The 144,179-nt window shown below is 40.2% G+C and overlaps 3 protein-coding genes across 3 annotated transcripts; 1 reads left to right on the forward strand and 2 right to left on the reverse strand.

Annotated features, from left to right (window-relative positions):
- Positions 1-1,693: 1,693 nt before the first annotated feature.
- Positions 1,694-6,839, reverse strand: pigm (phosphatidylinositol glycan anchor biosynthesis, class M). The gene is made up of 8 exons (XM_030078870.1): positions 6,425-6,839; positions 5,678-5,851; positions 5,450-5,570; positions 4,384-4,633; positions 3,834-3,937; positions 3,071-3,225; positions 2,398-2,499; positions 1,694-2,005 (listed from the first exon to the last, which is right to left on the reverse strand). Exons 1-8 carry the CDS (start codon positions 6,593-6,595, stop codon positions 1,838-1,840), a joined length of 1,245 nt encoding a protein of 414 aa, XP_029934730.1. The 5' UTR covers positions 6,596-6,839; the 3' UTR covers positions 1,694-1,837.
- Positions 6,840-15,297: 8,458 nt separating this feature from the next.
- Positions 15,298-30,710, reverse strand: LOC115378583 (flocculation protein FLO11-like). Its single transcript, XM_030078865.1, has 5 exons — positions 30,455-30,710; positions 27,390-27,502; positions 26,285-26,471; positions 19,172-19,199; positions 15,298-18,022 (listed from the first exon to the last, which is right to left on the reverse strand). Exons 1-5 carry the CDS (start codon positions 30,550-30,552, stop codon positions 15,497-15,499), a joined length of 2,952 nt encoding a protein of 983 aa, XP_029934725.1. The 5' UTR covers positions 30,553-30,710; the 3' UTR covers positions 15,298-15,496.
- Positions 30,711-32,879: 2,169 nt separating this feature from the next.
- Positions 32,880-67,405, forward strand: LOC115378590 (receptor activity-modifying protein 3). The gene is made up of 4 exons (XM_030078872.1): positions 32,880-33,160; positions 57,315-57,344; positions 58,069-58,231; positions 64,156-67,405. The coding sequence occupies exons 1-4, from the start codon at positions 33,109-33,111 to the stop codon at positions 64,409-64,411; spliced, it is 501 nt and encodes a 166-aa protein (XP_029934732.1). The 5' UTR covers positions 32,880-33,108; the 3' UTR covers positions 64,412-67,405.
- Positions 67,406-144,179: the final 76,774 nt, after the last annotated feature.

The raw sequence follows: 144,179 nt of genomic DNA on the forward strand, positions 1-144,179 counted from the left end.
TGACAACCACTGGGTTGTAATGAAATGGTTTATGAATGTGCCTGAGGGGAAACTAGCCAGTTGAAAGGTTACTGGGTGCACCCTGGTGATTCATAAACTGGATTTTCAGGCCACAGCTGACCGTGAGTCATGTGCACGTGCACATCACACACAGGCGCCGCGAGCACATAATATCACATAGACAACCAAAATGTCCCATGAGAGCCGCTGCATCTGCCTCCTATCTCAAAACACACACACATGTACACAGCATATAGGCTACACATCACACCCGCACCATCCGTCCTGTGGGGCAACGCCAGCAAACGCTCAGAAGCTGCAGGACTACAGTGAATGCTCTAATAATTTCCATGAGAGATTAGGGGCCGAGGACAGTGAGATTATGAAGCGACTGCCAGCACTGTGTGTTTTGGGCTGTGTTCATGCTCCAGCTGACTGATTTATCTGAGAGGGTTACATGAGGATAGATAAGGCAGCTGAGTCTTCACCTGGCCAATGCTTCCCCCTGCTGGCCACCACTGCACACTGCAGCGGCAGAACACATACCATTTTTTCGGGTGACAAGTTACACATGTAGAGTTGAAAAATCAAACAAACATTGTTTTCAAAACTACACTGAAAAATGAAGCTGCTGCTCCATAAGAGCAATAAAAATCTGAATTAATAAGATGCCTCTGCCACAATTCTGAGGACAAAATTGCTCAGTCAGGCAGATTTGTTAAGTGAATCCATTATGCCTCTGTAGCCTATTATTCATTTAAACAGGTATATAATTAATTTGAAAGACCCACAAAACTGAGTCCAACTGAGAAAGTGAAGACCAACAAAATGAGCCAGCATCACTCAAGCGGCCTCAGTTGGTGAGCTTCATATCTTAACAGCGAAAAGAAAGTTCTAAATATTGAACAGATGGCCATGCAAAACTTTATGCCCAGTTACAAATGTTTGGATTTCAGCTTGAAAAACCTGATTTGATGGTTTGTGTTTCATGCAAGAGACAACATGAGCTTCTGGATTAATGTAAAAACATGGTGGCATTTTGTTCATCTGCTGAATTAGACATGACTTAGGCGCTCAACAACCCTATTTCCCACTGCAACAGACCAAACATCTTCTGTAACACCGCAACCTGTGTCATTTCACTGCCTTGTGCTATTGGACTGAGGCTGTTTGTATTCATCAGTGTGGCATATATAACATACAGTGACAGAATAAAAGTTTTGTGTATAATACATATTTAGTATACCATGGAATGTTTCAGACAGAGACAACTGGAGAACTGTAATGGGATACAATCAGACACTTGGGACACGTGGAAACTGCCTCTGTGAAACCATGTAAATAATCCTGTCAACAAGTGACTTGCCTGATGTCAGCACCACTTACACATTAACCTCAGGACTCCAAAACATTAGGACAGGCACACTTCTATTTGTGGGAATTCACACATTTTAAAGTGAGGAAATGGCATCGCTGTGAGATCAGCACTTTACACCCACATATCTTCATATCTGCTCAGGAATTTCAAAAAGCAGGAAAATACAGTATAACACTGACTGATAATACTGCCATATAGATCTCCAAAAGATCTCCAAGATCTCCAAAATTTGCAAATTTTTTCATGATCCAGGCAGAACCATCACTTGATCCACACCACTCCTCAAAAAGTCAAGAAATGAGGAGATGTGTCAAGTGAATTTTAACAATACACAAATTTTATTTTTGCTACACCACTCCTGTATCTGTCCTTTGCGATTACAGTTTCCACCTGTAAAACGTCCTCTGAATCTCCCATTGAGGCTTTAATCAGAGGGACAAGCTCATCCACATGGGAGTGTCAGTCACTCTTCAGTCTCTGTGCAGTCTGCTCTGGTTTGTAATGGGCTATGATCTGGATCAAGATGAAGCAGTTGATGACCAGGAAGAGTAATCCAGCCAGCCAGATCAACAGGAAGGTGTTGTAGCCTTCAAACTCCAGGAAGTAGGCTGGACCCAACCAAACACCCTGACAGTCGAGAGAAAAGGTCAGTTTCAATTAGAATGCGTTTAAAACTGGAGACAAATTCTGCAAAACAACTTCATTCTAATTATACAATGACCTTTTTCACTTCTAATATATTAAGCCCAACCTGTCTTTGTTGCTTCAAAGGCAAATGCTATGATAAGGAGAATCAAAGTCACCATGAAATGACCTCACATGACCTCTACTTCCTGTAAAACAGAGTCTCTTAAATGGTGACATCATCCTGCACTAGTAGGTGTACATTAAAATTTCCCACCCAAACATCCTGTTTCAACAGGAAACATATCAAATCAAGAAACTAAGAATCCATTGGGTCTTAATTGGGTCTTAAACTAACAAGGTAAAAAGTCATTTTTGCATTTACAATGAATTACCTGTCCAGCAAACCAGAGGGCCAGCAGCCCCATTCCCTGTTTAGGTGACAGGCTCAGACGAGGGATGACCAGAGGGAGCAAGCACAGGTACCACAGGAAGTACTAGAGGAGGACGCAAAGAAACATCCAAAATGACAGGAGAACATATTTTGAGTCTTTCACAGTGGGTGTGGTTGGAAGGTTTCCTAGAGAGGACAAGTGTATTTGTCACAAACTGTCAGTTCAAATCCACAGACTACATGGACAAGGTGCAGGAAAAGTGAATGAATAACCAGGCTTCTCCACCTGTAACACTGAGGTGTCTTTAAGGGGGGAAGTTAACACCCAGGGAGCCATGCAACCCAACACTCTACCAAAGCTCAATCTTGCTTTTAGCAGAGTGGTTAAATAAATGACTGAAGCAGGTCAGAACAAGTATACTGTGCTTGTTCTTTGATATGCAAATAAAAACCAAATGGGAGAATTTTCTACCTCTGTCATATCTACCAACATTAGCAGGACTCTGAGCTCTTATTAACTTTTCACAAGTGCTCCTTTCACCCCTGTCTCTCTAACTCTTGTCCTGAATCAGGAAGTAATTTGAGGAGGTGGAAGAGGAAATGAGGGTGAAATTTTGGGCTTGAGCAAATGGCTGTGCGTGTGTGTGTGTGTGTGTGTGTGTGTGTGTTTGTACCTGTGAGGTGCAGACTTTGTTGAAGGAGACAAAGATGGCGGTGTGCAGGAAGCAGCAGAGGGCCAGGTCCAGATGAAAGGCCCATGACACCAGCAGCAGCAGGATGAGCTGTGGCAGAAAGGCGGCCAGGCCGAGCCCCAGGCTCCAGCTGCTGTCTGTACACACACAAGACGGACAATCACTATATGACACCGGCGCTGTCAGTCACAAGTTTCAAAAGTGATTGTTTTTGTCCTCAATTCTGATTAGCCGAGTCATATTTAAAGCTGCTGCATTGCACACACACTTGTTATTTTCATTAATATCAATGAACCATTTTGTTTAGCCACTGTGCAAAAACAACACTGCATGATGGAAGAGTACCATTTACACATTACTTAACTGCGGATTAAGCATTTGTTCTCTTTTTATTGCAGATATATACAGTATACTGCTTAAACATGCAGTGCACATCCTTAAAAGCCTGTTGTTGTTGTTGCTGTTGTTACTATTTTGTAATGTAATATTATGTTGGCCATTCTGAGCCATACTCTTATCCAGAAGGTGGCAGTAATACCATTGCATTATAACTGTGGATGCCACTAAACTGTCACTCCAATCCAGACTGGCCAATAGAGACTGACCATACTGAAGAGGCCAAGTGCTCACCAGGGTCAAATATGATAGCCTCCAGGTTAGACCAAATCTGTGTTGAGGGTATCTGAGCACCTTCTGTCACTGAAACAATGCATTGTTGCTTGAGAGTTACATGATGGATGGATACCTGCAGTCAGGTAGAGCATGTAGAAGTAGGGAGAAAAGTTGTGTCTGATATCCCTTCTGGTCAGATGGTACAAGTAAGTCTCATGGAGGAACTCCCAGCCATACCTGAGAACAAGACAGGAGCGACTTGAACATTTCCACTGAAACGCTGGACTTCTTGCCTGTCATGGACTTCTTCTGTCCATGGCAGGCAGTAAAAATGAAGGCTGTGACGGACAGCTATCTGACTTTAGTCTCCCAAGTCAGTTCTTCAGATATAGCTATTCATATTACAACTTGAGCAAACTCACATACTTTCCTGGATGCAGTTTTTGTTAATTGAAAGTTTTAAAGGAATTGGGTGGTCAATTCATTTCAAACATCCCCTTTAAAAAAGCCCTTGCTTTGAACACTATGTCTATGGCCTTGACTGTAGCCTTCAAATAAAAGCACCTGACATAGCTCCCCAGGAGGCACTTCATTGAAAGCACCATATATAATCTGTGCTACTCAGAATCAACACTAAATCTCTGCCAACAAAAAAACATGTGTGATGACTTTGTTAAGCTCACATGTGATAGAAGAATGAGGTCAGGCCACAGAAAACTCCTGCGGCCACACCTGCAAAGAGGAGCAGCTCTTGGTTGAGGAAGCTTCTGATGAATCCCAACAATCTCCTCCACGTCTGTCTCTCCTTCTCTTCTCCTGCTCCAGTGTCTGGTGTGCGCAGGGTCAGACAGATGGGCAGGGCGTATGTGATGGGGTAGATCTTCATGTGGACTGACAGGCCATACAGCATAGCTGCCCATACCAGACGCCGGCCTAGAATAAAAAACTGCATGCAATAAGTCACTTTGTTTGCCAAAGACTGATAGTGAGGAGGGTTTTGTTCAGATTTTCCGGCATCCATCAGTCGAATCCACTGACCACAGAAAATAATCATTCCCCAGAACATATTCAGTCCATTGCCAGGTGCAGAGTGTCATCATCATGTAATGGATAGGAAAAACAACTCTGTCATAAAGAGCAATTATATTAATAAGGTTATTATTGTGCAAGATCATTGCCCATTTAAGTGTATTCACTCAGAAAGGAGCTTCACACAGGCTTTGATGAATTCTTAATTCTGGTTGGTCAGTGAATGCATTCTGGGGGCTGCTATTTGTGAATAACAGACCACAGTTTCAAGTTTGATTTTTGTTGATTTCTAATCAGATTAACTAGTGACTCTGAGCTGAAAACATGTTTTTGGTTACTGTAAACAGTCCTGCTGAACAATTTTTGGATGTAAACTTGTAAGTTATTTTACATCAACATTTTATGTCAAATCATTAATATCTTTGGAGAGCAGCTGTGCAAGAAGCAGGAAAATGTATTGAATACAAGTTGTTCCATTTTTGCAAAATAAATCAGGACTTCTCCACAGTGTTCTTCAATCACCTTGACTGGGCTTATTTCACAGTAATGACCAGCTTGCTTTAATTGACTTTACGAACACTTAAGCCCACTCTCCCACATCATGGTATAATGAATAAAGGAAAAAAAAAAAACTGAAAAGTGTCCCTTTTTTCCAGTGTTCAGCTCACAGTGACACCCTGATCAAAAACGCTGTACATGTATGTACATGGGGACACACACCTTCCATACAGAGTAATGTTCCCAGCACCAGTGCTGCAAGGATTGACTCAGCATTCCCTCGGCTGGACACTCCGATGGGCAGGGGGTTGAGGAGCCACAGAGAACACATACGGCATGCCGCCTGTCCATAAATCCCAAAGAAAACACAACTTTACCTCAAGTGTATTTCCACATACCCCTCAATTTTCTCTTTTATATTTAGGTATGATGCAGTGCTCACACACAGACCTGGGAACCTAGACCTCGTAGACACAGGATCCGGTACATGAGCAGTCCTGAGAGCACATCACAGATGATGAAGAGGAGCTTGCCAAACATCGGGTTGAGATAAATGTTGGGGGTGAGCAGCCAGGCTATTAGAGGAGTGTAGCGGTACGTTGATCTGTTGTACGGTGACTCCCCCTATACGGAAGAGAAAAGCACTGTCTTGATGAATACATGATGCCTCATACACTGTGGTTCATTTATGTTACAATTTATGATATAAAAACCCCAAAACCTGGAATCTTAATAAAACTCTGCTCATCTGGAAATGTGTTAACTGCATGCAATATGACTAAAGATGCTCATATAATGTACCAACTGAGGAGTTTATCAGGTCAATAAACTCACAGTTTAGTTTGAATTGCGGTTTTTGGGTCACAATTTTGGTTTGGTTTGGACATTAGGGAGAAAAAAACCCACTCCCATTATATTGTACATTGTGTATGAATGATTCACTTTTACGGTTCGGTTTTAAACCCCTACAAACTTTTACATTTGTTTGTGCAGGGCAGTAGTTAACAAATATTAAGTAAGCGCTATTTGGTGACATATTCGATGCCGACCTGAAATATAGCTCCCAAACTAACCAGTGCGTGAGTATTTGCGTCGTAAAAAATGCATGTACATTAAATTATAAGCAAGAACAGAGCAAATTGTAAGATTCTTCTATGAACTTTAGCAGGAGGGCGTAGTGTGGCGTAGCTGAATTACCTTAGTGATGAACCTCGCAGCATCCGTGAACACATGATAGTCAATGTCAGTGTATTTCACCGCCATAGTCCTGTCCTGGTAGTCGCCATAAGCGACCAAAGCAAGCCGGATGGCGACAGAAGCCGTGAAAAGCACGCGCTTCTCCGTAAGACTGGATATCAGCTTCTCCATCACTGACCGGGCAAGGTGAGCCACACACCTGTCAGACTGGCACCGTGTTGGCGAGGGGCTAACTCATTCCTCTAGGCAGGACAGGCCAAAGTGTCCGTTTTGTCGCTGCTATGTGGACTTCTCATCTGGCTGAAACCCCTTTCCAGTTATGCGTATTACTTTTCAGACATATTTAGCCTGTGGTCTTTCAGTTTTTTTCTCGACAACCCCTCCCTCCAGCTGTAAACATTACAATCAGGAAGTGAACCCCGCGCCAGTCGACCTTCTTCATTTGTTTACTGGCGGCTTGCAACCACCGAAGAAGACGCATTACTGCCACCTACAGTACTGGAGTGGTAACACTTCCTGATGGACACTAAAACCCATCCCTATGAGTTTATAAGTTATATGTTTATAACATTCCATTTATCCAATTTTAAATCACCTGACTGCTTGCACTCCAATAATTTTCAAACATTTGATTTTTTTTTTTTTTTTTTTTTAGCAAGGAGTTGAAAATGAACACCACTGACTGGCACTCACAGGTGACAGCACATTGTGTGTAGACTGCTGCACATTGACAATGCACTGCAGCCACAGTCACCCACTTGTACATGCTCAATGAGCAGGACAGCTTCTGCAGAATCCCCCTGTTTAAAGGTGCTGGGCTTCATGATGGGATGATAATGATCAGGTGTAATGAGGACTGATTTCCCCTTCACACTGCTCTTAATAACTGGATGAAATGTTGAAGCACTTCTACTCATCATGCACCACCTTTGTGCAACAAAAAGATTTTTAATCAAAATTACTATAAAATAGGCACATTTTCTAGTAATATTGTATATCACAGGTAAATTGTGGTAGGCCAGGCTCTCTCTTAAGTCTAGTGCTCATTGTATTTCTTTTACAGCCTTAATCACTCATAAAATATTACATCCCACATTGGGAGCTGACTGAATACATATGGAAAAGGAAACAAAAAGAATGAGGCCTTCAAAACAAAAACCTCCTTCCCTGTTAACTGAACCTCTCCAAGTTTAACTGACAACAATAAACTGTCATCTGTCATTTTCACATTCAGCCCAAAAGCATTTAAGTATGCATGTGAGATGTTTACTGAGATCCTTCTATTATCTATTGAAACCCAGCATGACATTTGACATAGCAGTAAGCTTAACATATATAAAACCATCATTTATAGGCTACTTTCAATTGGGAGGGGACTGCCTTGATCCCTATACTCCAAATTTGAACTTGAGAGAATGATACTGAAATGATTTTTGCATATTTTTTCCACTGTTGTTGTTAAATAGATTCTTTGTAAATCATGAAGATTTATGTACATTTCTTGTCCTGCATTTTCATATCACTACTGAAACAGTGTGCCATGGCTGCATGATGAGTCGATGAGTCCCATCCTTTTGAGGTAAAACTCTGAAAATCAGCCTGCAACTTTAAGGAATGTCACTACCAAACAGCTGTTTTCTGCAAAGCAAAGATGCTGACTCATCGCCCACGGCTGGTGGAGCTGTTTCCACACCACCAGTAGTAAAAGCAAACAAATTACAACATATTTTTAATCAGTGGTGGGCGGTGGCATCGGGTTTACCTTTCAAGGTTGCAAGTTAATTCGCAAATGAGCCACTTTCTGTTTTTTGGCCCCGCTGTTGACTGTAAAGGCTCATTTATGCTCTTTTACACTCAGTGTCCACTTCATCAGCTCCATCTGTACAATCTAATCCAATTCAATCCAACTGTTGTGCCATAAAGTTTCCTCTCCTGCTGTCTGTAATGCTCAGCTTTTCTTGTTGTCACAGTAATAGAGGTGTTCATTCATTTCTGTGTTTGGCATTGAGCTCATAGTTAGTGCTGCTGTTGGACTGGACTGTATTTTACTGACAGCTGTTTCCACTATTCTGTCCTCCCTCATGTTATATAAATAAGGAGGACAAAAAATTAGAAACACCTCTCAATATAATGTACTTGGTTGTAGACGGCGACAGTCTGTGAGGTCATTAAACGCACCACCACAGGAGGACGGAGGATTCTTTTCTCTAATGTTTCCTGAAAACCTGCACAAATACAGATGAAATTAACTGAACGCAGCGTACAGACAGAGGGCTCTGTCTGCATCCAGATTTAACACTGAGCATAAACGAGCCTTTAGGTGGTGCTGCCTCTCTTGTGGGACAGCACAGATTTATTTTTGGTTGCTGTGGCTGCTACCCAAAACTGTGGCTGCGTTCCAAATTGCATACTCCTACTTTTCACTTTTAGTATGTACTGCAGCTGCCCTTACAAAGTATGTAGTGTACTATGCAGTATGCATGCGTATGCATACTATTGGGACACACTACATACGTCATCCCTGACCTCTGACCCTCTTGCTCACTTCTGCCGCTGTCAGTAGCACCACATTTGAATGTTGTTGTCAAAATGCTGGTGCTGTTTCATACTGCGCTTGTCTTCCTGTCGCTTCTGCCGTCACTGAGTGAGGTGAGTGAGCTGTGTGTCCTGTTGTGTTCCGTATGTGGGCGTGGCTTGTATACGCAGCTCAGTCAGTGTGACATAACTTCTGCTGTGCAAAGGATTGTGGGTCAGAATGGCCAGAGAAGCATGCTGACATGCATACTGCGAAATCTGACCAGATGTAGTAGAACATCTTGGTACTCTTAGCATACTGCATCTGATATACTATGTATTGGAACACACTAATTCTTTTTTTTTTTTTTTGCCTACTAAGTAGTATGATAGTATGGGTATTGGAACGCAGGGTGCGGCTGCCTAAAGGCCGTATTGGTCGCTGTCCCTTACAATCACAAAAAATAAAAACATCAAGCACCTTGAGGAGAAGAAAATGGAGCAAAGTGGAAAATGTTCTAGGGATGTTCAAGGGAAGAAAAAGGCTGATTCATTTTGTCTAAGAGAGGTCATCTCTGCCTTTAAACATTTGCAGCAGGTTATGGAAACATGGAGGTTGATAAAAGAAATAATAATAAAAAAAAAAGCGCAGATCAATCACGGTATTAAAAATGACAAAGATTGTGTCCTTTTAAGATGATCGTGAGTTTTTGAGTTCATGCTGAAAAAATCTTTTACATGACTACATGAATGATACATAAAATATAGATTTATTGCTGTCAGTATAAAATCATGAAAAAGTTCACTATTTTTTAAATGCAAATGTATATGCTCTATCATTGGTTCAGGGGAATTTAAATTAATGTCAGAAACAGGAATCCAGGCTAAAATAGCATCCAGCAGTCCAGTGACATGGGACAACTTTATTGGTCACATGAATGAATATTACATTCATCTTTCTATGACAAAGTGTTAAAGAGATATTAAAAAGTACATGAGTACATAAAACCTTGTTTTTGTTGTTTTCCCCAACTTTAAATCTGTTTATGAGTCTGTATTTCCAACACACATCATGCTATTCACATCTGCTTTATTTGGAGTGATGATACATCATGACTACTAGTTGAGAGCTCTCTAACCTTCTGCTAGCAATCTACACGAGTCTGTGTTTATGCAGTCCCATACAGATTGACTTTGATTTTGACCTGTTTTTGTCAAGGGGGTGTATGGAAATACAGACTAATTTATCTAGTTTTGCAGTAGAAGTTTCATACAAGGACCCATCTCATTTATGGGAGACCTTAGGGATGCTAACAAAAAAAAAAAAAAAAAAATCTTGGTATCTCCAAAGCCAAAGCACTTTTTGAGGCTTATCCAGTAGCCTTTTTGACATGTTTCATTCTTTCACATTACTTTTGAGGTGTGAATTTGTATACTTTAAATAATAAAAAAAAAAATGCTTACATAAAGTGGCTTACTCATTTTACAAGTCACACACACTCCATTGTACTGTATATGCTTTCAACCTGCAAGCAAATGCAATGTGCAACACATCAAAAAAAACAAAACAAAAAAAACCAAAACAAAAACAAAAACAAAAAAACAGTGCAAATTGGCATATTAGCATGTCAGGTGTGTGTGTCTTTGTGGAACGTAAGAGCTACAAATCCACATAAGCTTGTTCAATCTGTGTCACTCCCATGTATTTCTCATTCCTCTCCCCATAGACTGGGCTTTGAGCCAGCAGGACAGTGTCACGTCACTACAGTAAGGCATCGCTTGGAGAACTGAGAACTCTGGGAGGACTGGAGCTACAAGTTGTGTCACTGAAATGCGATGAATGCTGCAGTTTTCCCATGATGACGAAGGGGATGGAGAAACTGATTCCGAACCAGTAAAGTATTTGAGGCAGCTATGCCTTTCCCAGGTGATGTCACGGCTAACATTACAAAGCAGATTCTTATTTTATCAGTGCCAATTTCCTGTCACTTTTCAACACATCTCTTGTAAATTCTTTGCATCATCTTGTTTTCACAGATACGCGAAGCAGCAAAGGATGTTGTGAGGACATATACACTGAAAGCTTAAGAGACTTGATTGTTTCATGTGGCACACGTTCAGTAAAGTCTTAAGAATATAGTTTAACATTAAGTAAACATGTTTTACAATTCTTTGCAGCCAGTGTAATGAATGTATTATATCTAATAACCATAATAGTTCATTCATGGTCACAGTTGAGCTTACAAGGGAAACGCCCACCTGAACAATGTGAAACAGTTGAACAGCCCCACCTATAATAAAACTCTATTTAAAGTAGATAGCACACAAGGCTTTGTGATTAATATTGTCTATGAAAAGCTCATTGCACACACTGGAATGTGGGTTTAGGTACCTGTGTCTGCTGTTTAGCAGTGTTAACAGCATTGGTCTGGCATGCAAATCCTGTGCTGGGAATCACTGAAACAAAATGGCACACTGTAAAATGATATTGATTAAGGCTGAGCGGGCCTGTGGTTTAAAGGAGATTAATTTGAGGCTCTACTACTGAAACCAATAGAAATGTTGACCACTAATCTATAACATTTGAAGGTTAGTGGGTTGATTCTACAGGCTGGCACCATGAGTCTTTCTACACAAAGAAAAACTCTACATGGCACAGCATTGTTCTAAAACACACAGGTTCTCTGAAGGAATTATTTAGTGAAAAATAGATATTTTATTAGGCATTTTTGTTGTCACTGTGCAAATATTTAGGCTAGCGAGTACAGTAAGATCAGGCACTGCATAAAGTATGGCACTTTTAAAGTTATGATGACAAAAGTAAATGCCAAAATACAGAACAGTTTCCACCATGTCATCTGTCTATGAAACTTGTTAAACAATCTGCCTATTAAAGGCATCAGAGAAAAACTATCTGCATGTTTATTAATGTTGACAACACTAACACAAGGCATTTAAATCTTCATACATGCAAAAACAAAGATTGATGAAATACCATCATGATGACAATATATCCATAATATTCCTCCATTGTTCCTCTAAGCATCACACAAGTTATTGATAAGCAGCAGGTAAAACACAACCTTCCTCCAAAGATGAAGCCTTATGACATAACCTAATCGTAATTTGTCACTAAAGCGTAGACTACTTTGATCATTAAATACCGTAATATAAATTCCTCACTAATGCCATGCATTTCTTACAGCCTTGAGTACTGAAAATATTCATTGCATTTATCCAGCTTGCAGAACTGCAGTGAGATATATTGCCTTGCTCATTTCCTGAAGCACAATCAGTTGACAGAGACAGATGTCAATCTATTAAACAGTGATGTACCTACTGGTGTTGAGCTGCTAATTCAGTATCTAGCAGTGATCCTTTTCAACTGCTCTGTCCTTTTCAGTAGTGCAATTGAAGGCACTGACAATAGGAAAAAGCAGAGATTTTTTTCATCTGTTGTCAAGTACATCACGATCTTTAGTGCTTTTAAAAAGAAAAGATGAATATGAGGAGCAAGGATGAAGATGGGAATATCAGTGTATTAATTAATGTTTAATATCTCCTTCAGAAAAGGAGACAAGCAGAGGTCACTTTAAAAAGTAAAACAAAGCCCATTTTTCCTCACAAAGTTGGATTTCCTTCTCAAGTTGCCTTCTGGATCTTTTGGGATGATAAGAAAGTTCAAGATCAAAAGATACTTGAGAAGTGTTGACAAATTCCTCTCCCACTTTCACAATTCAGTCTCTTTATCGTCACCTTCATCTGTTTCCAGGTAATATTCATCATCTGTGGTTGTATCTGAGCTGCTGTCTGAGGACTCCTCAAAGGCACTCAGACTTGAGACATAACCCCTTGAGGGCAAATGCCCTCTAGAGGATTGGCAGCCTTGTGGTGATCCTGGTGAGCTGGGGGAAGATGGGGAGGCAAGATTTGGGGCTTTGGAGATGCGCCTGGTGGCTGGTGACCAGGGAGGGGATGGAGGAGGAGTTGGAGGACCTTCTGTATCCCACGCAATGTGACAGGTGTCCAAGTTAGGGCTCCAGTGGTGACCCGGCTTCAAGGTTGCAGGTGTTACAGACGAAGGAGTAGTGACCTCTGAACTCCAATTGGACAAGCATCCGGTCAATGATCGAGGAAGAGATCTGGATCTCATTTTACCTGGATCACTTGGAAAAGAAGACAACTGATAGTTACCAGTTGTTCGGTAATCATATTTTAATGTTTGATCACTTATGAATGGCCACTGATCCAGGCCCCTGCCATTACTGCTAGATAAATGTCCTCCATGCATGATTGCAGGGTCAGAGAGGTCACTTGCACTCATGAACCGGGATCCAGTTGAGATGCGTCCGGGTCCTGAGGGTCGGCTGGAGAGCACTGAACTCACAGAAAAAGACCTCCCAGCTTCAATGCCATACTTTATGTCTGCACAGGAAGAGTAGGATGCGAGCCGTTCTTTGTCTTGACACTGATCTCCACATGAAGGACCTGTGGATGCCCGGCTCCTTCTTGAACTTACTAGGCTGATCCCCTCTCCCGGCTCATAGGAACAGGTGGACTCTCCTCGACGCTGTAGCTTTGGGCTGTAGAAGACGTCATCTGTAACATCAGCTGAGAGGAGCGGGGAGACAGGGGAAAGAGAAGAAAAGGGGGAAAAAGGGCTCCTGGGGCTAGATGTGGACTTGCTGCACTGTGTAGGATCATTATGAGAGGGGGACTGGTTGGTTGGTTTATAATTTCCCCTGTCGCCTTTGTAAAATTCAAACTGGTGTGTTGCTGGGCTGCAGATTTTACTTTCAGATGCCTGCTCTTTTGAAAAAGCATTTTTTGCCTGTTGAACGACTTCCAAAACAGAGTGCTTGCTTTGATTATTATCTATGGTTGTTTTGTCTGACAAAGTGGATAACTGATCACTTGCCACCCAGCTGCCTGTAGATACAGGTGGTCTAAGAGTGTACCTGTTTTCTGTCCATCTATCCCTCTCATCTAATCTTGTGTTTCTGCCCCTCTCCACCTCCTCTCTCTCCCTTTCTCTATCCTCCTCTAGGGTTTTATTGCTGTCAACAGTAACATCACTGATGTCACTGATGTCACTTGATCCACTAACAGAGGGGGTCTGGGAGGGTCGCTTCCATTTCCATGGAAGTGGCAAGAGATCATCATCAGAACGTCTACTGCTAAACGTCTGTCTCAGTCTGGTTAGGACCTGGTCCATTTTGTTAAAGCTCTTGTTGGGCTTCTCAGTCTCTGGCCTTGCTCTCTCTGGTGACAATGTTATCTCTTTGTTAGCAGATAAACTGGAATTTGATGTGCTGGCACTTTTCTTCAGTGCAAAAAAACCTTTCCTTGGGCTTTGTAAAGTAGGGCTTTCATGTTTACTCTCCAATGAGACAAATGTGCTTTTCCCCTCAACACTCTCCTTCATTCCTCTGTTACTGCATCCTTCATCTACCCCTCCCATCAAAGGACAGTGACTCTCCTGTGAACTGCTTTCATTGGGGCTCTGATTTAACTGACTACTTTGAGCTGTTAGTGGCTGTCTGCTGAACTTGGTCTCCACAGAAGCATGTGTGTTTGCAGATCGTTGCATCAAAGGTTTGACATTGTGTGTAGAAGTTGTTGTTTCTGTTTTAGAAATGTTGTAAACCAGAGTTTCAATCACACTAATGCGTGTTGAGGAAGAGCCCAGCGCTTTATCAGTCAGTAGTGGTGCTGACAATGAACTGAAACCAACTCTCCTGTCAACAAGTGTCATCTTCCCATTATGGCCATCTTGGCGTCTGTGTGCACAGTGATTATTGTTGGTTTTATCTGTCTCTGAAATAACCAACTTTGAACTCTTATGCAAGTCAGCCCTGTTTTGGAAAGGAGGGGACAGGGTCTGTGTTAAGTTAATGGGAGACAGGGGGAGTTTGGAGTTGGGTGAAGTAATGTTTGCAACTTGGTCAAGGTGTGAGGAAAGGGGTATAGTACAAATTGACTTGGGTTGTGAGGAAGTTTGTTTTGTGATAGGTAATATGGGTGCCAAATTCTCAGCCTCTCCTCGAGCTGACCGCGTAGACCTGAGGGTGGAGTAAGGTGTGGAGCTATAAGCAAGTTTATAGCTGCTTGAACTCTCAGCAGGGAGGGAGAGAGGAGCAGTAGAGCGAAAATGGGCTGGGCTTGCCTCCTCTGATAGTGTCCTCTCTTGTTTAGGAGTGGCTGTGTTCCCTCTGCCATGGTCAAAGGTGAACTGCGAGGGACTGTCTATGGCTATGGAATGAGCTCTTTTTCCTTCTCTGGATGTCTTATTAGCAGCGTCAGATGGCAAAGATTGCTGATGCTTCCCTTCTCTCCACACCTGTATGCTGGAGGTCTTGGGGGTGGGTAGGCAGAGAGGAGTTGTAGTTCTGGTGGAACTACCTGGTCTTAGGAAAGAGAAAATGGAAGGAGCCCCTACATTCTGCAAAGGCCTTGAGGGGGATACAGGGCTTGTGGGGGTCTGAGATGGCTCTGACCTCTGTTCAGTGGTGGCCTCAGAGTGTTGCAGATCTAATGAATCCTGCCACTTCACCCGTCTCATCCTTGCCCCCTCCACATGGGAGTGTTGTTTCTTTGGAGAGAGGTCCAGGCTGCCTGAAAATGTATTCTCTGCTTGGGGAAGGGAGGTCTCTGGGGAGGTGGCTCGGGTGAGGGTGGGGGTGGAAGGCGGAGTAAGGAGAGATGAGGAGGTGACAGCAGCAGTAGAGGATGAAAGGGCAGTAGTGATGGGAAGAGTAAGGAGGGATGGGCTGGTGGGTGTTGAGGGGGCAGGATGGCTGGACGGAGTAGTAGAAGAGATGGTAGGGCTGTTGGATACAGGGCTATAGTTTGTTGATGAAAAACTAACGTGGGATGTGGGAATAAGGGTAGGTATAATTTTAGGGTAGGAAGACTTAGGGATGGAGGTGTAGGTTCTTTCAAATCCAAGTGGCGTGGTTGTGCTTGTCCTGGTAAATTCAGTGGACCGTGGGTGGGGAACAGATCTGGTAGGCGATAAAGAGGGAATACCAGTCTGAGAGGAAGCAGGTTGGGTGCTGAAGATCGAACTAGTTTTAGAGCATGTGCTGGAAAGGGGACTAGAGACAATTTGAAGGGAGGGAGTTCACTGTTGACAGAGGATTTATTTTCAGCTTGATCTGTGAAGGAGGTAGTTTTAGATAATGTTACATTAGAAGTGGTTGGGCTACTTGTGGATGGAGGAATGAATAAAGCTGTGTAGGGCTGGGTATTAGCTGTGAGATCATTTTTCTCAGTGGGTGTATTCAGGCTCTTAGGATTTAGCAAAGTGTTTTGTAATTCAGTCACAGCTACATTTTTAGCGTGACTCAGAGTTGTTTGCCCTGCAGCACCACTGAATTTAGACATAGACGGAACACTCACCAAACTATGGGGCTTTGCTGTTTCTCTATTATTCAAATTGAAGCCATTCTGGTGTTTAAGACACCTATCCAACTCTTGGTCAGGCGTATCCTCAGCATTGCTTCGTCTGAGGGTGTGAGGACCACCCTGTGCCTTCATAACAATGTTCAAGTTGGCCTTGTAAACTGACTCAACTGTGCTATTGTTTTGTCTGCTGTTGGGGATTTGGCTGCTCAGTCTTTTGTTGTCAACAGGATTTTGGGTTGGCAAGTCAATATTAGTGTTAGAGGGTGTAATTAAGGGCGTGCTTGTCTTATTTTTGTTTTTGTCATAGATATTGGTGGTATTGTTGGGGCCAAGAGGGGAACTGCTTTCCTGTGTAACTTGTTTCCACCAGGAAGTGGATGTCAGGGTGGTCCTTCTACCAAGGGACCGACTTTTAAGGAAGGCATAGCCATCATATGGAGAAAGTCTAGAGCTTTCTGACATATGATCTGTTCTTGTGTTTGAATGTCTGTAGTTCTGTTGCTTCTCGAGTTCTTTTGTTAGAGAGGTCTGTTGGGGACATGAAAAAGTGCTTGTTTTCTGTGATGGCTGGGAAATGGGTACATCCTCTGAATCGCTGTAGTCTTTAGATACATTTCTTTCTCTGTGTTTGGAGAGGGATGGGGAAACAGTGGGGTCAGTTTCTGCTGTCTTATAAGAGATGGCTGATGAATAGGGGGTGCACTTCAACCTGTCTTGCTCGTTGTTATTTAGAAAGGTTGGGGAGAGCTGTGGCACAGGGTTTTTCTCAGAGGGGGAGCTCCTCCAATTGGAGTTGAGTCTTCTTAAAGAGAGAAGGCGACTGCTTGTTGTTGGTGTGGAGCTTGAAGGTGACAGTTCTCCTTGGCTTGCCAGTGGCGCTCTCCCTTGTTCATTTAGGTCAAGAGAAAGGGAAGACATGGCTGATGAAGTTGTAGCTACAGGACTGAAAACACCCCCACCTATTTTTCTGTTGTCTAGCCTACCTGGGCCATCCACAGAAACAGACTGAACAACTTTCCTCTTGCATTCATAGTCCAGATTTACACTTGCGGGCCCGCTCTTAGTTGACCAGTCTACTGTTTTTCTCCTGGTACCCAGAAATGATGCTCTCAATGGCTCTTGGAATCCATCTCTCAAGCCCCTCTCCCCAGCATGTTGGCTCTGTGTTTCCCGAAAATGTTCACGGGCAGAATTTGCCTCAGTGCTTGAGCCATATGTCACACCTGGTACATTCACTTCGTCATCCAAATTGCCAGTTGCCATACCCCGCTTGCCTCGGCGCAGTCGACTATTCCAGTGTGGGGCGAGTACCGATACCATGGTGGAAGACAACATGGTTACAGTCGGGTCAGACAGTTCAAAAAGATGATTTTGGTTCTCAAGTCTTGTAAAGTCCTCTGTAGCTTCCTCTGTCTCCAATGATTCTAAACCAGTCCTTCTTAGTTGTGACCCATGTTGTGACACAGTGTGTAAGCAATTATAGTCATATGGTCCAAGCTTACCATCTGAGAAACGGTGAGCTACTCCTGAGGAATATGTGGTCTCAAGAACATTGGAAATAAGAGTGATAACATCCTCTTTCCTCTTGACAGGAAATGAAATCCTCTCTGATGATGATGATGACAAGTCATTGGCTGCCTCTACAGATGTCTCTGCTGGTGATTCTCTTTCATTCACCTGTTAAAGACATGAAGCATATTTACAGGTAGCCTAAAGTTGGACAGTGTTTTGGCTGTAATGTTATGTGTCCAAAGGTATTTGAAACCAAAATAGAAAACTTTTAACTTTGTCATGATAAATTAATTAGACTTGCTAATCATTTGCATGTCCACACAGAATGCCAGAGTGGTTAATTGTACTGTAATCACAAGCTGTGCCTATATGCACTTATTTTTAATCCTCATAGCCTATATGTCATATGGCAGCTGCAACTTATTACATAAAACAAATGCAAATGCCATGCACAGTTAGTAAAACTCTATACATTTTTTTTTTTAAATGTGGCATAACAGTGGCATTCTATTTGGAATGCAAATGATGTGCTGGCACTGTAGCCAAAGCTTTGCTAGAGCTAATTTTCCCATGGTTTTGTTATTTAAGAGATACAGGTCTTGACAAACAGGTTATTTTGAGAGACCAGAGAAAGCTTGACAAGGAGACACAAAACATACATGAGCACACCCTGTCCCTTCAAACTCCTAAAGTAGCAACTGTTCCCAGATGTTTTCAAGATTACTCAATTGTCTCAGTGGTATCAACTGTTTTGCAATTTAATATTTTGGGTTAGCTGAGGATGGAGTATTTCCATGTAAACAACATGGATTTGTTTACAATCATAATTTGACATACCATCTCTTTTAAACCATGACATTTCTGGTGTTCCTTTCCCTTTAGCCCATTTCTTCTGCTCTCCTGCTCTCATTTCTGTACTCTTTTCTCTTGTCTTTTTTTCTGCCAACATGATTAAGTGAGCAGAGAAGAAAAACATCCTGAAACAGTGTGTGAACCAAACCCCTCCTCTTCACATATTATAGTGTACTCTGTCACCTCTGTGGTTGTGGCATGCAGGCATGTCCTCATGCATGTGCTCAAAAACCTCACAATAAGTGTTTTTTTGTTGTATGGAGACCTGCTTTGGTCACAAGCACTATTATTGGCCTAAGCCTTAATCTTAGTAAACCTTAACCGTAATCTGTAGCTTGGTTTGTAAAGTGTTGCTAAGATTTTATCTTTCAGACACTAAACTGGAATTATTACAGCACCAGTCCTTAAACATTATTTGGAGAAATGTCACCTTCCTGGTGATGAAGATTTCGTGATGCTTACCTGTGAGTGCCTTTCCCCAAACTCACACCTTAATGGTCCAATCACATTAGCAGAACAGGAGAGAGAGAAAGAGAGGAGAGAGAAATAAAAAAGCATTAGCCATTATAGTTTCACATCAATCACTTTAAGAACTTACAGATGTAAATTTTTTGTTACAGTATGTAATAAATTAATGCTAATGATTTGTGACAGCAAATAGTTTCTAGAGTTAAAGTATACTTAAACTCAGTTTATACTCAGTTATACTTAAAGTCAGTTTGTTACTACAATTACTACAATTACCTAACACTCATTTAAGTAAAGACTGGAGACTGACCAGTCATTTATCCACCTCTGCTGTGATTAATATGATACAGTATGTTTGAATAAATATTTATTACATAATTGAGTATACTTTTAAGAAAATGACCAGGTTTGACTACGATGCCAATAACTTTGAATATTCAAAGTCTTTTGGAATGGTCTTGAATATTGGAACCAAGGATCTGTGAAAAAACATTGTCAGAATCAGTCAAACAACACTGCAATGCAATTGGCTCTGAAAACCAACCCTAATATCAATACTCCCATTTGGCTTCAGTGTGAACTTGAAAAGGAATCCAGTGAAACAAGTTTTCATGGTTATATAGTTGAGAAAGTACACCAGATGGTATTACTCTAATTTCTACTCCCAGAAAAATCATGTCCACTTTCTCTTTCATCTGTGCTGTAATGTTTTTACACAAACATTAGACGCATTAATGTCTAACAACTTCCACAGCAATGCTGATCAACAGGTAGGCCAGCATTCCTTTCTCTCTCCTTTCTGTTCCTCTCTTTCCCCCTGTACTCACGACTTGGTTTTCACATTTCCTCTCTGCAGCACTTCACTAAATGGAATTTCCTTTAGACATGCTTTTTTTTTTTTTTTAAAAGAAGCTTACACCACATTTCTACACACACACACACACACACACACACACAGACATACTGACAGGTGTAAGATGTCTATATATGGTCATGTTGGATGGTGTGAAGTGGCTGACAGACTGTGTGAAGGGCGTGTGCTCTCTGACACCAATACAGACAGCTTGATCAATGACCTCTGTTGATAATCTCTGACGCACATTACATCATCAGCAAGCATGCAGATGAGGACACGCTCATAGAAAAGTTATGTTGACTTCCATGCTTAGAACTAGGGCTAGGAAAATATAGACAAAATCAAATATCAGGATATTTTTTTGACCAAATTCCTTTATATTTCTATTGTGACAATATTGTAGTGACGACTGTTGGTGCTTTCACAAAATATTTACACACAAGAGATGTTTGATAAAGCAATCATTAGCAGTGTGTTTGTGATGACCAAGCAGGTATAGACAAATAATAAAACAGAACAGTCTAATAAGTTTGGGAAATTGTATTTCACAATTGTACAATATCTGAGATTCCAGGTGATATCTAGTTTCATATCACAAAATCAATAAGATATTGATATATTACCCAGCCCTATTTAGGTCAGCACATGCTGACATACATACTCTAATCACTATACACAATCTCAGAAGCAATTCACCTATGATAGCAAATTTTATCTAAAACAAAAAGAAAAGTTAAATACTCTCCACAGATTATCACAGCAGCACTTCACCTAAAATAGTGTCACTTAGGGTGACACCACACTATAGCATTACTAGCACCAAATTCCAGGTTTAAGGCTGAGGCAAGCAGAGAATCTGCCCCAAAAATAGTTTAATGTGAAGAGGTTACGCTGATCTGCTTCATTACAAACATCACAAAAATCATGGGTCAAGGCAACATTGACTAACTTTCCATGTTCACTGGCCAAAATGGGTATGTCTTATGATCAATGCATCCCATGTAACACCATGAAACCCAGTCGGGAGAGTGGTTATAGATGAAAGCAGCACTCACCACCTTTCTCTGCTGACTGGCCCAAAGGGGCTTGCCTCTGACATAAGCACTGCCAGGAGGGTAAGTGGCATAGCACAGTCAGAGCTCTAACTACCAGCTGTGAGGTCTGCACTCTACTGAGTTCTATCTGTAAATGTGATGTGCTGAGCACGTGAACTCATCTAGCATGAGTGCTTCACTGAACAGTGTGAATATCACTGAGGATCATCTACTGTACATGTGTGGGATCTTCATGTGTGGGCTGAATTCAAAACTCTTAAAGTGTGTGCCACCAGGCATTACTTGAGGCTGTACCAATACTAACATAAAACAATGAGCAGCTTAATAATTTGCAAAAGCTTGTGACATGACACATTACCGGGAAGCTCTTGAAAAGCATTTACTGAACACTGAAAACGAAATCTAGGGTCATTATAATATCATCTGTTGTCACCAAATAAAAATAGATTTCAAAAGGACATGTCAAAAGGACATGGCAGCTGATTTTTGGCATCACACTCATTCCCCACGACCCTGTGGCATAATGGGTCAGACAGGAGAGAGAGCTGACATCTGTAGATATACCTGGTGACAATAGCTGAAGAAAATCTGAGCAACAGCAGCTGTTCTCACGTAAACTTCCAGCTCTCCGCTTTTGCAAGTGTTCTATTCAGTCCACACTTGGTACGATGTGATGCGCAAACTGCCACCAATGCTGAACTACTGTCCAACTTCACAGCCTACACAACAGTTTTATCATTTGTGTCCCAGGTTTGGTAAGACTTTCATATCAGTACACGAAAGAAGCAGTTTTCACTAAAAATAAATTTCAGAAATAAATAAACAACTAAAAATAAAGTTCAAATCCTTGATTCAAATAACTATCAAATTCTAATTGATTCCAGCAAATTTCATCCAAATCTAGTTGTAGCTTTTTGACATATCTAACAAACATACAAGTGAAAATATTTGAAAATGTAACTCCCCCCTCCCCAAGTTCACTGGAACCTAACCCTAATGATGTGAAAACATGTAGCAAACTCATAAAGCAACAAAAAGCCTGCTTCTCTGACTTGTCTCACAGACATGTTTCCTAAAGTCAGATGCATTCTTTGTATCACCATACTTTGCAGCTACTGCCAACAGGTTCTCACTGTAGACAGAATTAACACCAACGGATTCAAGTATCCAATTCACACCCACTGCTAACTCCCATGCTGAATTATAGAACAAGAATAGCAGGTTTTTAATCTTTTGGTTATTGTGTTTTTACTAATGAACATTACACATTAAATATTATTGTGTTTTCTTTTTTCCCCTCCTGTGGCATTCATTATGTTTAATTTATAATTTGCATGCACAGGTTATAAAGCGAGTGCTGTAATGCATTGTAACCACTGTGTTGTTATTTTGAGTCTGACTGCATAGTAATTATCTCTTTGTGAGATAGTGAGGATTATCTTGACTGTGGGAACAAGTGAGAGTGATATACATTTTCAAAGGATTTTCAGGAACCTGAGTATGACTGACTATTTCAGTTTATCCACACATTACCATTAAATTATCCATGCGTTGAATCAAATTTAATTCATATTTTGACTCTTTCTTATCTGTATCTTCGTCCGTCTATTCATACAAAGCTGAAGGCATTCTGGGTTGTACAAGCTTTTCCTTAATCTCTACTGGGCTCCAAGGCACACGGTAAATTTAAGATACACCCACACATACAAGCACACGTGCGCACATACTGTCAACACACACAAACAGGATGATAGTGAAATGTTAAGTGTCTTGTTGGCTCACATTAGGCCTCTCAGTGCCAGTGGAGCATGATTTGAATGCCACAGTAAAGCTAAACATCATTCTCAATCAGAAAATCCCTTTATGGCAACAGACTAGCTTTGTCAAATGGAAACTTCCAGCAGGATAATCCGTTTGAAAATATTTCCAGGATCATGACAGTCAGTTATAGGCCAGGTTGCAGCCCTGTAGAGAACCTTTGGTTGAGGTAGAACAAGAGTCTCAGCATGAATGAATTTGTTGCTCAAAATTGCAATGACAATGATTTATGCACTAGACCCAAAATGCAATTATTTGGCTACAAAACAACTTTTGAGACTGTGGGCTCTAGTTTCGCAGACCTGGCGAGGCGCGGGCGCAGCACAGCTGCGCTTCGCCAACTGGGTGTGGCCAAGTGGATTTCGCAAGTTTGGCACACCGTGCGCCTTGGCGCAACTACTGCGCCGTTCCTCCTACCGGCGCAAGCGAAGAGAGAAGGCGTGGTGTGGGTTTGACACAGCCGATTCACTTTAAACCAATCAAATGAGCCCCTGTCCTCGCCTTTAAAATGCGCTGCGCAAAGGCGTATTGGAAGTCTACACATTTGACATGGACGAAGAGAGCAGCCCATCACACACTCAGGACAAAGAGGCCAGTCTTGGCTGCTGCAATGTTGCTGGAGCTACCTGCCATCCATCTGTCCATTTATCCATCCATCCATCTATGCATCTATCCTTAAATTCATCTTCCTGAGTCCCCTGTCTTTCCATTACCTACCTGCCTCGCATCTCTCTTTTTCCAGCTCTGTCACCATCTGTTAAAGTTATTGATTTTTACAATCAAATATAAATTTTACTGTGAAGCCTCCATTTTTAATGAATGTTTTTACCTCAAAGGATAATCCTCGCCATATTCATATAAATAGCCTGCATGTTTGTTTTGCAACTTTCGACTCCATCACTTGATGCAACAACACACTAGAGATTAAAACAAAATCCGGTTCATGAAAGCTTTTACATTTGCTGTTCTAAACGCCCAGTGTCTGGCAAAGAACCGATACATTTTACATTTTCGATGTGTGGAATCAGGGTTTCCCCTAGACAAAAAATTGGCACCGGACAACGTGACCGGAAGGTTTTCAATTTACCGGACAAATGTTTGAAATTCCGGTCAAATATTATCTGAATTTACTGAGCTTAAAATTATATGCAGGCTATATAAGAATGATATGTCAATTTATAGCGTAATCTTTTTATTGAAAAGCAGGTTATATCAAATAAAATTAGTGCCGTCAATTGACTCACGTGCGTAACTTCTAAAATAAATAAATAAATATTGCACAGGCCTGTGCTCTTTTAACATGAACATTGCATACAATTGCAAACAATTGCAACTACAATTTGCAAACAAAAAAACGGGCTCATATGATTTTAATAACGCGCCGTGCTGCCAACTTGAAATCAAATAGATGCAATAAAAACTTAATTCAGCAGCTGAATTAAAATCGAAAGTCTCAAGTGTCTCTCCGCAACTTGCAATGCGCATCAGTCTTGTGACCTTGTTCTCCCCCAGGCGACTTCGCTGTGCTGTTTTGATCCGGTTCTGCAGAAAAAAAAAAAAAAAAAAACCCTCTCTCTCTCCCTCTGGTACACCGGAGACAGAGATCACACAGTCTATTTTTTTTTTTTTTAAATTATAAATAAAATTACGTGGAAATTGACTGTTTTAATAAAATTCAAATTGTGAATATTTTCACCGGACATTTAAAAATTACCGGACTTTGGCAGATTTTACCAGTCATAGTCCGGTGATTACCGGACAACGAAAACCCAGAGTGGAATATTTATATATATGGAAGAAGAACTGTGTAGTTAACACGAGCAGCGCCAGACACCATGACTGGAAAAAAGACATCACCATACTGGACACATTGTTTGACTGACAGGTGATCAGGTTGGGTTTCCATTACGCTGCCAAACGGTGCCAATCTCCTTTGATCTGACATCAGTTGTGACGGGACAGTCGATATGGAGATACATTTATGTGCTGATTGAGATAGTAGCATTGAATAGTGGTTTTTGTGGTTATTTATTGCATTGTTAATGTGTCTGACAATCTGTGAGGTTGTGGTGACGTGTGCGCACTGCCCGCCTGTCAGCCAAACTTCCGCTGCGCCGGCTCCGCTGCGCCTTGCGCCGAAAGTAAACGTGGTTTCAGGAGGCAAGCTTTTGGCGCACCTCGGCGAAGCCTTTTGGCACGAAACTGTCACTGCGCCAAGCTGAATCTGTCAACACCTCCCCTGCTGCGCCATTACTCCCATCTCGGCGCACATCGGTCTGCGAAACTTGGAAACAGTTCGCCTCTCGCGTTGCGCTGGTCGAAACTAGCTCTGCGCGGGGTGCGCCTCACTGCGCCACCCTGCACTGCGCCAGAGCCCGTCTACGACGAGCCTTGCCACTCTCCATTAACCCCCGTTGTATCGAACTTGGTTGCAGTTCCACCGTAATTCCACTGGGGGTGATCGCGGGGCGAGTGCAGAATGAATGGGGCTCTATGGAGCTAAACGGCTAATTTGTCTCTTACTCCTGTTTATGGTTGAAAAATCGCAAATACTGTTGTAGTTTCTGAAAGTCCAGTATGGATTATAGGTTAAAAGTGAAATTAGCGAGAACTTATATCCTTTCAGTTTCCTACAGTTTGGGCTGTTGTTGGCCATAACACGCTAGCATTTGCTAATGATTGCTGATTGGTCAGTGACGGACTTGCGGCTGTTTACGACGAGGGATCCCACTTGATGGCACCTGAAGACCAAGAGAAACGGGAAACACCACTCTTAAGGAGGACTTTTCCATCAAAGTTGATATTTGTGTGTACAGAGAATGTCTAATATAGCACAGGCGGGCTCTCTGAGTGTCTCCGTCTGCTCTCCGGAGACGGGCTCTGGAAAGCGCCGTAAAGCAGCACCTCTCAATGTGTGACGTCATCACACTTTTTGAACGGCTTTTTAGAACAGATAGGTGAACTTAAAAAATCCAATATTCAGCTGAGTGTATTTTTTTAGCCCCAACTTTTGAAAACAGTATTCAAATTACTTGACAAAAAATTATTTCCAGAGAAAAGTGGATTTTTAGGGGTGTATCCCCATAGACTCCCATTCATTCTGCACTCGCCCGCGAGCGCCCTCACATGGACAGAGACGTGTTTCCGAGACCCGGAAGTTAGACGAGAGTGCCACTTCTCCCCATATTAGAGATTCTCTGACTGCGCCGGGAAACTAGAGCCCTGTATCTCAAAAGTTATAAGCAGTGCTGTGTATGGTGCACAAGCATTGTGCAGTAATTTTCATTTCTTGCCCTTTTGGAACTAGAAAGAACATGTTCCAGGCAACGTCTACAGGAATGAAAAACTGAACTTGCACCCAAATGTGAAAAAACTCACCTGTGTAGACAGTGGTCTGGTTTGTTCTTAGGTTTTAGTTCTTGCTGTGCAGAGCTGAGCTCCCTGGAAAGTTGGAAACTGAGGGAGGAGGTGAATCTGGTTCCAACAGGCCTGCAGGTCTGCAACTTCGGCTCACCACACCCAGGAAGCTTGCCCTCTTCTCTCTGTCTGTCTCCAAATATTAGCTCTAGAACAGATTTAGTATGAAGAATAAATATACTTTAGTAACTCCTGAACTTTAATATCAAGGTCAAGCTCAGATAATCATGAACTGATGATTTTTTTTTTATGTCTTAAGAGGTATTTTTTGTAATAATAAATGCAATGCAATAATAAACTGATTGGTATTTCTGTTGTCCAGTTTCCTTCAGAAATGCTAAAGCCTAGGTTCTCTGACACTTTTTGTGTTTAGAAAATGGTAGACTCATACAGCAGTTGCGAGGGTGAGTCGCAAGTGAGCATTCCGAAAATAATAAAACAACAAAGCAGGGCAAAGTGTGAGAACAATTTATGATAACGTAAGTTGCACACTGTGCGAGGTGGAGTCACTTCCCTCTCTGCGGTACAATTACTTGCATGCTTGAGCACTTGAAAAGAAAACATCCTTGTACAAAGTACTGAAGAAGGGCGGCATTACCATTCTTGATGACAGTGTGAAATGCAGATACAATATTTTTAATATGACATGTCAAAACATGTACCTCATGTTGTACCAACGCTAAACAGTAATTTCAGCAATGAGAACAAAGCATTGGCACTGTTTACATTTTGTGTGGAACTGCAATTAAACAGTGCCTTAGTGTTTTGTTTTTTTTAGGTAAAAATCTTATCCACAATCCTATGAAGTCTTTAGCCACTTCACAAGTAAATTTCTTTCAGTCCCCTTTCTAATCACACACTCTTCAGGCTTAGTATGCTAGACTGGCCGGATAATAATTACTAATAAACATGAAAGGAAATGTTTTTAATGTTTTTTTTTTTTTTTATTAAATTAATCATTGGGCTGTGACTGTATCTCCAAAGTTATAAGCAGTGCTGTGTATCTTCTATGAGTGTGTGTATGTGCGTGTTTGTGAGTGTGCATGGATGTGTGTGGGTGTTTCACCTGCTTGTGTTTTCTGTCGCCCAGTGGGTGCGTGCTGAAAGTGCTGCCCAGTCTGGGTTCCATGATGATTCTGTTTTTGGAAACCACCATCAAAGGTCTCATTCTGCTGCTGTCTACAAAACACAAAAATCCAAAATATCAACAGTTGACGAGGAAAAGAGTATTCTCTCATGTGGATGTGTCATGAAAAGTCACTGTTCTTGTCACTGCCTCATATGGCTCACCTGAGTAATTTACTCCAATGCATATCTGATGTTCCCCATTTGGTAACCTCTCTTAACTCTCTCTGCTCCAGTTTCGAAAGTGTTTAACATGGCAGAAAGCCAAGATCAATGCAGAAGATTCGCCAAAGGAAAACAAAGCCTCCCTCGTCTCATTAGTTCAACAGAGCTAGTGAGATAAGAAACATTTGACTGCATAACAGTTCAGCTCTGCCCGCTCCACACTTTCTTTCAGAACCAGAGTATACACACCCACACACACTCAGAAAAGCACATACACAGCACACTGTGAGGTAACCCAATGCTGAACCCCCACTAGTGTGCCAGCTGCCAAGCAACACAATGACATCTGAATGAAGGCTTGTCAACCTCATGGGGATGTACACACCATCACAGCCTGTGTTGGTTAAACCACATAAGTGCAATTATCATTTGGAGATCTGTCCAAGGGACTCTCACCCACTTTCCATTCAATTCAGCCACGGTTTGCTGAGATGACCAACGCTTGTGCTGGATACAAGATCCAGAGGCTTGAGTTTCTTTGTAGGGAAGCTTCTTGCAAGGGTGCATGTGACCACACAGTGACCAAACTTGATTTATCATTTTACTTTTCCACATTAAAAAAGGACCAAAAAACAGAGTTCTAACCCTTGCGATCTGCCTTGTCTTGCAGAGCAACACTCTAGCCTCATTTACAGCATAAACAGCATTATTAAGAAATTCTTACATGACATGACATGAAAGAAACTTAGAGAGGACAGTGTGTGTGTGTGTGTGTGTGTGTGTGTGTGTGTGTTTGAGAGAGACAGAAAGATTCATCTTCTTCAGCTACTTCAGTGCCAAATCTAACACACCTTCCATGTGGAAGGTGTGTTCGCTGTTTTTAGCGTCCTGCCTCTGCCACAGGCAAGAAAAGAAAGCATAACAAATCACATCTACACATCAACATGCTTCTGGGAAAAAACTAAGGCAGCCACATTAAGATGGTTTAACCAACATGAGGGCTCTGTGGCAGTGATCTTGACCTTGTGCACATACTGTGACCACAACATATACTGTACAGCAACTGGTGTGTATGACATGCGTTTTGATTTTTTTTCCAAACACTGTGCATGATCATGTGGTTCACCAAATCATTTAAAATCACAATGTGAGAATAAAGCCTTGAGCACTTAAAGCAGTGAAATATAATACTCTCAACTGTAACAAAGTAGTCTAATTGCATTTTTAATTCACTACCAGCACTAGAGTGTTTCTCCTTTAAGTAGCAGTGGTTAATGAAAAAATTAAGCTAGTATGAATTAAACAAACAACTCCTCCTCAGTGTACTGTAAACCAGTGCTGAGGACATGAAGGGCTGAGCCATTAGGTCTATCAACCGGCACTCTAACACGCAATTAGGGTCACATGTTGTGTCACAGTTTGCTTTAATGGCTTGCAATCTGATTACTGCCTACAAAGGCTCTTGCATATGTGTGCTGCACTGTGTCTCACCCTGAATATAACTGTGTACATGGTTTCATATGAAGTTTGCTTTGCTGTGGGTGTGTGTGTTCATCTCTGCCAGCTAATGGTTACATAACAAGAGCAGTCCAGCCTGAACTAAGTGTGGGTGTGTATTTAACACGCACAAAACGCATGTAATGTTCCAACTACTGCAAATGATTTACACCCCATATTTCAGCCCTCCAGACTCCGCCATACAGGCTCTAATGACTTTCCAGTTAACTGCATACTTGATGAGGGTGGCCGGACAAAATGAGACTTGTTTCACCCCCCCGCCACACCTTCAGTGTCTGTCAGACTTCCAGGGAGGCGTGTTTATTATTTAGCCTATGGATATGTATTTGCAGGTGAATACACAGGTAGATCAAATTCAACACAAGAAGAGCTCTGGACATGCATAGACAGCAGCATATTATCTCCTTGGTGGTGCTGTAGTTCTAATGTGCATGTATGAGCTTGTCTGCTAAACCGCTGCGGCTCAAGTGTCCAACGTAAAATATAACCTATCATAATGAAGGTTTGCACAAGGTCATAATATTGTTGTGGTAATAAACTGTATGAGAAATGCACCTACACCCATGTAGACTAGGGCTAGCTTCGCAGCAATTACCAATACGTGAAATACCGCAAACTGTCGACTTTAAACTGTTTCCTTTCATTTTGTTGTTTCCCACATGCGTGCCGTTCTCTCCCTTGTGAAAATAACGTTGTTTCGTTCCACCGATCGCCTTTAACAATTTGTGAGTTTTATGGTCTCTAGCTTATCAGCATGTTCAACACGACTTAAGAACTTTCTTCCGAATCGTTTCGAAATACTTTACGATTCGGCATAAATGTAAAATACCCAGTCCAACTTATTTCAGTGATATTTCCACTTTTGGGCATGGTTGACCTGCAAATTCCCACGTTCTTCTGCTACCAAAATACTCCGCCGTGGGCGGCGACGCGCAGTTTTAGCAACTGTAAAAAAAGAAATTTTGGGGAAATAAAACTCTTAATTGTGGATTCTGTGTATGCCGAAATTCTAAAACGCTTGATACAATTCGATTAATTCAAAAAGTCCTGTGGCTAGGAGGTATGTTGGATGTATACATGCTGACAACCAAAGCAGCATTAAATTTACACATTTTTAAGCGGAGACTGGCATACCATTCCCCCGGAGCGACTCGTGGCGGGACTGGGAAGTCTCAAGGAGAGTAATACCGCAAACTTAAACACAGCACAAACTAACAGGTCGATAACAGGTAAAACTAATTCAGGTCAAGTTTTCAAGTTTTAGCTGTAGCAGATAATATGGCCTGTTCAATACGTAGCTTAATTACCCCAGAAATAACAAACCTTGTGGTACGTGTTGCTCCTGCTGTCCTGTACAGTTGGGTTCTCGTTTCTCCTCCTACAACTCTGAGCTCCGACACTGCCGCGTCATTTGTTGACATCCTATTTTAACCGGTTCGGTAACAGCCCGTTAATTATGAGAGCAGCCCACATCTTGAAAAAATGTTTGAAAGAATTAGCAGCATGCAGTCAAGCCAAGTTCGCATCGCTGTCATTGTCGCTGTGGGAGCCCGAGGCAGGTGACAGCCCAACACGCCCCCCAGGTGAGTGAGCGAGCGTCTGGACTCCAGCACCGGACAGGTGCGACCATGCCGTCCCCGGCTGCGTCCCATTCCAATGAGTTCCTCCCTAAGCCTTGATCCCTACTCAGGACCCTGTGAGGTCTTCAACTTCTGGACAATCTCTGGCACAATAAAACCTGCCCTGGGGATTAATTTCCTCTGTGGCCAGTCCCAGATATTAATCTTGGGGCCATAATTTACTTGCTGTTATGTGTTCACCTAAGTCGTTTTTATATGTCTCATCTCAGCTGTACACCTTGAAGATCATCACAAAAGGAACTCTGCCATTGACACTGACCTCTGACAAAATTTAATAAAAGACCTCTGTGGGCCAAGCACGTAAACCTATTAAAACACCGAGCAGCCACATTCAAATCCTGTGGTCGTCGCAAGTCTTCTGCCAGAAAATGTGGTTTAGCCTACCTCGCTTTTCAGATTGTACAAACTACTTGGGAAGCAGGGTTTTGGCAGTGAACCAGTTTCTCTCATTTCCTGAATTCTTACATCATCAACAAGGAAATGCAGGTTGTCAAGTGTGAAGAATAATGACTCACGTCAAATAAAAGAACAAAAACGAACAGTCTCAATCACATAATTCAAATATAGGCAATCATATAACAGGTTCAGAGTATGTATAGCTTTCCAATCAAAGGCCATGCCAGATGATTTCACTGATTGGTTTTGTCTCTAATGTGGCTCATGTCACCTGATCAGTGACATGAGCCACCTTAGACATGAATGCAGCATATGCAGTGCTGACCAGTTACATAATACACAGTGTTACATTTCTGTATGTCTGGCCATTTATCATGTGTTTTAATAAACTCGGGATCATGTAATAATGAAAATTCAGTTGTTACTCATGTAGGGTGGAGCCAGTAAGTGAACAGTCTGGATCAGGGAGAATGGCTAAGTGACAAACTCTTTGGAATAGAATGCAGCCTTAGTCCAAAATCCCCAAGCAACACACACCTGCTGACATATTTAAATGCTGACCATAAATCCCAAGTTATGTTTGCCCATACTGTGCTTATCTGTTGCTTAGCAACCTGAACTGTTTAGCCACTGTTTGGTGACTAAAGTGTATATGCAATACAATTACTTATGAATGAATAAATAAATAAATAAATAAATAAAAGGAATATGGAAAGGCATGACACATTTGCCTAGGTTAATCCAAATTTGTCCTGATATTTGCCATTAAATGGAAATATATTTAGAAGCTATATGAAACAAAATGACATCCGAGGAGCACTGAGGATCAATGATTCCTTCTCAGCAATTTCGTTGCCTAATAGTAGATCAAATAATAACATTTTGTCAGTCATTAATCATGCTTCCACTTTGTACCCCCCAGAATTATAGATTTTAACAAAATGACATAGTATTTCATTATTATAACAACCTAAACCCTGTCCATACTTGTTAATATCCAGTGCTAATTAGGCTACCAGCTTGTTAATATAATCAAACCCTTTTATGTTAATAATTGCTTAAAATAAACTGACAGACCATCCTAATCATTCCAGATGGATGAAATCACAGAAATCTGCAAATTCGGTGATCACAATCGGCCTGTAATAGTAGCTGTCAAGTCAACCTGAAAGGTAACCACACGAGGTCGCTATTGCTTTATTGTATGAATTTATTGACAGCGCTGGTTCTTTGCTGCAGATGTATGATGAAATGAAATAATCAGTTTCACTCTCATTAGTTGATTTCATACTATAAATATATTGTTGCATACATATGCTATGACATAAGATGTAAACTCGATCAAAGCAGTGTATTGTTTTTTAGGTTGCGTGTGCATGTGCAAATAGGCTACATGGTTTTATTAATCAAAATTAAAACTGAAATTGAAATTAAAATGAAGAGACCACAAAAGTGATCAGCACTTCTGCTGGACACTCTTACTATGTCTTTATCCACTATATTACCCTCTTATACACTGATACAGCTTTATTTTTAACTAAAGTCTGAGTTACAAGATTTTGGCCTGCAGTGGTTATTTATTTGGATAGTATTCAAGTTGATTGTCACCGCTGTTGTGGTGAAACCCTATCAGAGTTCTCGTCTCCTCAGACCCCTCCCTCCCTCCTATAGAGGATGCAGGACGCTGTGAGTAGTATGAGCGGAGCTGTGGATCAAGAAGGCAGGAATCAAACGTGGGAATCCCATTTATTTATATGTTTTAAATTTTTGGCCGATTTCCCTTCAAAACTCCTTTCAGAAATCCTTGTGACACATGAAAGCATGACGGCACTCGGACTTGCATGTTTGGGATACTAATAATTATGGTTCGACACAAATCCACCTTTCCACGGAGCTGCAGCTGAGCTTTCAGTCAACGTCCGGTTGGATTGTCCCAACGTGATGGATACAAATGCGTTCGCAGTATTCAAACTTTTTGTGGTTGGAATTTTGGGTGAGTGTGACGCTTTTTTTTCTATCTTTCTGAAAAATACACCAAATCAGTACTGAAAAAAAAAAAAAAAAAAAAAAAAAAATCATACAAATACAAAACTCCATACACATGCATCTCCGTGTTTAATAAGGGATTTTCAGATATAAACCCCACGCCACTATAAAACAGTCTTTATTTATTACTAGGCAATAAATTACTAACCCAGCGCAACTATACAGCCGCAGGACTTGTTTTTCTTTTACAGTGCAGTGTTTCATTCTATTCAGTTAGGCTATAACTGATCCGTTACATTGAATTACACCGCACAGCTGCAAATACAGTGTGCTACTGTACGCCATGCTGCTACAATTTAAAAAAATAAAAAATATAGAGTTGTGTGCACGCCACATGCATAGCCCATCCATCTGTCCCCTTGCCCTGCATCAGGTCCCAGGTTCAGGTTGTCTGTGTACCATGTGTTCCCATACACAAATGCTATATTATGAGTTGTGGAAGGGCAAGCTTATAGTTATGAGACAAGAAACTCTTTTCACGTGCTGAATGGGAGTTATTGCATCATGACCCAGTGGACAGAGCTGACCTAGATGCTGGCCATGGGGTATTTGTGGACCTGGCTCATCATTACCTGGCTGTACAAGAATGAAATCAGGCATGACATTATGTGTCATCTGGCGACATGCTGTGATTGATGAATTCATCTGCCGCAAATTACAGTATAGTTTCACTTTATTATGACTTTACAAGGCTGTATGATCTAAAAATGTCCTGTTCTCTACTGATACCAGAGTGAGGCTGGGGATTAAGCTGGACCAAAGCTTGAATCCACAGAAGACCCACTGTTATTATTATTATTAGTAGTATTAGTATTAGTAGAAGTAGTAGTAGTAGTAGTAGCCTACATGCTCTGTATGTTACCATGCTGTATGATTTCCCTATGTTGTGAATGTTGGATTGCTGGGTGCCAGCTTTACTGTTCTTTGCTGTGCTTATGGCTGCTTGTTGCCTATTAATTCTTGACTACTTTTATTCATCTGTCTGTTCTTATACGTTTTTTAATTTGTTATTATTATTATTATTATTATTATTATTATTATTGTTATTATTACCATCATTACTTTTAGTCACCTGCCCAGGGACTGTAGATGAGAATTTATCCTGTATGGGTAAATCATGATGGACACAATGGACTCAAGTGCTTATGTTCATTAATGTGCATTGTCCCTATAAACATAAACATAACTTACTTTAGAAATTGCAATAGTTGAATATTGAAAAGACTAGCATGGATTAAATCTATAGATCTATGCTTTGTTTACACTAGAGTGAGGCTGGGGATTAAGATGGATCAAACCTTGAATCCAAATAAAACCTATTATTATAATTGGAAGTAGTAGTAGTAGTAGTTGCAGTAGTGAGGGTTATAGTAATCCTCCAGAAATGGCAGTAATATCAGTATTAGTATTAATGACTGGCATGGATTACGTTTTAATGGAATGATTTGCCGTTGCACAGTCGTCTTCCAGCTGTGTCCAGAGAGGTGCAGGTGGAGGTTTGCAGGGTGGTGAGTTGTGTGGGGGCTGGTTAAGTAAGCTGATGGCTCTTTGTCCGAAGCTGTTGAGCCGACATTTGGTCTTGGTACTGTCTGCTTTTGACACTGATTGAATGTGCCTGGGCTCCTCCTGTGTGGGCAGCTTGGACCAGAGCCCAGAGGGCACCGAATCTCAATTTCAAGGTCTACAGTGCGGAAAGAATTCAAATTCGGGCCCTTATCTATAAGCAGGGTTTTGCTGTTTCTCTACAGCTTTCGGAGGGATTACACACCTAGCTTCATAAAGGTGAGGTGGGATAAATGGGGAATACAGCTAAGGAATTCCCTCCACTGAACGAAACAGCCCAGCTTGTGGACAGAAGATCTATTTCTGGCCAGGACCTACAGCCTAGACTCCCTTGGATCTTTGCCATGCAACAGCTGTAGCCCATACAGCACAGTAGATCCAAGAAGAAAAGTACCTTTGATTGTTTTTTCTGACCTAGAGGGTATTGCAGAGACAACTTCTTTAAGTGCTGATTCTAGCATAATGGAAAACGGGAGGGGAGTGATTTCATGTGATAAAACATAATCTATGTTTTGTATGTCAAAAGAAGATGGATTGTTTAATCTCACCGCAGAAAGTGGTTGGAGGTTATATTCCCATGGTGGGGTGTCTTTTGAAGACATGAAGCAACGGTTTCCTGCGCTAGCCCTCGTCTAGACTAAGTGATTTTCCCATAGAGACTCCTACTGGGACAAAAAAACAGGCAGAGAAAAAGCGTAATGCGTGCATGGAAAGCTGAACCCCAACGTCTTAAATCACGCTGATCATCTGCAGTTTGTGTTCATTCTTATTTGTGTGTCCAGTGTGGTCGATGCACCGGAAACAAGTGAGATCCCCATCTGTGACACAGAAAAAGAACGATTCCCACTGACTGCGATGCATCTGCTTACTCCAATAAACAAGTAATAATGGCACTTCATACACACTCACAGCAAGGGAAAGTGCCTTGGGGTTCTTCTGTTCCACTGCCAGTCTGAAAAAAGAACATTGTTGTCAAAAGAGTTTTTTTCACCAGAGTCTTTTAATAAACTGCTATTCATAGACTTGGGATGAGATTTCATTTTGTTGGGCTCTTTTGCATGTCCGTGGCAGCTTTCAATACATTGTGCTAATTTTTTTCTTGCCTTTTTTTTTTAAACATAAAATAGATTGTGATAAACTGGGCAATTATTATGTTTGAAGTTAGATAAGTGTTTGAGTAAGTAGAAAACATCTGTACAGTGCTCAAAGCTGTATAAGAAAAGAAAAAATTAGAAAGAGGGATTATTGACTTTTTGTGCAAAATCTGAAGCTGAGATTAAATGTACGATCAAAACTAGTGATTGCTTTTTTTGTTGGAACCATACTGGAGACAGTTTACTTACTACTGTTGTGTTTTTGTATTTCGGTTTGTAGAGGCTCGCTGCCAAATTACAAATGAACCAGAGTTTGCAAGCTGAAGTCACAGTTGTATTAAAGAAAATAAAAAGTTTTGGCTTGGGTTTTGTCTATTAGTAAGGAGCTTATCAAGAAATAGGTGAATATGAACATCAGTCCACTCTTAATTTTGATATGGCAGGTTTTCCAGATGTCAACACATGTATCGTTGTACCCATAACTCTACACAGGTAAACGTTTGCAAGTCTGAATAAATTGCTGCAGACACACTTGATGTGAACACATCCTTTATCTAATCAAATATCATTATTCCCACTGAAAATCTGTAGTCTTGGCCCTGATCCACACACAGTTTACTTATATAAGCTTCTTCCATAGCCCAGAGTGTATGAAGAACATTTATGAATCTTTCAGCGGCCTCACTAAAGATTCATGCACTCATTACAGGATGGTATCTCCTGTAATTCCTGACTCATACTGAAGTAACAGTGAGGGCTCGCTCACTATAAACCACTCGTTTCTAAGCCCCTTCACTATATGGTGAACAGATTTAGAGTGGCTTGATACTTTGAAGATACTCGTATTAACTCATTTTCTCTCCCTCACTGCTAATCTAGGATACCATTACATGTTAATGAAACAGTGTGCCAGTTGATGGCACGCTGGAGATTGGACCTTGCTGAAAGAGAAGGCCATGTCATTTCCCACTTCCACCGGTGACACCCACGACAAGCAGATATTTAATGATGCTCTTCCACTGGCTTCCTTCCCTCTTTTCACCCTTTCAACCCAAGGTACATTAAGATACAGTAGAGCGTGTATTCTCTTAATCAACAATTGACCTTCCACATACACATACACATACTACACACATCAGTAGTTTTCCAGCACGCAAGCAGCATGTTCTGCTGTTGACCAGTGAGAAGTGGAAGGTCACATCAGGGGTAGTGGGTAGGGGAGGTCAGAGAACACTCAATTACTACCTACCACACTTATTAGATTTTGCCTCCGGTCATAAGCTCGCCTCAGTGGTCCTCAGGGCTACCAATGGGAGCACACAACAGATCCTAAATACACTTTGTATTAGAGGTGCAGGGTAAGAAATAAAGCAACCTGCACACAGAGTTGCTCCAAATAAAAGCTTTACTAACAATCCGTGTGAGGAGGAAACTCGAGAAGAACAAGAGCAAAGGCTGTTCAGTCAGTGCTGTTCATCTGTAGAGCAGCTGGCTCCAGACACATATGATCAGTGACAATAATGCAACCGCGTGTCATTCATGTCACAACAACAGTTCTAAATAAAGTCAGACCTATTAATGTTGCCTGGCAACTCCCATAATCCCATGAAGCAGCAAGCGGACAAAGCACATTCTAAATACCTGATGCCGTTTGCAGAAGCTGTCATACAAGTGCACCGGCTTCTCTGAGAAGCAGCAGGAGGGCAGAGTTGATGCAGGATGGTAGTTTGTTGCCTCTTTGTATCAGAATAGAGATCTGTTAAAAAGAGACAACTGGTTGCCTGCCAACGACCTGCTCTGGGAAACCCCTTTGTGGGACTTTGAGGTAAGATGAACAAAATTAAAATGGATTGAATGAACTGAATTGAATTGAACGGAGCTGAATTGAATCGTCAGTTCAGTTCAATTTTCGGTTGTCAGAACAGAACTGATTATTCATGAAGCTCACCAATAAATGAAGGTGCCATGATTTGCTATTCATAAATATTTATTACCTGGTCACTTTTATTGATTGCAAGATGTTCCATAGGCAATTTGTGTTTGTATAAGCACACGGCAGAAGAAAGATCAGGATCCATTAGACTCATCCAGTGTTATGTGTGTAGACGTCAGCTACAGTATGTATGGTAATGTGTGGCATTTGGTCAAAATTTGATGTAATAGAGATAAAATACAAAGCAAAATGTATAGTGTAGAAGCAGACTATGCTGATCAGCGTTGTTGCAGTTCCCAAAGGTCACTTATAAAGGTTTGTAAAGGTCATGGATTACTTTACGTCCCTTAAAACTCCCATCACAGCCTGACCGTGGTTCTGTCTGACATGGTGTTGCCATTTGATTTAGTGCCTCTGTCAGCTCTGTCTCTCCTGACTGCGTTTCACTCAGCCTCCCCATGCCATCTTCCCTCCCTTCTCCTGCTGCTGTCTCTTCTCGTAACCCCCGTTGTCTCAGACAGCAGATTAACAGCTTGTTGGCAGTGCATGCTGACCGACTCTGAGGAAAAGGTCCTTGGCAGTGGGACAGGTTAGCCAAACAAGGACAACTGACAGAAATAGAGCCTTTCCTTTGCTGAGTTCCTTTGCTGCACCCCCTTTTTTTTCTCATTCTGTCCAACACGAAGAAAATGGGGAAAGGACTACAGATTACTTTTGCTGGTCTTCATTGGATTGGAAACTGCATAGACGTCACTGAATGTGTTTTAACAGAAACTGAAAATAGTACATATCTCTGGCTTTTTCAGGTCGATCTTTTGTTTGTTCATTTGTTCTTCTGTTGATTTGTCCATCCATCACAGCGCTGATTAGGGTTTAATGATGCTTTCGGGGGATGATGCATCTCACCACTTTGTTCCGGCTTTGGCTCAGTTGGCGCACAATAATTACAGGTCGAAACAAGGTGACATCTTTGTACCGACTTCCTGGGAATCAATCCTTCATAAGATGGCGACATGTTTACCATTGCCTTGATTTGACATTTTAAAGAGGCAGCACAATTATGTGTGATTTTGACCAAAGGAGGGAGACAATCATGATGAAAAATAATCAAGCAGGAGTTTCAACAAACTATATTGCATCACCATTGTTTAGAAACCTTACATTATGGCGCCAACTATCCAGTATATTTGCCAGTGACCCAAGTCTGATTCAAACTGCTTGTTTATCTGGAAGGACAAGGTGACTAAACCCTATTAAAACTCTAGATTTATAGCTTCATCATTGTACTGTGTAGCCATGCAACTGTTACTTGTGTCAGTGGCATCTGGCATTTTTCTCAACTTGAAAAAGCCTGGGTAAAGCTGATGGCAAATATATGCCATGATGCTAACAAGAAATGCTGTGTTTTTGTTGGATGTGGCTGTTCCAGTGCAGTTCAGTTTTTTTTTTTTTTTTTTTTGGTCTGTTTGAGATGGGTATAAACAGAAAGGCTTTAGGGCATTTTAGGCAGTTCATTTTATAAATCCAACAGTTGGCAGAGAAATGCTTCAATTATATTTCCTCTGATGTGATTTTTTTTTTTTCAGTTGATTATGTTCACTAATGGAGAAGAGCTGGGAATTTCAAAAGGCTGCCGATTCTGCCAATTCACTGTGTTGTAATCTCACCTATGGTCCTTATCTTATAAGAACAGCCTGCATTGGTGATGCAAGGCCAGACATGTTTATGCTCATACACACATTTACATGCAAATCCTAAAAAGGTGTTTTTAATGCACCATTTAATTGACCATTTGGCCACAGACAAAATACTCATGAGACGCTCAGTGCTCATGCTTCACTAAGCTGGCATGGAAGCTCATAGACTGATAGGTTTCCTCCACAGGGGCCTATCCAGTTAAAGCCTGACTGTCATTTTCCTTTTAAAAGATGGAATAGGTTAAAAAAAAAAAAAAAAAGTGGAAAGTCCCTCATTGTAGATTCTCGCTCTCTCTCGTTTTCTCTTCTCAGGCCATGGCTTTTTATTTCTGTCTGTCTCCGTCATGGTCATCCAGTTCCACCCCTGTCCCCCGCCCCCCGCCCCCCAACCCTCCACCCCACTCCCCTTCCTGCTTTTGTTTGCCAAGTACCCAGAGCCCCACTCTGTTTCATACATCTGTGTCATTCTCCAGTCACCTCTTCCTCTCCCTTCTCCTTGACCCCCAACTCCCCCCCTCCCCTTTCCACTCTGACAGAAACAGCATGGCCACTTCCACTCAGCTCTGCAAATTATAATCAGAGGTGTCACTTCATCAAACTCCGAGGCGCAGCAATGTCCCTGCACCGAATATCATATGCCCCCAAAACTTCTATATCCAATTATATCCACTGGGCTTCTGGGAACACAAGTACAACAATAACTGATGACTGATTTTATTTGCTCATTTGATACATTATTAAACGATGATTACCAAACCGGAGGGTGTTATTCCCGAGTGTGTGATGTGATATTTATTTAGATAAACACTACAAGATCAAAAACAGGAGCTCAACAGCTGGCTAATTGAAAACCACAAATTAGAAGTTTAGTCTTTAATAATTAATATTTACACCACAGATGTACCTCTTTTGCCCCTTTTTAGAATCTCTCCTTTGTTCAATCTCCTGAATAGACTCTCTGATTTTCATTGTTTTTTCTGTCTGTCTCAACAGCTGGTAAGTGATTAATAGTCACTTAAATCACTGTGGCCATTCCACACTATGATTATTAGAGGCTTGTTTTTATTAGGTCTGTGGGACAATAGAAGCTGATCACATTAAATAAATTGCCACTTTCATTTTCTGTGTTGGGAAATTACCGCTTTTGTCTCCGTAGAGGGTAACTTCAAAAGTGAAGATTAAGGCATTTTATCTCAACTTTTTTTTAACTCCTCATGATCATTCTTCTTGTCTGTTTCTGTGCCTTTCTGTCTGAGCTGTGGACCATTTTGATGTGCGAGGCCTTTTTGAGCAGCACCTATGGCTGACTAAAGAGATTTTAGTTTTTAAAGTTCAATAGCAGTGCTCTCACTAAAGAAGATACATTCCACATGATATTCTTTGTATCCAGAAAGTATTTAATTGGTGGTTATGTGAAGGATTTGGGCAGAGTCAACTTACAAAATTGCATGGCACCCTAGACATTAGTTGTGTAAGGGCACCTCCATCCATTATTAAAACCCCTAAAAATATCATCTCTGTTCATCAGTATCACATATTTAGAGGGCTTTTTCAATAATAATAATAATAATAAAAACATCCCTTCATGCCTTAAAATGGCTTAAATGTAACTCTACACCTTGTGCTCATTAAGCATGCACAGATCTGTGAATATGTAAATAGTCCCTGCCAACCATCTTGTAACTTGTATTGTATATGATAATCTATCCATGTAAAAAAAATATTTTTTTCAGTGAATCTCTCAGTTACACTAATATTTTTCATGTGAGGAAACTGTTTTGAATTGGTCTTGTTGTTTTTTGACAGTAAAACACTCAAGTGACTGGTGTTGCTCATGGAAATAATATGCAGAGCAGCACCCTGTCAATTCACAGGATTGGCTGTTGGATTTATGACGTAACAAATCTAGCTGGCCCAGGGTCCGTCTGAGGATTGTGAAAACACATCTCTAGTGACAAACTTTGCACAGATACATTCAGTATAGTCAATGTCAAACATTTTAGGGGACATGAACATGGGAAAAACACAATTTTGAGTGGAAGAAAATCTATCATTCTGAATACGAACTGTGAATACATGGAACTATTTACTGTTTTGATTAACTTGTCAGCTGTTTACTAGTTATAAACATTTAATAAAGTTAATATTCCTCTAACCTTGATTAATAATCAAAATCAGATCAGAGAAATATCGACTATAATGAATAATATATTGTGGTAGTATTTTAGGAATTGCAGCTTTTCAAAAACTGAAAAAATATATATAGATCATGTGTGTTGATCCTGAGTAAAAGTGAGAAGAATTAGGTGTCTTTATTGTAATACTTCTTTTTTTTTTTCATGCAACAATATATTAGAATGTATATAGTGTAATGTGATGCAAAATATAAGCAGCGGCTCTGTATATGTGGAACTGTAGTAATTAATATATTGAGTTATTTTCCAATATATTGCCATATATTTTGTTGCATAAGGGTGTAAGGGTTTTGAAGTGATATCAGCAATATTTGTAGATGTTTGAGTTTTCATTTTGTTTTCAACACTGGTGCTGGTCGTTGTATAAGTTTAGTGTCAAAATGTTTGCTGGGTATGAGCTGACTAACCTGAGTTTAGGCATTTGTCTTTAAGGGTACTATAGGCATTGTAACTGACAGGACAGATGGCTTCAGAGTATGGACACCTGGTGAATAAACTCTACAGGTAAATACATCATCTGTCATTCACTGGAAAGGCACAAGCATTTAATTGGTGTATCAGAGTCTCAGTCCTGATTCAGACAGACAATCTGGCACATGCTCAACTACTCCAGGACTAGTCAGAGGGACAGGAGGGTTATAGACCATCAGGTACAGGCTCCTCATGCTACTGAGCAGATGAGAGGACATACAGTCTGATGCTGCCTCACTGAATTATGACCAATTATTGACCAGGAGTTTGTCCACCATCTGTCCTGCACTGGCATCGTCCTGCAGCTTCTTTGCCCTTGAAAACGAAAAGTGGTGCTGACTTTTGATTGTTCCTTGTGCCCACTGACTGCTGGAAAAAACTGACTGAGAAAAAAAAAAGGTTTCCAAATCATTCTTCATGTGAGTGGAGCTGCTATATAGCAACACATTACAGGTATTCAACAATCTGCATTTTAAACTCAGCAGCCCTCATGTAACTGAACACACTGACTGTAAAAGAAATGCACAGGCTGACTCTGTGTAGACACTGGCTACTTATTGTAGTCAAATATTTATCTTTGTTACAAGTGTTACAAGTGAACTGGAGGGGATGGCCGTTCTGTACAAAGTCTTAATCTGGCAGCCAGCCTTCACAGATGCAACATCAAGATATATCATCATGACAAAGTGACATGAACAAGAGATGCTAACAAGTGAGCCGGGTCTCTCCCCCACAGTGAAGCACAAATGACTGAATTAACAAATGAATGCACTGGACAGCTGCAATAATTGGACCCCAAATGAGGAATACAGTACTTTATATAACACAACTACATGTGCATTTTGATAAAATTGGGCCTTAGATGAAATTTACTCAATTTGATATCCAATCCAATCCAATCCAAATTTATTTATAAAGCACACTTAAAACAACCAGGTTGACCAAAGTGCTGTACATAGGGATAAAAGACATCAGAACATAGAAGAAACATAAAATCATAAAAAGAAAACGTAGATACATAAAAATGTAAAAAACATAAAACATACAAAGTGTAAAAACATAAAACATAAAAGTATAAAAACATAAAACCTAAAAACATAAAACAAAACATAAAAATATAACGACCATAAAATACAAGATTCTACAGCTCTCAGGCTGGGTTAAAAGCCAAGGAGTAAAAGTAAGTTTTGAGCAGTGATTTAAAAACCGGCAGGCTGGGGGCCTGCCTTACATAGAGAGGCAACTCGTTCCACAACCTAGGGGCAGCAACGGAGAAGGCTCGATCCCCCCTGTTCTTGAGCCTTGTTTTAGGGACCTCAAGTCGCATCAAATTGGCTGACCTTAATGACCTAGAGGGAGCATGTGGCTTTAAAAGATCAACAATGTAAAGTGGAGCTAATCCGTGGAGGGCTTTAAAAACAAACAGTAAAATTTTAAATTCAATCCTAAAACGAACAGGGAGCCAGTGAAGGGCTGCAAGCACAGGGGATATATGGTCTCGCTTACGAGTGCCGGTAAGGAGATGTGCGGCAGCGTTTTGGACAAGCTGGAGGCGGGAGAGGGAGGCCTGGCAAATTCCAATATACAGGGCATTACAATAATCAATGTGAGTAGTAATGAATGCGTGGGTAACCCTTTCAAAATCCTTACGGGATAAAAATGACTTAATCTTAGAGAGAAGCCTCAATTGGAAGAAACCAGATTTGACAACCGAATTTATCTGTTTATCCAGTTTAAAATTACAGTCCATTTTAACACCAAGGTTATTTACCACAGGCTTGACAAAAGGTTCTAAAGGGCCTAGATCTAGCTGAGAGTCAATAAGGGTGTCACTTGGTCTGAATATCATGACTTCAGTTTTGCTCTCGTTAATATTTAAAAAGTTTAAGGCCAGCCAGGCTTTGATGTCACTAAAATACTCCATCAAACTCTTTAGCGAGCTACCACCATTTCTTGTAATAGGCAGGTAGATCTGTGAATCATCTGCATAAAAATGAAAACCAGTCTCATGACTTTTTAAAATGGCTCCAAGGGGCAGCAAATAGAGAGAGAATAGAATTGGCCCAAGAATCGAGCCTTGGGGAACCCCACACGTTAGAGAAGCTGAGGAGGAGGTAAAACCACCAAAGCTGACTCTGAAACACCTCTCTGACTTATAAGATCTGAACCACTCTAGGGCAGTGCTTTTTGATCCCCACACTGTGTTCAAGAGGAGAAATAAGAACGTTATGATCAATGGTATCAAACGCAGCTGTAAGGTCTAAAAGAACAAGAATAGCAGCATCTCCTGAGTCAGTTGCTATTAAAAGATCATTAAAAACTCTTAAAAGTGCAGATTCTGTGCTATGGAATGCCTTAAAACCAGATTGAAACACCTCAAGAATCCCATTCACATCTAAAAAGGACTGCAACTGTAAAAGAACTGCTTTTTCTAAAATTTTTGACATGAAAGGGAGTTTAGAAATAGGCCAAAAGTTTGAAAGTACAGAGGTATCAAGATTTGTTTTTTTTTAATATGTATAACTCGCTGATGTATTTTAGTCTTCAACTGATACATCATCCTCCTTTGACACTTGTTAGAGCAGGGGTTTCCAAGCTTTTTCATGTTCTGGAGTTTGCTTTCATTAAGTCTTGGAACCCCATTTGAAGTGACTTTGCTTTTGTTGACCTGGATATGAAAAGATATTTTGTTTTATATGTAGTATATATATATATATATATATATATAGTATTAAATTGATCCAATGTTGTACGTGAACACTGACAAATAGATTCAAAGTGGTGAAATGAAACCATAATGTTAAAATAACCACTCATACATTTTCTTGTATTGTAACAATTTATGGTGAATTAAATTAAACTGAAATGAATGCTTTGAAATTCTGAAATTTTTTCAAAAACTTGGGAAAAAATGATTAACAAAAGAACAAAAATCACCCGAATATTAGTTTAAAAAACTTGCAAACAAAAAAAAAGCTACCCAGGCCAATTATCTATTTAAAGATCAGCGACACTGGCTTGACGTCAGATTTGTTGTCCAGGCTGCTTTCAGATGCCTTTCACAGCCATTTAAACTATTCCTCATTTTGCTGATGACCCCATGGTAGCCCTGATAGGACATTTGGGGGTCCACAAACCCCACTTTGAAAACCACTGGGTTTGAGGAATCTGATACTAAAACACTGGTTTTGCTATCAGATGTCAGAAGTCATACTGGCAGAGCTGTACCCAGTATAAATGGCTGGATGAGTGCAGGACAGGGACCCCAAGTCCCCTCAGTCCACTCTGATGGCTCAGCATCCTTTCATGTTCTGTCCATTACCATGTTGCTGGCTTTAGAAGAGGGAGGGACACTCCAGTCGGTACAAGCATAACTTTAATTCATTTTGTTGTGCGCAGAATAAATCACTTTTCTCTCAACATGCTCATTTCTGTCAGTTTTGTAAAGCTCTCGTCCATATTCATCCAGGACCTTGTTTCACCTGTGCATGGGGCCAAACCTGGTTTACAGAGATGTGTTTATAAACTGACAGACATTACGAATGTGCTACAGCAGCCTGACATGACCAGGCCAGGTCACAGTTACTATCACAACTACATCCTTTCCTTGTTGTTGTGTCACATGAGGCCAGGGGTGGCCATTTACTGTTGCCCTCCGCTGCCAGATCATTCTTTCTGTTATACGGATACAGGGAGGCTCACATTGATAACAAGGGGGAGCCTTTTTCTGGCTGCCTCTCTCTGCCTGGCAGAGAAACTGGAGGTCAGACTGAGATGACGGTGAAATCACCGAGTGCAGCTCATTTTCAAGGCGCTGTGGGTGGAGGGGAGATTTGGTCTTTTCTCGTCTTTTTTTTTTTTTTTTTTGGTAAATTTGTTTTCACATAGTCGTTCAGGAATTTTATGGTCATTTGGTTGTTTCATAAATATGTAAAAAATACTAATACTACTACTAATAATAACAATAAAAATAATAACATTATTATTATTATTATTATTAGTAGTAGTAGTAGTAGTAGTAGTAGTATTACTAGTTTTATTGGGGGGTGGTAATTTTCTTGTTTTTTTTTTTTAAACATTTTTTGGTTAATTTATGATCTTTTTCTTAAAATTTTGTGGTAATTTAATGGTCTTTTTGTTGTCATTTAAGTATACAATGTTTTTGAATTTGATCAAGCTACACCACTTTTAAGACATTATTATAATTGCTGTAAATATATAAGGCCGTTATTGTGACGATTTGTCACTGCTGGGTCAGACTTGGTAAGAAATCTGAGAGACTGCTTTATGGCACAAAACAGGACGAGGGAAACAGAGCTCTCAGTTTCTGGTAATAGATGGTGGAAGGAATAATGGAAAACCCACCTGCAACGTATTTATCCTCCAAAGAGCAACTTCTGCCACAGCTACAGCTTTGAACTTGTCACATTCACTTTGGTCCGCCTGCCTGACCTGAAGGCCTTTCTGTGTAATGAAGGGGAGAGAAAAGGTCTGCTTGGAAGAAGCCTCTCTTCGGCCATCTGGCTCAGTGGCCTCACTCTGATTGCCTCCCTCGTTGTTTGAGGAGTTATGAGCTCCCCCAGATCTCAGATATGTGACTCCATTTTGAAAGAGCAACACAAGGAGACTGGAGAAAGTTTCTCTTCAGAAGGGCCATCTTTGGTGGTCTTATTCAAGGAAACAGATTTAGTTGACATCCCATCTTGTGTGTGTAACACATAGAGTCAAGTATTAGTTCAAGTCCTTGCGGTTACCTCAAGCATGCAGCTTTAGCCTCCTTACAGTGAGTTGTCTTCATTTAATTAGGCTCATACTAACTTTTCTCTAATTCTGTTTTTTAATGCACTGATTGTACCCCTTTTAAAATGGAAAAACATCCTTAGAAGGCTGAAACACTGGATGACATTTGATATCTATGGATCAAGAGCCCATCATAATGAGGTCATTTTATGATATTTATGATTTGTACCCTCATCTTGTCTTTCTCAGAGTAGCTTTATTTTAGAGCTAAACTTTACAGTGAAACCAACTTGGGATTGATGAACAGTTTCAGGATATTTTTGCTTTTGTAAAAACTAAAAAAGTAAAACTAAAAAACAAGTGTTACATTACTTATGCACAAATTTGCTCAGATCTCACATTTCTATGGTGTCCTACATTTATGTCTTAAGTGCGTTATTTTTAAATCATGGTGGTGACAATTCTGGTTGAAGGGCCTTTTAGAGACACTGCTGTGGATCATACGTGCTGCTAATTTAGGAAACACTTCTGTTGGACATATTATTATTGTTATTGGTATTATAATCATTATTATTTTATTATGGAAAATATACCAGGCACCGACGAGGTGTCCATTATAATCAACTGGAGCTGCAATGTGGAACCTGTATAGGGTCACATGGGTTTGAGGACTTGTTGTGATTGTGTCTGTAATTACTGAAAATTAGGAATCAAAGGGCTGATGGAGGCCTGCTTCCATTGTGCCAATTAGTCAGTTCCACACATACACAGGACCCAGAGCTGGGCTGAGGTGCCAGTCAGCAGGCAGGTTGTAGCAGCCAGCGGGACTTCAGTCACAGAGTTCATGGCCCAACAAATGTCTTACTTGACCTCAATTCTAAAACGGGGGTACACATCCCTGGTCTCGTTTCCTCCTGGCCTGCCTAAATGTGGCCTGCATTGCCTCGTGCAGCACAAACAAAACATTCCTGAGAAAGCTGTGTTTTCATTGATCTGTCCCGCTTCAATTGTTTTTCTGCGGGCGCTCAACACAGGGGGTGGCATGGTGAGAAAAACCAACTTCAAAGTGTCAGAGCAGAGAGGGGGGCCAAGGTTTTATTCATGAACGCTTGGGCAGGTTGTGTTTACAGATGAAAATAAGCCGTGCTTTTATTCAGACATGCGGAGTTTCGTTTGATTCACCTTGTTCTGTATACTGGCTTTGTTAAACGCTGCATGCTCACCGTGAGATTCGATTTAGCCTGAGTAACAATCCGTCCGTAAGTAATGCCAGGCGAGCAGAACCCCGAGCCAAGTACTAGTGTTACCAAATAAAATCAAATCAAATTCACTGTCAGTCATAGCTTATGAGCTGACATGACCTTTGACTTGAACACACAGCTCAGTCTGTAGGTGGCATATCTTTATCTTAAACGCCAGTTGAAAATGTCGTGCAAGCTCCAAGAGTCTCGACTTCAGTTATTTTTAACTCCCGAGCCTTACAGCATCTCTAGATCTACATGTCTTTCCTTCAGTGGTCAGCAAATAGGTTAAAAATGTGACGTGCAACTGTTTCAGTATTCCTACGTTTGGCTTGGTCTGGCTTGGTTTCCATCCAGCTCGTGATGTATATCCTAATAAAAAGGCCGTTTTGAATAAAATTTCCTTTTGCATGCTCACTTCAAGTGAAAATTCTTTGATTTGTAAAGGTTAGGTTTTATGAATTCTCCTTAAAAAAATGCATTTTTAGAAGAGGCCTTGGACTTTTGTAAAACATTGTTAAGTGATTTTTTTTTTGTTTGTTTTTGTTCCAAGAGGATGACCACGATTAGCTGATGTCAAAGACTTGCTCAGTATTAAACAATTGATGAAACACTTCATACTCTGTTGAAAGTGCTTGGTGGCATTCAGGGAGCCGATGCATTCACGTCAGCCCAGGTGAGGCAAACATCTATTGCTGCAATTAATTCTTGGTGACATTTCAAAAGTTTAGAAAGAAAATATGACCTCGCTGCATCTCTCTCCCTCTTCTCTCTTTGCCGCTCTTTCCTGCCCTATCAATTTTCCACCCTGTCTCTCCCCTTTTTTTCCTCTTGCCCTCCTACAGTCACTCTGCATCTCCATCTGTCTAGAGTCCTCAGCTGACTTCACTCCAGGGGATTGGCCTGTGTAGAAATCTGTGTGGAAACACAGAGAGAGAGAAAGAGAGAGAGAGGCAGAGGAAGACAGATGGTGAGAGAGAGAAGAAGGGAAAGAGAAAGAGAGAGAGAAAAATAGACCCGATTTCCTTGCCTCCTCCAAGCTCTTAGATTAGATTTAAACACACAGGATGCTTTATTGCTGTAAGCATAGATACAGACTAAGACAAGGCTTCCCTTCATATCCTGTTTAATGTTTATGTATGTGTTTGTGAGTGTTATGTGTGTGTGTGTGTGTGTGTGTGTGTGTGTGTGTGTGTGCGTGCATTAATGGGAGGAGGGATGGTGGCACACTTTTCATCTTTGCATAAAAGATGCTGAAGTGTAACAAAGTAACTACGCATGCTGTTTTATGACTCCCCGATACCCAATTTACAGCCAAAAAATGCCGTTTTTTGGCACATGTAAAAAATGTTTCCCTCACAGTGTTGTAAGTAGGTTGAGAAGTGAGAAGTGAGGCTGGAAGGACTTTCACTATCAGCTATAACAAGGGAGCATCAGATGCATGGGTTTAGATAAGGTAAAATGGACTCAGTTCTCCTGCAGACCAGATAACTTATTTATTCAGGAGGTAATCCATCACCTGTATAGGACCAGGAGAAACCGCAGCAACATCAATGCAACTAATCCTGTGTTACACAAGGAGCCCCTCACCCCACACTCTGCTCCTCCATCCCCTCATTGTCAGTGTAGCCAGCTAAACATAGAGATCCTGTCTTGTCCAGTGAAGAGGTAAAGCATCTGCATACAAAATGCTGGAATAATAATGATGTCGCTTTGCCTTTCTAGTTGAGAAGGAGGCTTTTTTTCTAGCTTGCTTTTGGAGTAGAAATGTGTTGAAAGTGAGTTCTGAAGTTTCTTGAGAACTAATTTTTGAGTTTTGGGCACTGATAAAGGTATTTTGTGTCATGGTACACTAAAAACCTTAACTTGTTCCTCCATTAAAGGGATAGGTCACTCATTAAAAAAAATAATATTATATGACCTATTCTGTAGGACAGTAGTGGTGCTATCTGCCTCTCATTGTTACTGAGTGCTGGATACTGGCTGGATGCTCCAAATGCTAACTGTTAGCCCCCTGCCACAGACATGCACTTCCCCCGGCTAATGTTTTTAAAAATAACCTCTGATAGCACTCTGCACCAGAGGAGAAGTAGCTGCCGCAGAGACACAGTCCACCTTAATCAGCAGGACGCTAACAGGTCAAATGAACAGTCAAAATTTTCAAATTGGGTGAACCATCCTTTTAATACTCTCATCCACTGCTGCACACACCTTGTCTAGTACACAGTATGGTACTGCAAACCGAGCTTACTGCCTGCCTCCGCTGAGAGAGAACGAGCAGACATGAAATAAGTCAGAGATTGTTTAAAACGTGTCTTCTGTCTGTGCTTTGTGTCGGTGAGCAGAGACCTGGGAGTTCAGCTCCTTTCTTTCATCGTCTATTTTAGAGGGGCTGGATGACAGTCTGACAACAACAGCGCCACAGTGTCACCTTGTTCCTTGCATATATAAACAGCTTTCATTCACTTGTAGTTTAAAATAGCTCTGGCTGTCCTGCATAATTTAAAGCGTTAATGCTGGTCTAATGGGGGGGGCGGTGTCGATGTTTTATCTGAGCTGAAAGTTGTGTTTGAGTCCAGAAGGCTGTTGGTTGAAAGCTCACCCGTAAGTCTCCCCGTGGACCAAGAGACACCTGATTCACAAAACTGACAAGCACAAACACGGGACACCTAATTTAAGGGCTTTTAGTTGAAGCATTCTACTCTGATGGATGTTTTTTTTTTCTTTGTAGATTTCTCATATGGTAGCTTCAAGGAAACTAATAATTTTAGCCTGCACATGTCTAGCTAATTAAAAAAAACTCCCACACACTGTCAATCTAATGAACATCCTGCCATCTGAGTAATTTACTTCTATTATATATTGATGAAAATGAAGAATTAATTGTGTGACTATTATCAAATCAGTTTTTTCCCGCTGTGAATATCCTTAAGAGTCTGTTCCTCTGCAAATATCACTCTTAACATATTTACACTAAAAAAAAAAGTCATTTATTGCTTATAGCAATAAGAAAGAAGAAAGATGGCACTTGTCTCTCTCCACGTTTCTTATCATACTGTAAATTTTAGGTTTGAAAGCCAGGGAAGGAAATGTTTTATTAAATCACCCTATGGACATCTCATTTTGAATAACTTATTTATATGTAAATTTCCCTGTATGATACAAGGCTTTATGGTGTTATGGTGGTCTGGCTGGCTTGTTTTTCCTGGTAAGAGCTCCGTGAATCTTAGTAAGGAGGAAGTCGAAAGCCCACAAAATGGCTCAAAGTAGCTCTGCAGCTCGCTGTAAAAACCTCCATGGTGCAAAAGGTTTAACAATCCTGTATGGTGTGATTGGATTCCTTATCAGAACAGCAGCCTCCTTGACCCTGCTGGTTCCACTGGTGTGTTCGTCATTACAAATGCTTGCTGTGTGTGTGACCAAGCTACCCACAGAACCTTATTTTACAATGTAGTCGAGATCCCAAAGTTTCCAAAGATACCAAATATGTCCCGCTGAATTACAGCAAGAGGGAGTTAAGGGGTTAAAATGTTTGATTTACATTGCACAAGATATAAAAAACATTGCATAGGTGGAATGGTGAGGCATTTCATTGCTTTAAAGATCCTGACATCTTATACCCCTCTCTGAAACAAGCACACACACACACACACAGACACACACACACACAAGATTTCTAAGGTGCGATGGAGTTTCAGATAAATGCATGTCCTTAATTCATCTGTTCTGATGTGAAGGAAGCATGCCCCTGTCAGTCCGTCTGGGTTCATTCTCACTGTGACTTCCAAGAGCAATGAGCTCTGCACTTCTCTGGGATTGACATTTAAACCTCTCAGCTTGGTAGAGAGTCTATCTTTCCTCTCATCTCCATCTGTAGTGTTGCTGTCAGTCAAGCTGTCAAAGACTCGCCTCGAGACGAAGCTGTCGTCCCGTCTGCTATGAATTATAACTGAAGTGCGTCGCTCACTCTCGCTCGCTCACCGCTGATGCCAGCTCTGTCGGCTTTATCTGTTCCCACAGTTCATAAAGCAGATTGAGTGGATTTAGTTTCATGCCCTGTGCTCAGTGCAAACTGCCTTGTCAGCCCGGCTGTTCTGCACAGCTAAAGAATAGTGCTAAATTGCTGATGTTATTTTCATCAGTTCCTCAATCCTGATTGGGTTTATAAATAAGTGGGGGGACAAACAATCTGTGCCAAGCCTCTGTGGCAGGTCTATTTTTCTGCAGCATATGAGATTCATACTCTGAAATGATAAATGTGTTATTTGTTGCAAGTGTTAGAGTCACTATTTGTGGAAGTAGTCTCAAACAAAGCAGAATGTGCAGTGGCCTGAAGCAAAGTCAGCTGATTTGGAGTAAGTCTGTTTAAATCAAAGAACCACACTGCCTATTAAAAACCCCAATTTCCTTTTTCTATTTTTTTGTTCTGTTATGCTCATGAATACCCTTTTGTTTGAGTACAAAACACTGCAAAACACATCCTGAAAAAAAAAACCTGTATCCTGAGTTTTTTTTTTAATACATTCCTCATTTCACAATTGAACCCGTTAATGTCACAAATTGAAGACAAATGACTTCACCAAATTATCGTAAATCAATGGTTTCCACATGTACCGTCGGCTGAATTGCACACCACAGATAAAACAAAGGAAAGCCAACAAGCATGTGAAACCACATGCAGAGCAGACAAACCAGAAATCCACGAAGCAAACACCGGCACCAAAAAGGAGACTATGAATTAAACGTTGTTTAGTGGCACTATGGTAGTAAGTGATGGGTTTGGTACTCTGCGCATGTACCTTATTGTGCACAGTAGTGTTCAGTATAGTTTGACCAATACATCAGCAAGAAATACTGGCCTTTTATATATTTATTTATTTTCCTTTTTTTTTTTTTTTTTTTTTTTGCCTAGGATAGGTGAGGAATCCTCAGGAGTGCCCTGCCTCACACACACAGACACACACACACACACATACACACACAGACACACACACACACACACACACACACACACACACACACACACACACACACACACACACACACACACACATTGACATGTTCACACTTGGAATGCACTGCAATCAGCCACTCACTCAATGATGCAGTTTGAGTGATGACTTTTTTATTTTAGTAACCCTCTGAACCCACTGAATTTCTTTCTTTTTTTAATGACGACAAAATTATCCCAAGATTTTTTTATGAAAAGAGAGGAGAAAAGAAAGAAAAAGAAAGAATATTGCCATACAAATGCTACAAAATTTCTGAAATAACAGTAAAAACAAAAAGTATGTATAGAATAAATACATAGAATACATTTTTTTTAAAAAAATCCAGAAAGTTATCAAAATCTACAAGAAAATGACCAGAAAAAAATGCCATAAGTTTCCTAAATAAATAAATAAATAAAAGCAAGTGTCTAACCTGTATTTTATTCTAATAGGATGTTTTAATCAGACATGTTCACAATTTCCATCTAAATGCTGTTTTTGGCCTAAAATACTTACTAGCAGCAGCTACAGTTCAAAATGAATGGCAGTGGCTTTCAAACCCCATTTTGGTCAGACCCTTAGTTCTCAGATGAACTGTCATCACATTAGAAGTTGTTATACCAAGATGTAATGATCCTTTAATAAACATGTGGATATGATCAGAAGCTCCCACAGAGATCGGCTCTGGCCTGTTGTCCTTCCAGCGTGAGAATGGACTGAAGGATATTTTGCTTTTCTGATGCCCACAACACAGGAGCTTATGTATTTATGATGTCTATTGATGTTGGATGTAAAACACTAGATGGTTTTTTTGGGCTTTCCTGCCTGTTATCTCTTGCGGGAGGCCTGAAATGGAAGAGGATACCTGTGGGAGAGCGAGGTCCCACAGCCAAGTCTTGATGTCAGAGATATAGAACTTTCCACAGAGCACAGTTTCTAGGAGGCCCTGTAATTTTCCATGATATTTGATTTGAAGAAACAGAGGGGGGTATTTTCTGACTACAGTGCTCTGACCATTTATGAATCTGTCGCTCCATTTTGGAGAGAGAGAGAGCTAGAATTGGACATTATATCTTAAAAGGAACACTACATATATTAAAAAAAAAAAGATATTTTCTTTAAAGTTTTCCTGAGGAAACTATGTCTATCTGTCCTCGATGAGTCCAAATTAGAGGCAGATACATACGGTTGGTTCCTTGGCTGAAAATAGTTCCCAACAAAATTCATCACGCCTGAGGTGTGTCTATAATGTTAGATTCTTGTGGGACTGTTTTTGGAAAGTGCTGACCCAGTTGAGTTCTTCACATTTAAATATTTGACAGTTTGAGCACCAAAAAAGAATATCCATCCAGCCTCCATTGTATCGGTGTGAGGGGAAGCAGATTGGAAACCAAATCACACAGAAACCCTCTGGAGGGATAGATTTCACTGTTGTAAATGGTAAAAATCTTGTGAACTGTCCCTTTAATATAAACAGCTATAGAGAAACAAAGATTTCACATTGTGCAGATGTTTCACTTGTTATTTGGCTCAGTGTTCTTTTAATCTTGCTTTAATGCTTTTACACTTTTTTCCCACACTGTGCATTCACATTTAAACAGCACTAGTGTAGATGCTATGTTTTGTTTAATGTTTAATGTTTTTGATTTACTATATCATTTTGCTTTTGCATTCACATTTTGCTTGTAATTGATAGTGATTTTTCACTTGGGTTGAAATATTTTCAATTTGGCTACAATAGAATAGAAAAATTCTCAACATTATAAAACACATAAAATGTTTTCGTGTTACTCCCTTGGTGTCAAAGAGCTTGTTTTTACATTCAGAAATCACTTTGTCATATGCACACCTTCTTAGGTGAAAAATGAAGTGCAGAACCAACACATTATGCTTCAAAATCCCTTTACTCTATCTCAAGGCAAACTTGTACAGGAAATGTCCTCCCCTGATCTCTTTTATCCCCATCTCGAGCTTGTCTGTCTTGCCCAATAAAATAAATTATAGTGTAGTAACAATTTGGATTGGCTCGGTTTGTCAGTCGAACCCAGATAAGGCCACATTCCTCACGCGCACATGTTGACTCAGGCCGCACATGCAAGATTGGAAGGAATCTAGCTGTGCTTTCAGATGTTTTTCCTCCCGTGGTGACACCGTGCCCACTGCACTACGTACACGCTGACGTTACTACATCTGGACTGACCTCGACTCCACTTTTAACATCCTTATGTCCTCAAATAAGAAAGTCGCCAGCTGACTTGATAACATCTTTCCTCTGCAGGGCATGTTCCAAATAAACTCTCCGGTTTGAAAGCACTGGACTTCAAAGGGAGATATGACTTCCTGTGCAGCAGCATTTTTAGCCGTGGCCTTTTGTAATGCTGTCTGCTTCAGTCATTTGGAGCTATTAAATGGCTTAAAGGGACTCAGACAGTCAAAGGTGCACTGGTCCGGATCAGAGAACTACCAGCAGAGAGAGAGAGAGAACAGTGTGCCTGTTTCCTCATTTGATGGATGTGGATCGCTGTGTTAGGATGCCACCTACCCTGTCTCTTGTTGTTTTTCCACTCTTCTCTCTCTCACTCACTTTTTTGTCCCCATTACGCTGAGGCACACAAAAAACCTTTCAAAATCCTAAAAGATTTTGAAAATGCTTCACATTACATTACATACATAATGATGGACTGAGCTTTTTTTGTCTCTCTGTCATATTCTTAAAGGGCTTTACAGTTTATAGAAAATAAAATGATAAAACGCCACCCCTTGACCTCAACCCTCATAGCGGGTAAGGAACTCCCCACAAAAGAAGCCAGAGGCCAAAATGGGAAAAAAACGCAAGATAGATTTTAGTTTAAATCAAATACAGTCCATTAGTTTAAAGGAAAACAAAACAAAATAAATGAAGTCATTAAAAGGCTCATTGCCATTATACAAGAAAGTGTCTGTGGGTATCCTGCTGACTGAATGTTACTCGCTGCACTGCCTCTAATCATCAGCAGGACACCAAACACAACATGTTGACTCTCATTAGCTGCTGGTGGTGTCGCTCCTGCAGTGAATCTGCATCTGAGAATGAACCTCTTCCTGCTTTGACCTAATAGTGGCCGCAACATGTTGGCCTTTTAATGATTTAGCTATGACAATAAAGACTTTTTAAGATTTCCTTCTTTGCTATAGCATTTTCACACATTTGTGCCTGGAGCGCAATATGACTTGCTGAATTTTTCAGGTGGTAAAAATCGAACACAAGGTTTATTATGTAAAGCCCTCACATTACCAGATAATTTTTGTCCATCATCAGTCCTCTGTCAATATCACAATGGGAAAATCGAATGTAATTTGGCGTCTAGTGTGCCCAAAAGCCTCAGTCTCTGTTTTTGCCAGTGAGGACATGGAGATGAGGACATTAGTATTCAGCAGAGGGCCGGTGCAAATGTCCTCAAGTCCATCATATCAACCATGGCAGGGGGGAAGGGACGACAAGCTGGGAGGGCCAAAGGTCACAGAGAGATCGAGGATGGATGTTGTGTGGTCTATGTGTGTGCGTGTGTGTGTGTGTGACTGAGAGAGAGAGAGAGATAAGATAATTGCAAGAAGAACTAGCCCTTTTCTTATCAGTCAGACCTGACATGTTGCAAATTTAACATAGGGCGTTTCCACACCCGCCTTATTTAGTCTAACTGAATCAAACTCTGGTGTGTTTACCCCCTTGGTGCTGTTCATTCGGGCAGGTGTGAAACCAACAATCGCACTCAGGTTGGACCAAAACAACCAGACTGAGACCCTGTTGAAGAGGTGGTCTCTCTCAGGCTTGTTTAATGTTTTTGCAATGTGAAATCAAACCAAAGCAAATGAATTATGCAACAAATTATCAACTATTCCACTGATTCCAACCACAGCATGTGGCCTACAGCTGTGAAAACGCCAATCCATATATAGTTTTGAGCCAGTCCACTCAGTTTTTTTAATGCTCATTATAACAGTGACAGGGATAGGGCTCTGTGTGTCTCAGTGATCAGTGGGCATTCAGTCGTCATGGCAGCAGCAAGCACGGAGCACAATAAACAACACATTACTATAATCTGAGGTGGCAAAGAAGTAAGAAATCAGAGGTGATCATGGTTTTTCAATCTACCAATGTCCACTAACTGTCTTCCTCCATTTTGTTTCTTTTCACAGTCAATGCTTGGATGATGAGAGGATTGTCAGGTGAGCACATCCAGCCATCCGTCAGATACAATAAAATGAAACTTTAATGTCATCCATGTGCAGAAATTGGGTTACTGCGGAAAAATATTGAAAATGGGGCATATTAAAAAAAAAAAAATGCAACCTACAGTACATTTTATAGATGTGAAACATTTTACATTACAATACATATTAAGGCATTAAGGAAACTATTAACAATTACGCATTTCAGTGTTAAGAGGGTGTGCCAAATAACATATTGGGAAATAAATAAAAAGAGAAATAAATAAAAACGTGTAATATGAAAATCAGAATCAGAATTACATAAGCATATGTGAACTCATAAAAAAACAGGTGCATTTCATACAAATATGTGTATTACTCTTACAAAAATGTAGATATAGAGCATATTTTAATGTCTGCCTATATATACCATATATACACAAGGGTCGTGCACTGTTGAATTATTGTCCTAGAGATAAAAATCATTTCACAGTTGTCTATCAAATCTATCAAAGGATGAAGTATGCACAACGTAATGAGAATGAACCTCTAAAATAATCTGATATATGCTGATATGCAGATATAACTGAGAATGAATATGATAATTTATGTAAAATGTTATCCATCTTTACATTGTCTTGTGTTCTTGTTGTGTTGTACTGACATGGCTGTGTAGCAGAGGCAGTGCTGCCAAAGTAGTACACACCATGTTAAAGCTCGCTGCTTTTCCTCCATTTGTCAGCCACAGACAGTTTACGCGTGGAGCCCACTCTGCCCCGGCCCAGGGTGGCCATGTGCAACGAGTCCCATCTGCAGTGGGAGATGGAGGTCTGCGGTGAAGGCTTCAAGCGGGACATGGCTGAGATAGATCCACAGTATTGGTGTAACCTCACTCACTTCATCAGGTATGGCCATCTGGGCACTGCTGGGCCCAGATCAAACAGTAGTGAATGTAATCATAAGGAGGTTAGAGCGATGAATCAGTCTGCCGGTAATGACCTTGGCGTAAAAATGAAATACTGTCATCTCTGGTGGAGGAGCTTCCCTGATCAAAGTAGTCAGCATGTTGATGAAGTTTTCCCATACTGGTCATACAGCTTTATCCAAGTGTTTTTCACTGGAATGATTGAGATGCCTTTTTACAATAAGTGTTGCAATAAAGGGACACCTGTGGGGATTCACTGTGATTCAGATTCACATGGGAGGAAGGAAATTCAACAGCAATGGAAGAGCAAATATGTTTTGCAAAGAATTCACTGGAAGCAGCTATTGTACTACCGACCACAGAGAACAGTTTATCATCTTCCAAAAAAGATGATAATGATGATATTAAAGCAGTGTCGGGCTCTTTACTCAAAGAAAGTAAAGTATTACACATTACATTACTTTTTAAAGAAAGTAATCCATTACTTTACTTATTTAATCCCTATGCAAAGTAATCTGTGACATTACTTGTTACATTACTTTTGCATTACTCTGCTGTTAGGCTCTGGTTTTTGCTGAGTATGTTTCTGAAAGACTGTGATTCTACTGTAGAAGTGGTCAACATTTCCTGGTGTTACCCACTGAAAGTCAAGCTTTGGCTGCTTGGTTGGGGTCGGCATACACTCAGCTTGATCATCACTCATGACTCCGGGGGTCTTTCACTGCTAGCTTTTGTGTCAGCACATTGCCTTTGCAGGTGCTGAGAGATTTGATGTTGTGTTCACAGCGCTAGAACTTGTGTTTGGCCCGGGGACAGTTTGCACTTGACCGTCACATTCTTGTCCTTTCATGCAACAAATTGAAATTAATGTGCATATCTCCAGTCGTCAAAAGTTGTAGACCTCTCTGCCATTTTTGTCCAATCTCCTTCACAAACTCAAGGCAAAGTCACAAGAGGTCAGGTGATTTTTGCACAAGTCTACATGAAAGGCATGTTTGATGCTTTTATTATTAACTGCAATGTGATTACTGATTTTAGGAATGGTAAGATGTTACATCACTGTGTTACAGACAGATGTAATGTGATTACAGCAATGCGTTACTTTGTAATGTGTATCCCAACACTGTATGGGAATGATGAGAGGTTGGTCAGGGCTTAAATATAACTGACGTTTGAGAGCTTAAAAGCTGCCCTTATTTTTAAGCTCGTGCCTTTCTCTCATGTCTTCTGTCAAGTGCCGCTGTATTTCTGCCTCTTGACTCTATATTAAAGATTTTATTTAGGGACCAGCCAATCCTGCATGTTGTCACTTCCGCACAATCACTTGGATGAAGCGTAACTGGTTGACTGTCTATGGATATTCTCATTTATCCAGGTCATTGTCACTAGTCTGACTAGTGTGGACTAGAAAGACCGATGCCCCTTGGATAAGAGGCGAAACGTCTTCCTAAGACAAATACATGTCCAGTTGCCTACGATTCAGTTTGCCCAAAGAGAACTGGTTGACTGCCATCCAGCTCAGCCACCTGACATGGCTCGGATGTTTGTTTGTGGGAGAAGAGACAGACATTAGCTTCTGGAAAATAGACAGGTATTCAAGAGGCAGCTGATCCCCGGCCACTCATCTTCATCTCTGTCTGAATCCAGCGCCCTACATCATCGACCTCCCACTTTCTTAATCTTCTACCTTATTTTTATTCTAGACCCAGGGACAGAGGGAGACAGCTATGACTTGGGGCTTCTTGCACAATACACACGGGAGACCGAACTAAAAATAAGAAAGAAAAAAAAAAGAAAAAAAAAAAACTTTTCCAGGAATCAAAGCAACATTCACTAAAACATTTTGTATGAAAGATTCAAAGATTCCAGGAAGAGTGACCCCCTGCTTCATCCCAGTTCCCCTCATGTTGCCATCTGCTGGCCTCCCCCATTTTTCTATTGTAATTTTTCCATTTCCAATCCAACTGAGATCCACAGTGTTTCTGAGTAACACCGTGTTTCACATCACTACAGTCCACACATTCATATCTGAGAGATGACCAGTGCGACCACAGTCTGTTGCTGCTGGCCACAGAGGAGCTGCACAGGAAAAACAACTGCAGTAATTTCACCTCATTGAAATAGCTTGGGGATTACCGCACTTTCACCAAATTAATTCCTAGCTATGTGTCTGCTATTTGCACTTTTTATGTCTAAAGCCATTCAACTTTACTCTTTTAACAATACTTTATTTTAATTGATTCTTGCTCTTTTAACAGTGTTTATATTGTCATTTTATTTGTGTTTCCTGTTGTTAAGTGTTTTTCAATATTACAGTTTTATTAGTATTAGCCTTATTATTGCCTTGCTCCAGTGTACATGCCTGAAGCTCTCATATATACTCATTATAGGGCAGATGCTATAGAGCTGCTGCAGCAATCAAGAGCATTTACAACAAGTGTTTCATACCAATTGCAATAACTCAGATAAACTCATAAACACCATTCACACTGGGACCGTGTCCGTTATTGCCGTCTAATGTGCATGTCGTGTTTTTATTATTGTATTTATTGTGATTTTCATGATGTGTTTGAAGCAACTTGTGAAGCCGCAGGCAAATTTCCACATCTGTAGACAATTAAGATTATCTCTCTACATCGACAGCAGTTGTTGGGGGGAAAAGACAGCGCTAGGCTACTTGCTTTGTTTCCCAGAATTCCCAGCTGAGGATTTGAACCAGCAACCCTGTGGCCTCCTTCCTGCAGTGGTAAACTCTAGACACTGTAACAACAACACAGCGGAGTATCAAGATGTTTCATCCTGTCCACGTTGATGTTGGGCGCGCCTTTCCAGGAGCTTGCATGCGTCCACATTCGTGTCAGAAAAGCGATGCAACATTTGGGAATTGTGTGTATGATACTTGATTTACATGACACTGTTTGGAAAACATGACCAATCTCATCAACAGCTCACTTGGGAGGCCTGGAAGGAGCTGATAAGAAGGCGAGAGAGAGAGGGAGGGAGGGATAAACGATGGGGAAAGAGAGAGAGCCGCATGAGGGGGAAAGAGCAAGAGAAACCAGAACGAAGGGAAAACGATCAGCCTCCGAGGGGCCCTGTGGTTAAACAAGCAGTGACCCCTGCAGAGCTTCCTCTGTGTGACAAATGAGCTGTGCTTCTCTGCTGTGATAGCTGCTGGCCAAACACTCAGCAAACATGACTTATTGTTTCAAATGAGCCCATACGAGCTGGTCGGAGCACACCGGGAAAGGAATAGACTAAGTGTGTGTGCTCTGCACGTGCATGTATGAACCTCAAACAACCATTTATCTCAATAACGTATTGATTTTTGATCTAAGTGGTTTACAACTGTAAGGGCAACCAGCCAGAAGGAACAGTGGCACTTTGGCGCTGGCCCATCCAGACCTTTTTTAATGACTATCAACTGTTAGGAATCACTGTCAGTCTCTGCCTACACCAGATGCTGCTCTAATGTTATCATAGCCTCTGCCGGCAACCACTAATGACAGCTAAACAGCCATTTAGAAAAGCAATCCTCCTTTAGAGCCTGGGTTATTTAGTTAATCCAACTAGAAGGACGTTGTTGTGGAGGAGAGTTATTAAAACAACCATGGAGGGAAGAGATGTCAAGGGGACAGGAGGTCACTTGAGGATTATGAAGAGCTTATGGAGAGCTCAAAATCATAGCATAAAATGATATAAAAATGTTTTTTCTGAACCTCAGAGAGGATAAAAAACCCAGCAAACTTGTGTACATGTATTTTCTGGGTGTGTGTGAAGGGTTAGACGAATGGAAAACATTTTCATTGTTTTCTTTTTTGTACCCCAGCAAGTGTGTGGCAGACGGTTTAAAAACCTGTTTGCTTCTGTGTTTTATATCTGGGAGGAAAAAAATTTCAAAGGCCCATTATTCCCCATAGTCCTGTATATCGCATATTGATCGCCTCTGCTTCTTTTCTTTGTGTTTTCTAAGCCCATTTTCCTTGTGCTCACTGCTTCTGTCTAATTGTCTCCCTGAGCCTTTTGATTCCCACCCGTGTCACTTTCTCCACTGATGTATAGGGAAATCAAAAGGAGGGTAAACTCTGACATCCAGTCAGTGATCATTAGTCAAACAACCACTAATATAAACAATAATCAGTTATATTCTCAGAAAGTCATTAACTTATGTTTGTTTTTTTGTCATCATTTATCTTACATCACTTGGTATGTGTCACCGCTGTATACTATGAAACAAAGATTAACAAATTTAGCAGCCTAAATATATGCGTTGTGTTTAACCTGATTGTAGAGTTTCTTCTATACCAGACACAAGCAGTCTGGTATAGAAGAAACTCTACGATGTGTGTAAAGTTTAGACACTATGAATCTTCATGGACTATTATGTGTTTAACCTGGCTTCCAAAATTCAAATGAATCTGAATTAAAATTAAAATTGATATACAGTCACAGTTCAGCTTATGGTTGTCTTTTTCTTCTCTTTTTCTCTTCTCTTTTTTAAATTGCACTTCTGCTCAGTCCAGATTTATTAGGAGGCCTCTCTCAACAACACCCCTCTCTTATCAGTGTGATCTTGTGCTTTTTCATGCCATATGGACTATATATATATATCCCCGACTGTGAGTGGGCCTTATTTGATTTGCGGTACTTTAAGCAAAAGGTCTTTGAAACAATAGCTATGGTTTGACGTCAAAGCCTAACCTATACATACTGTATAGAGGGCAATGGAGCGACACAGTCAAATATATGCGACATCCTAATGGCCTGTCTTTCCTGGCTCGGTTCATCATAACAGACGCTGTTTTCTATTAGTAGCATGGTTAAGATATACTGCAAGTTTCCATAATGTTAAATGTTATCTACAGCAATGTCAGAGTGTGAGTGATTGCTGGTTTGCTGATGCTAATTTGTGCGTGGGGATTTTTCTATGTGCTGCTCAGTCAAACAGCTCCACACCATCAAAGCAGCGATACAGTGAATTTTACTGCCAGTAAGAGTGTTGTGCTTTCAGTGCAGTTGCCTGTGCACTTTAAGAAAATGTCACAGTTCAGTACTGTAGGTCAAAGGGCAGTAAAAAATGTACTTCCCCCCAAAAGTTTGGAGTCAGCTTGTGTGTTGAAGTGGACAAAAGAACCGGCCTGACTCTGGGGGTAAAAGACTGAGGGTGGAGAAAGTGGGATTAGGACTGGTTGAATGGCCGTTTGTCATTTTGAACAGTGTTTATTGAGGCAGAGCTCTCAGCCCAAAAATCTCTGTGTAAGCTCTGAACTTTTAATAACACGTATCAAAACTGAGGAGACAGCTGGGCTGACAAAAAAGTAGAGATAAACCAGCAGATGCCAAAAAGAAAGGCGAAATAGCTTTTCACCCCCCAAATAGAAGTCAAAATGATGGATAACGTATACATGCTGTGACGTTCTGATGAAAGTTTTCTGGCTGAAAAGTGTTTGCTCTACACCCTAACCTGAATTGATATCAAGCAATATTTTGATTTTGGCTGGACTCTCCTGAATGTGTTTATTATTATTTTAAGCAAGAGTTGAATCCTATGTTTCAGTGGAGGGAGTTAGTATGTAAATGCGGTTTTACAGGCTTCTCTAACCTGAGAAGAATAAAATTATTTATAATTTATAATTTGGACCATGTTCAAAGATACCAAACTTTGGCAAAATATTGATATCTTAAGTCCAGAAATATCAGTGTCAGTCTTCAAGCTCATATCAGTTGAACACTAAATAAAACAATATTATAGTGCTGAGCGTTCCTTACCCTGAAACATGACTGAAAAGAAAGAGAACATAACTTTTAAGAAACCAAAATGTCCTCTAGGAGCACAACCAGGAGTCCTCTTTTGATGGACTCACTAACTTTTTCTTCTCTTCTTCCCTCCATCTCTCTCTTCAGTGTGTACCACCTCTTCACGATGTGCACAGAGACCAAGTCCCAGAGCATCAACTGCTACTGGCCCAACCCGCTGGTGGAGAGGTTCATCATCCGCATACACAAGCACTTCTTCTCCAACTGCACCATGGAGCAGGTGGTATTGGTGGACCCGCCGGACGACACGCTCACCATCCTCATCCTCATCCCTGTGTTCCTCACCCTGGCCATGATTGCCCTGGTGGTCTGGTGCAGTAAGAGGAGCGACATCCTGGCTTAGGAAGAGGAGGATAAGGAGGAGGAGGTGCTTAGAGGAAGAGTGGGAGGATGGTGAGGAATGGAGAATGTGAGATAAGGACTGGGGCCAAGGTCTTCAACCTCTCCTCTAAAAGAATACACTGCCTCTAGATCTGAATCTTAAAGAAATACACTGAGTTTATCAGTGATTGGCCTGTTAAGTGATGAGAGCATAGATACCAATATCATCTATGGGTCCCCTAGCAGAGCATTCAGTCTGGTGCTTAATGCCAACTATTTAGGATAGAATATATTGTGTGCCTGAATTTATCATACACAAAACTGCCAGGCTTTTTGCTACATATCTTTTAAAATTACTTGGCATTTAACATTGGAGCTGCTCCAAGTTGTCTTACTTTTGAAATAATGTTAATGCCTTTGCACACTTGCTTTTCTTCACCCTAGGCCAATGGTTTTCAACCTTTTCGATGTCAAGGACCCAGTTGATACACATCAGGTCACAGACCTGTATTCCATGTAACTCTACACTGAAGAGTGACAGATTATTCTCTCATTGGGCTAACTTGTAGGCAATGAAACAGTAGTGAAGTTAAATACTTTCCATTTTCCTGGAGACCCCCCTGGAACCCTCTCAAGGATCCCTGGGGGTCCTGGACCCCATGCTGAGCAGCACCACACTAGGTTGACCTCGGCACTGGGCTACAGTAAGTCCAGGCCTTAGGTCAGCCTCAGTTAATGCTTGTATTTATTAATCCAGTTCTGAAAATTGCTCGTGGGCTAAGGATCCACACCTGAAAATCAAAGCCCAAGGATAATGGTTTCAAAGCGTTTACAGCACAGTTATGATTACACAAGATTGGACATGATTAGAACAAGCTTTGTTTTTGTTCTAACCTCGATTAACCTTAACTATTCCCAGAAAGTCGAGGATAACCCTGCTCCAGCTGCTGAGTTAAAGCTCATGTTGAACTTGAACTGCAGAGTTTTAACAAAAGTTTGCCCATTCTACAGTTTGTTTGAACTCAAACAATCTCCCCTCCATCTGAGATTCAGTATCTCCTCCAAGTCACGCATGCACATTCAAGTTATGGGAGAAGGAAATAGGAATTAGTAATTGGAAAGCCGGCTCCCCTCTGCCATTCTGTAGCTACAGAGTGCACATGACGTGATTGGTATGGAAGCAACACCTGAGTCTCACTGCATTGATTTTAACAGAGGAGCTCAGTGCATTTAGTTTGGCTCGGACCCCATATATGATGGTGGTTGTCAAAATTGTGGAGAAAAAGTTGCCTAAAGCAGTGGCAAACTCAGCAAGATGAGGAATAGTCTAAATGCTTGTGAAAGGGTTCTGAATGCAGCCTCCGCACAATAAATCAGTCAATAATTACATTATAATATCAATGTTGTTTTTCTTTTATTTAAAAATATTATTTGTTGTTTGTGATTTTTAAACAGTCGAACACTATAAAAACAAAAAAGTATTTTTTAGATCAGGGTCCCTAGGACAAAATCACCTCAATGGGGGTCCGTGGCTTAATGATAGTCAATCTGGGGGTCCAGAATATGGAACAGTTTGAAAATCTCTGACCTAGAACATCTTTAAGGGCAGGAATATCTCATATTCAAAGTCCCTTTATAACACACCACAGTGTATGCTAAAATGTTAGTACTGAGCGCCAGATCCAATGATCTACGAGGACACGTGGATCATTTTGGTGTCCATGTTGTCATCACTTAACTGAGTTGATCAATGGAGCCATTTCCCCAAAACTTAATGTATTCCTTTATACTCCTGCATCTGGACTATGGACATCAGAGTCACTTGTCAGAGTGCTGTGCAGTAGCTGAAGGCCAAAGTATCCACCAAGCACCACATACAGTCAATGAACTCTTGACTGGAGAGAAAGGAGACTTCCAGAGGACTGCTATGCCAGCATGTAACGTCCAACGTTTGTTGAACGCTTTCTGATCATACTGTATGATGGCTTGGAAGGACCAAAATTGGACTTGAAAGACATGGTGTTCATTCTACAATTAATGTCTTATCCAGTCTGCTTCTCATTAAGTTACTGAACGGACTATGACCACTGGAAAGGCTGTACTGTAAAACCCAAAGACACCAAAGGCAACACTGAGATCAAGATATTTTGGGACTTGAATTTCTTGTGTGACTTACTGAAGCCCACTGGACTGTTTTTTAACAGCGTAAATTATCAGACACTGTTTAATAAAATACTGTGTGTATTTACTCACAAAGAGGGATTTAAAAGGAACTAAAAAAAAAAAAAATCTATGAACTTGGGGACACTGAGACATGTCAATGTACAGTTATCTTCTCTACCAGTGCCATCTACTGTATCTCGCCTCTCCAGTTTCACTCAGAGCTGTGCAAAATTTATGCTGATGCTTTGAAATGAACTCCTGCATGGGAGGAAGGCTTGACTTAATGTATTTAGTATTTAATTGGTCTTCAAAACAAAATTTCCGTGCACCAGCCACAAGGCAAGCAAAATCAAGCACTACTTTTTCCCACTTCCACTGCATTTAAAATCATTTTGAAGGAGTGTGTGTCATCTTAAGCTCTCACTTGCTGTGCTTTCATCCGTACACTGTGTCTCAGTTAAACTATTATCTATGGAATAATCCTCTCAGTGAAGCATACCTTGATTAAAGCTCAAGTCTCCCTCAGCACGTGTGTAGCTCTTTCCTCATAAAGTGAACAAAGCAAGGACAAAGAAAACAATTTCCGGCACACTTTTGAGATTACTTACTGTAGTTAATTTCTACAGATTGTCATGTTTTCTGATATGTTGAATTCCCACAAGCATTTTCTCCTTTATCCCTTCTAACCCTTTGAACCAAAGTCAAAGAAAACCTCTGCTCACCTGTGCTGCTTTTAGTCACTTCACATAAAGATTTAAAATTTCTTCCTTTGATTTATTACAAACTGCCCTTGCTTCACACTGAAAATACATTATGAAAGCTAGTGACATATATTATAGTCAAGTCAGACAGAACCCTGAACTTTCTTGAGTTTCTTGTTACATTAATAAATCAGTCACCTTTAGGCATTGATATAATTAGTGTAAACAAATGAGACCACCACTGAAAATACTGGCAACCTCTACCAGCCTCTGCGCTGCATTTTGTTTTGTGTGCTGCTCATGACTGGATAGGTGGTTTATTGCCTTGCAGCACAGAGACATAGACAGAGACAAGAATAGGGCACTGCTCATCTAAATGGAGCAAAGCTTGCTTGAATTTCCATCAGTGACAGTTGGTGGAAAGAGTGAAAAACAATGAGGAAAAAATCACTTCCAACAAGTTTATCCTCTTTTGTAAAGACAAAAACAAAGACAGGGTTTATGGGAAATGAGGTCCTAATGGAGCAATGTGTGCACTAACAATACAACCAGTGTGACAGAGGCTACAGAATTGTCTCAACCGTGGTGTATCTTGTGTATGATAAATACACCAAGGTATTAATGTAAATTTGACAGTATGTGGATGTTTAAAATGCTACGCATGTCAGTATATTCCCTCAGTCTTGTCTTTCTAGGCAGTAGAATTGTTCCCATTCAACCTATCCTGAAACCCCAGTGCTCCTGCCTAGTTGGATAGCCATGAGGGGAAACAAGCACAGGTTCTGACTGACAATCCTCTTAAAAAGTCAGATAGCTCATTGCAAGGCGTTCATGGTTTCTCCTCCCGGGAAATGCGTTCGGCTCAATTTTGCACCTTTGTAAGTGTTCCAGAGGCTGTTCCACCCACCTGAGTGACTCCAAGTTGCAAATAAAAACCTGCTCGCTGACTGTTCCATTGTTGTGATAAAAGGTCAATAGGGATTTAGTTGGAGGGAGCTACTGGTGATCTAATTCCTCTTTTCAATTCTACATTCAGAGGGGACCATGCACTGCACTACTGAGGTAGGATTGTATCACTGATTCACTGCTGCCCCTCCCTCAAAATCTTGTTTGTACCTGTTTCAACCCCCTTTTGTTGGACTCAGAGAATGTTGAAGAATTGAAGTTGAGGCAACACATAAAACACATTTTCAAAAACCTCATAAAAAAATAAGATGCTCATAAAACAGCAGAAATATCTACTTAGCAACAAACAAACCTCAGATGAGCAGAATATGATTATCCCTGCTGGGCCTCAGGCTAGATCCCTGGTCAAATTAATTTAATTAATTCATTTGAGTTTAAATTGTAGCATGTGTCTTTAATTCTGCTTTCATGTATTCCAAATCTTTCCACTCTTTCCTAGACGACACAGACTGGTCACAGAATGTTTGTGCTGTATTTTACACAGCAGAGAAATCTGCAATAGAGAAAATCCTTCTCTGGAACAAGCCCTCTGGGAACTTTGCCACTTTCTAAAGTCAAAACAAGAACACTGCAATCCTGAGAGAGGGTTCTGGGGCATAATGGGTGTGTGTGTGTGTATGTGTGTGTGTGTGTGTCTGTGTGTGTGTGTGCGTGTGTGTGTGCATTAAAACTCAGACACATGCTCTCACAAAGTTGGTATCTCGACCAGAATGGCTGAGGCTATGGCACATTTGCTCTCCATCCATGTAAACCATAGAAACAATACAAGGCAAACCCAACCGTGCAGTTTTATATCTTATCATTGCATCATGTAAATAAACTCACAGTCAAACAATACAGTCGTCACTGTCGGTGGATGCTGGTGAATGATGTTGACATTGCCGCCGGGAATCAGTCTAAGCTTCCAGTGGCCAGACAGCAAAGAACAAAGCTGCGAACTCGAAACTCAACAACTGCAAAACAATAAGAATATCACTACTGACTCCACCTAAACAAACAAACGGCAAGATATCAGGGATTATTTATTCCAGGAAAATCTGTTGGGCAATGGCAGGAGAGTTTTTTTTTTTTTTTTTTTTTTTTTTGTCGAGAAACAACACAACAGGGTTTTGGGGAGACAAACACAGAAAACAATGGTTCATTCTGAGGCGAGGGGAGACAGTGCTGTTGCCCTCAAGGATGGCTTTTCACAACGCCACTGCGGCAAAGTCTTGGAGGCAGGAAGGATATAAAAGCTTTTTTCCCAGAGTTGACAGAAGAATACAGGGAAGTGGGTTGACTGAGTAGTTTTGACCAAAAGCGGTGCAGGAAGCATGAGGGTGCCATGCTTCCACACGGAGCTGTGTTGTTGTGACGAGTCAGCCCATGGCAAGGCTGCAGCGTGCAGAAAGAGAGCATGCACAAAGCACTGCACAAGCATTTTGACCATTTTTATGTCCCCAATTCCAATTACTCTCTGACACTTCTTGTCAGAGAGGAAAAGCTTCTGAAACAGCATGGGACATTAAACTCTCTGATGAAAGGCATGTGAAGGATTAAGAGTAAAATTCTCCCACACCAAACTGTGATGATTTTTCTCGGAAGACATATAAAATCCTTCTTCAACTTCAAGTTTCAAGTTTAAGTTTATTTAGACCCTAATATGACATGATTGTCAAAATGACAAAATGACAACAAAACACGATGACACTAATAGATAGATATATAACATATAGAATCTACAGGCAAGGGACAACATTTTTGGATTGAAAGTGTTCTGGTCTCTGTTTGCAGTCCTTGTTGGGAATGAAAGAGGTGATGAAAAATGTTGACTGGACCGACAACACCTACAAAAAGTATGGATATTTGTGTATTGCATGGAGACATGTTTGAGTCATGTAATAAGCAACTGGAAACTGAAACAGAGATGGAGGTGAACAGCCAGCAGCGAGCAGCCAGAAGCCCCCCCAAAATTGTCTGTTACTCCCAGAGGCTAAATTGATGTCAGATAATAGCTGATGGGTTCCAAGATTGGGATGACACCTCCTGACCTAATCCTCAAAGGAGACAAGAGAAACTCCCCACTGATGGAAAGGGGAAACACGTCTCCCACTTGTACTACTAATTACAACAAATGATACAAATTCCCGTAAATGTTTAAAGGAGGCTACCATCTTCCTGCTCTCCTCTCAGTATTTCCTGCCCTGTTGTTGTAATCACAGACACCCACCCACACACAAACAGTCATACATTCAAGAATGGCCCTATGTTTTCATCCAATGCACACAGCATGACCTATCACTGCAAGGGTCAAGTGACATGTTGTTTGTCTTGTAATTAATGGCCTGCATTCTTGTGTGTATATCTGTGTGTGTGTTTATGTGAAGAGGCCCAGGGGTGGGTGGCAGAACTCTCAGAGCTGCTTCTTCTCCTTCTCAGACCCCACTACAGCATGTTAACACACACACACACACACACACACACACACACACACACACACACACACACACACACACACACACACTTACACTCTTCCCCTTTCCCACAGTAAAAAACTCTGCTGCACATGACCCAAACAGGACTTCCTCCCAATCCCTTCACCCTCTGTAGTTCCCACTCTTCTCCTCCTCCTCCTTCTTCTCCTCCCTTCAGCAATCCATCTAACCCCCCAACCTCCCTTCCCCTTAAATGTGATGTAGTCCCCTCTCTTCTCCTCCACCTTGTTTTCACTCTTTCCTACTACTCATTCTTTTTGTATCATCTATTGAATATTCAGTGAAAGACAACAAAACTGAAAGCTGACTGGTGCGTTAAGCTGTCATTCAAAGTTATGTCAGGGTGCAATTGGACGTGAAAGTAAGATCGATCTCATCAACAGAATTCGATACCCCTCAAATATTATGTACCGTATTTACTCAAATAAAAGCAGGTACTCAGTTAAAAGGGAGGCCAGGGAGAAAACAAGGATGGACTCTGTTTCGAGTTATTTTTGCTGTTTCTCCCACTAAAGTCAAGCAGGCACTAGATTTGAGAGGTTCGAGAAGGTAGTCCACAAGGTAGTCCTGTAACTCTTGAAATTATTCACTTTCTGTGAATAGTTTAGTGAATTGCATTTACTGAACTATGGATATCAAACACTTTGATATCCAGTATTTGATAAACTTTGAGAATTATGAGCAAATATTCTCATCAAGCAGAGGGAATTAGAAAATAAAGGTCCCTCTCTAATAAAAGCCTCCCTCAAATAAAGGCCTGTTTATCTTTGCAGTGGAGGGAAATAAAGGCCCTGGCCACAATTTGTTGAAAATACAGTATTTGATGAATGACAGTGAAATTATAGTGAATTCAATTAGTACAATGGAAAGGCAGGGGACAGAGACTAAGACTAGCCAAGACTCAGCCTCAGTAGTTGGCCTATGTATAACGATGTATCAGGCTGACTTTAGCGTGACTATAAATGTCCGTGTGAGTGTTATAGTGCACTTAAAACACAATGAATCAATGACACACAACATACATAAATAGTTACTGAGGTAGCGTTATCAATGCTCTACATTTTTGTATTGCACTGCTGCCTCTATTCATGAAGGTATCAGCACAGAAAAATGCTGCAAATATTGCACTGATGTTGTAATTGTTGATAATGGCTTCCATTACCCTTGTATCTGGCTCTCATTTGGGTGATTAAAAACAAAAACAAAAACAAAAAAACTAAATTGTCATTAGTACAATCCCAATAGTAAGCTTTAACAAATTGTGAGCCAAAATATATATTTTTTGAAAATGTATAAAGGTGTGCTCATGAAGGGGCTAAACTGGCAGGAAGTTATCTACAGCCTCTGCTGGTGACAGGAGGAACTGGAACAACACTGACAGATCTTTTCTCATCCTACACAAACCCAGGACAGAAAGAAATCTCCGCCCCTGCTGAAAGTAGTTGAGTCATTGGTATTGATCACCAGCTCACAGATACGATAATTTTGTGCTAGGGGCTTAGTAAAAAAAAAAAAAAAAAAAAAACACACAAAAAACACTGTTGACATTTTCCTCTTTTATTCTTTCACCTCTTTTTCATTTTCTCCGCTGACCTCCTCCTCCCCTATCCTTTGCCCCAGCGCTCCCTTTGCCCTCCTCTCTCTGACTCCCCCATCCCTGGTTACATCAGCACACAGCTGGAGTGTGTCAATGGAGGAAAAAGACCTACCACACACACACACACTTGAGCTGTAACAGACGGGTCAGTCCACAGAATCATAACCACATTCATTTCTGCCTTGTAATGAGCATGGAAATTTTTGCAATTTGTGTGTGAGTGTGTGTTTGTGTATTCTGCCTCTGTGTGTCCAAATCCCCAGACTAAAGTCCGTGGTTCCAACTTTTGCAACATCTTGCATAATTCTTCTTATAACATCTGTATTAGCACGGTCAAGGGACTGCTTCCAAAAGTCTGCCTGGATCTTTTTAGGCCTTTGTCTTCTTACAATGTCAATGCATTTAACTTAAAAATTTAATAATATGCATTAATTTTGTATGTACTATGACTTTTAGTGTCAGTGTTTCCGATAATGCAAGTTGTTTTTTTTTTTTTAATTCACAATCCTCACAGAAAAAAAATGTAGGTCAGTAATCATTTTAATTGTGTAACTTACAGTAACATCCCTGCTGCGCTGTAACCTCATCAAAAATTCACTGATTCAGCTTCAAACAAATGAGCTGGTGAATTCTTTGTGGCCCTAAATGACATCGGTGAAAAAGTGCTGGAGCAAAGATGAGGCTTTAATGATTCCCAGCCAGAAAGTGGGTCATTGCAGCAAAAAATGGGATATGGATAGGAGGGTAACAAAAAGAACATGCTACAGTTACCTCAGCATGCAGAGCTCCTGCTGAGCTGAGAGGAAACTTATTATATTGACTGCTGACAGACATACAGATTAACAGATGTCTGCAGTTGGTACATAGAAAAAATGCAAGAGCTTAGATTTATGCAACGAGTGCAATTGCACATCACTGGCTGCTGTGATTAGACATGCAAATATGCATCTGATATGCCGATATGCACTGTTAGCTTATCACAATCAGAATGCCTGCTAGATTTAATGCATATCTATGCATAGTCATCAATTTGCTCAACCCTAAGCTATCGCAAAGTTTCTGCATCTAATATAATTTGTCACCAAAACTTGCTTACATCATCTGAATTTCTGGATAAATAACTGATGACTGATAAGAGTATTATTTAGTCCATGTGACATTTTGCTGAAGCTCAGCAAACTAATCTGTTAGAGGAAAGATTGGTGCTATAATGATGCTTTTTTTATGGCTTCCAAGTTCTGATTTCTGCACAAATTCAGTCTCATTTAGGCCAAAGGACTGCCAAACTGTACCTTGCTAAACCCAACTGATGACTGGTTATGTAAGTGGGGGTCAGGATTATGTAAAATGAGGTAAAATCTGGCAGTTGGAAGTTTTCATGGAGAGGTACAAGTGCACCTCCAAGGTATTTTGTAACCTTAGAAGTCAGTTTCACTCTTCCGGTGACGTATTTGTTCCTTGTTGTATTTTGGGTGTTGCATCCTGCCACTGTGAGTACAAAAGCAGATTCAAAGGAGCCTTTTTCTAAAAGCAGAGTTCCCTCCAGCTCCATCTTCCTGTTTACACCCATTCTTGCACATGTGCACACTTGCTCCAACACATGCACTCACGCACACGCACACACACACACACACACACACACACCCTCATGTCTTAGCAGCCCTGTTATATACCATCCAATATACACCATGTTAAATTATCTGCACTGACTTCCCTCTATAATTTCCCTTGGCCCAACCATGGTTGCATTATTCTGGATTCATGAATGGTCCAATCGTTTTTCCAGGCATTACTCCTCCCACAATTCCCTGCTAAACCAGTTAGATTGTCTCTGAACAGGATATCCTGTGACATCACTTCCCACTGAGTGAAGCTTTGTTATTTACAACCAGGCCAAGGATGAAAACTCTGCCACTAAATGTGAGTCGTCTATTCATAACACACACTTACATCTCTCCAGACACTTAATGCAAATTTGGGTCAAGGAGAGACGAGATCTGATGAGACTAGGGACAGAGCTGTGAGGGAGCACTGGGATACAGATGAGTCACAGTGAATTCAACAAAAACATAAAAGACCATCGTTCCACAAAAGGCTGTTGCAGAGACTTGAAAGGAGGCTTTTAAGAAATTCAACTCTAACAAGTTTCGTTCAGTCTATTATAATCCCAGAGTGAACAGCAGGTATAGGGAGACTTCTGGCAAAAACAAAAAACAAAAAACAAAAAAACAACAAAAAAAAAAAAAACGCTCCATCTATCATTTATGCAGCAGATTGTTACAACCTAAACTTCCGTTTTAAAGTCTAGCGCCCTCTAGTGGTTCTTGTCAATAATGACACTGTGGTGTAGCATTAAGGTTGCCACAAAATCTGCGTAAGGAGTATGATGGAATGGTTGATGGGCTAGTCAACACAACTTTCCCTCAGCTGACCCAAGTTCAAATCCAAGCTGGAGCAGTATTTGTTTTTAACATTACATAGCTAACGTCAGCCACCTAATATCTGCAAATGTTAGCTATAACATTTTATAACCATAACTCCGACCCTTTCCTATGACCAAGTATTTGTAGTGACTAGAGGGCTGGCTAGCATTATTTTAGTCATGTTACTGTGTGTGGGGCAATTACATACAATGTCAATGCAAAAACACAAATAGATGCAAATTTGCTGCTCAATGTGAATGACACGAATTTCCACATTGCAAATGATGTGAAAACATGAAATTCACTTCATTCTCAGACTTTGAAATTTTTCAACTCAAGCAGAAAATTTTCAGCTGTTTTCGTGCTAGACTGCTAGACTTTGTGGTGTCATTTGTTTATTTATCATTTCATGCAAAATACCCTATAAAATAGGCATGACAAGAATATCATAAGCTGGCTGTTTCTAAGAAGCAGATCGTCAAATTCAGGAAAATTTCATTTTTAACAAAGCAGTAACAAAGCAGTTTAAAAATTAAAGCAATTTTCAAACTGCTTTTTTCTTCTGTGTAATTGACACTTGTGTGCAAATGTATCATTTTATTATTTATAGTGTATTTTTGTGATTGTCTTGGATATTTTATCAAACACCAGAATTCACAGAAGCAAAATATTACATTTCAAAAATGATAAACCTGTCAATAAGAAAGAAAAAGAGCCACTTCTGAATCACTCCTGGGTGATGTACCTTGTAGTTTTGACTTATTATTACTCTGTGGCTGGAGCAGGGAGAAGAATATGTGCTCAACACTTTTGCAACATCTTTGCCTCTCACACAGCAAGTCAGCCTTTGATCAAGGATCAAAGCTGAGCTGAAATCCCCCACAGGACTTACATAACCTTGGAGAATGTAACCAATTGTCACAGTGAGGAAAAGTCTGTCCATGAAGCGCACCCTGCTGTGGGAGAAGATGGCCACTAAAATATACCAAGAGCCATCTCGCCATGAATGTTCCATGATTTCCATAATACTGAGGCAGGAAGGCGGGGCTTACATAATCATACACTTGACCTTGAAACAGCATTGGAAAGTAAACGTGGAGGTCAGAGGGTGGAGCGCTGCTTTTAAATAAGCAGGACCAAAAACCTTCGTGCTAATTTTCACCCAGGCAACCATGCGCACAGTGTACATGACTTTTTGTAACATATCATATGAGTGGTTATCTGAGAACACTCTGGAAATGTACATCAAATTGTCAGCTGTGATTTCAGAGTTGGAGGTACACTAGAACCATTCAGAGGACCCGCCTGGACAATCCCTTGTCAAGGCAACAGGGTGAGGAATCAGATGAACGTGATGGTCCACCTCATTAGCCACATCAGGTGGTGTCTGTCTCCAGTAAAAGGCTCATTAAAAACATGTTACCAAGCAACAGGAACATGGGCGAGGTGAAACAGTCTCTGTGAATTGCTCAATACTCCTTTTGTGTGTGAGAGCTCTAAGAGCCGCTCAGACTCAGTAGCTGCGTTTGTTTGAAGAGCGTTTGTAGCCTGCTTATGCCGTTGTGATGCCATTAAGACCTTTGTAGAAAACGGCCTGTAAAACAATATGAACACCTCTTCACTGCAGTATGCTCTATTTTTCACGGCCTACCTTGACCTGCAATACATGAACCTTGGATATCAGCTCCAAACAAATTTAGTGTTTTGAAAAATGGCAATGAGTTGTAAAGCAGAAATCCTCTTCCTAATCACCTCTAAAATCTAAACAGGTCGCTGGCGCTGGTGTTGGAAAATTAATCCTCATATTAAATTTAATTAATTGATTGTTAATTAGTAATAATCATTAGTAATAATCGTTAGTAATAATAATTAGTAACACTAAGAATAAGAATAATAAGAATAGTTAAAACCTGTTGACACTGCAAAAGTAAGAAAAAAACCCAAACTGTATAAAAACACAAAATATAGATATAAAAAAGTATTTTTTAAAAAATAGAAACATATTTATTTAAATTTGCTACTAAACTCTATACCTTTTGACAAATAACTACAACAACAACCACTACTACTACTACTACTACTACAAAAAATAATAATAATAACAATAGCATAAACTAAATGAAAAATCAAGCATCTTCATGGGCCAAAATAGTGATTTTTAAATATTTCTGAAAGAGATAAAATCCTATTTAGGTTTCAGAGGCTTGAAGTCTTATTTATTATGCAGTAGAAAGATGTCATCCAGCTGTATATGGCTCTATGTTCATGTAGCCGTTGGTTATAAACTAATGAACCGAATGAAAACTTAGCTGGACTTTGTCTCCTCTCGCCTTCTTTCACATCCAAGCGACTGCACAATATTTCCCCAACCAATGAATAAGTCACTCTTTATTAGCTTAACACTATCAGAATCAAGAGGATACGGTGCACCTGCATTCAAATACCAGGCTGTTATTATATCTATATTGTGGAAAATATCAGTGATACGGAGGGATTTGATTTCTTCTGTGCATGAAATGGTAAATACACTGCGCCTCAGTACCTTCACACCCATTTAGAGAGCTTGAATTATGTATTGTGTTGTGCTGCATTATATTGTGGTACATGTTGAAGCATTGTATCGGCAACATTAGGCCACTTATTTGCTATAACCTGCCTAGGTGTTAAATAAAATTATATGTGTTGTGTGTGTGTGTGTGTGTGTGTGTGTGGTGGGAGCCTGAGGAGGTTGATGCAGCCCTTTTTCTCTACATCTAATATACTGGCTGCACAGCAGACTGTCTCTGTGCAGCTCTTATAGCAGTAATGAGGGCACTACCTGAAAGAGACAATGGCTGTTCCTGGTGCACTAATTACAGTCTATAATGGCATGATCACACACACACACACACACACACACACACACACACACACACACACACAGAGCTGTGTTAAATCCCCCTTGGTCAAGTGTAGCATGATTAGAGCAATGTGGCATGAATCCTCAGGAGAGCAGGTATTATAGGTCAGCTGGAAGTGTGTGCTTGTGTATAATGAGCAAAACACACACACACATGCAGTTTTTCAGCTCAGAGGAAGCCCAAGAATGTCGAGTCTTTCATATGCAAGTACCCTTTTTTGCTCAGACACACGCTCCCTCAAGGTTATCAGCCTCTAGAGGTGCCAAATTCACCTACTGACCCAGCAGCAGCGGGGAGGAGGTTTGCGCTCGAGTGGTGGAGTGGTTGTTCATTTACTTCTGGACATTTAGCTGAGTGCTGGGATTTGCAATGAGCCCCTCTATTAGTCTACAATATAATAACATACAGGACACTGATTCTGTAATCCCCCATGAAATTCAGGCACTTTTGATGCTGTGCACTCATCTCTATCTGTATGAAATTGTGCCCCACTGTTGAAATCTTTACGAATCATCTTGAAAGTTGTTTTTTATGCATAGAGAAAATAACGCAAAGGCAGAAGAGACTATTTGTTGATTCAATTTATTTTATTTTATTTCAGTTTTATCACTGTCATCCATTGACTTGACCTGTGAAAAAATACATTTGTTGAGGTGCAGCAGCTGAATGCTTCTCCCTCTGTGGGACCGTAGGACCAATCCTAGTTGGTACTTTATTGTTTTTTTCATTATTATTATTATTAAACAGGACATTTTCAGGCTGATTGAACACATTTGGCACAGTCAGTGAGGGTATAGGACTCACCCACATTTATGCTCCTAATAAAGTCGTCTATTCTGCTGAGATGGAAACAGAAGTGATCATGAACTGGGGTTGCGTTTTTGGGTTAGGCGATAACTTTGTTTGTATTAAGCTGAAAGATGAGATGTGATGTGCCTAATATGATCATAAAAAGGTAGATGAGAACCTTGATGATATTTGCCCACAGACACGTGGTGTGCACCTGAGCATGTACACCTTCTTCTGGCGCATTTGTTCATATAAAGAGAAGAACGGGCCATGAAGGACAAATCCTGACTGGAAATACATTGACTGCAGCAATCACTAATGGACACATGGGCCAAGGTGACCTCAAATAAAGCAGCTTATGAATTAAACATTTCATGCGACTGGTAAATGGTTGCTATTCTGATTTTAATGTTATGATTCTGTGGTTTATAGACTTCTGGGTTGAATCTTTTGGACTTTTTGTGTTTTACCTTGCTGACTTTTGTTTTTTCTTTTGACGACTGTTTTTTTTGACTTTTTGTACTTTTATTTTTTTTTACTTGTGTTGGATTTATATTTTGTGTTTCTTCTGTGTTTTATTGTATCTTAGTCTTGTGTGCTCATTTTGTCCCTGTTGTTCTTCCATAGTTCTGTCAGCTTGTTCATCCCCACACATGCCCTGCATGGTTTTATTTGCTCTGCCCTCGATGTTTCAGCCAATCCTCTGCTCCCTCCTGTCCCTACCTTGTCTCCCTGTCTCTTCTCCAGATGTATCTAGTTTGCTCAGTGGTTCAGTATTTATTCAAGTCTTGCTTTGAGTTCAGGGCTTTATTGGTTCATTGTTATGTTTCGCCAGCCTATTTTCCTTGTGTGAATAAGTTAGAGTTTTGTTCCTAGTGCTTTGTTGTCCCCTCATGGCTCCTGCTTGCTTCCATTCTCCTGCATTTGTTTCCACTTGCCTGTGCACATGTAACATTTAAACTGCCATGATTAAGATTTTTCAAATGAATTGCATTTTTAAAACATGGACCAATCCTATAAACCTATTTGAAACTTTACTCCTTGAGTTTCTGGTGGACCCAAAAGACAGCAGTCAGAAACATTTAGTCAGTGACTACGTTTACATGCACACCATATTCTGATTCAAGTCAATATTCTGGTTAAGGTAATTTTCCAAATAAGGTGTTTATATGCGTTACAGCAACTGGAATATTCCGTTTACATGTTACATGGCATGTTCCCGTGTTTCGGCGTATTGCACGCTCTTATGTAATGCAACACTCAACCTGCGGGGAGCAGCAATGCGCCTATAGGCGTCTGGTCTGCTGGAAATACAGAAGAAGAAGATGTTGCAATTTCTGTTTCTCCCATCGATATTCTCTATGATATTTAAATCTTTCATTAGCTGAAGGCAGACTGCAGTCTCCTGGCTCTTGCTGCTGTTCGCCTTGTCATTCTCCCCGCTTGCAGTAACCATAGCAACAAAGATGCCCCAGGATTCCTTGACGTAACTGAATATTCCGGTATGGGGCACTTTCTGATTAAGGTGTTTACATGGCACAATATTCCGGTTGGAACAGGCATATGCCAAGGGTCTTATTTGGAATATTCTCCAACCGGAATATGACCTTAATCTGGTTCGGTGCGTGTTTACATGACTCGTGCGCAGCCGGAATATTGAGGATATTATGAATAATACAGGAATATGGTGTGCATGTAAACGTGGTCAGGGTAACACCTATCCCATATGGTAAATGGATGTTACTAATGACATTAATGAAGGCTCTGTTCCACATAGGTCTACCAGAGCCAGGGTCCTGGTCTGATGCAAAGCTCTGCTACACTTAAATGCAATATAATATAATTTAATATAGTTAGAAACATGTCAAAACTATTGGTAGGGACTGGTTTGGATGAAGTGCGAGACACTGGGCAGTATTACACCTATGGTGTTGCATTAACTCCTTCACTGTCGCACTGTGTAGTGATACAGAGACAAAGTAGTTCCACCAGTTGGCAAGCAAGGGGGCTGGCAAAGTGTGTTGATAAAGAACCCTGAAGAAACTGTTTGTGTGCATCCTTCAAAACTTTTTAAATTTTAATTTCGATGCATAATATCGTGTTTGCTCAGTCAACCCACTTTTATTTTTGAGCAGCCAACTCTTTGGTACTACATGCATGTCACCCTGGCAGGGAAGGACCTGAACAATTAATTACACAATTAAATATAGGTGTAAGAACCTGAGCTACCACTTAAACTTTATTTTAAGATTTGGTGGGTCAATCATCTCCTCTCCTAATCTTCTTTCTTTTTCTATCCACTGGTCATGTATACTCTGTCCAATGCTTCCTCTGTCTGGAAGTGGAAGTGATGGTAAAAGTGTTGCTGTCACCTGCCAGAGGGAGAGGAGAGCAGACAGAGCAAAGTAAGAGAGACGGAGTGAGAGCCAAAAGGCAAACTCAGCACTTCCATCCCGGACCAGGCAGAGTGTGTGACGGCAGCCATTGTGCCGCTGCTGCCCTTGATTATCTCTGACAGCCTTAGACAGCATCTCCGTCCTCACAGAGCCTGCAAAGTCACTTACACTAAAAAGTGATGATACGAGGAAAGTCAGTTGGACTTCAATAAACTCTGTCATGGCAGTATCCTTTATGGAACAGGTTTATTAGAGGGTGAAAAACATCGTTCACATTAGGGTCACACAAATATTTCCCTTGGTGTCTTCCATCTCTGACATGCTGAAATGGAACTGATTATCTACTTATTGTAGGATTCATCAATATTGCACTAGTTGTCCACCGCAAAAAACCCTCCGATTCAAATGTGAGATTTTGATCAGAGTCCATACATAGAGGACTTAAGATGTTTTAGTAGTAGTATTATTTGTATTATTAGTAGTGTAGATTTACTGCCATCATCATCATCCTGATCTTTTCTCATGGTCTTAAAATTGTTTAAGAGGTTTTTCCATTCAACTAAGTTTAATATTCTAGGGAAAACGCTGAATCATTTTTATCTTGCCAGATGGTAGCCAGGAGGGGATCAAATGTTTGGTCTCTCTATCTCTCTCTCTCTCTCTTCTGTGTGTGTGTGTGTGTGTGTGTGTGTGTGAGAGAGAGAGAGCTAATCTTGCATACTACTGGGCCAATCAGCCTAGTATTTTTTGTGCACAGTTATGTCTGTATGATCAAGGACCTCTTGTGGTTTTGATCATTTAAAGTCTTTGCAAATCCTGTTTTATACTGAGTGCTAAGTAAATGAAGTACTGTACAAGGTATGAGGCTGACTTCATTAGGCCCTCTGGGAAATTGTGTTGATCAAGGGTAAATGAGTACAGGACATCAATAACACAACAGGGAAACAATCGATAACGACACAGTCGCCTAAGCTAATCCTCATTCATAGCTACAAACTAAAACTAACCCACATCAGGACCTACATCGAACAAAATACAGGTGGAAAACACTGAATATACTTCTTATGATTACCATTAGATTACACCACCAAGTGATTTAAAAGTCTTCATGACAAAAATATTCCTTCCCTCCTGCTGATTGAGCATGAAAGCATCAACTGTTTAAAATTTCAAGCCAGATGTTTGAATTATTGAGGCTTTAGACTTTGAAAGAAGGCTACCAACAGAGAAGTAAGGTGTTTGAAACACAAGGCTTCTGTCTTGCCTTTTTAAACAGAATTACATCATTGTCAAACTGATATATCGTGGTATAATTCCTACAAACAAGTGAAGCCATGGCTGAGATGAATTGTGGCCTCTGACTGATGGTTAAGACTCATGTTTCTCATAAACGCTGATGCCTAAACAGAATGCTGCTGCGTGCTTTGAGCTGAAAGAACATCCTGATTTTGTTGAGTGAATGTAAAGAAAGCAAAGAGAAAAAAAATGGTAGAATTTAGTAGAGGGATTCTGGCAAAACTATTCACCATTTCTTTAGTCGTCATACTAAAACTACACTAAACTGAAACACTGAAACTCTAATTTGGATTCTCCTGATCCAGATTTCTCTCTTGGACTTCCTGCAGGTCAATATTTAATCAGTCTCAGCATGTGATGCATCATTGTGTACCTCCAATATTATAATTTCAAAATATTTCAGGAAGACGTAGTTTTTTTGTTTGTTTTTTTTTTGTTTTTTTTGTTATGGGTCATATTTCAAACAATTTATTTAAAATGCACAAGGCATTTATCTTTAAGACTTGATTCTGAGTTTGTAAATGTTGGCATTTCATCACTACACTACAAGCTCATTTGAATCTCTTTTCCCCCCTAATAAGCGTTTTTTGGTGCTTTTTCATATGTGAAGATGCACCTGAGTACGTCACATGTATTCAACCTCCAAACGAACTACGTAAAATATCCATTCACTGCATTCAAATAGTTATTTAGTCTCATCTTCAGTCTTGAACTCTTGTTTTTCTTTAAACAAGGTAAAATACCTTCTGATGGGATGAGATAATCCCACTTGTGCAGTTCCACTTGTTTCAGGAATATGGGAATCTGGGAACAAGTATAAATATGTTGAAATAAGGCAGATGAGCCCACTATCAAGAAAATGACAATTTATTTCATAATTACTAGATTACTAGAAAAAGGTGATTAGAATTGGAGGCAAGTGGGATTATCTCATTATCTAATGCTTGATGATCCTGCTGCTTTGAAGTACAGTCGGCAAGAGGACATTGCTTTTTTTTCTTTTTTTTCGCAGACTTTTGGACATGGTTCAGCATCAAATCTTCCCCTTTACTGGCAACAGCAAATAGAAGTGAAATAGAGAAACTTGAGACTGTTCTCTGGCAAAAACTGACCCGTAGGTCATCTGTACAGCAGCTTATTATAACCATTAGTTACGTTTTAAAGATAAGTGCCCTCTAGGGGTCCTGTAAATAATGACATCGTGGTGTAACATTAACAAACTATCTTCCAACTTCTTCACACTGAAGGTGAAACCAGCTGTCCGTCCGGTGTGTTTCAGTAGTGATGTTCAGAGCAATTCATTTATTTTAGTGTAAATATCTCTTGGAAACAGTCAACACTTTTATTGCATGTCAATACATTATCCTACAGACAGTCTTCATGTCTTCTTCCACCACTTTGACATCTGCCTGTGAGAACTGCACCTTTATTGTATATGCCAGTATTCTTATCTACAGCCTTTTTTGCCTTTTAATGATCAAATGCAAAATGTGGATTTAGCCTCAGAGATTTGCTCCAGAATCAAAATGCTGTGAACATAAACTAGGAATACTTCTTCATAATGAAAAACTACATCCCTCATCTATCATATGAATGTAGAATTTTGGATAACATGCAAAAAGTGCAGATTTGGAAATACACAATAAAAGGTGTCCACTTTTTTTTCCCCCCTCATCAAATGAGAGAATTCCAGAGAGGGGGAGATGGAAGACACTGACTGTATCCTAGCTGGAAACACAATAGGTCTTAATTTAACTGCCTCACACACAGCTTCTCTCATTTTCGCTACTGTTTTTCAGTTCTTGGGAAGGATGTTTGGCTTTATCTGGTGTTTGGGCTTAAGGTCCTGTGGAGATTTGCCGTTTATACACACAGATAAAGCTGTTTGGCTGGACCACTGGTCTGCATCCTGCCTGCTGCTGGCTAAACCGCTGGAATACAATGGCTCGTCCTCAGGGGTCCCGGGCCGCTGCTCCCCTCCCCTCCTGTAGCTTTATCATGGAACTGCCTGGACACACTTTGTTTTTGGGATGATATTTTGCAAGTGATCAAGATTTGAACATGATGTCGCCATGGTAAAACTGCAGCTGAAACCACACAGGTTCTTTTCTTTCAAGATCATATTATGAGATATTTCTTATTTTTCTCTAATTTCTCTCATCCCCCTTTCTCTCTATTTTTAAAGATAAATATATTTAAATAAGTGCTGTCTAAATGTTGTGGAATACTGCTATCTCACTTTGGTTTGTCTGCACTCCTATTTATGAGTTCATCGGAGCCAACCAAACTACAATACAATAAATTACATTAATAAGATGTACGTATATAACTTGGGTGAGATGAAATGTATGTATGCATGAATTCATGAATTTGTGTGACACACAAATTATGGACAAAAGTTTGGCTGCCACTTTTATCCTTCCAAAACTTTTCTAGGCATTATGGGTTTAGAAGCTCCAAGCACCTGCTGCTAACAAACTCCTGACATGATGGAACATGGGAACCTTGATTAACTTGGAAGAAAAATTATTAAAATTAAATTTGCTACAATTAAAAAAAAAAAAAAAAAAAAAAACTCTCTTGGGATGTCATTTTTGAAGGATGTTCTTTTGCTGATTGACAGAAACACCAACAAATGACAACAGTTGCTAAGGTAACAATGGCATCTGATTGGCTTGGATTCCACCAGACAGCAGATGATTGGCCACAAGCATGGAGCATGGCGCCACCTTCAGGCCCCATCAGTTTACAGAAGATCAGGTTGAAGATGACAAAACCAGATGGTTTGTTACACAGAACCATGGGGGAAGTTGTCATTGGGAACTGTTTGGAAAAGGGCAGACACTTTCAAAAAATACTTGACAGCTGATTGGATGATCCATCTCTCTGTCACTGTATATGACTGGCTCACGTCAACCAATCAGATTAATGAATGCTAAGAGATAGTAGGAGGTTGATGAAGACGAAACAACAAGAAGCTGCAGTCTAAGGAACTTTGACAGGTAGCAAATCGAGTAGCTAAATATGTAGTTAGCATGTCGGTAGAGGATTCTTGCCTAGTATTTAAGGAAAATTTGTGCATAAAAGGCTAGGCTTGCTTTCCACTGTTGCCACACATAAACCATGCCCACAGCTGCCTGTAGGACACTGACTGGTCCAAACCGCTGTTGTTCAGCCACAACTTTACAACTTGCATAACTGGAAGCTTAACAAGATGGATTCCTGCATGACTGTGATCTTGCAAATCCAGCTGCCTCACAAGGTAAGGCCACCCCTAAAGTATCTGAAGAAGTCGCTGCTAGTTAAATGAACTGAAGGGTCAATAGCTTTAACTTGAGCTTCACTGACAACAGATTAGATTTAAAGAAGGTGCCAGCAGTGGATTTCCAACCCCCAAAATCCCGAGGATTTTTAATAACTGTCACATTGAAAACCAACTGAACTCCTCTCGTCGTTTGAGTGTCCGTCTGAAGCCAACAAGAACCAGGTGCAGAAGTAGTTTGGCTCAGGATCAAAGCTTTGTGGGCAGGACTACAAAAACTATGTGAGACTGTACGAGGTCTAAGAGGAAGGCCGAGAAAATAATTGCCGACCATACTCATAACCTCAAGGACTGCCTCTAACTCCTGCCATTGGGTTGAAGCTTATGACTGCTGGCTTTAAAACTAATACCTCCCCTAACTTTGGCCCCAATAAAATGCTCTTTTTATGATGTTAATTATATTGCTTTCTATTCTGATCTCGTTGTAGTGTGGTAGCAGGTTGGTGTCATTTTAACAAATTCTCTACCGTCTGTACATTTCCATTCTATGAATAATTAAGTATCTTGAAATGTCTTCAGTGTCTTGTTAACTCTTGGACAAGCCTGCCATTCCTTCGGTATCTCAATGTAGTCCCAATATTACAGTTGTTTACCGCGTGACAGGAGTGTGTGCAAATATTTTCTTATGCATTTACTGTAAAAAGTTTTGAATAATTACAACATGAGAGTTCCAATGATAATTCTCAAACAAGAGTGACTCCAGTCTTTCAACACAAATGCTGGTAACTATTTGAAATAGTTACCAGCTTCAGTTAAAAATGCAGACTGTCAAAGCTGTAAAGGTGCTGCTGTATGTTGTAAATAATGAATCCACCGTGTTAATCAGCAGGGATGGGGTGCTCTTTACTGGTGCAGCCCAATTTTGTGTTTGAGATGAGTGTGTTTTCACATGTAAATATATGCAATGCTGTAATGAAATTCAAAATGCTTATTATGTGAATCTTTCATAATGGAAAAATCTCATTTAGACAAAGGCCTGCCAAACTAACTGCTGCCTAACCTCTGGCAGACTTGAACCATTCTCTCATAGATCAAACAATTTGCCCTTGTCCGGCAGAACGAGTTTGACCCAAATGTCTCCACCCCGCATTTGTTCTGCTCTTGTCTAATCTATTGGTAATTAATCGGCTGCTGGCAGAGTAAGGAAATGGAATGTGTGTATGCCAGAGAGGGGGAGAGAAAATGCAAGTTTCAGCCACATTAGAGAGAAAGACTGTCTACAAGGAGTCCAAGCCCCGGCTTACACCCGCCTGCTACAAGGGGATGAGGTCTCCAGAAGGCTCCCCTCTGACTCTCAGCCCCTGGAGCCTTCACTCCATGTAGTTCACACAGAGAAATAAACACACAGAAGGCTTGGAAATCAAACTTGTTTTAGTTTTAGAATTTTTCCGAAGGTCGTCCTCTGTAGCTCTTTTTCCAAAACGTCATTCTGGAGTCTTCAATTACACCCGTGGGATTAGATCAGTGAAACAGCATTGTTATGTGGGGAGCTGTCCTCCAGGATTTAAAACAGCAAGCCAAAGCAATGGCAGCTATGAGAGCTTGTAATACATGGTTATCACCAATCTGAGAGACCACACAGTACACTGTGATTCTTAATATTTTGAGATGCACTAAGCTACCCATCAGATAACACAGTGATACAACGAGACTTAAAGTGGTGAAATAATCAGCATGTTTCTTGGGGGATTAAAATTACAAAAACATTTAGACTCAAATCCATTAGAGATAAATCAGCTGTGACAACTTTTGAGACCTCTTAGACGTCATACGCTCTTTCGTTTTTGTAGTTTGTAATGATTGTCTATCATCATATGGTTATTTATAAACATTTAGAAACGTTTGCCTGATATAACCAGGGGCGTTCTTCGGATTTCTTGAGATCAGATGCTTGTAGGGATATCCTCAGGACAAAAAAAAAAAAAAAAAAAAAAAAATTAATGCACTAATCAAATAATATTGAAGCATTCTGAGAGTAATGACAAAACGAATTCAGCCCAAAAGAAAAAAAAATTTAGGAGAGATTAGGAGAAAATAGGCCTAAGTTTATTTTGCCTGATTTAAGAGGACATGGCTGTACCTACCCTTCCCTCTGTGGCAGGCACTGGGATTATCAAATTGACCTCTCCCCTCACATATTTTTAATTGAACTGAATTAATTGTAGGTCAATGGCACATTTAGAAGGATCAGTGGTGAATGTTCCCATCCCAGAACCGCAGCTGCTCTCAACTCTGATCAGATGATCACCAGCTGATATAACAAAACAGTCATTCAACCTCTAGAAGTTCATGAAAGTGAAAAAAATCCACTGGCTGAACATGTAAAGCAAAGAGCACCACCTACAGAAGAGTACAGATGTGAAAGTACTTACCATGTAGTTTGATCCAGTGTAATCCTGATAGGCTATACTTTACTTGCCAATGAGATCAGGTTCAAAGAATTGGGCTTTACTGAGAGCCGCATCTCGATGGAGCATCTCAATCACAGACGCTGAATCCAAATAAAATGAAATTTTCTCTTGTAACAGATTTAAGAATACATTCCTTAGCTATGTTAGAAAGGGCACCAATGAAGCTGACTGCCATTCTTAATTACACTACGTTTCCAAAATTTCTTGATACTGACGGAACATGAGAACAATCTGCACACTGTTCAAAAATTGGAAAAATCCTGTGAGATGAGGCTCAGTGACGCACAGTACAGCACAGTTGTAAGCTAGAGGTAAAGGTTAATGTGTTTAGTCAAGTCAATTCTCCTTTCAGAGGCACTCATCATAGCTACATTCACACACAACTGAAAGTAACCCAGTTTGGATTTTTTTTCTGAGATCCAATCATTTTGCCTCAACGATTCACATTCATTTATGTATGTCACCTGACATCAGTGTGGGTAAAGCTCTGCAGTGAGCCCACTGCTGGGACAACAACAAAATATATAATTTTCACAACAGTGAGTGAAATAGCGGTGATTTTTCAAACTGTAATGCATACAAGGGATGAGGCACACTTGGTTTGCCAGAGACAACACTGTGCTGAGAGATGCTCTAGATGTCACAGCACTGGAGCTGTGGGACTGACTCACTCCCTGCTGGAAGTGATGTCTAACCAGGACATGATCAGCTGATCATCACAGAGGGAGTACAGATACAGATGTTGGAGGTCGAGGCCAGCTGCTGTGGGAATGAGTAACAGCAAGTACAACATGAGGGGGTAATACCCAACGCTCTCAAAGGCCCAGGCAGTGTAGGGAGTGTGATGCGTGGCTTGACAAGAGACAGTGCACTCAAAGCCCGTCTCAAAGGGACAGCCTAACGGTCTATAGTTATGGCCACTGCTAGTCTATTCTATGGGATTGTTTTGGCTGTCTCAATGCCAGGAAAAAGTGAGTGGTCACCACAACTGACGCAGCAGCGTTGTGGTGAGTCAAGGCCCCGGCAGGTGTGAATGCACACCATTCCCAAGACACATCCTGCTACAGCTGATGATATCACACCAAGGGATTTCAGCGGCACCACGTGTTATTTCAATCATGGATGACCTGGCTGAAGCAAGGTATTCCCTACTCCTGTCCCTGTCTTGTTCAGCTTGTGAAGAAGCGGGCTTAAATATGGATCTTCCAGACTTGTCCCATGCATCCAAGCTGTGTAAATCAAGATGATGGGAGTTTAGTGGTTCTAAGGGCAAGTGCAGGTGCGGGTGCTAGTTTGCGGAAAGTCCATGGGTAAAGCAAAGAACCTGTTCACTTATCTACACGACCAGTCAAAAGTTTGGGCACACCTTCTCATTTAATGTTTTGTCTTGATCTTCATGACTATTTACATTGTAGATTCTCACTGAAGGCATCAAAACTATGAATGAACACATATGGAATTATGTAGCAAACAAAAAAGTGTTAAATAATTCAAAACATGTTTTATATTTTAGATTCTTCAAAATAGTCACCGTTTGCTTTGATTACTGCTTTGCACACTCTTGGCATTCTCTCGATGAGCTTCATGAGGTAGTCACCTGAAATGGTTTCCAACAGTCTTGAAGGAGTTCCCAGAGATGCTGAGCACTTGTTGGCTCTTTTGCCTTCACTTTGTGGTCCATTTCATCCAAAACCATCATGATTGGGTTTAAGTCAGGTGACTGTGGAGGCCAGGTCATCTGGCGTGGCACTCCATCACTCTCCTTCTTGATCAAATAGCCCTTACACAGCCTGGAGGTGTGTTCGGGGTCATTGTCCTGTTGAAAAATAAATAATGGTCCAACTAAACGCAAACCGGATGGGATGGCATGTCACTGCAGGATGCTGTGGTAGCCATACTGGTTCAGTGTGTGTTCAATTTTGAATAAATCCCCAACAGTGTCACCAGTAAAGCACCCCCACACTATCACACCTCCTCCTCCATGCTTCACGGTGGGAACCATACATGTAGAGACCATCCGTTCACCTTTTCTGCGTCGCACAAAGACACGACGGGCAGAACCAAAGATCTCAAATTTGGACTCATCAGAGCAAAGTGCAGATTTCCACTGGTCTAATGTCCATTCCTTGTGTTTCTTGGCCCAAACAAATCTCTTCTGCTTGTTGCTTTTCCTTAGTAGTGGTTTCTTAGCAGATTTAGCAGATATTTGACCATAAAGGCCTGATTCGCGCAGTCTCCTCTGCACAGTTGATGTAGAGATGTGTCTGCCACTAGAACTCTGTGTCATTCATCTGGGCTCTAATCTGAGGTGCTGTTAACTTGTGATTTCTGAGGCTGGTGACTCAGATTAACTTATTCTCAGTAGCAGAGGTGACTCTTGGTCTTCCTTTCCTGGATTGGCCCTCATGTAAGCCAGTTTCGTCGTAGCGCTTAATGGTTTTTATGACTGCACCTGGGGACAAAGTTTTTGCAATTTTGCGGCCTGACTGACCTTCAGTTCTTAAAGTAATGATGGACTGTCATTTCTCTTTACTTAGCTGGTTTTTGCCATAATATGAATTCTAACAGTTGTCAAATAGGGCTGTTATAGCTGTGTACCAACCTGACTCCTGCATAACACAACTGATGGTCCCAACCCCATTAAGAAGGCAAGAAATTCCACAAATAAACCCTGACAAGGCACACCTGTGAAGTGAAAACCATTTCAGATGACTACATCATGAAGCTCACTGAGAGAAGGCCAAGGGTTTGCAGTGCTGTCAACAAAGCAAAGGGTGGCTACTTTGAGGAATCTAAAATATAAAACATATTCAGAGTTATTTAACAATTTTTTCTTTGCTACATAATTCCATATATCTTGCTTCATATATTTGATGTCTTCAGTGTGTAGGAGGTATACCTCCTTCTATATTACCTGCTGCTAGTGTGTAAAGCACATTTGCAAAGCCCACACATCTTTCTGCTCGAGACACATACACTTCCTTCCGAGACACACTTCCTTCCAACAGTTTAAAAAGACAGCATTTGCCAAATTAGGACTATAACCATAATTCCTGACATAATCAAAATGAAAATGGAAAAGGAGCCCTATCCTCATCAGATGTAGGGGTTAGAATGCTAACTGTTGTTGTTAGTGGTTAATTATAAACATCATAACTGATCAAGAAACTCCAGGATTGTGGCAGTTTTTGCTTTGGTTGTCCCTACTTTCTTTTTGATTATCTTCAGTAGCTGCGGGGAGTACTTGTCCAGTTGGGCCATAAATCTGGTCAGCAGGGGAACTGCAGTAATCCGTTGAAACTCTGCATTGATCTGTATGAGTAAGCAGTGGGACAGGGTGAGGGGAAGGAAAATAAAATTCCATGGGCACTTTGCACCAGTTAGTATAAAAGAGAAAGCTATACCTGTTCCATCTCAAATAGACCTGGCCATCTTTCAATCAGGCTCTCGACGGTAGGCTTCAGATCTATGACCTCCTTCCTCCTGAACTCGAAGGTTTTCGCCATCTTCTCATGGACAATTCTGTCATTGTTCCTCTTCTTGACTTGAGTAAGAAGAGAAGCTCTCTCTAGCTTAAGGCTCTCGGGAGTGTCGTTGCTTGGCATAGGACAGGGGTCGGCAACCTCAGGCAAAGGCACTGGCAAAGGCCCTCTCAGTAGGCCTATCATTTAAAATCACCCGTCAAGGATGGTACCAGCTCATGAGTGACAGCGTGAGTTTGAGTGACAGCGCGAACTCTCGCCCACACACCGGATTTTGCAGGTGCAGCCACTGTCCTGCTGCCCCGCCCACATTTACCACAGAGACCCACGCTTCAGATGTGGTAACCGTAACGTTAGCTTGCTGATGGCAACGCTGCCTGCTAAAAAGCTGAAGTTAGGGCATTTCAGTCCTCTTGGACAGAGGTTTTTGGTTTTATGCCTCAGCAGAACTGTGCCGTGTGCACTTTATGTTTTGAGAATGTTGTGTGCCGAACGTCAAGTGTTAAGTGACATTTTGAGACAAAGCACCAGACAGCTTTCACAAACCAAGCAGATAAAGACGATTAAACGTGCCGTGTCCAAGTGTGGGAACCAAGCCAGCACCCTCAAAGACTTTGCCGCTGCTAAAAATCATGCCACTGAAGCTAGTTATTGCATTGCTCGTTGCACTGCTAAGTACGGAAAGCTGTTCACCAATGGAGAATATACTAAGGAGGCTTTTCTCAGTTGCTCAGATGTGCTTTTTGACAACTTGCCAAACAAAGAAACAATCAAGTCAAGAATCAAGGACATTCCCACGTCAGCAAGAAGTGTTCAGCGACATGTCGATGAAATGGCAGAAAATGTCAGAGATCAGCAAACAGCCGGGTTAAAAGATGCGTGTGTGTGCAGGTGTGTTGGAAATGTTTTTGTATTTTGTGTCATACCGTAATTTAACTTTGTTTTAGCCTACTGTTGATTATGGCACACTCATTGACAAGAGAATTTCATAGGATAAAAGTTGGCCTCGCCTCTTCTAGCTTTTTTTTGTTTTGTTTTTTGCCGGGAAGGTTCTCTGGATCATCTCTTGCCTTGGATTTGATGGTATTCACCATGAGCTCAGGTGCAAGTCTATGCGACTTCAGCTCAGTGCGATAGCTGCACATCTTACTCTTGAGTTTGAGTTTCCATCCGTAGCTCTCATTGAAGGACTCTGGTTGCCTCAAAAGGGATGCTTCCTTGTCAGAGTCTCTGCAACATCACTCAGGTCTGCATCAGTGGCCGTATGCCGTGTAGTAGTAAATCTTCTCTGCCAATCTTTCCAGTATGTCGGACAGCATTTTTGACGTAGATGTCAGTCTGGTTTGGTTCTTTGTGTATTCCAGATTCCCTTTCTTAAGTAGTTCTTCTGTTTGAGAGGAGAAGGGCGGGATGATGAACTCCTTTGGCCAGGGCTCTGTTCGGAGTCTATCAGAGGAGCTGCTGCTGAGTATGACTGTGTCATCAGAATTAGTGTTTGCTGCGGATCTTGTGTCTAGGTCACTTAGATCAGCTGGATGCATGGGTAAGGATGGCGCCTCCCGTGAAACCGATGGGCAATTCGATAATGTTTTAGTAGCTCAGATCTCCCTAGAAAAGATAGGTTGCAGTCCCTGCATTTCCACATCCGATAACTGAGAAAACAAAGGGAATATAGGCTAGTAAATTCCCAAACAGTTCCATGAACAGAACTCCAAAAATAAAATAGTCCATCTGCTGCTATGAAAATTTACAGGTGGCAGGTTTCAGTCATATTGAACGTTGGCTGCCTCACTGTTCTAGATACAAGAAAACCACTGATATCAGTCCAGTTACAGGGTAAGGAGATAATGGTTGAATTTTCATTTTTGGGTTAACAAAACTACAGTCTGGTTACATTCCAGACTAATTGGTCACAACTGACATGAAATGTCCCCTTTGTCTTTCAAATAAAATTGCTTCATAACCAGATATAACTGTGGTGGAACTTACAGGACAGTAGAATTTAGTGGACCAGGAACTCTTACACATAACTGTTGTATCTAATACAATAGCAATGCTACTACTAAAAGGATTTTCAGAGTGCTTTTCCATCACAAATACTAGAAAAGGGGAAATGGGGCACATCTTGTCATACAACCAGTGTCTTGCACCGACCTGGGTAAAGCTAAGGCAGGCAGCGGTTATTGGGTACCAACACATCAAAAAAGTGAATGAGAGCGTAATGTGGGAGGGTCTTATATTTAGAGTGTTTTACGAAATGATTAAAAAGCTGACATGCAGTGTAGATGCAAGATGTTACCTGATCAGATTAGATGAAAGTGGAGGATTGGCTTCAGCCAGGGAACTGAGGAGCAAGCGATCTGTGGTTCTGAAAGCATACAGCACAAGACAAAATAAACAAAATCATGTTACTAATGTTACTAACGTTACTGCACACCACAGCACCCAAGAAATATACCAAGTAGCCTGACAGATCATTAGCTAGCTAGCTACGTTAACTAACGTTAGCTTGTACTGTCAATCTGGAGCTGGGTTTAGTATGAACTAAACAATCTCTAAACCAACCTCAGGTTAGCCAACATTGGGCACTAGCTAACAAGAAGTCGGTAGCTAACCTTACTGACCCACGCTTGTTACACAGATGTCAATACCGCATTTAACTAGCTAGCTATCCACATTTAACTCATATTTAACTCCAATGACGCTAGCTAGCTAGCTAAATGCAGCATGGCCGGCTAATGTTGGCCTAATGCACAATGCAGGCAACTTACCATTCTGTTACCTTCTCATGAACCCGCAAATCAACATGACGTTAGCTAGCTACCTAAGGCACAGGTGTCAAACTCGTGCCATGGAGGGCCAAGAGGCTGCAGGTTTTCATTCCAACCAACAACTCCAGCAGGTGATTTCACTGATCACCCTACCTCCAAACAGAGAGGCGGGACTAATCAGTGAAATCACCTGGTGGTGTTGTTGGTTGGAATGAAAACCTGCAGCCTCTTGGCCCTCCATGGCACGAGTTTGATACCCCTGACCTAAGGCAACTGAGCTACCAAAATATCAAGTCCAGTTTGGTGCAAACGAAGATGCTAACTAATGTTAGCTAGCTAGGCACTGCTGAGTGAGAAGAGCTTAGCTTTGGTGGTGGCTGATTAGCCAGCTTTAAATGGGGCCATTCTTTGCCATTTTGCCAACACAAAACACTAAAAGTTTGAGTATATCCTTCTGCTGTGCAACTTACGTTTATTTTCGGGTGTAATCCATAAAAGATTTTTGCGATGATGCGATGATGCCTCTCGCCAGTCAGGCCATGCAAAAAGAGAACTGTTTCTGGTGGGGCACATGTGACCTCACGCAAATCACATTTGACTCAAAATAACAAATATTATCTGCTGAACATGAACTAAAAAATATGTCAGAGAGAAATCAGTAACATAGTGTTGTGTCCTTTGGGCGGATATTTTAGTTACGTATAAATCAAAACTGATGTCTCAAAATCCAAAAAGAAAGAGTCAATCAAATCAATAATTTTATTATTTTTTCAATGCAAGTTATTAGATTGAATGAACAACTGCATGTTAGACTTTTTACAGTGTATAGTGTGAGTGTGAGTACTAACACAAGGTCACAAGGTCAATCTCTACTTCCCCTGGCAGCTAATGATATTCAGAAATTATGCAGGATATGGTGAGGTATTTAAAAAAGTAAATAAATAAATAAATAATCCCCAATAATAATAATAACAATCATAATAATAATAATAATAATAATGATAATTTGCAACCCCTTGCAACCTAATTCGCAACCATCTCCTGTCCACAGGTCATCGAAAAAACAAAACAAAACAAAAAAAAACAGCAGGACTGACAGCAGATGAGTGGGGTGCTTGCTAACATTGTTCGACAGGCTGCCTGCAGGTGTGTCTGCAGACATTTTTTTGTTTCTCAGCCCTGTGAGCGCAGATATCGGCCAATGCTGATTATCTCAAAATGCCAGATATCGGCCCTGCTAAAATCCATTTATGTCCACCATGCATTTAATCATGACTATTTATAGCTTGTCCAGGCCTAAGGATGGTGTAGAGTCAAGCCAAATGTTGTTGGAAGCACCACAGGTCAGCTAGAGCTCTGTCCACTGTGCAGAAACACGTCTAACATCCAAACAAATATACATGATCGCATCCAAGATCAACAGTTCATGGCCCATTTTTACACATTCTGATTCAGTTACTGTGTTATTCCGTTGTTTAAATTGTTCATATGTTCATATTTCTACTTTATCCTGTTGTTTAAATTGTTCATATTTCTATTTTCTTCTGTGGTTTAAATTGTTCATATTTCTATTTTTTTCTATATTCCTTGTTTATAGTGTTTATATTGGTTGTTGCTATTTATTGTGTTTTTACTGTAAATTATGCTTCATATTTTGCTATCCACTTTGCTGCTGTAATGCTGGAAATTTCCCCACTGTGGAACTAATAAAGGAATATCTTATCTTATCTTATCTTGTCTTATCTTATCTTATCTTATCTTATCTTGTCTTATCTTATCACACTAAGCCAGCTCTAAAGAGCATATTCCTTATGCAAAAATTTGTAATTCTTCACTGCTTGTGCTGGTCTGAGGAGAACAGTGACGTCTGTATTACTGCTTTCAGGTGGCATCAGGTGCTGCACTTCTGTTGTGGCCCTTCAGGTACAACAGACAGTCAGCAGGGGACCGGGAACATAACCCCACTGACTGGGTTGGAGTGGCAGAGGAAGCAGCTGGGGTGGGATATTGTCGGAACCCTCTGGAAAAGCTGCAAATGTGTTGTCATGTGTTCCAAAAATGAATTATTCCCAAATATTTTGGAAGTATTTTGCAATCCTCTGCCCATGGGTGTGTGATACCTCCCATGTGTGATGCTTAGCGGTTTAGGGATGGATTTGTGACACTGGCACAGTGATAGTACCTCACTCAAATGTTACATTGGTGTATGTGGTATATTGAATAATTCAACTTGATTGTATGCCTACTGGTTTTCTAAAATTATTGCACAGTAAATAAATCTATATTTAACCAAATTTTGCTGCAGTAGTCTCATGTTTGTAGAGCCATTACATTATGCTGTCAATTTATTGGACAATGCCATATTCAGGTAGACGTTCTACACATAGGACAAATAAAAGAACTTCACTGTGATACACCGCTGTTCTCTTATTAATATAGGCTGTGAATGAATGCATGCTGTAGCTGTAAAGCATGCTAATATTTTTTTCTAGCAAATCTTCATGGTCACCTTGTAGTCGGTGCTGCCTCAGTTTCTGTTGAATGGAATCATCCTCTCCCATCCCAGCCACACCAACCTTTATGTATGTTATCTAACATGGCAGACCTGACAAAACTAATATTCTTTAGTGGGCTGGTAAAATCCCCTTAACATGACCACAATGCCCTCACAATACCGCACATATCCACACTTCCATTTCCTATTTACATAATGACATTATATAATGGAGTATGTGTTATGGCCTCAATTTACCAAAATGCAGAAAGGAGGATGAGACATGCAGGTATAGTGGGTTTGCATCTAATGTAAAAGGATTGTTGAAAGGATTTGCAGGGAAAATACTGGAGGATTATTGTTGGTGAAAGAATTGTAGATTTATGCTTGTATTTGCAAAAATCGTTATAGATCCTCATCATAAAGCATTGCATGACATTGCATTGCAACTATTGTGGATGCTATGCTGTGCATGTTTGTGTGCATAATTCATGTACATTTCCCATCAAGCATCAAACAATGTGCAGTGTTCCCACAGCTTTTAAAGAGGCTTAGGTGGTAATGTTGCCAGAGATGAGTAATTTATATGAGCAAGGATGGAGGATCAAAGACACAACTGGCACAGCAACAAACACACAGCTGATGAAATTAAGTTGAAAAGCCGTGAACGGAGATTAAAAAAAACAACAACATTTTTTTCTATATTATGGGCTAAAATTTGCTTTACATGACACTTAAAATGTTATATCTTTATCTCTTCGGTATCTTGGGTAGAATTCAACATTACTATTTGTGTTTCTCATGTTACTGGGGTTGTTCCAGCACATTTCACCTGTTATTACAACATTACAGCTGTAATTGGGTAATTCTTCAATTTGGGTAACTTTTCAGTCCCTGGCCTAAAATTTCATGAAAAAAATTAAAATCATATTAGGTTTTGTCACATTTGCTAAGTAGCAATAAAATTAACCCTGAACTTTTTTTATTGTCTCTTTGTCATGTATTTTTATACTTTTTTAAATGTGTTTTATGTCAAATTTTCAGTGCTTTGGCCATGTCCCCAGCCCAGAGTGTGGTACTTCAACTATGTTATAAAGTGAAAAAAAGTTTAAAAATAACTAAATTTTTACATTATACTTCTTCAAAACAAGTTGAATAAATACATTTCACATAGATATTTCATTTTAATGTGCCATATGTGGGTTTTCTCAAACAAAATATGGCTGTCCCTAAGTACTGTGGTCATTACCATCACTTTGAACAAATCACAGAATAATTAAGTTTTTCCAAAATCAGTTCACTTCACTCATCTGCATATGTGAAGAGGCAGATGAGCACATGGCTGTCAAGAGGAAAGTTTGACATTTTGATCATCAGAAGTGTAAGTAAATTCAAGATTTATATAGGGTGACAGTAGAGTATGTTTATTACACGTCATTACCAAATAAGCTTCAATGTTGTTATTTTAGTGTAGTTTTATGAAAATTTGCTCTGTTTGTGTGTAACTAGAGTGCATTTTATGCTAGCTGTTGGGTTAGCCTTGCCAAGTCATACAATGAGCTATTTTTTACCAGGAAAGTAAGAAATGTCATTACCATCACACGTCATTACCACCACACAATAAGCTGTGATGGTAAAGACAAACTGTGGTGGTAATGACATTTCTTTTTTTTTCTTGCCTCATACTCAATGATTTTTCCTTATTTAATGGAGATAACTGAGTAAAGATAAAATTCACAGATATACAGTACAGGCCAAAAGTTTGGACACACCTCATTCAATGCGTTTTCTTTATTTTCATGACTATTTACATTGTAGATTCTCACTGAAGGAATCAAAACTATGAATGAACACATGTGGAGTTATGTACTTAACAAAAAAAGGTGAAATAACTGAAAACATGTTTTATATTCTAGTTTCTTCAAAATAGCCACCCTTTGCTCTGATTACTGTTTTGCACACTCTTGGCATTCTCTCGATGAGCTTCAAGAGGTAGTCACCTGAAATGGTTCAATTTTGAATAAATCCCCAACAGTGTCACCAGCAAAACAGCCCCCACACCATCACATCTCCTCCTCCATGCTTCACAGTGGGAACCAGGCATGTGGAATCCATCCGTTCACCTTTTCTGCGTCTCAAAAAGACACGGCGGTCGGAACCAAAGATCTCAAATTTGGACTCATCAGACCAAAGCACAGATTTCCACTGGTCTAATGTCCATTCCTTGTGTTTCTTGGCCCAAACAAATCTCTTCTGCTTGTTGCCTCTCCTTAGCAGTGGTTTCCTAGCAGCTTTTTGACCATGAAGGCCTGATTGGCGCAGTCTCCTCTTAACAGTTGTTCTAGAGATGGGTCTGCTGCTAGAACTCTGTGTGGCATTTATCTGGTCTCTGATCTGAGCTGCTGTTAACTTGCGATTTCTGAGGCTGGTGACTCGGATGAACTTGTCCTCAGAAGCAGAGGTGACTCTTGGTCTTCCTTTCCTGGGTCGGTTCTCATGTGTGCCAGGTCCGTTGTAGCGCTTGATGGTTTTTGCGACTCCACTTGGGGACATATTTAAAGTTTTTGCAATTTTCCGGACTGACTGACCTTCATTTCTTAAAGTAATGATAGCCACTCGTTTTTCTTTAGTTAGCTGATTGGTTCTTGCCATAATATGAATTTTAACAGTTGTCCAATAGGGCTGTCGGCTGTGTAGTAACCTGACTTCTGCACAACACAACTGATGGTCCCAACCCCATTGATAAAACAAGAAATTCCACTAATTAACCCTGATAAGGCACACCTGTGAAGTGAAAACCATTTCAGGTGACTACCTCTTGAAGCTCATGGAGAGAATGCCAAGAGTGTGCAAAGCAGTAGCCTAATCAGAGCAAAGGGTGGCTATTTTGAAGAAACTAGAATATAAAACATGTTTTCAGTTATTTCACCTTTTTTTGTTAAGTACATAACTCCACATGTGTTCATTCATAGTTTTGATTCCTTCAGTGAGAATCTACAATGTAAATAGTCATGAAAATAAAGAAAACGCATTGAATGAGAAGGTGTGTCCAAACTTTTGGCCTGTACTGTATTATCAATGTCTAGTACACATTTTGACTATTTTGACACTGGGGTTTTAGATGCGGTCAATTTGGGCCCTGGCTTCTATAAAACATATGTGTCTGTCTTTGTGTGTGTGTGTGTGTGATTTTCTGGAGGTTTAACCCCAAGGATAATATGTGTTAAAATTTTAAAATAACAGCTGTGTTAAATAACATTATTGAATAACATTTTTCTGCACCAATTCATAAATATTATGTCTGAATATTTTATAAAGGCCTCACGTGTCATTTAAAATAAATTCATACATTTTCTCTTAATAGGCTACAGTTAATTCAACATGGCACCAAAAACAACTGTGCAAAGGTCAAAAACATTAACGTTAACTGTTTTGTAACAAGGTAATAAACATTTTCTATTTCAAAAGGTGGATTTGATTCATTTTTACATTAGCTGTTTGTATCAAATGTCATTACCAAAACATTTTGTCATTACCGCAACACACAGTCATTACCAACACAGCGCATATTTTTTGAGAAAAACAAATTTATTAAATAATTTCTATATATTTATTTTGTATTTGTGAGAATTTAACATTTTTTCTTAACATTTTATCCAAAAAATATATAAATTATTAATGTACTGAAAGCATAAATTTAATTGTCAGAGTAGCATCTAACATAATATTGAAATATCAGAACAAACAACTCCTATAAATATGTTTAAAATGAAATAAAAATCATTCTCAGCACAGCTTAGTCAAAATTAATGTTTGAAATTACATGCAATGTTTTAAAAACACCATATTTTCATGTTGTTTTGAAAAATAATTCATTATTTGATGATGTGATGGTAATGACGTTTTGTCCTGACATCTTGGAAAAACCTATAAATATATTAATATATCTGAAATAAATGGTCACAACCATCCACAAGAATGAATTCCTGAGAAAATAAAAGCAATATTCAGATGGATAAAAATATGTTTCTACAAGTTGTATTTTCTTACAATTTAAGAAGTCAAAAGTTCCCTCAATTGAAGAATTACCCAATTACAAAATTCCCGATAGTGTTGGCACGGTGACAGTGTAAATGGAACCTGCTTTTGACTGAGCGCAGTCTCTTGGTCAGTGCGATCCATTCAAAAACAAGTTACAATATAAGATTTAGAAAACAAAACCTTACAACCCTGCTGTCTTTTTTGGATGAAGCTGTTTGAAGGATATTGACATTGTATACTTCTGTCAACAACCAAAATAGCTGCCTGACTGTCTTCTTGGTTTTTGGCAGTGGGGAGACCTTGGATTTTTACAAGTTAGTAAGAAACACAGAAATGGGACATGAGTGATACACTGACATGCTGTGATGTTACAAACTGAGCTGGAGATCTTGCCCCCTAACTAGCTGTCTCCGTCACCAACAGCCCTAAACACCCTCTCCTCCTAAGAGAGTGCTGAGTTGCAGAACACACACAATTGTTACACAGATCCACCATGAAGCACCAAGCTGTCTATTTATCAGCTCCCACAGCCTGGCTGTGCTTGCAATCTGACCATAATTAATCTGCCCATCACAGGAAAGCAGCTTTTCACTGCTTCACCACTCACCAAACAAAATAAGCAAATAATGCTCAAATATTTTTGCAATAATGAAGAGTTTGCTCAGTCATTATTGTTAATCTACATTATTATGGGGTATATTTGCATTTGGCTCATGGTGTAGATATTATTCTGTTTTATAATGCTGTGTGTTTGTGATTGCTTCTGTGAGCTGAACAGTACATTGTGCAATGCACTGGCCTGCGGAGCTTTTTTTCATCAAGCAGGAAACCAAGTTTTTTTTTTTTTTTTGTTTGTTTTGTTTTTTCTCACGCTACTCCACATATTGCAGTTGCAGTTTTGGTTGATTTCCACTTTCCATGTATCAACAATGCATTGGCTTTGCAAGGAAGTGTAATTTTTTTGTTCATAACTTTGGGATGTGAGCCAAATTCATTGTTGAAAGGGCCAGGTGTCCCACTGGGTTTGATTTATTGTCAGCTTTTCCTCAAACCCAGGAGGAAATGACTGGGAGGCACTGAGAGGCACTGAGAGGAGACGATAAGACGTTTCATACACAGTAATGAATTAAGGAGAACAAAAGTGAAATTTTAACCTTTATTAACAATGACCAACAGTTTACAGCCACTTGTAGCGCTAGTGAGCATGGAACACTTTATCTTGTTTTTTCATTTAATTTTGTTACCTGTCTGTATGTTTTGTTGGCTGAAGTAGCTCATATTGTTATATGAACCGCCTGCAACTGAATCTGTCATATAACTGAAGGGGTGGGAGCTTCTCCAGACTGCTGCCATGAGATCTAGATTACTGTTGTATCCTTGTAAATTCTAGCTTGTATGATGGAGACGCTCTCAAAAGGAACTCCCATCGTCAAGTGCATTGACATTAGACAGGGAATCTGCCTTCAACTGCTTATGGAGCAATTTCAGTGGACCTCTTACTGTATGGTCAAATATCAACTCAGCAGGACCTAACCTCAGAGACTCCTGCACAGCTTCACAGATGGCAAACAGCAAAAGATGCATGCCTTCATCCCACTCTGGACCACATGTAAGTGCATGGCATAGACTTCAAGGTTTGGTTGACTCTGTCTAGGTCTCCTTGGCTCTCAGGGTGGCACTAGAAAATGGCTGCTTCACAGCCGTAACCACAAGCAATTGATTGAATACCTTGTACATGAAATTGCTTCCTTGATCTGTTTGGATCATTTTTGGCAAACCAAAGGTAGAGCAGAATTTCACTAATTCTCTTACAACTGGCTTTAAAGATTATTTTTTGGCATCTCTTCCTCTTTGATAGTGACAGTGGAGAGAGACAAGCAAGGCAGAGGAGAGACAGGGGATGACATGCAGCAAAGGGTATGGACTGGATTTGAACACTGGCCGCTGTATTAAGGACGTAGGCTTGATGTGCAGTACATCCAATGTGCCCCTTGACTTGGGTAGGGGGATTACACAGTCTACAATGAGACTCTCAAATGGTTCCGCAAACACAGGGATAGGCTGCATGGTGCAGTAGGAGTCATCTGTAAGGTGGTATTAACACAGAATCCAGCAATCCAGTAGAGACTCCTCCCATCATTTTGAATGGGGGGCCGTGCTGGCAGTGCATGCTGCAGGGTGATCTGGCAGCAACTGTCTGGCTCGAAGGTGGGCCAGCTGCAGTTTTTCTCAGAACGTAAGCCAATGCCACGCTCAGACAGTGGACAGACTTGCACACGGCAGACAGACGGCCCATGTAGTGACATACCCGCACCACTGGACAATGCTGCAGTAAATCATTGGATTGCCAGATTCTGTGTGAGTGCTGTCTAAATTTACCAGCTGGGTGACACACATGACAAGTATGACAATGGTCAACAACATCCAACTTCCAGGCCAAAAGAAGTGTTTTAGTATTCAAATGTATGTCTTAGTAATAGCCATTATCATGGGCCAAGTTTGGTATCTGTGAGCATTATGAAGAAGGAGCAACCACATGGTAAGTAAGAACCATTAGGCATAGCAGTCCACTTACGCATGAGAACATCATCTTCCAGGCAAATACCACCATCAACATCAATATGACAGGTCAATCTGACAGGTCCTCTTTAGGCTTAACAGCTGCAAAACATTTAACTAAGGAAGGCTCAGCCCTCAGAGACGCCTCTAGCTGCTCTCTACCTAGCCTCAATGGAGTTTCAGCAGGAACACTGTCACAACGTCAAATCAACAACCTTAGACAAAGCAGATGACTCAATCTTCATATTTTCACTACCTGCACTTTCAGAGCTTACTGCAAAAAAATCAACTAGCGCTGGCTTGGCTGTTTGCATAAGATACAACATAAAAATTTCAAGAGGCTCAACAGTTTCATCTTTTTGAGTCTGAGCATGTGTTACAACACAAGCAGGGTAAACAACAGGGCCCAGAAAGCTTTAATCATTGTGGTCATGATTACACCCCATACATCCACATATTAAGGCATCACCACCAAGAAAAGTCTCATAAGATAAAGGCAGAACTCTTTGCAAGAGTATTGATGTAAATGCATTAGTATCCTGCAAGATGTGAATCGCTGTGGCAGGGTCAGACTCCAACACAGCCTTAAATCCATCTATGACAAATGGTTCAAAGTCTGTGGACTGAGAATCCTCTGAGCAGCATGGGTCCTGCTCTGGCCCAACACTTACTTAAAGTAGGGCAGTCAGCTACAATATGACAAGGTTTCTTCAAGTTGAACTCTTTTCCGAGTTTCCATTACTGGAACTGGAGGCTTTGCTACTTGAAGCAGAGGGAGTAGAACCGCCACTAGATGGTTTTTAAAAGCAACAGCGCAGAGGAGTGACAATATTTTTAGCATCAGGATGGAACTTGTTGCTGAAAGTGATTTTATGGGCCATAACATACTCACCAGCCAACACAGTGGCTTCTTTCACAGTTTTTACCCTCTGCTCACTCAAATAAGTGGATACTACCTCTGGAACACAATTTGTCAACTCTTCCTGAAGAGCCAGCTGCTGGAGCTGCTCTTATAGTTTCCACCTTCTGGAATATGCACCAACAATCATATAAATATTTTTTTCCTGTGCAAATTCCACATACATTTGCTTGTAATCATTAGAGTATGCAAGAAAATGCTGTCTATAAGCTGGCACTAGCTCATAAGCACACAAAAATATCAGTTTTAACAATGAATATGAATATGAATGATGACTATACCTCCTTACCAACAGTAAGGTTCAGCAGTGCTTTGGCCACTGCAAAGTCTACATATTAAAAGTGTGAAAAATACTTTTGTCATTAAAGGGTGGACCAATTAGATTTTTTTTTTTTTTTTTTTTTTTTACAAACATCATATTTAGCACCTCTAGAAATAACAGATTTGTCAGTAGTTGTACTTCCTGCTTGAGCTTTAAACTCTCTCCTTCAGTTCCCACTCATGCAGACATCTCAGCTTTTCATGTTCTCAGTCATGCTGTTTTAACAGCTCCCTTTCCTTCACCTCAGTCTCTATTTCTAGTTGCCCCAGCTGCAGCTTGAATCCCAGCTCTCTCAATCCCGTAACTCTCTCCTCACTTACTTCCTGCTCCTGCAACAACTCACCCTGCCCTACTTGCTCTCCTCCCCCAGAGGATGCATCAATCTGTTCATAAGGCAACTCAGATGTTTCATATAACGTACCATGTTCAACCAAAGCCTTTATGCTTTTTGAAATATTGTTCATTGAAATAGATAAAGAAATGATAATGAAACATATACCAAGCATCCCAACAGTGGAGGTGGTGGTGCAGAGGTGGAAACAGAAAGCTTCTTCTTCTTCTTCTTCTTCTTCTTCTTCTTCTTCTTCTTCTTCTTCTTCTTCTTCTTCTTCTCGTTTTGTGTTTATTGGTGGTTGGCGAATCAGATTATATGTGCACCACCACCACCAATTGGACTGAAGCGTGGAATGAGAGATTTTGCAGGAAATTAAAAAAAAAAAAAAAAAAAAAGATTCTCTTAGCTACTAAACTTAATGTCACAGTATATCTTGGAGAAAACAGCAGTCAAGACATACTGTGACATTAAGTCAAGATATACTAAAAACTTAATGTCACAGTTTATCTTGACTGCTGCTTTCTCCAAGACTTCACAATGAAAGGTCATAGTGTAAGGTTGCAGTTGCCTTCATTAGTGACTGACAAAGGTGATTTTGCTTCTCTCTGTATTGTTAGTTAGTTAGTTAGTTAGTTAGTTAGTCTGTATGTTAGTTTGTTTACTGTGTGTGGTTGGCTGCATTGTTTGCATTTTCTAGTTGTGTGCTTGCCTGTTTTACATGACATGTGGCTGAGACCTATATGACCTATTCTCTGACAAGTGATGACATTTTCTCCCCTTGTTTTCCAGCTCACCTACCTCTCAGCAACAACATGTCTTTGTATATTATATAGATGTCTTCCTGCTGCATTATCATCCGAATACTCCTGTCACACTGAGTGTGCATATGTCCTAATGGATGTCTTAGTTTCAGTTCTGCTTAATAGGACCTGTAGGTCTACATGCTTAATTCTGAATGCTTGTTTGGCCAGAATATCCATTTGCTCATTTCCCTCCACACCAACATGAACACGAACCCAAAGGAAGCATACAGATACACCCTTAATTTCCATCCTTGACATTATAATGAATTTTACATTGATAATATCTGTTGTAATATCTGCCAGATCTTATGCTTGTTAGTGCTGAAAAGCAATCAGACCTAATAACAGTGTGATTTATTACCTTCTCTTCTATCCACTGCAAGGCCAGTAATATTGCTAATAGTTCTGTGGTTTATACTGACAATTGTCTCATTCCCTTTCCTTAATATATGACTCACTCACTGTGATATATACTGCTGCACCTGCACATCCTTTATCAGGATCATGAATATAAGCACAGAGTGTGAGAAATGCAGATCAAAATAGTTTTGGTTGATGCACCATACTTGAAGTTGCTCTGACTTCTGTCCTTCAAATCCTGCTAATATTGACATCTATGCTTTGCAAGGAGAATAAGGAGGAATGGTTGAAGTTGAAACTGTGGGACTGCCCTGTGATTGACGTAATCCTATGTTTTCTGCTGTTGCATCACCAATCCACACAAAACTTGTTAAATCGTCTCATTATGTTCTCAGCATTCTGTTAAAACACCTTTGGCCGGATGTGTATCACATTTCCCCTGGAGATTAACCCAGTATGCCAGCATTAACTTCACTCTTCTGATCCTTAAAGGCATTTCTCCCATTTCCACCATATTCAAAAACAGATCTAATGAATGCCTAGTATTTTGTGGAGATGCTCTTCCTGCTCCGTACTTCTGTCCTAACAAACAACAAAGTATACAGAAGACATTTTTACATTTGCTCTTAGCTTAGTTCAAATTAGTTTTTCGTCATACCAAACTCCAAGAAATCTAAGAAGATTTACATGCTGAAGAAGTTGTTCATCCAATTTTAATGAGATGGGTGTGATTTTATGCCATCTTGAGAAACAACATGCTTGTTTTATAGGCTAAATGGCTAGAGATATACTATAGATAGGTTGACCATTTTTCCTTTTAAAATATTGCACCTCACAGTTTCTTCTTGACATAAAATACATTGCAACCTCTTACACACAAAACCCCATCGTCTGCGTACAAACATTTTTCTATGCTTTCTTCAACCTGACAGCAGATGTCATTTACCACTACATTCAATAATGGATTACATGCACTACCTTGTGGAGTTTCATTCTCTGCCATAAACGCTGCATTGTGTTGCACCAATGCATTTAGTTTCCTGTCAAATAAAAAGTATAGAAACCAATTATATGCTCAATCACCAGTTCCTAATGACTTCAGCTCAGTAAGGAGATCTTTCCAGAACATGTCATATGTGTTTTCCACATCAAAGAAGACAGCTATCACTACTTCCTGGTTGGTCTGTGCCTTGTTGATGTCTGATGCTAAGCAGAACACAAAATCCATTGTATTCCAACCCCTACATAGCACACTTTGATAGGGAGCCAGAAGAGCTGTACTGTCTTGGAAATATGTTAATCTCTCTGTGACCACGTGCTCCATGATTTTACATAAATGAGATGTGAAGGCAATAGGTCTGTAGCTACAAGGATCTGAGTGTTTTTTTTTTTTCTTCCTGGTATTAGAACCAGCACTATTATTGCTTATTTCCACACTGATAGAAATAGGCCAGTATCCCAAACTCAAAACAGTTTTGCCCAGTTCATTATGTGTCACATGTGCCACCATTTTATAACATACACTATCTTTCCCATGATTAGTCTGACAAGCCCTAGTATTTGCTCTTCTCAGCTCAAACATGTTGAATGGAAGGGCTAATGGATCTCTCCAGAACCCACTTTTCTCAACTATTTTGGGGTTCTTCATACAGATTCTGTTTGTATACGGCCTGCTCTCCTCTGTAAGATTAAATGTGACCTTTCCAAAATGTTTGGTCCAGAAGTTCCACCTTTTCTAAGTTGCTGACAGCCTTTTTGTCTCCACTGTTCATCAGCGGTAACTCATAATTTCCTCTGATATGCCCTATTCTTCTGATCATGTCCCAGGCATCTGACAGCTGTACTTCTCTTGCAATACTGCTATGATATTACCTCCAAACTGTACCGAGGTACACTCTTGGTACGCCTAGCTCCTGTACTCTTGGGGATTGTTTCCTCAGCGGACGAAATTATTTCATTATCTAGTTCACGGTTTAACATTTTTACATGCATCTGCTTCTTCTCTTGTCTTCTTCTCTTCATACATCTGTTTGTGCTGATCTCTTGGAAAGCATCCTGGCTAGCATTTCCCAATTTCCATGTGGGAATTTTCTTTCTCTTATCATCATAACTCTTTCTGCCAACTTAAGTCACTACAGGGTAGTGATTGCTACCTGCTGTAGTATGACTTATCACACGCCACATGCTCACACCTGCTGTTGCATGAAGTACAAATGTCAGGTCGAGTGCTGCTTCTGTGTTTTGTGTACTATTATATTATGTTCCTTCCCCATTATTGCTACACACCAGGCAGTGATCATTTCTGAATTCTAAACTATCGAATCCATTTGCATTTGTGCTGCTGCTCCCTCATAATGAATTATGTGAATTGCAATCTCCACGCCATATTACACTATTTTGCAATGGTCCCCCAGTGGCCTCTAATAGATCTTGACTTTGTTTCCCTCATGGATCATAGCAGTTAATTATATTTACACTACCTCTGTCAGTCCGTACCTGAATCACAACTGATTCATATATAACCTTACAACTCATTTCACTCTGTATGAATGTTGCAACTCCTCCTCCTTTACCAGATTCACTGTCTCTTCTAACTGCAGCATATCCCTTGATAATAAAATCCAGTTGTAGTTTCAACCATGTCTCTTGTATACAAATTACATTAGGTTTCTCATTTGCAATTGCAATTGCCATTTGCAGTTATGCTCCTTACATTCCACTGCAGTAGAATTAACACCATTAAGAGGATCCAGCCCATATCTGAGAGGATTGTGTGTCCTCATTAAGAACGTATTTAACTGTTACCCAGTGTAACCCTTTCACGTCAAGCTACTTCTCTCGGCTAATTTGACAACAATTTTGATCTTTTCAGTTCAGCTTCTTGGCTGTGCCTCTCCACCATAAAAACTAGGTTACAAAATATTTCTTTTTACCATATTGTATACATTTTTCTGTATCTTTATACCTAGTGTCATTTTGTTTTGACACCTGTGTCTCTCCTGAAACTTTCTTTACTGCCTCTGTGTGGCTGACTCCTTGGGCAAGTTGACTCACTGCACGTTAGCTGCTCTCCTACTGGCCTCACACAAACACTAAGCTGAGCTGTGTTCAGTGTTACTAACTCCTGTGTAAGTTGCTAGATGACGTCATCATCTAATTTGCATACCGGGCTGATTTACATTATTCACAAAAAAAAAAATATATATATATATATATAGTATTAGAAAAGTGAACAAAATAATCAGTTGTGATTGGCTGTGATGAAAGTTATTTTGTGTATGTGCTATTCATTTGCACTTTTGCAGCTCTGGTGGTGTGAATGAAAAGCAGTCATCCTAGTGAGACTGGGGAAGCAGACTCTGTTCTGAGAAGACTTGACTTTTGTTATCATGCTAAGGAGGTGAAGTATGGAACACACAGTTTTGTGTTGTAACATCACATTGTCGCCACATTTCATTAGTTTGTGAACACAGTTGTTCTCCAAAAGATCAGATAAGGTTGCTAGATTTGTCGATAGTTGCTTTTGAGGAATAAAGTCACCAAGGTGGTCTGAAAACTGGTCAAATCTCTGATACTTGAAACATCTGAGTGGTGGGCGAGTATGGCATCACATCATAACACATAAACCCAATGAAGATCTTTTCTGGGAGACTTTCTTCAGAGAAGCTAATCAGAACTAAGAAGCTACCACATTTAATCCAATTTTTGTATGCTTTCAGACATTTGACCACTTTTACATTTGCATTTTTTACATTTCCTTTCACATCATCCTCTGATACATTTTCCTGAAACCCTGTGACAACTCCCCTGGTGAAATTTCTGTCACAGGTCAGAGAACATTGCACTTCCCTGCCATTAATTTTATTCATTATGATTGCTCTCCCTCAGTGTCCTCCATCCTTACATATGATCAGAGGTCCATTTCTCAATATTTTAGCACTCATCACTTCCCCAATTTCCTTACTTATGGATTTAGTTGTATTGAATTCCACTTCCTGAAGGAGGTGCCCTCTTGTGCAAGTTTATCAATGATCTTGTAATTGTCTGTCCTCCTTTCCACCACCTACTTCCATCTTTACTAGCTCACTTTCTGATCCATCACTTCTCGCTCCTGTCCAGCCACAGTCTAGTGTTGCCAACTGCTGAGAGAAAAAGCTGAATGATGGGCCTGCCTATAGGCTCAGCCCACAAGCTATAGCTGATCGAGCTGGTGCTGGAAACAGGAAACACCAAAACAAAACAACAATTCTACTAATTTATCAAAATGAATGAGGTAATGATTTACTTTGGTTAAAAAAAGCCACACATAACAGTGATGATGAAGGGAAAGCGTCTTGGGGACACTGATAAAGTTCATGCAAAAAGCATACTTGCGCACACACACACACACACACACACACACACACACACACACACACACACACATACACACACACTTGGCCTCAGCGCGACCCAGGCAGTGTCTTTGTACTGTTTATTCAGCTTGACATGGCTAAGGATAGTTTCAACACATCACCAACCCAGCAAATATATCCCTGTGCTCCAAACAAGCCTTCATGTTGCACAGCAGGGTCTCTGGGTCCAGATGGAATCACAGCAAACAAAGAGCATTACACTGTGTGTGTACGTGTGTGTTCATGTGAAAGTGCATACATGCTTGTGCATATGTCCCCCCCTCTGACCTACTGCATACTCCCCTCACATATTTCCAGAGCTGTGCTTTGATTTAGGGATCAAACCACTGCGTGTCAGAGGGCCGGATAGTAAACATAAACTAGATTTACAAAATGTATTTATGTGTTGATGCAGTAAATGTACAGCCCACACTGAAGATCTGCACATATTTCTATTTTTTCATATCAGGGCATCAAGAGCAGGGATATAAAGCATAATCCACTGTGCATCTTCACTGACTGTCTGCAAATATTTATCTTTCACTGATACAGTATGTTGTTCTCCTCACATGGTAGTAATGATAACCTCTGCAATACTCATGCAATGCTATTGGTGCATCTGATATCCTCCTGTCATAAAATCCAGAAATGAGCACCATTATCTTAAATTCCAGGGCTATTGCACAGGATTTCAAGGTCTCATTTCTCAAATCTTAACTGTTTAGTAACCATGCTGGTTGGGAAGTAGGTTAGAACATAATGTACAAAAACAAGCACAACAAATTAATAGCTCCTAACTAAATTTTCCTCCTAAGATAGAAAATGTCCATGCCTCCTAACTTCCCAAAGCTTTTAAAAAATACGTTTTAATTTGTGTGCCTGCTCTTTTATTTCTTTTACACAACCAACAAAATGTCAACAGATGGAAGTTTTTCTCTCACTTATGGCAGCCTGCACTGTGAGATGAGAAAAGCAGCATTGATTGCTAGTAACAGACATGAAACCTGATAACCATTGGTGGATTGAGCCCGAGGTAATATAGAATAGAGTAAGATATGATATGGGATTCCTAAAGTTATTTGCTTCTGTAATGTGAAATTGAAAGAAATCCTCTGTTCAACTAATTTCTATCTTAAGATTTAAGACAGGATGTTTCTGTAACATGCCCCTTGATCTGGTGGTATTTTTGAAGGCGAATACTATCACAGTGCCTTTAAATTTGGCCATTTGTATGCCAGACATTTCCAAGAGTCACAATGATTTCGCGTTTCAATGATGATTTTAATTTTGTCAGGGTGGAAAAGTCTGAAACAGTATTTAGCCCATCATGAGACACTAAAACTCTCCATCGAAACCCAGAATAACAAATTCCTGCATGCTTTTGTAGAATGTGACTCAGTTCAGGCTAAATGCTAGTCAGTCGATTATACAATAAATATGTAAGCCTAAGCAACCAATTTGCATCATATCCATTGTATGAGGGGTAGATGACGCTGATAAGACTAACCTATTTTTTAATAAAAGGCTGACATTGGTCTCATGTATTAACTGTAAATTTATCAAACCGAATTATGCAACCACATTAAAGCACAGCACACAGGGAAATTTGCACTGTAGCAACTTTGTGCCGCTGCATTAAAGCTGCTGTTACATCCATCGATGTATTTTTATGCACATTTTACACTAGAGAGGGTTGATGAGATGGTCATGATTACAAAAAAAAAAAAAAAAAAAAAAAAAAAAAAAAAATTGTAAATTTGGGGTAAAATTGGGGTTCTAAGTAAAACTGAAAACTTAAATTTGTACTTTTAAGGATAGTGTGCATCACACAGTTGATGGAAACCCACAATCATTCTCATTTTCTTTTATTGCAGTTTTGAAAAGCGCTTAAAAATATATATACACAGCTAGAGCACTGTTTAGCTTGACCTTCACTGACTTGTTACAAGTGCCTTGTTGAATGAGCCTTGTTAACTTTAAGGAAGCCTTGTTGGGGTTATCTGCCATTTGTTTTATTGTGAGTGAGGGAGTTGAGCTTAGTATTGTTTTTTTCTGTTTGATTTTGTAGACCAGTTGAGCTTTTTTGTAGATGGGACCCTGATGCCTTATTTGCCTCCATTTCTGCAATTTTAGTGGGTATCTTTGTTAATCTTTTTTTTCATCAATGTTATCCTGCACATAAATGTTGTTCATATTTTCACACTAAAGTTAATTCAGCAGTCGTTTTGGTTACATTTTTGTTTTGGGTAAACTGTGTTGGTTATGTTACTCTGTATGTTCCCCTGGATATTGAAGGTCATAGCATTTGCAGTGCTGTTAACTGCGCTGACCGCAGCGTAACCCCACAGAGACAAAGGAAATGGGGATCAGTAATCAGGAGGTGTCAGACACCCTCAGATCAACATGCTTAATTGTGGCGTCTCACACAGAACGCCTTTGTTCCCGTGAATGGGAACTAGACTGGACCACTGTGGGATTTTACCGGGGAAGAGAGGAGGTTTCATCAGTTAATTTGTTGTTTCTATCATGCTATGTTGATATCAAAACTTGTTGACCCTCAGTCGTGTGGTCATCAAAGAATGTGTATCTGCTTGTGATTGTTGATAACATCATCTCTGGATTAGCTCAAGTGCAGTCCAGACGCTCAGAGGATATTGGCTGATGTTATCATGCTCATGCAATTTGTGGCTCTGAATGGCTCGTATAGTTTCAGTTGCACAGGTCCTCAGTTCAGCTCTTGAATGAGACTCAGTGAAAGTATATTCCATTACCACAGTTAAATCAACTTTCATTAAGACTTTTCAGACAAAGATAATTGGAATTTAAAATGTGTGTATTTGTAAATGCACTGTCAAAGATATTTAATTAGACATTGTGAAAATCAGATTTTGTTTGTGTGGAATTAATTTTCCATTCAAATCAGAGGCAACATTGCAGACTTAGTCCTCATTAGCACCTTCATGAAAGAATTACGGGGATTTCACCGTCAGGGCAGCTTTTGAAGTGGAAACCCTTCATTCACTCAGCAGGTTTTATTTGAACTGAAGCATTGTTGTCAGCCAATCAGGATCCAGTTTTGCATTATATTCCTACAGAACCCATTAAAAAGCTTTTTTGTGGCATAAAAGAAAAAACAAAACAAAACCCTAAAGATGTGCATCAGTGAGTGAGTGAGTGCCTTGAAAAAGTCAATTAAGAGCTGCGTTGGATCCAAACAGTTGAGAGGCTTCAGTCTATTTAAGTACCCTATTTTAACCCCTATTTTAACAGATTATATCAGACACTTTTTTTTTACAGCATTTTTCTCTGTTTTTCTCCACCACAGATAAAAAAAAATAGATATGCCACCCATCAAAGTGGCTGGTAAGACTCATAGTGATACACACCACTTCCAAATTCTGCCAACATTTGATGGGTGCGTGTTAATGTCAAGCTCTGCTTATATTCTAATATTGTTTGAGGGCCCCTGTCAGTTGTGAGCCCTTAAACCAAACACACACACACACACACACACACCATCCCCCCCACCCCCACTGCAACCCTCCCATATGGCGCCACAATGGCAACAATGGCCAGCATAGGCAGCATACAGCAGGACAGACTAATTAACGACAATCAGCTGAACTTTTTCCCTCTGACCCGACACTGATTTGCAAGAGTTCCCTGGAGTGTCAAGGCAGAAAAGCATCACACAGAGTTAACAGAGGACAAAATGATCCTCATGCAAGAAGCACTGTGCAAACTGATTTACTCATAAATGGCTCATATGAGAGAGAAATTACAGCATTCATCAAGGCTGAACTCACTCTAATTATGAACACAATTTATGACTGGTCTAGATTTGTCTTATGATCATAAACCTGGTACTCTGAATAGTGTGAAACTGATTCAATGTGTAATGGTTTTATGATGCCAAGTTATGTTAAGGGTGGAATAACATACTGCTATTATACTGTGTCAGGCCTTTATTGATGACACTGAGGCATGTGTATGCTGCGTTGACTATTTGTCACTTATATCTACTGGTTGTAATTCAGTAACACTGAGTCCAAAGAGGTTTCCCTATAGGGACAATAAACTATACTTTTATTGTATCCTATCTAATCGATTTCAGCCGAACACTGAGGCTCTTGTATAATCATGATCAATATCAGCGTCTGAAACTGAAAAATGACTGGAATGATGCACTTGAAAGGGATGGTGCACCCAGTTAAAAATAGAAATGTTATTTTGTATCATTCTTGAGTCATATCCTCACTATCCACTAGGATTTCTAGAGTTCCTCAAAAATCAATACCTAATAAAATGGAGTTTTAGGAGCTACATTTTCTACAGTAGTACATTCCAGCAGGACTTGGTGGGCTTTACTTCTTCTTGTAGGGTAAAGATATTGTCTGGCCCTGGTAAGACCAACCAACTGGCCAACAAAGTGAAAAATACCCTGCTTGTTGGAGCTGAAAGAGCTGTGGGTCTTAGGCCTGCCAGTGCTGCAACAATATGTTAGCTGTTAGCAATATAGCTAACATTGCTGTGTATATATATATATATATATATATATATATATATTTATATATAAGTGCATATTTGAAATGTATTAGTTTATTAATTAGCTGTGAAAGTGAAAGTACTAACACGTTATGAATATCAGAGCAAATCACACTCACACTATCACACTCAGATCAGCGCTTATTTTTTCCACAAGAATTTAAAAAAAAAAGAAAAAAAAAAAAGTCACCAACAGACATATTTTATAGACTTGAGTAAACACTGACATCTTTAATTTGGAGAAAAATTTTGGAAATAAATTTATCAAGGCTTATGTTTAGCATAAAATATTTAGTCATTTGTTTGACTTATGATAGACAGAAAAAAAGGCTCTTGTTCCATGCAGGCTCTTACACATTCATTATGGCATGCAGTATATTCTACAAATATTTCAGAAACTATTTTGTTGGCCTACTGCAGCCAAGATAATCATCATGAAAAACAATAGACAGAATAAATTTCTCCAAATTGGAGAACACATAAATACTGCTCACTAAAAAATGGATTAAATTACTACAGTGTAATGAACAAATAACCAAATAAGTTAAACGATAAAGACTAAAAGCCACTTCTTGACTAAAGGCTGATTAGAATGACTATAAAGGACTCATAATGTGCCTCTAATGCTCCTTTATGGGCATGTCTTGTTTTTAGTGCTACAGTATAGCAAAAGTGCTTTCAAAGGCAGTTTTGTTTTCTCTGTTAACCTGTGAATAAAAAGCACCATCAGTTAATTAGGTTACATGGAAACATAAAAATGACAACCTTTTTACAAAATGGATAAGACTGGAATTTGTGGTGGTGAGATACACATTGTAAAAATTTATAATATTTGAAAAGGCAACTGAGGATGACAGCTGGCAGCAAAACAAAATACAGATAATACTGTCTTTGATGGCAGGTGATGTCACCATGCATAGAGAGTGATAGGTGGTGACATCACCTGCCACCAAAGACCAGGCGCCCTACTTTTTCTCCACTAGAGGTCAGTCTTCAGACATTTAGCTTTGGATTTAGTTACTCTTTAAGAGGGCTGCTCACTTGCTTGTACAGTAAAACCCTCAGCAGCATGTGGATCGAGCCTGAGGCTGGATTTGTTATTCTTCAGGATTATGCCATGTGTAATCCTTTCAGTGTCAGCATCCTCGGTGTCGCTTGCTTGCTGACTTATGACTTGTTTTGCAAGCAAAGACGCCTGACAGCAAAAGGTCCGCAGTGCGCTAGAAAGCCATGTACGATCACAGAGCACTATCATTTGTAAGAGTGAGGAACAGCAACGTCACTGAGCCAGTGCTTTATCTCCGAGCTGTCACCTCTGACGATATGAGCCAGATGTTTTTAAGCAAGAATCCCCAAATTAGTTCACGTTGGTTCAAGGATCCCTATTACATCAGTCCCCCTTACGGTAATGAGACTGAAACCTGGGGTAACAATCGGTCATCCTCCTGTATCCTGTAAATCATTTTGTGTGAATTAAATTGTCAGGAAATCAAGCTATTCCTAATTTTGCTAGGGGACCCCCTCAAGGATGCCTGGGGGACCACTGATTTAAGCAATCTTGCATGAACACAGTGTAAGAGTGTGTTGTGCAATGTGCATTGTAACAAGTCGACCCAGCCTGGATCATGCTGTCTAAATCACTTGTTTTGGCTCAAACTCTCTTGGCTAGACTTTACAATTTTGTGACTGGTGGGTTTTGGTGTGGGTGTCCCGTGGTGAGGCAGCGTGCGCAGCCAGCTGACCACGCTGTCTGGGTTTGTAAATGTGTGGGCTGTAGACATTTGTCAGGTCCTTCTTACAACCATTCCAGGATAGTCGCATTTGTGTCTGTGTCAAATTTTTAAAAAAATGAACACATCCACTGTTACCAAACGTGACTGCGAGTGTCACATTGTATCTTTTTGAGCCCTGCATGGCACTCACTCTGTCACTCAGTGTATCATGTGTATTTGAAATACACCTCTTAGAATTAAAAAAACATGTTTCCATCAATCTACCACAGTGACCCATGCACTGCTGAAGGTATAGGCAGATCCAGCACAAAGTGATATTGCTGTAAGGTTTATTTTTTTTCATTTTTACCAAGCTAGGCTAGTGATTCCCATAGACTTTGAGTCTTTATGCTAAGCTAACACAAAATGCTACCCATAGGAACTGAACCACTAGATGGACAGAGGTGACAATGGTATTGAACATCTTATCTCAGTCTAAGTCAGAAAAAAGGTATTTTAGTGACATATCAGACACAATCTAGGCTGAAAATTAAAACATTAAATATCACTGATCCTTGGGCAATGAAGAAACCCAAAGTTGGAAATGAATCCACAGAGATCACTCACATAGATTCTCCACAGCCCTCAACCTACTGGCACACAGCATGCACACACCAGCCCAGAACAGCGCCACCTGTCTGTATCACAGCATATGTACACTAATGTACAAGCTTCCTGAACAATATTAAGCCCAGTTAATGAGGCCAATCATTTAGTAACATAAAGTAGAAGATTTTTACCCGACTGACCAATACCACATCATCATATGCCTTCATACTTCATAAGAACAGCCCAGTCCGGGATCCAAAAATGAACAAATGGGTAGGCCATTTATTTTGAAGTCTGTATCATCTGAAGGTAAACGCTGAGCTGTTGTAGCCAATTCCTCTGGTTTAAGGGACAAGAAATAACTTCCCTTAAATAGCACGTTTCTGCCTAAGGGCTTTGAATCTTCAGTGATCATGATCTTTATTAATAAAGGAGCTTGCAGCCAGTTGGGATTTCTCCTGTTACTCCAGCTGGCCAGTGATGTAATGTAAGGCAAACCCATCTAAACTCAGGCAACACACCATTTTGGTTGCAGAACAGACTTCATCATATATTGCAAGTAGCTGTAAGTTTTGTCAGGATAAGGTAGTTTGGTCATAACTGTGTCTCATCAAAAATCAACCAATTATGTAGAATCTTAATTTTGCATGTTTCTACCCATGCATTAGCAGCCATCGTTAATGCCAAGGAAGAGGACGCGGCCACCAACACTACCAGCCAATCAGCAGCCAGTGGCTCTTTAATAATAAACAAATAGTCTCCAAAAGCTTATTAGGCTCATTAGATTTTCAGTGCAAAAGGAGCTCTGGAAAATAGGTTAGGTTAATTATTTCCTCACAGTTTTATTTCATTTAAATCACAGGTCTTATTTTTTAAAACAGTTCAACATATAAAACTGCCAAAATGTGTGATTGATTTTCGCTATGTTATTGGATATTTGCCTTCTGATCACTCAACACAGATCAAGAAATTCAGAACTATAAATGCAGTGAACAAGCAAATACAACCATAGACAGAAACAAAAAGGGAATGCATCAACCTCAGTAGTCTTCAGTAATGAGGGGTGTGTGTGTGTGTGTGTGTGTGTGTGTGTGTTAGGCAGGTTCAGAGTTTAAGGACCTCAAGTCAGTGTTGGCTCTCACGTTGCTGAGCCTCAGTTCCCAAAAGCCACGTCACTGTGTGCAAATGTGTAAGAAAGAGGGGGAAAACAGTGTGTATGTGTGTGTGTGTGTGTGTGTGTGTGTGTGTGTGTGTTTTTGTGTATGTGTGTGTTTGTGTGTGTGTGTGTGTGTGTGTGTGTGTGTGTGTGTGTATGTATTCATGGTCAAAGCCCCTTGTCATCCTCACATTCTGTGTGACATGTCATTAGTAATTCATGTCGTCTGTGTTGTGTGAAGGTCTGATCTAATGGAGTCAGGGTGTAGCGCCGCAGTGCTGCCCTCCTCCTGTCTGCTTCAATCACATCTGACTCCGCTGTTTGGTTTTGAGACTAGTTTGGAGCAAGAAACTATATTTACAGATACTGAACATGCCACTGAAGCTGCACGGGGTGAGACTGTGATATAAAACCACCACGTCTGTGACTGTCCCATCCACACTGACTGAGGCACTGCACATTCTAGTTTGTGACTCAAAACCTGAAAGAGTGAAAATCTCATTTTTTGTCACCCAAGGAATTATTGTTTTGTGTTTTTTTTGTTTTTTTTTTAAATATCTATAATAAATGTTTAATGTTTACAACTTTCTTTGTCAGCAGTGATTTCTCATAATGACTAATTTGGAGTGGTTACATAAATGAGATTAAGCCCACAGGGACCCATTCCTTGATAACGGAGTTAGCTGGATTAGTTTGTTGACAGGTTGACATAATCCTGGGATTTTGTTTATCAAAGCGTGCTTAAAATTTTGTCTTACTTATCACGTAACGTCACGACAGCTCCTTAACACTATCGCCAAAGTCTGTTTATGATAACCCCCCCCACAGGTGCAGGTTGTCATTCTTTTAGCCTTGTTTTTAAATATGGTCGCTTGAAAGTCCTACTTGTGTTAACTTCTCACACACACACAAATAGTGACCTCACACAATACTCAAAAGTAATAATATTGGAGGATCAGGGACTTGTCAGTAGCAAATAGTGTTATGTAATGACAAATGACAGCCATTATATTGCCACCACAGCAAGTAAATTACCAGCAATGCAAGAAAAATGTGAAACACCAAGTGATTTGTGACCACTAGAGGGCGTCAAGAGCTCCAAGTCCTTTTGTAAACAGACAGCCACTCCTGCTTCCAGATTCACAGTAAATCCGAAAACCGAAAGTTAAAGTGGAAAAAACGTGTCAATAAGTGGTACACGCAAGACTTTTGTTGGATTACCTGGATTATTTTGTATCTGACCTGGAATTCTGCAATGTGAATAAACTTTCTCTGTTACCGCAGTTCTGATTGCAGCAGCAGACGTGAAATTTGGTTGTGTTTATCTACAGAATGTGTGTGTTTCAGAGATGTGCAGCAGCTGGGTGAAGTTGAGGCCAAAGTAGGAGTTTATTCGAGACTACACAGAAATTTCGAAAGCTTAAACCAGGAAGTAACAACATTGGTACCCTTGTCTGGTGGTAAGAAGACCCACAGTGCCTCTCACATTGCAAGGAGTCATTTTACTGTACCAAAAAAAAAAAAAAAAAAAAAAAATGTCATATTGTCATAAAACTGTAATTTCCATCTTCTAATTATTACCTAAAATGAAAACAAGTGTAGTACAATAAGAAGTAAACCTGGTGATGACTACAAAAACCTTTTAGCACTAGAATAGCAAGTTTAAACATAACTTAGGCCCAGAAAGTCACATAGAGTAAATGGGACAAAACTAGAATTATCAAACAAAGGAGCCCAGCTTTGTAACATTAGACTGTAGAGGACACACATAAAGAAGAGCATTGTGCACACTAAAAATCACCGGCTCTGGGTTATTTATTTACAGAACAGACAATATTTTGCTCTGTGACTGTTGTCAGTTTTTACCTCATTCATACTTGTTTTTGCCTGTGCACCTGCAGACTTTCAACTACTGAAAATCCAGGGTTTTAAGTCAAGCATACACCTGTTTTAGATTAATGCATTAAAAGATGTACGTAGAAACTTTAGTAGATGTCTAACACTTGTCCAATTATAGCCAAGCCATCAATAAGATGGCTATTGAATCACTACATAAATATTTATAACATGCAACAAAATAATAGCATATGGATTGGTTTTACTCAAATGTAACATGTTTTGCTAAGAAATATCAATCCATCCAAACAAATCAAACATAAAAAACAAAAACAGAGAATGATCGTTGTGTTTATTATTCACATTGTAAACATGATAGGACATTACCCCTCCATAGGCAAAAACCACAATCAAACAGTTTTGACTACAAACAGCCAGTCCATTTGGGAGCTAGCTCCTTGTGGCTGTGCGTAGACCATGTCAGAGAAATGAGACTTAACACCTCATAATAACTGTTGACTTTGCTTACATGATGGAATATAATATATCTTGCAGGTTGTGTTGGGAAAAACTAAATCTAAACTAAATCTGACCAGAAATATTAGTTACTATGCTATACACCTTGCAAAAGCATTCTTGTTAGATGTGTTTTTGATGATGAGCTTGCTTATTTTAGGTTCTGTCAGAGTTTGCTGGATTATGATTGACTTTGTAAGATTAATTCATCCATGAACTAATTTCCAACATCGTTTGGGCCTTTATTTTGACAGGGGGCCAGTTGATGTAGACAAGCTTTTAGGAGAGAATGTAGACAGAGAGACAACCAAGGTCTGTTGGCTAAACTGAAGGTTTAGTTTGACAGATTTAGTTCAGAAGGATTATTTATCTGACAAAAATTTGGCTCCAGCAAGCCCTCCTCCACTGGCACAAACACTGCATTGCACTCTGCTGTTTTGCCAGTAGCACATAGTACTACAGTGGCAACACTGAGAACCTTGGCGAAAATGGCAAAAACAAAACAAAACAAAACAAAAAACCCTCACAAACACGTTTAAATTTTGTGACTTTTCAATAAAATATAATAAAAGTGTGGGGAAACTCATTTTATTCATTTGTAAGATTTTGATCGTATTTCCAGGTTTTCTGTTTTATACAAATAACCATGATGCCTTGCACTACAAACCTTGTCCCTGCTGAAAGCTGGTGAATGGGGTGTATCCTGTCAGGAAAAACACTTCCGGAAAATTCGGACTACATGGCTTCCATGCTTTTTACACGGACCTTGGTAGTTAAATCTGCATGACCTACATTCTTAGGGTCAGTATGTTTTAGGGTTTCCTGTCACTTTAAAGACTGGAATATGATAAATTATTTTAATGCGTTCTTTCGTTAATTTCTTAAAGTAATCTCACTGCTGCCCAGAGGTCATTGTGATTAGATCCTGATAGGAGGCCAAAGCTTTGCCTGCTGGCCATTTTTCATGACCCTGTTTACTGACCCCAACCCAGGGCCCCAGACCCTGTTATAATGCAGCTCTGGCCTGGAAAAGGGCTTGAACCAAAATGACCTTTGGGCAATTACTGGGCAAGAGTTCAGCCTCTTTGCAATTGGTGGGTTGCACCAGACAGGACATGTGACATAGTTGCTGGTGCTGTGCAGCCTCAGTGAGGAAAGAGAGGCTCCCTGCTGTTGAGGTGCAAGCTGATGCTGTTTGAGCCAGTCCAGTGACAGAATGGTGTTGTATTACTTTGCTTGACCCATTTGTGTTATTTCGTTATCTTCTGGGCTATGTTATTTTCTTGGATATACAAAAGAATGAGTATTGAAATCATTTCTTTTACACTGAATTTGTCAGGGGTGTTCTTCATCTACTGGGAAATAAGTTCAAATGAGCAGACTGTGCTGCATTATCACTTAATAGCTGCTTAGCAAGTGGCATGGTCTCTGTTTAAACCTTGAAATCTTTTGAGTGCCACATAATAGAGCAACAAGATATCCTCCTCTTGCAACCAAAACTTCATTATTTAAACATAATTTAGTCCCTCTCAGATTCATCATAAATTCACTCTTCTACCCATTGGTCCAGTAGCATCACAAAAGGCATCTGACCCCTTTGGATGTGGTAATTGCTGAACCCTCAGCCACAAAAGGAAGTGCTTTTTCCTTGCTCATACTGTCAGCCAAACATGAACAGGTAAGAAATGTGGAGGCAGAGGTCCAGGTAACCAGAAGTTCAAACAAATCAAGCAGGGCAGCATGAGGCAAGCACTAGGCAGACACAGGAACATGGAATACAAGACTCTCAGTCACACCGGTGCTAAAGAAATATTTGCACTGCAGTCACACCCATTCAAAACTCTACGAGGTTTGAACCAAAAAAAAAAAAAAAAAGTATTCAGTGGCGAGTTAATGCCTAATCTTGACTACATATAAAAATTAAATTCAACTGAACTTTGACCCGCAAATTTGCATTGACTCAGTGATGCTCAACCAGTCAAAAAGTACAATGCACCCACAGTGTCCTCTTCTCTGCCACTGTAACCGGGTCATAATTGTATTATATTCTAAAGTAAGATGCTGGCAATGCCACCTTAGAGCACAGCCGCCCATTTAGTCCAACCTCAGTTACTCATTTTTGACTCTCACAACATGGTATTCCCACCAACACAGGCAAGTCCATGAGTAAAATCAGAGAGGTGGATTTTTGTACAGAGTAAGATATCATTGACTGCACAGCAGTAAAATTTACAATTTTTTTTTGTTTTGTTTTGTTTTTTTAGCTAGATCAAAATAAAATGCTAAAATGCTAAAGTAAATGCTGGAGAATGAGGAAAAAGGTAGGAGGTGAGAGAGTGTAAGTGTGTGTGTGTGTGTGTGTGTGTAACTCAGCTGCATTGTCACTGAAGGCAAATCTAAACTTAGCAGGGCTTGGAGAATAACTATTATCTTCACAGAATTCATTATAGTCAGAGGAATAAACAAATAAATCAAGTAGACATGCAATTCATTATGGATTTTGTTTCTTAAACGAAGTAACAGACTTAACTAATGCAATGAAGAAAATTCAGTCCTTGGCTACACTGCCTGTGCATCAGGATCAGCATATTTTCCTGGCTTATATTCCCTGACATCTTAGAAATTTAATCTCAAGCAGTTATAAAAAAGATATGACTCCATTTCCAAACTGAGATGGAATATTCCTCTTTCAGAGGTTTATGTGAAATTCTTTGCAGTGTGAGTTGGTGTAATCTCTCTCTCTCTCTCTCTCTCTCTCTCTCTCTCTGTCTCTCATGGTAGATGTGGCCCTCTGGACTCTCATCTCAATGACTTAATTTCTTTTTAATAACCGAAGTAGCGTGTCTCGCCCATTCCCATTTATGTGCACCACTCCTATCAACTTTGTGCCAAGTCTGGTGCAAAAGCATGAAAATTCAAATGAATAGGCAAAATGTGCTTCCAGGAAACCAAAATACCAATTGGTCATAGCGCTGCTTGCGACGGGCTTTGCAAACCCATGAAGCTACGCCGCTGTATCCCTAATCCTGTGAACTGCAGCTGGGATTTGTCTGGGCTTGCTAAGTCACGTATGCTATGTCAGAATTATTTCTGCACTCACTGGTGGGTTAACTTTAGCCTGTTGTGTCATTAATCAGGACTGGATTAGATGTTTTGCAAAGGCCAGTCAGTAGCGGCGTTGAGGAGATTAATTACTGATATTAAATAGTGTCAAACTGATTATCACCTTTCATGCGATTCAAAATTTGCAGAAATGTTATCTACAATCGTACGTGTGCATTTTTCTTATCTTTATTTTAACTTTTTCCATCTGTACAGCTCTAGTTGTATCTACACCTCCTGCAGGTGAGCTGGTAGCCCAAATAATTGATTGTGCATTGTCTAATGATGCCCGTTCTTCATAGCAGTTGTCCAGCCGGGTCTGTATGTTTGCTTAACCTGGCAGTACAACTAGAGACAACAAGCATGACTAGTAGGCTGCCATCTACAGTTGTTTGTTGTTGTCATAGAAACAAGGCCAGCGACCGGTAGAGATTTTCTACCGGCAGCTAAGGCCAAGTGTATGCAACAACAGCACCAACACCATGTCACTCTGCACCACGTGAATAACAGACTGAAAACAGTAGAAAGTGTCTTGTTGATAGATGCCTGCAAGACCCCAGAGGCACAAGCAACAGATGCAAGAGAGTGAAGTGCTGCCAGCAGTTAAATAAAGTACTGCTGGGATCTTCAAGAACCAGGCTCCATCTTGTCCTTCATCTTATCGGGTGAGTTGAAACTATATGATTTCATGATCTATAATGATGAATAATTTGGTTAACGGAAATAGTTATATGTTCATCGCAACACTGAAAGCCTGCAATGTTGGTGATGCATTCGTCCTGTAAGAATCACAACGGCCACTGAGATTGAAAAGTGTGCACAACACAGCTCTTTTAAACTTCCATTACTGCCAGCTCCCAAAAGAGCTTAGAGCCACAGGAAACTGAAATCTGTAGTCACCTTTTGGGACTTAGTGAAGACCGCCAATCTCTGAAAAAGAAGGTAGTATTCCTTTGTGGAAAAATGCAATTGGATAGAGCCTCCACCTCATCTCGTTTCCACAAACAGGATAACTGGGGGATCTTACCAGATGTCGGTGCATGACAACCCATTTTGTCAGCAGAGTTTCTCGCCACATTAAAACTCCCAGGACTGTAGGATCCAACTTTGTCAGATAAATACAGAATAAGCTACCAACATGCAATAAACTACTTACTAAAAGCTACATGCTGAAATAATAGTGCCTTCCAGACTTTCCTGGTCATGACATTGGCATGAACACGTGTTGCTTAATAATGCCTCGAAAGCCAAACAACATGTTCCTTCATTACATTTTGAAAACAGTAAATTTAGCCATTTTCTTGTAATCTGCTGTCAGGCAACTGCTGACTATACGGTCTACAGTTTACCATTTATTTACTCCTGTGACTGTTCTTGTTAGATAAACAGTACAGATGTACAAACATAACTTATGTTATGACTAGCCTATCTCTGGAGCATAATCAATGCAAAACATCATGTTTTCTTCTTGTCTTCATAACATTTTACATAAATGTATCTTGAACTGAGGTATAAAATTGCAATTAAAATGTGTTGGAGCAGTTTTACCACATCTTAAATAATATAATAATAATTATAAAAAAGTGATATCTTAAATTGCATAAACAATGCAGAATTATGTGCATGGAGCATCCTCAATCTCCAGGAGGCTTAATCTTTTTGCAGTCGTATTTAATTTGTTTTCCCAAATGCAGTGAATTTACACTTTCCCCCCCCCATTTCTAACTACTGAGCTATAATGTTTTATTATCGAGGAGGAGCTGGGGATCGAACTGGGAACCCTCCGATTACCGTTCCGGAAATGTTTTTTTGCGGGTGAATTAATCACCAAATGGTTGGTGTGTCTGCATCACCAGTTAGTGCAACCTGCAGTTTCCATTACTTTGTTTGCTGGTTTTGTTAGATGGTTTAATAAATAGAGGGAGGTGCAGTGCATTGTGACATCTGACGATGCACATTGCCACATTTTTGCAGCGTTAAGTATCATCACACCCCTGTCTGTCAGTGTGCCATTCATTTCATAAATGCATATCCTCTCAGTCCCTCAAACCCTGGTAAGTTTCAAAAGCACTCAGCTCAAAAAACAGTGTTCATTTTCTCAGTACTTCATCAATTTCACCTTAATTGCAAGTGTACTTTCTCCAGCAGCTACAAGAATTGATTACAAAACGAGTAGTTTGCAGCCAAGCAATCAGACTGGTCAAAGACGAGGTGCAGCCAATCGAAACTGGTGTCTAAAACTTGTCTCCACGGAGATGCTGAGAAATACTCAGTGTGTGACTCATATGTGAACACCCAAAGACGATGAGAAATGACTTTTAGTATTTTTTTGAGCTTACTTGTGTGTATATGCATGTGTAGATAGAATAATTGTGTAAATGTGCATGTGAGGAGGGAGTGTCACTGCAGGCTGTCAAATGTAAAAAAATAAATAAATAAAAAAATACAGATCTATTATATCGGCCTCCTATAATTGAAAGCGCACTCTTACCTACGGTTTTCATCTTTCAATAGGTACACATTAATATTCATTTTGGATTTGGTTCATTAAACGTTGTCAGGCCACTGCAGTATCAGTTGCCAAAAAAAGTCCTCTGGATGAAAGATTTCATTTAAACTTGCAAATATTATATTATGTATTTTATTGGAAAATACATATTTCTACACTGCATTATGTGTGAAGATGGTTTGGGCTTTGAGCTGTGGGTTGGAGTATTACATATAATCCTTTACCACAATGAGTGATGATCCGTTTATAATCTGTTTCGTTCCAATCAGTCAAACATACTGTTCACTGAATCATTTTTCTCTGTTTTCTGTCTTGTTAGACTAGTGGTTCCTGCAGCCTCCTGATGTGCCGTGACAGCTGTCCAGGGGTGTGGCAGAATCTGCTTTCTTCACATTATAAATTTTCCTCTCACTTAATAAACCTGACCTCATATAAACTTTATTGTATTCTGAAACACAAGTATCCATCCCTATCCGAAAGCATCATCAAGGTGCTTTTACTCCTCACAACCCTACTTATGCAAGTTGGCTTGCTCTTCTCTCTCTCTCTTTCTCTCTCTCTCTCTCTCTCTCTCTCTCTCTCTGTCACACACACACACACACACACACACAAAAGAATCTCTGCTCCCAGAAGCACAAATGTGCCCAACATAGTTGTTGTCTTGTTTTGTCTTTCATTCAATTTCCCTGATAGTGTTTAAACAGATCATTCTATCAAGATTATTATTCTTAAGTTGTTATTTCATAAAGCTATGACTTACCTGTTTGGTCCAAATGTAAAATAATAATAACTCAGAATGATGGTTGAAATGAGAGTTTTGTTTTGACAAAGTTTTTTTTTTTTCAGCCAAAACAAAGATCCTATTTGTAATTCATAATATTTTATTCATCACTAATTCTTAATGAAATCATGCTGAGGTTTTTGCAGGCTTATTCTTATCATTTCAAATAGTTTTATCATGGATTTTGTGCCATCCTTCCATGAAATGAATAAACCTGCGTGGAATTCGCTTGCAAGAAGAAAACTAGATAGCAAATACATGCACTGAACGCTGAGCATCCATCAGCCATTATTCTGAAGGCAGTAAACCTTCACTAAACTCTATCAGACCAAATGTACTATTTATTACCACTGTAGATTACGCTGTCAGCCACAAGGTGAGGGAATCATGTTATATGACCGGGTGAGTGTCAGATCTTTATTTATTTATGTATTTATTTATTTATTTATGATCAAATCAAAACACATTTTCCCATAACAGAGTGCACGGTCAAAAGACCAGAAAGAGGCGAAAAGGTTGCATGAGATGCAAATAAATAACAGTTGTATTCATTTTTGCCTGCAGTCATCAAGAAAACCCTTTGGTGCAGATTTTAAATAAATAATAGATGGGATGAAAATTTGTCTAAAAGTTGTATCACCCGCCACACCCTTAATCCTGAACAGTCAAGAGACCTAAAGACTTATAGTATAATTACTGATGGGAGACAGTGGCAGCAACATTGGGAGCAAAAAGGACTCAAGTTGAGCTTGAGTGTGGTCATGCTGGTCATTAATATTTATAACTATCTTAATTCACTAGCTTCAGATTCTGCATATTCAAACTAGAGGGGGAGTGAGAGGAATATACAACAGTCTTGTAACATTTTTGGATATGAGGACCCAAATGTAGCCACTCAGAGACAGAGGAGTAATGTTAAATATTTTAGTGAAGTAAAGAGGTCATGAAATTATGAAATCATGATCAGCATGTTTTCATGAATGATTTGTTAATGATTTGTGAAGATATTATTATGTTATGATTTTACCTTGTGAGGCATGACAATTAACTCACTGTTAACTCATTATTGAGTACATACTGTATGTCATGGTGGTATTTTGTATTGATACTGCCTGACAGGCCACACATCCACACTAGTGTTTGAGGTCTGAATGATTTACAGCTGTTAAGCTAAGAGTACTAATAATCATATTGAAATAGCAGCAGCCGGCTGCAATTCCCAGTACATATACCAGCTAATTTAGTGGGAAACAGACTTTACCAGCCTACATTTGCATAACAACTATCACAATCTATGTTTGCCTTTTTCTTTCCTTCCTTTCACTCCTTTTATTGTGTCTCTTTTGTCTATTGTCTCTTATGTCCTATTTACATATTCCCTCTCTGTTCTCTCTGTTTCTTTCTTTCTGTCTTCTCTGCTTTCTTGATGTTACAGTAAAAAGTCCCCTCCATAATGCAACATGTTTTTCTTGGGTAAGTACTCTGACCCCTAACCTTCGGGAGCATTGGCCTGCATAGTAAACACACACACACACACACACACACACACACACACACACACACACACACACACACACACACACACACACACACAAACACAAAGCAGGGGCACATGTGCACATACTGTGCACACAACTCACTGCTTTACAGTTTATTAGCCTATTCCATCTCTTGGGAAACAGGAAGTTGTCTGGAAGCTACCGGCTGAGGTTCCCATGGAGAATTATATCGAGTGCGTGTGTATGTGTTTGAGTGTGTGTGTGTGTGTGTGTGTGTGTGTGTGTGTGTGTGTGCATAATGTAGGCCCATGTGGTCACAAAACCACAAAACAGTAGGTGGTCTCAGCCCAAACTCTTACCACCTCATACTTCTCAGCAGATGAACAGAGAGACAGACAGAGAGAGAGAGAGAGAGAGAGTGAGAGAGAGACAGGTCAAAAAAGGAAGTGGAAAACTTGCAAATTTACTCTTGTCCTCTGAAACATAAATAATAAAACAGTAAGTGCCATTGTGTGTGTGTGTGTGTGTGTGTGTGTGTGTAGAGAGAGCAATGAAAAATACTGAGAGATAAAGGTGATGTCAGGCTGTTGTAGATTTCATCGCACTCTGGAGGAAGGTGGAAATGGCTTCCTGGGCAGCTATTAAAGAAATGACAACAGCCAGGCATTAAGTTTGTTCCTATTGAACATAAATGGACTAAAATTAGAGCAAAAGAGTGAAGAAGACACTGAAATTAAAACAGTGAGACTGAAAAACAGAAATAAATTGTACATCCCATAGCAAAACTTTGTACAGAAGCTTCTGTTAATTTCCACCCTCCACCCCACACTCCCCCGAACATGCTTCGAGAACACGGCCCTTCAGGGAAAGACAAAACAAATGACAGTAATTTCCTGCTTGCTGCTTCTTGCAGAGGAAAACAGTCTTCAAGTCATCGATTTGAGTGTGTGTGTGTGTGTGGATGCGCGCCCATAGAAAACCGCCCAATGTGACCAGCAATGTGATGCAACATTACACCCTGGCTGAGGTTTTGTTTTCTCTTTATTTGGCTTCTCCATTTCAAGGTGAACATTACGGTTCCACTGTTGTCGCGACTCGTCACAGACGTCTTTCCATGCGTCATCCAATTAGATGTGGACTGAGGGGACATTTCCCTTCTCCATCAAATCATTTTCAACACGTCTGACAATCATTTTAACTGAGTGCGGGCTGTTTGCAAACCTCGAGCGTTACGTGTTTCTGCTCCTTGTTATGTGACAAGCACATGACCAAGAGGCTGGAAAAAGCCTCTTCAGCTCCAGTGCAGGCAGGGTCCAGTAGAGCTGAAGAGAGGTGCAAAACCCTTTACACAGCAGATATTCTAAGCATATTCGTTTACACGCTCACATTCTCCCAAACAATTTTCCTTGCAGAGGAGGATATCAGAAGGAACACATGCGCATTCTGGTTATGGTGCAAATTTTAAGAATTATGCAAATTTGTGCAAAGAATCATTAGTGTGTTCTCTCCTCCTGCAGGTGTTCCGACATGCAGAGTTTTCTGGAGGTGGTGATCTGCCCGTTTTCATGACAAGAAGGTGAAGAAAAAGTCTCTGATGACGTGGGATGGTTTTATCTTGTACTCAAGGAATTATACTGCTTTGATGACATATGATGATTTAAATTTGACCATGGATATGAATATAGCATCTGTATTCTAATATGAGTGTGTGTGTGTGAGAGAGAGAGAGATACAGAAACTATTGACTCCTAAGCATGTCCTCCAGAAAAAAAAGGACTGTATACATACACTAACATTACATATACATACATAAAGGCCTGTATGCTAATTCTTAAAATGCATACAATAAAATAAAGTCAGGTTGATATAGGGCATGGGGGCCGGTAAGGATGGAAGAGCGTTGAGGAAAGACGGAAGGTGTTTGTTCGCAAGGTAGTTTGCAATTCAGCTTGACTCAAAAGTTATCATAAGAAGTATTGATGTTTAACAAACACATTTTTTGTAAAGTGTTACGAATGAATTAACGTTACCGAACTTCTTCAAGTTTTAATGGCGGTTGGAGAACCAGCTGGCATGTGCAATACTGCCACCTACTGGACTGGAGTTTGATCGGTCGATTGGTAAGAACTTGAACAAAAATGTGCATTTTGTAAAACACACGCTAAGTAGCAAGATAGACCTTGGAAATCACATTGCAGTTTGCCTTGTTCCCACTTCAGGTCCGTCAGGGCTGCAGCTGGATACCACTCTCTCCCACAGGGGCTCCTTGTGTATGACATGAGAAGGGTCCAGTGTTCCTGTGTGCCTGTGTAGATTAGGGAAGAGCCCGCTGACCTGTGGAACTGTAAATGGTTCCCCTTCAGTGGCTTATTCATCTCCAGTCAAGTGCATGCTGATGGGAAGGCACAGTACTGAGGCTTAGTGTGTCCACCACCCTCACCTCCCACTGATAAGGTATAGTTTGTGTGTGTGTGTAAGTGAGTGAGAAAGAGAGAGAGAGAGAGAGAGAGAGAGAGAGAGAGAAGGTAAAATAATGAGTCAAAGTTTACATTAGCCCGTGAGCCTGCTGGGAGTGGGTGACCTCGCAGTACGCATGATTGGACGGCCATGCATACACATGCATTTTATGTTATGGAACTGATACACATGACTGAGTCTTGGTGGAGACGTTACAGCAGAGTGAACATGAAGACAAGGGGCAGGAGAAGAAGACATTCATCAGTTCATTCATCAGTTCATTCTTACAAATCATTCCAGCTGACAATTAACAGTTACCTCCCTCTTCTGCTCTCTTTACACTTAAAGCAATCCTTAATACAAAATGATTTTAGGCATAAGTTTTGAACTTACTCCTGTGAGAAACAGCAATAGAAAAACACTTTGTTGCTGTCGGGCAAAAAGTTTGTATTGTATAAATATAAACTTCTTTAGTTTGATGACAATGCATTTTTGAATTAATCCAACAGGCTTATAAGCCCTAAAAGGTTTTATAAGTCAAAAGCTGAGACATTTCTCAACCCATAGCAGACATGTAATCCATCAGTTAAAGTGAAAAGGAAAAATAACCAAAATTGGAGTTATAGTTTGCACGCGATAACAGTGTTTTGTTGAATTAATGATGGAGCAGCAATGTTTAGGAATAATCTCAGTGCATTTTTTTTCTGTATTCAGGAAGTCTAGTTGCTTCAACACAGCTGGTGAAAGTGCCCTGAATTTGCATTGCACTCTTGTAATATTTCAAAAGTTTGCTTAAAGTTTTCCTGACAGCTAGATGGAAACACACTGAAACTTCCCACACAGCCAAGACGAGCTCCTGGCACTGAGGTTTTAATTTGTGTCTTGCATGAAGCATTCATTTTGGACTGAAAGGATGAATGATGGGGACTTGACTGAGCGGCAGAGTGGCCTAGTGTTTAGCCAAACGCCTCGTAACTGGAAATATCCCAACCTGCAACTTGCTGACTTGCTGATTCACCTGCTGGCATATCAGATAAATGCTTTAAATGGGAAAAAATAGTCAAACAAGAAGAGCGTGCACATATATCCATGGAGAAACTGACACATGAGAGAATGGCATATGAGAGAATGGGAAACAATCACAGTGTAAAATGAGTGGGAAGTCTATATTCATTGTGGGGTGAGATGGGGAAAAATCAAATATAGGGGAGGACTGAAATTGTGGGTTGAAGAGAGGTGTGATGTGATTGCACAAAAGCTTCATCCCACCAGTCTGTCTTTCTTTCTTGCCTTTATTCCAATAAGCAGCCATTCTCTGTGGACACCTCATAGCATTTTTTGTAACTGAGCTTGCATTATTCAGTCATTATCCCCAAAGCAGAGCCGCATTTATGAGTACTGCTGTGACAAATGATCTAATACTGTTCCCATGGGAGTTTGGCAAGACGGATTACACTGTAGGATCCTGCACTAGCTGTTGTTGCAGTCAGTGGACAAAATTGAATAAAGATAAGTCTCAGTGCTGCTTTATTTTACTATCTCTGCCAAGCGGCAGCCTGGAGGGGATCATGCGTATAGTCAGTTATATCTTTGTGCGAGTATCTGTCTGCAGCTAATCTTGCATAGTACTGGGCCTTTCAGCCTAATATTTTTGTGCACAGTTATGACTGTATGATCAAGGACCTCTTGTGGTTGTGGTGATTTTTTTTTTCCTCATATGGAAATGGTGTCTGAAGATTTGTTTCCATATAGCCTGTCTACTCTGGTTACACCTTGATAACGCACTCTGCATATTGTCCCCACTACTCTGATGCACACACGCTGGACACACAGCCTGCCCTGCAGCTCCTGTTGGCCACCCACATGCCCTCAGACACACCTGGTGGAGATCTGCACTCTACAGGGTGCACTATTCTACTTTATCAAGGTATCAAGGACATTGACGCTTCCAGATATGTCAGTGTCCTAACTCTTGCAAGCAGTTGTATACTGACACATGTTGGAAATAAACACTTTGCAACTGCTCAGAGAAAAAAAAAAATCATATTCATCCTTTACACCTTGAACTGATGTTGCTTCATCAGTGGAAATGTGATAACCCTTTTATTTCTACAGCTGCTTCTTTTTCTTTTTCTTCAGGGTCCACAATGTAGTTATGTTAGCTGAAAACTCTTTTGTCCTGGATTGAAAGGATCTGAGACTGTCATGGCATCTTCCTGACCTGTCACCATAGAGTCCTACTGTACAGAAAGCAGAGTTAATTTGGTACTGTTTGAAATTACCTTGATTTTTGGGGGGTTAGGATTAAGGACTGAGTGTAAACCTGATGCTGAATTTATGCAAATTATGCCTGGGCCTTAATATATGTGAGGTTGATGTCTTCACTGAACCTCTATTGTCATGATGTAACTTTGTTCATCTCTTTTACAGCATTATAACTTTATTTCATTCATGTGGCAAGATATCACTCTATGAATCTCTTTCATTAGCCATGGTGAAGATAATGTCCTAATGGGCGAGTGCAGAGGATTCTCTCCTTCGCGCACAAGGTAATGTGACGTGCTGCGTTCTGACAAGCCAGCCATGCTGTTAGCTGTGCTGGGCCCCTCTGCCATCCCTGATTCCTCTCTCTTCATTCTTTTGCCTTCTCTTAAGATCTCTAATGTGTTTTCATTTTTGTAGCAAAAGCATTATAACACTTGTCCTTATCTCTGGAGTTCACACTTTTCTGGGCTTTGCAGAATTTTCAGATTACTTTTCTCAGATGGGGTTTCCCCTGATAGGATAGAGAACAGTCGGGATTAAACTAGGTACTGTTGAATATTAAAACTGGAGCTGCATGCATGCAAGACTTCCCTGGTTTAGAAAATGCAAATTTAGCCTACTGCATATATAGCTATGGCAAACCTGTGCTTAAATCCCATATAGTACAATAATTCCATATGCGGCAAAATTCAAGAGATAAAATTCAACTACGTTGGCTTCTCAAACCTTTCTAGCTTTCTTCAGTTAGACAGCCCTGGGGTCTTAAACCTGAAGGCTCAACCTGAGGACACAATTAAACTTAGGATTGAACTGAGGTCTTTTGTTCTGCTCAAACATTTAGTTTTATCTCAAGTTTCTATTTCAGTCACATTATGAAAATGGAAAAAGGGAGGCTACCTTTGACATACTGCCTTGATCATGTGCTATCCTTAATCCAAAAACCTTTAAAATTCATTTGGAGGCAGTAAATATTTAACACAGTGAAGCAAATGGGCCCCATATCCTTTCACAACCTTCCCCAAGTTGTGAAAAGGTTTTGTAAGATAATAATTTTTAGACTTTAGGTTTGGCCTCATTGTTTTTTTAATGAAGTCCACTATTACATTGGCTTCACATGCATCGCTGAGGAGAACAAAGTAGTTCCACCAGTCAGCATGCAACAGGGCTGGAAAAGAGCGTCGATAATGAATTCCAAACAAGCGTGTCGTATTGTGCAGCATTTACCCAGTTTTGGCTCACCGCTCAAAATAGTGTTGTTTGCTGGTCCGGATTAATTTATATATATATATATATATATATATATATATATATATATATATATATATATATATATGAACCCAGACTATCACTGTAAGTGTGGAGTAGTCTCACTGCAGCTGACCGTGAGCTTTTGAAGTCTGCATTTAGGGAGAAAACACAAATTACAGTTATTTTTGTAAGATGACAAATTAATCTTACCTCTAATTAGTACATAGCAAATACATTATCCTGTTGTGGCACAGCTTATTGCTGCGTGACATTTTCACAGTATTCTTCAAGGTTTTTGGGCAATAACATGTAAAACTGACTGTGATCTGGTTTTAATGGAAACTGCCAGAAAGGAGTCTATTGTGTGGATGTTATTAAAGGGTTAAACAAGGAAACACCAGAGCATATGCCACTGGAAGAAATAAGCTCTGCACAAAGTTGATTTCTTTGATTCAGGCGTCACACTGCCCTTATACTTTTTTGTTGGACTATTTACAGCATTACTCTTGATTGGTTCTATCTGATATAATCAAACAAACAATAACTAGCTGTAATGATCAGATCTAGTTATTGTTAAGAAAATAACTTTGCACTTGTTTAACTCAATGTGAGCTACCTCTTGCCACAGCTGAAATGCACAGTAGCATCAAAACATTTTGACATCAAACCAATGTGACATGTAGGTACAGCAGAATAACTTTAATAGAGAGGAGCAGAAAAAAAAAATGTTTCAAGTTGCTCTCTGCTTAAATAAACCTTTGACTTTTGCAAATGTGACACTTGTCTCTTCCAGATTTTTACACCAGTGTGAGCAGAGTGCACAAACATCTGAATCACAAGCCCACTGATACAGAACAAACTGCAGTCGGGTTAGACCAATGCATGTGTTGTTGGTGTATTAGCCAACATCAGCTTTTTATTAAAACCCGGAAATCAGCTGGTCATTGTCATCCATCATCAACATGATCGAGGTTCCTCCCTTACCACAGTGTTATGAGGAAAATGCTGACCGCTTATCATTTCTTTGCAGCATATTGTCTATTCACAGATTCAGTTCAAATGCATTGGTGTCAGCCCTCAAACATACATGCATGGGCGGGAGGGGAGAATGCATGAAATCCATGATCTTCTCACAGTTACGGTGAACAAGCGGGTCACAGGCGGAAGCAGCCAGGGGAGTTCAGAAGATTGTAAAATGGGAGGGAGATGAGTTTGCATGTTTTGACATCGCTGGAGACCGATGCGTCTCAATTTGCAAAACTGGACACCATAACACGAAGAGAAGAACAGAGCGAGATGACAAAGCGATGTTTATTTTTCAGTATGGAGGAGAGTCAAGAGGTCACAGATGGGAGCCTGGTTCCCATATGTGGTTATTAGCAGCAGATGCTCCACACTGAAAATAACCATCTCTTCTGTTGGGTGCTGTCAACACACCAACTGAGGGCACAATGGTTACGTAAGGGTTAAACACTATATATAAACAACTGGGCTTATAAAAACATGCAAAGTAGACTGCATGTCTGTGATGTATGGGAAAGACTAAGGATTACAAACAGTTGTAACTGGCAGTATCAGTCACTTACTGTACCTGAGAGTTCACCCTAAAACAACATCTGGCAGCAAAACACACACCTTTATACACATTGTAGGTGATGGAGATGATTTTTAATGGACTAGGTGCATGTCACCAGCATTATTGTCTTTATTTTGGCTGACACAAACAACTAGAACAGGAAAAGGGCTGTTGTGCAGCTTTACTCTGGCTAAATATGAGTATGGAAACTGCAAGAGATGTTGCGTGATCAGGACAACATTAACGTGTTTTGTGTTGCAGAGGAAATTCAGGATTACTTGTTTGAACCTTATAGGCAAGAAGACATCAGGCAGAGCTTATTCGAGTTAGGCAATGCTGTGGATGTTGCTTTGCCCCAGGCTCCACACGGTAACTGATTGTGCCTGAAGTTGGTTCAGAAGTGCCCAGCCGTGGCTGTGGACATGGATTATCTGCGCTGCCATGAGTGGGATCGTGGACACATCTGGCTGGCGGGAGTTATTTGATGGCTTCATCCACACACAGCAACACTGAAGATGTCTGTCTAGTCCCCAGAGGATAAATTGAGTCTGACACAAAAGGAAGTCGATCGAATCATTTGTCTGTGTAGGAATTTCCCGGAGTCAATATTCAGACTCAGACAACCTTAAAGATCCTTGCAAGGGCAATTTGTTGCAGCTCATTTGCCACTGCATAGGCCAATACAATATAGTTTTTGCCTTTTTCTCCACCATGTTCTAACAAAAAACAATATTAATAACAGCAATAATCTTTGAACAGACTTTTATACTGTTCCTGTCTTAACAGACAAGCTGTTCAAGCAACAGGTAAAAGAAGTTGAAAGATTCATGAACACAAAATAAAATTTCTTTCAACTGAAAAAGATGACATAACACAATATTCATAACATAATATTCAACCATACAAACACTTGCAACACATAAGAGGATTTTTAATTACAAATAATCATACTGTTATCCAATGACACTGGTATTTTTTTTTCTTTTCTGTTAAAACAAACACATATTTGTAATACAGTTTTTATTCCATAAGAATGTAAATCAAGTTTTTTTGTTTTTGTTTTTGTTATTTATTTTTTTTATTATTCCAGGGACAGCAGAAAATATAAGTAGCTTGGCAAATGAGCTTGATTTACAAATTGCTACATTTTGTGCTCAGACTGTTTCAGTGTATTTCTGACATTTAAACAAGAAAAGTAATAATAATAATGATAATAATAATAATAATAATAGATACCAGTCCCGGTCAAACTGAACATCTGCTCAAAGGGCCATTAAGTTACCCTTAACCTTTACTGAACCTTCTTTCAGCAACTAGCAGGAATTGCAACAGTGATAAAACTTGGCCACATTTTATTATAATAATCTTATGGGGCAGCAATATATAACATATTTCCCCTTGGTACAACCATAAACATTATGAACTGTCCAAAATGAAATATTAAAAATGCATTTTGTGCATCAAATAGTTGGTTAGTGCATTACTGGGAAACTGGATGAAAACCTCACTGCCTTACTTGTCTTACTTGTTAACACGATTTTACAATTTTCTAAAGAACAAAAATTATATGTCATTTCTCATGCATTAGTGCCCTACAACTCACCCACATGCCACGGCTCATAGGATTCAGCCCCTTTGAGAGATGAAAACACACACACTGTCACAGAAACAAATGCGCCTCAGCTGCCAGAGAGCGATCGATCATGTGTGGGAGTTTTACCGCCGCTCAGCACTTCTACATAATTACAATGACAGATGCTTGGCAATACAAACCATGATTGGATCATTCCTCATGTTTTCAAATTACTCAGTGATGGTAATGTCAGGCGGCCGGCCTCACGCCACCCGCTCTCAAAAATATAATGCAAATGTCTTCTGATTAATGCACAGGGGCCGCTGAACAGCATCAGCGGTAATGCATCTCATGATGAGAGACATTTTTGTCTCTCACCTTCCCAGCTCTGTGCAACTCCAGCACCATTAGCCTTCAGGGAAGCGACGAACTTTGCACGTCTCTCTCAGCCACACACACACACGACACGTAACACAACAGAGCCTGTCAGGTTATCTCCAAGCGATCTTCATTCCTGGTTAACTTTGTCTGGTGTAATTTCCAGTAATAGAGCTTGGTGCTGGCCTCAGCGGACACAACCCTTGTGGAGAAAAGTAAGTGGATTAAAGTGGTTCCTCCAGGATATATTGTGTCCTACCCCCATAAAACCTGTGCAAAAACAAGGAAAATAGTGGCGGAAATTAGGAAAGAGGTTGTTTCATGCAGAGGTGCAGAGGGAAATTGCTGGTAGAGGAGGCAGAGAAAAGAAATGAGCTGGAACTGAAAATGAGGGAGGAGGAAGCAGAGGAGATGAGCAGCAGAGTGCACACAGAGTGCAGATCTCCACCACGTTGTCTTACCTTGCTGTGCAAATCTTGACAGTAATAGGCAAATACGGAGGCAGTGCATACGTATCCCCCATTCTCTGGTGCTTAGAGCTGAGGACTTGGCACTCAACTGTGGTATAAAACAGTTTTTTTTTTTTTTTTTAAGATTTTGAACACACATAACTGTGTGTAAAATAACATAAGGGTTAGGGTTATGTTAGGGTTAGGGTTAGACCCAGTAGTATGCGAGATTAAATGCGGACAGATACACATGACCAAACACGTGATCCCCTCCAGGCTTCCACTTGGCAGAGATAAAATGGTAAGGATGTAGAGAGAGAGAAAGAGGAAGGGGAACATGGGTGGACAGGTAACTGTGAGGAGGAAGGAGAACAAGAATAAGAAGGGGAAGATGAGAGAGGAGATGGAGATGACTGGTGGAAGAGGGGCTGAACACACACTCCACCACACCGGCTGTGCATCATTCAAACTGAACTGTAAAAGACCTGAAGAAGCAAGTGGAGAGCCATGTAGATTACAGGATGAGGCTCATATTTAGCCTTTTAGTAAAATGGCATCTGGTCCAGTCAGTGTAGTCCAACTGATACACATTTTGTTTGGTTATATTTGTTTAATTGATTAATACCACACTGGTTGACTAAGGGAAGCCCTTAACCTGGACTGATTCTGCTGAGATATATTCCATATTTCTCTATAATTATGCATGAGTGTGCTTTGGCCATAGAAATTGAATGAGTAGAATCAGTAGAATCAGCATGAGCCTTTAGTTCATAGCAATTTGGAGGATTTCCGGGTGATTTGGCAGGAGTTTGACACTGTGAGAGCTAATGTAAGCCAGATGCATAACTAACAGTCATCTGATTGTTTTCACAATCAGATGAATAAATAATTGTAAAGGGAAGTAATAGTGGCCTTTTTATTATTATTATTATTATTATTATTATTATTATTATTATTATTATTATTATTTTAATTTTGGTTTTCAGACGAGTTGAGTGGCTTTTGCACCCTGGTGAAAATACAGTAATTCTGGATGAAATCTGTCTTCCATTTTTTGAGTTGCATATTTGAACTGAAAACATTACACAAAGCAGTATTTTTTTAACATTAAAAAGTCAAACTGAAAGATAATGAATACTTTCTCTCTGCACCTTCAGTCCAAAATTATTGTGCACTGTTAAATTTTATTGATTTTAAAATGTTTAAAAAAAAAAAAAAAAAAAAAAAAAAAATCACACCTAGTTTTAGCTTTTCGTTGAGTGTTAGTTAACTATAATGACGTTGGTACACACCAGCTCCCTGTTGTATACCACATCATCATTTCAGACAGAACAACAGCCGCAGCAACAAGAGCCAGGCTCAGCATTGCCAGGCGTGACAGGACAAATGACAACTCTCCAGGCGCTCTTCAGGATGCTTCCAGCAGAGGTGGCTTCAAAACAACTTGAAAAAGCAGCACAGCATCTAGTGCACCATGCAGCATGGGGAGGGTGTCCTCACGCCTCAGCCTTGCACATGTATCAGCCTGAATGGCAGGGAGGAACGGAGGGAGAACAAAGACAGTGATTGCCTCATGATAGCGCAGCTCACAAAACAATGACCTTTTACCTGAACATGATGATTTATTCATTGTTCTCACCATGATTGTGTTACATGATTAAGCTCGCAGAATGTGTTCACGAAAAGCAATGTCCTGTCAGCGCTGGCATTTACATTCAATCTCTCATGGCTATGGTTGATGATTAAATATATGAGTAGCTACCTCTCTTGCAGAGTATGAGTAATGGTAGTCATTTCCCTCCTGTTATGGACTGCAGTCATACAGCAACGCTCCCATGGTGTTTCCAATTTTCTAACTGTGAGATTTTCATACTGTAATATAGCTTTCAGAACTTTTGTGAAGAGATTTAAAATTGGTTTTGGTGTGCACTTGATGTACACAATATAATACATACAAAATACATATTAAAATGCACCTCAGTTGGATACAAACCATGCCTTACCTGTTTCAAGGTTTACAGTTTCCTCTACTGTCCTTCTTTACAAAGTCTAGAGCTTCCTCTCATGACTGAAGTGGATGTAAAAAAGGTAAAGAATACCTCACCATAGCTCACCTGTCTAGCTTTACTGAAGTTTGAAATAGATGAATAGATGTGTTCTGCTGAGCAGGCAGGCTGCTAGCCAGTCAGTTATGGTTGGTTGTGTTTAGATGGTAACCCTAGATTTGTGAAACTCACACACTCTTGCACATGCACACAATCCAAACCTTAACCTTAACCCTGATCTTAACCTTAACCATGACCTTAACTTTAACCGCAGCCCTCAACCTTAACCACAACCCTTTACTTAACCTTAATCCTTACCTTAACCCTAACTGCACTCACAGGAGTTTGAACCTAGGTTTGCGAGAGTAGGGTTACCGGCAATACAGTTACTGTTTTGAGGAGTAAAGTTGCACATGTAGTTCAAAATCCACAGAAACGACATCATGGACTGCCAACAGGCTTGCAAGTCATGTTGGTTCCTAGCCTGTTGTTTTAGGGACATCCATGTACTGTATCTGAGTCACGGCACTGTCAACAATTGAGACCTTGTACAGTGAAGCTGATTTTGTTAAAGTTTTTCTCATGCTTTGGCCTCCTGCCCATGTGAAAACATTTTTGGTCATTGAAAATATATCTTATGGAACATACTCCCCAGAATGTCATTTTTTCTTTTCTTTCATATTTCTTTTATTGTGTGGACAGGTTAAAACACTACAATATGATATTGGAGATATCAGTGTCATTACTTTGCTTCTGTGCACACACTCAGAGTAGACACTCACCTCACACAGCTGCAATAATGTTGATATTTTTAACAATTTGTAACAATCATCAGTAGGAGTACTACTCGTCTGTCCAACTCACCCTGTTTTTGTAACCCAACTTCATTTTCTGAACAGTTCTCACGGGTCTCATTTATAAACTGTGCATGGATTCCACACTTAAAGGTTACACACATTACAGGAAAATTCAGATTTATAAAACCATGCATACACACATCTCCACACAATTCTCTTCAATAAATCACAGCTCTACCTGAAATACTGTGCACCTGCCTCAACTTCGCAATGATGCTCTGATAGCCAGAGATCTTCATCCTATGGTTGTGTATTTGATATGAACTGACTGAAAGGATGATTTGAACAGTATTTCAAGTATTTCACTACTTTGCCATTGGAGTCGTCGTTTCTCATACTCTCCAAAATGTGCACATGAATAGGTCAAAGTTTTCGTGGATGTGCGGCGATTTTCATGCAACAAATTCTCATGAGTTTTTCTTTATAACTCTTGAAATCTTCATCAAGACTGGCATACACTGTTGTGTGTGTGTATGCAACAGTTATAAATGAGGCCCCTGGACATTATTAGCACTTTTTCAATATTTGTTCTTGCACTGTAACACTAGATTGTCAACAAACCACTCAAATCACCTCTCGGTTTCTTTGCTTTGCTCATATTCCAAAATGCTCCTTTGTAGATTTTTTCCCCCCAAAAAACTGAGAAATAAAGCTGCATTTTCAAAAATAGCCATCCAATATCCAATATCCAAGCCAAATCCTCTGGGTGGAGCAGATTTCCAGCCAGTAACCACACCTGACATCCAAATAATAACAATTATAATAATTTGTGAAACTAGGGTGAATTTGTCACATCTCAAATTGGGATTGGTGGGTCGCTCTTCTCTGTTACAGCCCCAGTTTGTGATTTAATTTCGTAAGAATGGTGTATTTTTGCAGACAAATCTGACGCAGTGCAGCTGTAATACCCTTAAACCCCCTATAAACTTTAAACCCCCCAGATGTTTTTGCAGACATAGTGGCCTGTGTTCAGAGCTTGCAGAGTTGTTGATGTTCCTGGACTGTGTCCAGTCAAACGAGTTAGGATTTAATTGCACTGATGATAAATGATCAGCTGTTGTCCCACAGTATCTGGAGAAGTGGATTTGTCTAGTCTCTGTGTAAAATTATCACTGAAAGTGTTTACTGAACTAAGGCACTGTGGAGACAGTTTGCAGAGAAAATGGTCAATTTACAGACCACATGTCAGCGTTCACACAAACTCTCTCTCTCTCTCTCTCTCACTCTCTCTCTCTCTCTCTCTCTCTCTCTCTCTCTCTCTCTCTCTCTCTCTCACACACACACACACACACACACACACATACATACACATGCTCACACTGCCCTTTCCATTGTCAGCCATGTCTCCTAAAAATCACGTTCCCATCCAACTAAACTTCCTAACAATATTTAGGGGGAAACACATTTTGTCATGGGTTTCATTTGTTTCTGATGTCTCACAGATACATTTCTAATCATATCTTGTATCTATCATGTCGGGCTGCATTTTTGCCTTTTTTGTTACTTTAGCTACCAAATTATTTGGTTAAAGTTAGACAGAGGTTAGGTTGAGGCACCAAAACCACTTGGTTACAGTTAGGAAGAGGTTAGGTTAGGTATAAAAACCACGGGATTTTGGTAATATAACATACTGTAATGTGACATTTGCAAAAAGCACTCTGTGAATGTCACTTGTTTGACCCATCTGCCACCCCATTTTCCTCCTAGCACAGCTTTGAAAGTAAGGGATTACAATGTTCTTGTAAGACATTAGAATCAAGCATAATGCACAACAAAAATACATTCCCCTCGAAACATATTTGAGAACGCAGTTTTGTTGTGTGAGAAAGTAAATTTCAGGAGACAGAGCTCCCATTGTATTTCTATCTCATCGCCTAATTGTAATACTTCAGATCAAAGCTTCCCTCACTGAACTCTTAATTAGTCTTAATAATTTGACAACTGTACAGTGTCTGTCACACTGCTCTGACTGATGGCCAGTAATTAAAGGCAAGACAGATGTTATCACCCCGCTGGGAGAGTTGGGGCTTTGCAGTCAGTTTTGAGAGCTGTGCAGTCAGCCTGTCAGTTGTAGGCTGGGGATTAAAGTGATTTTTGTTTTGAGGAATATGTTAAAGAAGCTTATTAGATGTGGGCTGATCCTGAAAACTGTGCATGCAGAGTTTCTGACAGCGTACACAGCGTCCTCACCTCCTCACTCTGTCTCTTCCTGCCTCAGCTCTCAGATGAATGCCGCATCCCTTCAGCTTCAGAGATTCACCAGGCTTAACATGCCTTAGTCCTGTATTAATAGCAGAATGTTATGCATAAATCAACATCACTGGAAAACAAAGTAATTGCACCTGGAAGGAATATTTCCTGTGGGAAAAAAAATACTTTCCATAGCCTGTCTGACTGAATTAAACCTGCAGAGGATGAATCTATATGCCTGTCAGTTTCTGTCTGTGCGCTACACCACATGGGCTAATGGATTACCCTTGGCTTTGTGTACAGTATGTGCATTTATGGCAGAATGAGAGTATATATGTATGTAAACAGGCTCAAATTGAGGCACACTCATACTACGGTGTGACTGATTCGGGTTTTTGATGTTTTGGATTGAAGATAAAATGCTTAAATCATTCTGATGTATTGGCCAAACCTTCAATTACATACTGCCTCCATGGCGTCCCCGGGTTAACTGTATGGAAACAGCTCCTCTCCAGAGGCCGTGGCAGATGAGAGTCACTTTCCAGCTCTGATCATCTCCCTGCAGCCATT

Source organism: Myripristis murdjan, chromosome 20, assembly GCF_902150065.1.
Source record: "Myripristis murdjan chromosome 20, fMyrMur1.1, whole genome shotgun sequence".
In the NCBI taxonomy this organism is placed as follows: Eukaryota; Metazoa; Chordata; class Actinopteri; order Holocentriformes; family Holocentridae; genus Myripristis; species Myripristis murdjan.

What these genes read in the sequence shown, in the direction of transcription:
- LOC115378590 (XM_030078872.1), top strand. Translation starts at nt 33,109, where the DNA reads ATGGATACAAATGCGTTCGCAGTATTCAAACTTTTTGTGGTTGGAATT. An exon ending in GATGATGAGAGGATTGTCAG is followed by an intron (nt 57,345 to 58,068) that starts GTGAGCACATCC and finishes TCCATTTGTCAG; the next exon opens with CCACAGACAGTTTACGCGTG. An exon ending in AACCTCACTCACTTCATCAG is followed by an intron (nt 58,232 to 64,155) that starts GTATGGCCATCT and finishes CTCTCTCTTCAG; the next exon opens with TGTGTACCACCTCTTCACGA.
- LOC115378583 (XM_030078865.1), bottom strand. Translation starts at nt 30,552, where the DNA reads ATGTCAACAAATGACGCGGCAGTGTCGGAGCTCAGAGTTGTAGGAGGA. An exon ending in GCGACAGAAAACACAAGCAG is followed by an intron (nt 26,472 to 27,389) that starts GTGAAACACCCA and finishes AATCTGTTCTAG; the next exon opens with AGCTAATATTTGGAGACAGA. An exon ending in CCAGACCACTGTCTACACAG is followed by an intron (nt 19,200 to 26,284) that starts GTGAGTTTTTTC and finishes TGGACCATTAAG; the next exon opens with GTGTGAGTTTGGGGAAAGGC.
- pigm (XM_030078870.1), bottom strand. Translation starts at nt 6,595, where the DNA reads ATGGAGAAGCTGATATCCAGTCTTACGGAGAAGCGCGTGCTTTTCACG. An exon ending in ACAAAGTCTGCACCTCACAG is followed by an intron (nt 2,500 to 3,070) that starts GTACAAACACAC and finishes GTCCTCCTCTAG; the next exon opens with TACTTCCTGTGGTACCTGTG. An exon ending in CCCTCTGGTTTGCTGGACAG is followed by an intron (nt 2,006 to 2,397) that starts GTAATTCATTGT and finishes CTCGACTGTCAG; the next exon opens with GGTGTTTGGTTGGGTCCAGC.